The 144,179-nt window shown below is 38.5% G+C and overlaps 2 protein-coding genes and 2 pseudogenes across 7 annotated transcripts in view; all 4 read left to right on the forward strand.

Annotated features, from left to right (window-relative positions):
* The first annotated feature begins 2,438 nt into the window (after positions 1–2,438).
* On the forward strand, positions 2,439–55,968 carry LOC121169141 (annotated as a pseudogene).
* Positions 55,969–59,012: 3,044 nt separating this feature from the next.
* CYSLTR1 (cysteinyl leukotriene receptor 1) lies at positions 59,013–84,984 on the forward strand. Of its 6 annotated transcripts, XM_040999513.1 has the most exons (5): positions 59,013–59,308; positions 59,660–59,780; positions 80,414–80,515; positions 82,213–82,333; positions 83,817–84,984. In XM_040999513.1, the coding sequence occupies exon 5, from the start codon at positions 83,844–83,846 to the stop codon at positions 84,864–84,866; it is 1,023 nt and encodes a 340-aa protein (XP_040855447.1). In that variant the 5' UTR covers positions 59,013–59,308; positions 59,660–59,780; positions 80,414–80,515; positions 82,213–82,333; positions 83,817–83,843; the 3' UTR covers positions 84,867–84,984. The 6 variants fall into 6 exon arrangements, with proteins under 6 accessions (XP_040855447.1, XP_040855449.1, XP_040855446.1 ...); XM_040999515.1 differs by lacking the exon at positions 82,213–82,333 and having other exon boundaries at positions 59,645–59,780; positions 83,817–84,983; XM_040999512.1 differs by lacking the exon at positions 82,213–82,333 and having other exon boundaries at positions 83,817–84,983.
* A 14,899-nt stretch (positions 84,985–99,883) lies between these two features.
* On the forward strand, positions 99,884–118,000 carry LOC121169142 (annotated as a pseudogene).
* Positions 118,001–118,980: 980 nt separating this feature from the next.
* LOC121169143 (fibronectin type III domain containing protein 3C1-like) overlaps positions 118,981–144,179 on the forward strand; it is a 57,130-nt gene continuing 31,931 nt past the window's right edge. The window contains exons 1-4 of the mRNA XM_040999594.1: positions 118,981–119,013; positions 137,271–137,346; positions 138,711–138,787; positions 144,114–144,179. The exon at positions 144,114–144,179 is cut by the window's right edge and continues 190 nt beyond it. Coding sequence (XP_040855528.1) covers positions 118,981–119,013; positions 137,271–137,346; positions 138,711–138,787; positions 144,114–144,179 — 252 coding nt within the window. The remainder of the gene's footprint in view (positions 119,014–137,270; positions 137,347–138,710; positions 138,788–144,113) is intronic.

A 144,179-nucleotide genomic window follows, 5' to 3' on the forward strand; every position in this document is an offset into this window, starting at 1 on the left:
ATGAAATAAGGAAACATTCTGTACGCTGATTACTACACTATCATGAAATACTTTCAAGTTTAAAAAGCACAATTATAGAACTATATGTTAATATTTGCTTATATTTTCATTAAATGATGCATGAGAAATTAATAAAAGTGGTACGTATGTGGGACAGTGTAAGGAAAAGTGAACGCTGAAGAGATTCAAAATGAAAAGTAAAACTGAAAGTTTTTCCTATAGACATTACATGTATATACTAAATTCTCATTTTTTTAAACATGTTTTGTTTTATGATATAGTTCCATAGGTTATGGAGTTACCCATGCCCTTACCATTTATTGTAAAACTAGAGGGGAAATCAATGCAGGGGGTGGGGGAGACCTTGGGAAGGGCATGGGCAACGCTAGAACCTGTGGAACTATAGCATAAATTCTCAATTTTAATAGATTATCTATTCAAACATTAAATGCAATTATTGTTTAAAGTTAATGATTTTTGTCTCCTTTTAAGAGGCTTTTATTGTTTTTTTACATCTTTTATACCCTGTATAATTCCCAAATGTTCTATAATGAGCTTGCCATAGGCAGTTTGCAAAAAATAAGTGTGACTTGATAAACAGGAGTAGGACAAATTGTGTCTTGAATCTTGAGTTCACAGACCATTGGTGTCAAGACCAAGGTCAAACTCCACAGAGAAAGGGCACTAAGTGGGCAAAAGTCCCAGACCAATTTTGAGGCCTACTGGCGAGGGGCCATAGTTGGGCATCAGTCCAAGACTGGGTGTTCTGAGACAATTGTTTACTGACATTTGTACTTGGCTCACACTGTTGCTTCCTGATCATCAAGCCGTGGTTGGTTAACACAAATCCATATGGGATGTAGCTAACAATGTTTGTGCGACATCAATTCCCGTCATTTGACTCTCCAAGCAGTTCAACAAAGGACTGAGGCAAAGAACCTTCTAGGTCAACCTCCTGCCTCAGAGAAGGGGACTTCAATCTGGCCACCCAGTATTGTAGTCTTTATCTTGTGTCTGTCTCATTTCTTATTTCTCAATTGCTCGTCACCTCCCTCTCCAATTCTGCCCATGCTGCAGTGGTAGGGGTAGAGTTCATACATTGCTTATATTTCAAAAAATACTGAAAATAAAATTAAACAAGAATATGGAGTTACTATCTGAAGAGGAGAGGTTTAGGTGGATGGGGCAAAGCAGAGACAGGCTTTACCAATCTTGCCTAGGCATGATCCATAGCCCTCACTTTTTTCATACCCTATTCATCAAGCTTTTTTCAAATACAGCATCATACTAAGCAGCGGTCACAGGATTAGCTGATAAAATATAGAATTTCTAGTTAAATTGGAATTTCACCAAAAAATTTGCTATATAATGACCGAAAACTATTTTGACTCATATGAAATTCAAATTTAACCATTTGTTATTGAATTTGTTTTTTTATATTGTATTTTGTTGTATTTTTGCTGAATCTAATAGCCCAGAAGTAGACCCATGTGGCCAGGGGTACGATCCATAAAAATTCCAGAAAATCATTAGAAATGAAGGCAGTTTGATTGACTAGAGGGCAGTCTTCACTATGTCTCTTGACATGAGGATGAGGATAAAGCTAGTGCTCCAGTAGTAAAAACTAAATGTTAAACTGCTCTCTAAACAAAGGTCAGCCCTGTACTTTATTGAACTTTGGTTTTGATGCCTTGCAAATGCAGCTTGGAGCTGGAGCTGGTTTTGAGTTCCCTTGCCTTGCAACACTTGCATTCTAGTTGAGGTTAAACATGCTCACCTTTTATGTATAAATACTACAAAACCACAACGGCTAATGTGTATTGAACACTTACTTCATTCTAGGCAGTTTACTTGTGTTATCCATTTTAACCTGCTTAAAAACTAGATACTTCCTACTAGTACCTCATTTTAAAGATGAGGAAATCAACATTCAGTGAGGCTCAATCATTCACAGAAATTCACAGAATTAGTTACTGGCACAGCTGGGAATCAAACATAGCTGGCATGACCCCAGAGCCTAATGAGTAAGAGCTTTATACTCTACCACAAAGCTTCTCAAATTATAGGAGTTCAGAGGAAGAATTCAGTTGGGCTGAAGTGTTCAAAAATGACCTAACTTAAGAGGCAGAATTAATGCTGGCACTTCAAAATGGAATGAATTTTTTATTTTAAGTTGTAATTAGCTTTTAACAGATGTGATGTGATTTGTGCATATACTTTTAAGAATATAGTGACATTCTCCCTTCCTTCTTCCTTTCTCAATTTCTTTTTTTTTTTTTTTTTTTTTTTTTTTTGCCTTTTGAGAAAACATTTTAAATTTACATTGGACCAAAAAGGCCTCACCAAATCAATGTAATTTCCATTTTATTTTTGTAATCAAGAGGGATGCACACCACTGGGGGCCTCTGATTAGGGTGGGGAGGGTCAGGTATGGAGGTATGGAGGAAGGTAGGTAGGTGGATAAATGTTTCAGATTATTTTTTCTCCTGTGTCCACAGGGAGGGACGAGGAGGGGCTACTCTTTGTTGTCAAGCTACATCAGCGTCTGGGGATGGGGGTACACACTTGTTGAAGCCTGAGAGACCCCGAAGTGGATTGGGGTCTGGTTTTGAGATGTTGTCACCTTCATTTCTCCAGGGTGAGGAAACTTTTACAAGTTCTATTGGCTGACCAAGATGACTTTATTGCATCCACAGGCCCAGGAACATGCTGCAAAACTTGTTAGCCAGGAGAATGGTCCAACCTGTTCTGCTTTCCATCCTTTGAAGCGGCAGCTTGACATCCTCTGCTGGCCCAGATGAGCTTGCTGTCACGTCCTCCATGTATCAACTATGTAAACATCATCAAAAATAAAATTAAAAAGTTTAAAAAATAAAAATAAAAATAAAAACAAAATAATTACTGATAAAAATAAAAACAAGATATTTAGATTGTTGCCAAATGTTTGCTTTTATAAACAGTGCTTCTATAAATATCCTTTCAGACACATCTAAATAATTCATGAAATAATGCTAGAAACAGAATTGCTACATTAAGACATTCATTTTTAAAAAAAAAAAAAAGAAAAAAAGAAAAATGACCATTTCACTCATATATAGTAAATTATAATGTAGTCACAGATCACTAAACCTACAGTAGTATAACACTCTCAATCTAAGCATAAAACAAAGTTTTACAACAAAGAAACTACTATGAAGCATATGAAGTATGCTAAATAAACTAAGTTCAATATTCTCAGATGTTTACTCCCTGATGTGGTCCATGCCATTCACTTAATACACATTATCATTGTTCAAAGCAAACTAAGTGTTCTCTTTTGCATCTCACTCACTATATAAAACTATTGTAGGCTGAGCTATAAATTACAGTGACACAAAAGCAAAATAACCCTCTTATAAGCTGTATTTCAGAAATCCCAGGAAATGACAATCAGAAGGTAGTGAGGTTGTGTGTGTGTGTGTGTTTCTTCCTGACAATAAGTGTGCTAAGCTAAATGATCAGTTTAGGATGTTTCTTTTACTCAATCATGTCCACATGAAGTAAAAGAAACAGACTTTTCCTAGTCTCCCAGGCAGTAGCATTGTGGTAAAAGCCTGTCTAACGTCAGAAAAGAAAAAGCTGATCTTGGGAACAGAATGTAGCCATTTGCTTGTAACTGTTTCAGCCCCTGCTGGGCTGCACAGAGCAATGGTGTTAGCCAATCTCTCTCTCTCTCTCTCTCTCTCTCTCTCTCTCTCCCTCTGTGTGAGTGTGTGTGTGTGTAAGAAATATTAGGTGTATTACGGTAACTAATGAAATGTTGTCAGTAACCATGCGCACATGTGCAGTTTTGTATCAGTTTCCATAGCTGCCAAATAGCATTAAGAAACCCAATCAAAAATTTATGTAATCATAATAGAGACCAAAGAAGCTAAAAAGTTATATTTTAAAATGCCCCTCCTTTTGTTTGAGGCTCCGTCTTTTTGTATGCAAAACCAATTCACCCTATTAGGGCATAACAATAATAGTAATAATAATGATGATAATAATAATAAACTGCTTCCTGTTGAAGGCCTTGCTCACTCATCTCTGAGTTTGTGAATCACACAAGAACATTCCCATCCTATTTCTCTCCTGATTGTCCAGAAATTTGTCTTCCCATACAGCACCTGTCTCCTACCTACAGCTACATTAATTAAGCCAGGTCCCCACCATTAAGCTTATGACAGTCAATCACTCCCAAACATTTTTCACAGGTTTCTGTTCCATTCATATTCACTTTATGTATTTGAGAGGCAGAGAGAGAGAGAGACAGAGAGAGAGAAAGCTTTCATCCACTGGCTCACTATGCAAATACCTACAAGAAGGCAAAACCAAAGGCAGGAACCAAGAATTCCATTTGTATTGTCCACATGAATGACACAGCCCAGGGCCTTGGGCCATCTTCTGTTACCTCCCAGAATACACACTAGCAGGAAACTGAAATCAGGAACAGAACTAGGACACGAACTCAGGTACTCCGATATGGGATGAAGACATTTCAAGCTGTGTTCAAATCATTGTGACAAACATCATCAGCTTTTCTCAGATAACTCCTCCTTTCATTTAAACAGTACATGACTTGCTTTTGTTTTTAAACTACCCTTATGACAATCTTTTGTCTTTCATAACTACTTCTAATTCTTACTTCTGGGCATTTACTTGAAGGCATTCCTTACAGTTCAATATTTCATTCTGTTATTTCCCATGTATTTTATCCTCACTTAGATCCTGTTTAAATACCTTCAATCATCTCTTTACGTAAATCTCTATATGAAAGTATATGTTCTCATCTAAGTTGCCATTTTGTATTTCAACAAGCCTACTGAACATTTCCAATCAGATAATAGCTGTCGCTGTCCTGCAGCGATGGACTTGGTGCACGGAGCCACTAATAACACACATGGAGCCTGACTGATGGTCAAAAGCTGAAGTTTATTAGTGGCATCAGACTTTATACACTGAGGGTTATCTGGGATAGGGGAGAAAGTATCCAGCTTATCAACAAAACACATCAACTGCTTCTATACTTTTGCTTGGAACTCTTTGGTTTCTATATTCCACCAGTGGTCTCATTCACATGATGTCCACTCAACTGTTCTCATACAAATGATATCCAATCAGTTATACAAAAGGTATCCATTCAGTTGTCCTCATACAAATATTATCTAATCAATTGTAATCCTGTGCTCACTGACCTTCCAGGGTCATAATGTCCTTCTACAATAGCAAATATAATAATCCACATCTTAATTTAATAATAATCCACATCCTAATTTAAAATTTATAAAATACTTTCAAATACATTTCAAGATAAGTGAATCACCATGCAGAAGATCTTCCTCTTTGGCTCTCCTCTCTGTATATCTGACTTGCCAATAAAATAAATAAGTCTTTTAAATAAATAAATAAAAGATCTTTCATGTATGAAAACTGGTCTTTTCAGCATTATAGTCCCACCTGTATCTAGGCACCCTAGGTTGATTTTTCTCAAGGCAGTGAATTCATGGGTATGTTTTGAACTTTTTCTTACTTCCCCCTTTACTGTTCCTGTTGTGCTTTGCCTTCAAGTCTGTTCCTTCTTCACCTTTCCCTTTCTCAGAATGACAAGAGGGCTGCCTCAAGAAAACTGCAGGACCTGGAATCTTGTGTTGGTTGGCAAACTATTAATTGTCTGAGCAGGATTTGGCTCCAAGAACTCCTGTCGATATTTCTGCCACAAATATCGTATGTGTCTCCAAAAGAACACAATCACTGGTATAAATTTGAGCCTATCCTAGTCACTAGTAATTTGGGTTACCTGTGTATACCTTGGTTTCAGGAAAGAGCTAGAGTATATTTGCCTAAGAAGTACTAAAAAAAAAAGATGCTTAGCAAACTTAAAAGTTAAGTGAAAATACAAATATGATGCAAAAAAATGTTAAGAAATGCAGATTTATATGGTGTAAGTACAAGAAAGCCTCAGTTACCTGGAACATTTGAATAAAACATTAACATTTTGGCTGGGAATTTTTTCTAAATTGTGTATTACATGTCCTTCTGTTCCTTAAACAAATGATTCAGAAAATAGCATTCTTTTGATAATTAAAAACACAACCTCAGGAGTCCCCTGAGATATTCAGGATGATTCACTCTATATTAAGTGGCCCCAGATGAGTTTATTTTTAGTATTTACATCTGTTTTTCATAGTTTTTCTCTTGCTCTAACTTCTTAAAACTCACTTGCTATCTACCATGAGCAGACTGTCTCACAGCTTTTGAATTATTTTAAATTATTGTTAATTAGAATAAGACAGGAAATGCACTTGGTATGGTTCCTATCAATTGCTTAATTCTTATCCTCTTCAATTCCATCCACAAAACATCTGTACTCTTTCCAATTTTCCAAATGGATCTATATAATCTATATTCATAATTAGCCATATATAATTAACATAGGTATAACGCATTTTTTTTCTTATATATCTGCAGTTCTTACTCACTTGTCCTGGAAATTTGCCTTTGTGATGATTGCCTAAGTCTTCCTTCTTCAAGACTGTGATCAACCACTACCTCTTTCAGCAAACTGACCCTAATCACTCTAAGCTGGGTTTGGTGTCTCATTTTTGCGCAACCATGGCACTCTCTATACTGTACTCACTACCACTTAGATGGCTGATTCCCACTCTGCATTGTGAGCTCTTAGGTAATAGAAACCTGGACAGAGCTCGGTATATATCAGATTATCTTAAAAGCTTTACTACGTTTGAGGTGCATATACTTCATCATATTATATTTGCTTGCATGTCTTTTCCAAAATTTTTATCTTATAGATACAGCAATTTCAGGACCATACCAGATACTAAGCATAGAATAATGACAATGTCATTGAGGTGAGGAGAGCGGTGGGGCAGCATATTATCAAGATGCAATCTGCTGATCATGTGGGTTTTTGTGTGTGTGTGTTTTTTTTTTTTTTGCAAGGCAGAGAGATAGACACAGAGAAACAGAATAGTTTCCATCTTCTGGTTCACTGCATAAAATACCCACAAGCGATGGGGCTGAACAGGGCCAAGGCTGAGGCTGGGAGCTGGAAACTCAATCCAGGCACCTCCATGGCCAGCAGGAATTCAATCACTTTAGTCATCACTGCTGTCTCTTGGGTTATTCAATGGCAGGAACCTGGTACCGGAACTGGGAGTTGGAGCAAAGGATGAAAGCTAGGTAGTCTAACATGGAATACACACATTTTAAGTTATGGCTAAAATGACTGTCACATGATTTTTTAAAATTTTCACTTATTTGAGTGACGATGTGAGGGGTTCATCCCCCAAATAGCTGTAAAAGTTGAGGCTGGGCTGGAGGCAACACCAGAGGCCAAGCAAAAACTGAGATTTCACATTGGCTGGCAGAACCCCATTACTTGAGCCATCACTGCTGCCTCTTGAGATGTACATTATTGGGAAACTAAAGTCAGAATCCAGGGCTGGGAATAAAATCCATGTACTCTAATATGGAATGCAGATGTATTTGCCACTAGAGTAAATTATTTGCTCCCTGCTGGATTTCTTTTAGTAATTTTCTAAGTCGCAAGTATATCTAAAAAGTTCACATTGATAAATAATTGAGTTGAGTAAGTTAGGACCCATCAAAATCTGTCTATTCCAATACTTTAGTTCAAGGAAAGAGCTTATATCATATTCTCAAATGAAAGTAGAAGATTGGATAAAGTTATAAAGACCTTAAATAGTGAGAATTGAAAGCAATCATGCGATAACAACATAAAGGGATATTCGAAATCATAGAAACTGGTGGGTCCCAGAGGAAGAAAAAAAAGCTAAATATTGAACTTTATGATAATGTCCAGTTAGCCAAATAGTAGATAAAAAGCAGTCTGAGATAAAAGAAGCAGGAAAATAATGTGGTAGAGAAAGCCAAAAAGTCTGTATTGGTATTTTGAAAGCTTTCATGAGCTTAAAGATTATATAATCTTTGTCATGATTAAAAGCCCAGTGGCAGTATTCCAGGTTCCTCTCAGCACCGTTTACAAGAAATGTCAGCTTTCCAGAAACACTTAAAATAGTTTCTTGTTTTGAATTCTTAAATAATAGCTGAGTTTTTATTTATTATCTCTAGGGCATCTGGGAGATCACTCTAATAGGAAGGAACACTTCAAAATCTTATGGAGAACTTAGAATACAAACATTACTCACCCATAGGAGCATTCAGCAAATAAAACAGAAGCTCTGCCACTCTAAATTCTCAACAACCTGGCCACCTGGCCACCTCTTCCCCAGGTTACATATCCAAAGAACATTTATCTAGCCTGGGACTCAAAATCATTATGAACACTTAGGTGGTTAAGTAATTTTACCTGATTTCCACATTTCTCAGTCCTCAGAAACAAGGAGAGGGACATTAATAAAGCAATTCTCAAATGGAATTTGGAAACATGCTTTGCGTGTAAAATACAGTCTGTATTTCTTTACCTCTGGAGTGGCATGGGAATATTCACATTTTTGGTATAATGTGTATTTAGCACGCACATTTGCAAGAAACAACATATTTCATTAACAGACTGTTCTCAAACTTGTTAATACTGTCTGATGATTGTTCCAGGAAGGAGTTGCCTATATTATCATGCACCCAACAAGGCACCTAGGTTTACAGCTTAAAAAAAAAATAAAGCTTGGCCAAAGATACACACTCATTCCCTTTCCCTTACTCTAGGCAGGCTTTAACATGTTACACACACGTTCCTCCAATTTTTGGACTGATAAAATTTTGCTTGCTATAACATGGTGCTAGAAGATATCAAAACATGATGAAACTGATGGTTGCTCCTCCAAACATAGTACTCTAAACTGTAGTAAACCTTCTTTCAAGAATAAATCACACTCCCAGTGAAACAGTTAAATACACCTTCATGATAAAAAAAAAAACCTGGATTTTCTATCTACGTCTATACCTACCAAGCCATAACACACTGAAATAACAGAATGTTAAACTTGTAATTGTTACTAGTGGACTGGACTACTGTAATAAAATGGGAGGAAATGGTGGGAGGGGATAATAGGGAGGGAGAAAGAGAAGGGAAAGGGGGAATCCCTATCCCAACAAAATTGCATCATGGAAAATCATAACAATATAATGAATTTTTTGAAAGTTAAAAAATAAAACACAGAAGTGACTTATGAGTCACTGAAAAAGAATCAATAAACACAGTCTACTAAGATGAGTCAGAATATTGTCTTCATATACCAGGGATAGAGTTTTAATGTATAACACAACCTTATGAGGGATATTCAAAAAGTTCATGGAGATGCATATTATGGAAATCTATGCATGCATTTCAACGCTCCCTACACAAAAATAAGCATTTTTGTTTCATTTTCCCAAAAAAAATGTTTAACTCTATTCATGGTTCATGATCTCCCTTCTCCAGTGAGCAACTCAATGCGGTATCAGTGCTAGAAGAGGTGAGAATGATGACGTGTACTCTTTGCTCCCTTGTCTTCCTGGCACTGACTTTTAAGAGTGGTTCAGCATTACTGACAAGGCTCGCTGCTCCATTATAATCGTTCTTTAGCTTGGAAACTTTATCCATGACACAGGATAAGAAATAGTCATTAGTTTGGTTCTCATACTATATAAGACAACAACATTCTAGGATTAACAATTACACCATAATCAGTTTGTATGTATTAAATTCTTTTTTAATTCTATTTTGGATGATGTTTACACTGTTGATTAGGTTGGGAAGGGTCAAGGATTAGGGAAAAGTGGGTGAGACCACTATTTCCACACCTTCCTTATCTTTTTCCTATATCTGGGGGAAGGGGGAGAAGACACAGCCAGCCTCTCAACCACCTCAGTACCCAGGGGTGGGGAACAGCTGCCAAATGTCATTCCAGGAGCATGTGGAGCATGTTCTGAGGGTTCTGTTCAAGTTTTGATAGTCCTGACATGCTGTCGATCTCATCGATCCAAGAATGAAAAAATCCTTCCAACATCCATTGGATGACATAGTCCACCTCTGAGTGTCTACTCACCCAGAAATTTGCTGTCAAGCATCTCTGGGGTGGTTGGCCAATTTGTTCTGCCCTCCTTCCTCTGCTATGGTATCAGACATCCTCCACCGGCTCCAATGGACTGCCTAATCCTCCATGTGTATTGGGATATGCTGTCCACTGCACTATCTTCAGTAACTGAGGAGACCCTATTCAGACACATGCATTCCACTGTCAGATCGCAGGTCCTGCCACTCTCCTCATGGTTGGAATTCTGAGTCCAGTGGTTGAGTTAGGGGGATCCACAAAGAAATCTCATCTGAGGTTATCCCAGATCTAACTCTGATTTTCTTAAGTTGTAGCAGTTGAGAAATAATTGCATAGTTTGAAAAGAAAATTTATGATTTGAAAAATAATCTCAAGAATATTCAGTGTAAAAAAATAAACGGCATATCAGGCCACATTAAGGCATCACATAAATTTAAAATTACTAATTAAAATAAGCCAAATGTATAATCCAATTACATAATAATCCAGAAAAGGAGGAATTGTGGCTATAACAAGAAGGTTGCTTGGGGACAGTAGGAATTAAAAGTTGGTCAGATGAAACAAGAAGGGGTTTAAGACAATGAAAAAGGTCTCTATGACACTACATACATACCATCATATATTTTTCAAAATCTATAGAATGTGCATCACCTAGAGTGAACACTAATATAAATTATGGACTTGGTGTAATAATAATGTGTAAATGCAAATACAATGATAATAACAAAAACATTTTTCAAAAAAAGAAATCATGTTGTGTTTTGATGTTGACAATTGGTAATACTATATATATCTGGGGACAGAAAATATATAGGACATTTTTGTATTTTCTTAATTTTTCTGTGAACCTAAAACTGCTCCAAAAACAAAATCTTGCAAAAATAATATTACATAGCAGTAAATTAGCTTATATGGCAAGTAGACATACACAATAATAGACCTTTAAAATACAAGAAACAGATCCTGCTAGGACTTGAAGAAATTAATCTCTACCACAACTAGACCTTTCCAAAATTTTCTCTCACAGTAACTATAGTGAGTAAATACAAAGTAAAAAATAATTATATATATATATATGACATCATCAACATTATTCTCCAGCTTATATTTCATTTGACAGGCAGAGGTTTAACCTACTGTAAAACATCAGCCCAAACTTTTTAAATCTGGATACAAAAGTATCTGTATATTAAGTCATCCAACAAGAAAACAAGAGTAGGCAGGCTTTTCAAGTTCACATGAAATATCGACCAAAGATAAATCACATTCTGGATCATGGGAAAAACAAATTTATGAGTGTTGAAATAATATAAAGAATGCCTTTAACCACGATGGAATTAAACCAAAAATTGGTAGCTTGTATGAGGAAAAACTAAAAGCATTTCTAATAAGATCTGGAGCCGGACAAATAATATCCACTCTTCACTCTTATTCAATATAACTATGGAAATTTTAGCAAAAAGCCTTGAGACAAGAAAAAAAAATCAAAGGCATATGAGTAGGATAAGAAGAAGTCAAACTATTGTTTTTGCAGATGACAGAATTCTATATATGTAAATGAGAACCAAAAGATTCTACCAAGAGACTATTGGAACTGCTAAATAAATTTAGTGAAATAGCAGAACACAAAACAAAGCAAAGGTAAAATTTTTATACACCAACAAGGATTTTGTTGAAAAACATCATATAAAAGCAACCTGACTGATAATAGCAACAAAAAAGTAAATTCCATGGTATAAATTTAATTAATGATTTACAGAACTTCCACAATGAAATTATGAATTTTTAATGAAAATGACAAAAGAAAACACAAAACACTGGATAGACCTCTGGTATTCATACATTAGAAGAATTAATTTTAAAATGTCCATACTATCAAACACAATTTTCAAATTCAATACAATCTTGTTCCCAGAATTATAAAATAAAAAATTTAAAATTCACGTAGAAACTGAAAAGATTTCAACTAATCAAAGCTATGCTGAAGGATAAAAACAAAGCTGCACGCATGAGAATTGAAGTTTTCAAGACATACTTTGTGATATTGTAACCAAAACACAGAAGTACTGGCATCAAAATGGGCATCTAGACCAATGAAACAAAATAGAATCCCCAGAAATAAATCCTTGCATCTAAAATAAACTTGTCTTTGACAAAGATGCAAAAACCAATCCCTGAAGGAATGGAATAAAGAGAAGAACAAATGGTGTTGGTAAAATTGGATTTTCACTTGCAAAAGTTTGAAATAAGACATTTATCTAACATCTTATACAAAAATGTAGTAAAAGATATAAAATATTAAAGATGTAAATTATTAAAGATAAATGGAAGACTTGAAAATGTAAACACTAGAAGAAAACATATAGGAAGCCTTACAAGAAATTAGCATAAAAATTTTAGTTAAAATCCTAAAATTATGAACAATAAAAATAAATGGGATTATATAAACTAAGACATTTTTGCACAGAAAAAGAAACAATTGACAGAGTGAAGAGGCAGTCAACAGAATGAAAGAAAACATTTTCAATCTACGTATCTGAATACACAAGAAGCCCAAAAATTCAACATAACAATCCAGCTGAAAAATGGACAAAAGATCTGGACAGATATTTTTCAAAAGAAGAAATAGAAAATGCCAAGAAAATGTGAAAAAAAAATGTTTACTAACCATCAGGGATATGCCAATTGAAACCACAATGAGGTACTACTTCATGTCAGTTAGAATTAATATTATTAAAATATCAAAACTATAAATTTTAATAATGATGTGAAGAAAAGGGAATCCTAAGACACTGCTGGTGGGAATGCAAATTAGTGCACTCATTATACAGAACACTATGGCAATTCCTCTTGCCATGTAATCCAGTTATCCCACATCTGGAAATATATCCAAAGGAAAGAAAGTCAGCATATGAAAGAAACACCTAAACGCTCATGCTTATCACAAAACTAATCACAATATCCAAGATATGGAGTCAGTGTAGATAGCCATCAGTGGAACAATAAAGAAGACATGTATGTGAACACAATGGAATATTACTTAACCATAAAAATGAAACCATGACAATTGCAACAAGATTAATGGGATCTGAAATTATTCTGTGTAAAATAAAATAAATATTGGGCCCAGCGCAATAGCATAATGGTTAAGGTCCTCACCTTGAACTTGCCAGGATCCCATATGGGCGCTGGTTCTAATCCCGGCAGCCCTTCCTCCAATCCAGCTCCCTGCTTGCGGCCTGGGAAAGCAGTTGAGGAGGGTCCAAAGCCTTGGGATCCTGCACCTGGGTGGGATACCCAGAAAGAAGTTCCTGGCTCCTGGTTTCAGATCGGCACAGCACTGGCCATTGCAGTCACCTGGGGAGTGAATCATCAGATAGGAGATCTTCCTCTTTGTCTCTTCTCCTCTCTGTATATCTGCCTTTAAATAAAAATAAATAAATCTTTTAAAAAATAGATATGAAAAAGCAAAAAAAAATCACATTTTCTTTCATATATAGAAATACAGATAGAATCTCTATGCCTATATAGTGCCATATTATTTGGCATATGTTTACAAAGGTTGTATTCAATAAGTTATATACCATTTACATTATAAAATACCATTTTCTTTCATTTTATAATCTTTTTCCTGAATCTCATACTATATAACATATTCAGCCCTGATTTTTTAAAAAAAGATGTGCACATGATGACCAGCCACAATGGTTCAGTGGCTAAATTCTCACCTTGTAAGTGCTGGGATGCCACATGGGTGCCAGTTCATGCCCTGGCTGCTCCACTTCACATCAAAGCTCCCTGACCATGGCCTGGGAAAACAGTCAGGGATGGCTCAAAGCCTTGAGATCCTGTACTCTCTTGGGAGACCCAGAAGAAGCTCCTGGCTCCTGGCTCCTGGCTTCGGATCAGCTCAGCTACCACCATTGCAGCCATTGGGGAGTGAACCAGTAGGTGGAGGATCACTCTCTCTGCAAATCTCCCTTTCCAATAAAAATAAATCTTTTTAAAAATGCACATAAGAATAGTTGTGATCTTTATAAATATAAGGCAAAAATGCAAAACGTTTAGATTCCTGAAGCTTAGTGTGTTCATTGAATTAATTATATTTTCCTGTATTTGTTGAAATGTTTTAAAATAAACCAAACAAAAAGAATGATATTTTATTTCGATGAAGCAAAAGGTATGAAAAAATATTAAGCAGTTTGATGGACTTCAGGTGTACATCATTAATTACAATTACACTACACAACCAAATTTTATAATCTGTAAAGATTATATGGAGTTTGCATGAGGGATATAATAATTGTTCATTATATAAAATCAGTGATGCAAAAAATCATTTCAACACAATGAACCAAAACATAACTATCTCAATAGATGTTGAAAATCATTTGTAAAGGATTCATTTTATAAGCAGAGTGACAATAAGTAAATTTTTTTCATCTGCTGGCTCATTCCCCAATGCCCTCAAAAACAAGGGCTCTGTCAATCTGATGCAAGAAGGCAGAAAATCCATGCAGGTCTCCCACATGGGTGGCAGAATTCAAGTAACATGGGCTACCATTTGCTGCCTTCTCAGGTACAGCCGACTTGCAAGCAAAGCAGGCAAGACTTGAATACTCAAATATGGGATGCCAGCATCACAAGCAGAGCCATAAACCTCTGTACCCCATAACTTTCTGTAACATTCCATGCCAGTTCCCAAATAAAGCACTTGATAAGATTCAACATCCATTCATGACACAGCCTCTCAATAAATTATGGGTAGAAGAAACATACATCAAAATTATAAAGGCCAAATACAAGAAACCAACAGTCAATATTCTATCAATTGGGGAAAGCTCAAAGCATTTTTTCTGAGATACAGAACAAGACAAAGATGTTCACTTTCATTACTCTTATGCAATATATCATGGGAAGTATTAGCAACAGCAATAAGGAAGAAAAAGAAACAAAAGACACAATTACTTGAATCATCACTGCTACCTCCCAGGGGTTGCAGTGAAAACCTGGAGTCAAGAATGTAGCTTGGACTCAAACTCAGTCACTCTGATACAGAACATGAGAATCCCAACTTGCATATTAACTGTTAGACTAAACTCGCATCTTGAAATGATTTTATGTATGGAAAAGTCCAAACACGCTGCCAAAAACCTGTGGAATATGAATAAACAAATTTAATAAAGTGTGAGATGTAAAATGCACAAAGTTAACACTTTTATACACCCATAACAATCTTACTGAAGGAGGATTCAAGAAAGTACTCTTACTCATCATTGCTACAAAAATTCAATATTTAGAAATAAAATAAATAAATGTAAAAGATCTTCATGATGAAAATAATGTAGCACTGACGAAAAACGTAAGCGAAGAGTTCACAAAAGTGAGAAGATACTCCATATTTGTTGATTCAAAGATTTAATACTGCTAAAATGTCTATACTACCCAAAGTAATGTACAAATTCAGTGTAATCCCCATCAAAACAAACACAATATTCTTTACAAAATTAATAAGTATATCCTAAAGTATGTATGGAACCACAAAAGAACCAGAACTTCCAAAGCAATCTTGAAGGGCAAAACCTAGAAGCAAAATAATAAAAATAATAACACACATAATAATTATAATATCTGACTTCAAAGCAAACAGCAAACCTGTAGTAATAAAAAGCATGATATGGTCATAAAAACTGACACAAAAATCAATAGGACAGAATAGAGAACTCAGAAATTACATGGTATACACACACTAATGATTTTATAAAATAGAATAAACTTCAGTCATTGCAGCAAAATAGGTGAAACTGGAGGTTAATTATGAAAACTCAATTCAAACACAGAACAGTAATTACTGGAGGTTGAGAGGTTGAGATTGTACTGTGTAATACCAGGAATTTATTCAAAAAGAATTACACAGTACAATCAGGTGATTACAGTTCACAATAATAATATACTTTATGTCCGCATAAAGAGAAAGTTCAGTAATTTGGAAACAAACCAACTTTTTAGGTTGGCAAAGCATATGAACATTTAACCATTGGTAATACAACTTTACTTCAGAAAGGTTCACAGAACATAAAGCATCTGATTACTTCTCTGGAAAAACACAATTTTTCAGATATGCATTTCCTATGAACTTCTTAAGAACTTCTCATATATAGATGACAAATAAGTACATGAAACTATACTCCACATCATTAGTCACTAGGGAAGTGCAAAGTAAAACCGCGATGAGATAGAGCTGACTATAGCAAATGCTAGCAAGGATGTAGAACAACTGAAACACTTTCACACTGCTAGTAGGATTATAAACTGTTATAGGTACTTTACAAGACAGTTAAGCAGTTTGAACATAGCTAAATATACGTTGGCCCTTTAATTCAGCCCATACTGCTTGTAGGCATTTACCTAAGGGATATGAAAACACAGCTTTAAACAAAAACTGTGCATAAGTATTAGCAGTGGCTTTTACTCATAATCACAATAAATTGGAAACAATTCAAATGTCTTTTTTATTACATTTCATTTTATGACAGTCTCTGAGGTTTCCCAACCCCTCTTCATGCCCTCCCCCAATGTGGATTACTCCAACTTTATTGCAGTATTACACTTCAGATCCAGCCATGCTTCTTTCATTACAAGCATGTACCATGCATAGAATCCAGCATCTTATTGTCCAGGTAAATTCAACAGATTCTTGGGGAGACCATCTATGGTCTAAAAGCAGAACTGGCAGAATATCATCCCAACCAATTAAAAGCCGAAACATAACATCAACAACAGTTTACAACATTATAGAGTTAAATGACATGGTATTGAGTGACCAATATGTTAGAAAATGCAAGTTCTTAACCATGTCCTGTGACTACCTCATTGACATTTCTATTTTGGTCTATGCACAATCCACCTTAAAATAGCTATAGGGTACTATTCAGCTGTCTCGTGTCTATTTTCATTTTTGTATTTAGCAGTTTATAGTGTTGAAGCATAATTTTTACTGAACTTGGCCAATTTTAGGATAGTCCAAACTGGCTTATAACTCTAACAAGGCATATGTCAAAAGTTGAGGCACAGAACATTTTTGGGAGGGGTGTGCAGAGAGATCCTCCATACCCTAGTTAGGAGTAAATTATTTTCATGTCCTACCTAGTAAGGTATATGTGAGTCCCTGCTGACCATTTCCTGTCTGGTTCTAAGCTTTTCTTGTTGTTCTCTATCTACTCTAATTTTTTTGTTGTTTTTAGCAGGGGGTGGGAGGGGGCTCCAGAGCGACCCTGATGGTCATTGCAAGAGAGGGTGAGGATCCAAAGTTGGAAGCAAGTAAGGACCAGAGAAAGCTCCTCTCCCTAGTCCCGAAGGAAGTTTACTGTTCTTCTGTTTCTGCAGACCACTCAGGGCTCCTGGCTGTTGGTCCAATGACATTGGATCCTGCAAGGCAAGATTTGGGTTTCTTCGATCCCATGTGGTAGATCCAAATGTGAGTGGATGACCTCAGAGTTCTCAGCCTCCGAAGGCACTCCAATCCCCCATGGTCTCCTTGGCAGTTGGGATGTAGTCCTTAGTGCCCGTACTGATAGTCCTTGGTGAGGATCCAGGAGTCTCCAGGGTTGGGATTCAAGCCTCTTCCTGTCCACCTGTTCCACTCTGGGGTCCCCCCACCCCCTACTCTGTGCATATGACCTCCTGTTAAGAGGTTGGAGGCTGAACAATATGCTACTGAATGAACAATGGGTCAGAGAAGAAATAAAAGACGAGATTAACTAGTAAATGATTTTTAAAGGACTCTGAACAACCACACAATGGAGTAATACAGAAAATCAAAAGGAACTGAATTTCTATGAACCTCAAATAGTTACACTGAGTGAAAAAAATTATACCCAAAAGGCTATATATTCTATGATTCCATTGAAAACTTGACAAAACACGTATCAATGTCTGCAAGAAGCTTGAGGTGAAAACAGGTGAAAGGAATGAGGTGAGAGCGACATGGAGATTTTCTATTTCTTGATTTTGGTAGTGTTTATATGACAACATGTTTTTATTCAAAATACATGGCACTCAAAGAATTTTGTGGAAAACGTTAACTTCCAAATTGTGTCTCAAAATTGAAATTTCAAAATGCCAATCATACTATTCTTAAAAGTCTTAGTAGTGTAGTCAGAACATCAAAGTTACACATTTAGATTTTGAGCATCACAAAAACAAAAGAACACAATATCTAAGTTAAGACAATGAATCATAAAGAACTCTGTTTTGAGCTCTTCACTTTGTCACACAAATGCAGGAGCTTACTATTTTTTTTTAGTCCCCTCCTGCCTCATTCCATTGGTTCAAACTCAGCTATCTGTGAATTTTCATGATCAGTGGAATACTAGAAAACTTTATCTCTTCCCTCAATTCAGGAAGACAAAATACACACACACACACACACACACACACAAAGCTCCAGACTCAGTTTCTACCAGACTGTCTAATGATGGATATCAACATTTTTGAAAAGTATCATGGGCCACACCAAACCCTCTATCCTTTGTATACACAGTGGTATTCTGCATCCACATTCCTTAAACTTGCCCGTATTTTAGTTTGTACACACTCCAAACCTGGAGTTGTTCTTACCCATGGGCATTTTTTTTTATTATTTAACATTCAACATTTAGTAGCAGTCATGAACATTTTTATACACCAAATTAGCACATATTCAAGGAAAGTGCACCAGTCTACTACTCATCCCCCCCCCAAAAAAAAATGAATAGAAAAAAGTAGTCTTCCTAGTACAGCAAATACGGCAAAGTTTTAATTGTTTAATCTTTATCTTTTATTTGTATTGTTACACATCTGTAAATTCCTGAAAACTAGATGGTTGTGTGAGTACACGTCGAAGATCCCATATACTTTAATAATTCAATTACAATTTGATTTTTCTCTAATGTCTTACTACAAGTGATACTGAAACATCAATATAACTCAGAAAATGTAGAGCAAGTCAGCTAATTATTTCTTTTACTTATCAAACATTTGCTTACCAGGAAGTGATAAGATCTCCCTTTTGAAATACTGTGAGATAGTTGAAAAAATTAAAAAAAAAAACAAAAAGAAAAGACTTGTAGAATAGCAAATATATTTGATCCACAATATCACATATTTCTCACTCCATTTCTGTCTGTGGACAAATTTCTCACATAATTTCATATACACAGAGTATGCCTCCTTTGAAAATCAAGTTAGAACACAGACAGAGACAAGGGCAAGACAGAGTCTTATTTCTACTCCTCTTAACAATAATGGAAGAATTTATTGACAAGCCTAACACAATACATTTCTACCATTTTTTTTTCTTTAAAAAAAGTAACAAGAGAAATAAACACTTTGCAGGCAGAAACTGTGGGGAAAAGTGTTGACAAACAAGAAAGTTGCTTCAAAGAGTTCATGCAAACTGAAATTTAAAAGTAATTGCATTTTGGTGACAAAATTTTGGAAATCTACCCATGCATAATCTTTCTAATCCATGAGCATTTTGAAGACTCCTTCATGTATATTAAAATGTCAGTTAACAACAAACAGAAAAACAAGCGGCATCTCTTCCATTCTTTCTAAAATGTCTTGATAATGTCAAGTATGAAACATTTAAAAGCTTTCTTTTGTTTAGGAGGCAGAGAAATGAGGGAGACAGGGAGAGGAAGAAGAAGGAGGAGGAGGAGAAAAAGAGCAAGAAGAAGAGGGAGGAGGAAGTGGAGGAGGAGGAGAAGAAATACACTCACAGAGAGCTCCCATTTTCTGGTTCACTCTTACAATGCCATCAACAGCCAACACCAGACCAGAGCAGATCTCACACATGGATGGAAGGAATCCAATCAATAGAGTCCTTATCCCTGCCAGGGAGCTAGAGTCAGGAATCAAGCACTGGTACTCTGATGTGAGGTGCAGGTACCTTAACCACTAGGTCAAGTGATGAAATAATTTTAAACAAAGCCAATATGAGATGAAGCAAAGAAACAGCAGAGTCATCAAAAATCTACTTAGGCATGCCTCTTTGGATATAAGAAAGGCAGCACTAGTTTACATCAGTGAGTGTTAGCTTGAGAGTTAATAGATTGCATAGTGCTTATTTAGTCCAACTTTAGGGGTGATGTCAGCATCAAATGAGATTATGTACATGAATATAAAACTTAGAACAGTACAACAATAGTACAGTAAGAATAATGGCTATTGTACTAGTAGATCTCCAGAATTCTAGTGTCACAAATCACTAAACAAAAACTGAAGAAGAATGAATGGAATTTGAAAAGAAAAATTGGAAACTTCTTAAACATACCATTCTTTCTAGATAATCAAGGATTCTCTCCCCAATATTACATTAATTTAATTTATTCTACAAAAAAATATATACTAAGAGTTACCAGTTCTGTTTTATGAGAAGTTTACTAGGCCCTGTCCTCTGCTCATCAGATTAGTTGTTCTTCTCTGACAACTCTAAGGAATGAAAAATATTATGTGGAACCAATTCGTGATGAAGTTTGAGATGAGAAATATTCTCTGTCTTCCTTAAGACTTATAGAATGAGACCTCAACCACCCTGGCAGTTTTCATACAAGAAGATGGAAGAAAAAGTTAGTGCCAAAATATCTATAGTGCTTGTAGAACCTAAGCCTCTTTAGGGCATTACTTATGTTCACTGATGGGTCTAGATTCCTATAAGGACTTGATGATGACTCAGCTGCTGCAACGCGTCCCTGCAAAACTTATCAGAATCAATGTGTCAAAGGAGACATGTTGTGGAGTAAATGCTGCCCTAAAGTAAGCCCTATTCTCACTTTTGACAAGCTGAAATTAGTTCAAGGAAACGTTTATCTTCTTTCATTTGTTCAATGTTTATCTTCTTTTGTTTGTATTGTACATCCATGAATTTCTCAGAACTAGATATTCCTTTCTGGGCATTTTTAATATTTACAAATAAAGGGATTCAGAATGCCATCAATTTCTATGAAAATTCTATAGTTCGACTGACATGGTGAATGTCCCTTTCCACTTGCCACTCTGTCTTTTCCTAAAATCATATATTTAGTGAATGAGAATAGCTTCTCCCGGAGAAGGACTGTTCTGTCATGAACATGTAATTCCCAGGAGGATGAGGACAAACCACGTAGTTTTTAAATGAAAAAGAAAGAGGAATTAAAGTAATTTACAAAAAAATCTTAGATACTGAACCCAGAAAAGGACCCAAAAAATGATACTACGGATTTTGAAAAACTAAAAAATGAGTTTGGGGAGTTATAAAATCCATTCGCTATTCTTCCACTGGTTTTAACACACCAAGATTGTTATGACTTGGATGTGGGTTGTCCACTAAGAATTTATTTGTTAAAAGCACAGTCCCCAATGTGGCAATGTTAGCAGATGTTGGGAAACTTATGACACAGAGCCTGGTTGGAAGTCACTAAGGGCATAACTGTCAGAAAAAATTAAGTACTTCTCCTGGGACACCAGTTAGTTCTCCAGAAAGGATTATTATAAGAGTGAAAATGATCCCTCCCCATCTTCCTGTATCGTAAATAAGCTTATGAGTTCTTTCACATAATCTCTCCCTCTCTCTCTCTCACGCACACCCACACACCCACACGCAGTGTTCACATCATGATGTATGCATTGTAAGGCCTTAACCAGAAGCTGAATCAATGGGGCTGCTCGTTCTTGGATTGCCAGCTTCCGAAACTGAATTAAGTAAACCTATTTTCTTTATTTATTTTTTTAACCATTTTTTTCCTTATTTGAGGACTTTTTTACATAGTTAATTAGGGGGAAAAGGTTCAAGGGCTATAGAAAAGTGGGTAAAACTATTATTTCCACATTGTTTATGTCATGTATCTGGGGTAAAGAGGGAGAAAAAGGGAGAAGCCCTACCCAGTCTCCCACCCACCCCAGGGCCCTGATGTGGGGCATGCTCCGAGATTCTTGCTCAAGTGGTTTTGATAGTTCAACAGTTATGAATTGCTGCCAATCTCTCCATTCCAAGCATGACAAAGTCACTGAAGTATCCACTGATTGACATAGCCCATCTTAGAGTTTCTGTTTGCCCAGTTTTTCACTGCCAACACATGGTTGAGGTAGCTGACTGACTTGTTCTGTCCTTTGTGTTTTCATGGTTAGGGTTCTGAGTCCAGCAGTTTGATTGGGGAGATCCCCAAGGAAACTTTGTCGAGGTGTTCCCAGACCTGATTCTTGTGTGTACTCGCAAGTACAGGACCCGGCACAGTCCGTTGCCCTAATCAGCTGGTGGTTGCAATTGCTGGGTCAGTTCCGTTTCCAGCTCTGACTTCCACTGGAACCAATGGGTGTTGCAGTCCAGCCTGGTTCTGCCCAGCACACACTCGGCCCTCACATAAGCCAGTGGGAACTGCAGCCTAGTTGGAGTGACCCACAGTAACCCCCACCAGGCCCGTCCCTTATCCTGGTTTGCCAGTATGTGCAACAGACTAGTCCAGTCTGTCCCCCATCCCATTCAGCTCTCATTCATGTCAATGGGCACTGAAGCCTAGTTCAACCCAATCAGCCCTACTATCCAGCCCACACATACGCTGTTGGTTGCCTTTCTGTCTAGCCACCCCAGCCGCTTTCCTGGTTATTGTGCCCTCCTGTGGAAGTGGTATTTCAAGAGGGAGGAGCCCACTATTTCCCTTCTAGGCCACTCCCACTCCCAGATTATGCACTCTCCAGGTGGTTCTGCAGTGTAGTTTGACAGAATTAGCCCCCACTGCCAGTCTCTGCCAGCTGATGCTATGACAAAGCCTAGCCAACCCTCACCCACTCTAACTTTTGCTCGCAGCAGTAGGAACAATCAGCCCAGCCTGGCTTTTCCCTGATCTAGTCCACATGAGGCCCACAGGTGTTGTAGCCCTGCTTAGTCTGGTCTGCCCACATCTCAGCTCACACTCGCCAGTGGGAGTAGCTGTCCAGCAGGGAGGCTCCCCCACATTCCCCCTAATGGCTCCGCCCCCTCCCTTCCTGGTTCTCACGTGTGCTGTTTGGGTGCTGCAGTCACATCCAGTATAGGCAACCTCACCTTGGCATTCCGTAATGTGCACTGGTTTTTTGTTGCAACAGAACCTGGCTTGACCCACACTCTCGTCTGGTGTCCAGATTCACCAGTGGATGATAAGAACTGGTCCAGCCTGATCTGCCCCCGACCCATGCCAAATGTATGCCAGTGGGAAACTTCCCATGGCCTGTTCTAGGCTGTTTCCTATTATGCTTCTTGCGCTTACCTGCCATGTCTGTGTCCTGCCAGAGGAGTTGCCCAGGCTCCTCCATCACAACCTCTTCCAATGTCACATTTCACACATACCAGTGGGTCCATGAGCCAGCCCTACTCAGGGCACCTCCTGTCCTAGCAGGAACAGTGGCTTGTCCTGACTGGCCTTCAACCCAATCTGGTTCTTACTACTGGATGTTTCAGTCCAGTCACGGCTCGTCCATACCCACATACAGCTCACACATGGCTCAGTAGGGGCTGAGACCTTGTCTAGTCCATCCCACATCTACCCTGGTCCTCCAGAGCACCAGATGGTTTTAGAGTCTGGCCCGGCTTGGTGCATCAAGTCCAAGCCCACACTTGTGCCAAGGAAGACTACAGCCATATCCAGATCAGAATGCAGCCCCCATTCCAGGCCCCGTGCTCCTCAGTGGGAATCTCAACCCAGCTAGGGTGTCCCCTGAGCTCTCCAACCAGGCCTGTTCCCAGCCACATACTGCACGCGTGCCAGTGGTTGCTCTGACTCAGCTTGGCACAGCCCCTCACCTGTCCCGGCTCCTGCCCTAGAATGCTGAGGCTTAGCATCCCTGGCTCATGCAGACCAGTAGGTGCAAGAGCCTAGCTCGGCATGACCTGTGCTCCATTCTGATTTCTAATTTTGCTTGTGGGCTAAGGTTAGCTCAGTCCTGCCCAGTCCACCCTGTTCCATTACCAATTGACAAATTAGCCAGCCACTGGAGCTACTTTGCCCAGCTTCTCCGACCCCCAGGTCTGGATCATATATTTACCAGCGGGAGTTATGACCCACCAGGGGAGTTTCCCAAGTTCTTCCTCTTGGTCCACTCCCAGACCCAGTTCTCATACATGCTAATGGGTTTTAGGCCAGTGTCAGGCATAGTCTGGCCTTCCATTTGGCCTTGTATAAGCTGGTGAACATTGCAGCCCTGCCCACCCAACACCCTATTCAGGATTCACATTCGGGTGCTGCTGCCTTGACCAGTCCAGACTGTTATCAGTTCCTTTACCCTTGAGTGATGGCAGGCTCCTTGGTCACACCTAGCTTAGTCTATCCCCACCGCAACTCTTGAGCTAACCAGTGGGGCTAGTATTTTCAGAGGGTTTGGCCCACACATCCCCCACAGTATCTACCCCCAGATATGGTTCTCTGGTGTGCTGGTTAATGTCGTGGCCTAATGTGACCCATTTCCTGACCCACCATCATGTCAGGTAATATGATATGATCATGCTGGACAAGCCCCAAGCCTTAGCTTTTGCATGGACTGGTGTTCAGTGCTCAGCTTTGTTCCGTGATCACAAGTTTTACACAGGATTGATAGGAGGTTGGTATATCAGACTTGAAATAAACCTATTTTCTTTATAGATTATGTAGACTCAATCACTTTCTTATACTAAGAGAAAAACTAATAAAAGAATGTAACACAATGTTTCTTTAGCCATAGTGTCATTTTCAACATGTAAATTCAGCAACAATTCCAAATAAGGCCAACCAGCTAATTTATGTATCTATGCTCAGTATAAATCAGGCAATAATGAAAAGGCAATAAAGAAAACAAACTCTCTCTGTCTTCCCTGCCATTTTATACTAGGTAAAGGCTTGAAAACACCTGGACTCATATAAGGTGTTTCCAAAATTTTGAATTTCATAGAACTGCAAAATACCCAGAAAAAAATTATAAAAATAAGGGTGATCATGGATGTCATATTGTGTATCAATTAAGAGCAATAAAAACTTCCATCTACTGTTTGTCCTTTCAAAAAACAAGACCATTTAACATCAAAATTTTAGAGAGCATGCTATCTTCAAACTGTAAAATAAATATCTTTATTTATATGTAAACTTCGTTGTCTTTCTCCTTTAATGTAACTATTTGTATTTGAGAACTTTGCAGTAGGGGTTGACTACTTTCATACATTAAAAATGTTTAGCATACATTGCAACTGCAAGTGACCAAATCTAGTAACACTAGTGGAAATGTTTCTAGACTTTTAAAGGAGATCGTGCATACAAAGGTAAAAGGAGGCTCTTCTAATGACCACAGTGCCCCCCCCAAGAATCTGACTACATACTAAAATCAATAATATATAACCAACATAAAGCCATTTTGTTTGATCTAATGAAAGCAACATATAAAAATTGCTGTCGCTTCTAAAGACAGACTGCCTGTGTTCATATCCCAGCTATAACATTCACTGTGTAAACTTGGGAAAACCAAGTTTCTTTCCTACAGTTTTTGAAATGCAAAATCAGAGCACTGATCAGTAATTTCTCTTTAGATTATTGTGGGCATTGAATGAGTTTATATATGCCAAATGCCTAAGATATTTAGTAAATATTCACAAAGTATTAAGTGACATGAGGAATTTTAGAGTAACAAAAGTGTGCTCTTGAAAGGAAAATTTGAGAGAAGCAAGATGGTGGAATAGGATAAGAACACATTTAAACAGCTGGAGAATAATTAGCAAGGGTGAAGCAGAGAGGCTGTAATTCCAGGAAAGAAGGAGAGGGCAAGCTGATACAGAGGGACACCTGGAGACGCATGGATGTTAGGTGGGGGAAGCAACAGAGAGAGCAGAACAGTGTTGCAGTGCCAGATAACCCAGCAGTGGTCAAGCAATCAGAGCTCCATCAGCAGTGAACTAGGAAAAGGAGTTCATCAGGAGCTCAAGAAGTGAATCCAGGCATAGACTGCCCATCCTGCTTATTTGCTTGATTCAGCCATGAGCAGAGCAGAGTAGCAGAGCCCAAGCAAGTGATACAAAAACAGGGCAGATTTCACAGCCAAGACCCCCACCAGAACCACATCTGATCCCATTTTCTGTGCTGATGAAAAGGCTGTTGGGCTGGAGAGATAATAACAAGCTGTGCATTCACTAAACCAGGACTGAACTCATTTCCTGCTCCAAGCATCGCACTGGTCCCACAGGAAAAACAGAACTGACATGGCTGAACTACAGGTTCCACCAAATATAGGTCCAAGTAGCTCCCAGACCTAATGAACACCAGGCCCAAATCCCTATGAGCAGCACAACAGAAACCAGTTTGTGTACTGAGGGAAAGGCTGTGGGGGTGGGGCTGGAGAAACAACAGTGAACTCCACATGTGCTAAGCTGGGAGAGAACTCTTATCCAGATCAGTGTATTGCAGTGACCCCCCACAGGGAAAACAATTTCACTCAAAATAGGTCTGGGTGTCCTTCAGAGCTTATGGCCAGCAGGCCCAGACCTACACCAGTGCCACATTGGATACCATTTATATAGTGAAGAAAATGCTGTGGGGCTGAAGGAACAACAGTGAGCCGTATAGGTGCTGAGCTGTGAGAGAACTCACTTCTGGCTCAACACATTGCATTGATCTGACAGGGAAAATAGTACCAACTTGGCATCCTAGGGTTTCCATCAAAAATAGGCCCAGGTAGTCTTCAGACCTCATGACCAGCAGGTCCCAAAAACAACAGCACGACTGGCAATCCAGTGATTTAGGACAACTAGTCTCTCCCTAATCCTGGGCACTGCTTGAGCTGAGAGTGAGAGACTGTGCTGGCAATGGTGCAGCCACAGCACAGGATCATTGGGGTGGAAAGTGGTGAGCCAGGAGCTGGGGCTAAAGAGACCATGGTAGAAGCATAGCACAAGAGCCCAGGACTGAAACTCATTCAAGGGAGTGGCACACGTGACTATAAATGAAGAATCAGAGAACCAAAGACAGTAAAATTGACCTGCAGATGAGTGGGAAATACAGCTTAGAAACTGGCTCTAAGGAGAAGAGTTTGCTAACCAAAGGTGCAATAACCAAGAAAAATGAAGAGATAGGGCATAATGAATATTACTGATGTCTTCCCCACAAAGGAGCAAATGTCTTTGTCAACCTCAGAGTTAACTGAAGAAGATATCGAGAAAATGGGAGACAAAGAATTTTTAAAAACTTGTAGCAATTAACTACAATGAAAAGCACATACAGGAGTTCAAGGAGTTTAAGGAATACGTCTCACAGGAAATACCAACACAAAGAAAATTAAATTGAATTACTAAAAATGAAGAGCACAGTGGAGCAAAGTAAAAACTCAGTGGAAAGCCACAATAATAGAATCAGCAAGAGAGAAGAAATAATCTGAGAATTGGAAGACATTTCCTTAAAAAAATGTGAGAAAAGTCAAACGCTGGAAGTCAAAATGAGTCAAGTAAAGTATTTAAGACATAAGAAAAACTATTAAAAGGCTGAGTATAAGTGTTATGAAGTCCAGAAGGCACAGAAAGAGAAGCTGAGCTTAAGGACATATTCAATGAAATAATAAAGGAAAACTTCCCTAATCTAGAGAAAGAATTGGGGAGCAACATACCAGAAGGGCTCAGAATTCCCAATAGGGTTGACCAAAAGACGTCTTCACCATGACAAATGATACTCAAGCTTTCTTCAGTTAAACATAAGGAAAATATCCTTAAATATGCATGGAAAAATCAATTAACGTATACAGGAACCACAATGAGACTCACTACTGACCTCTCAGAGGAAATTCTATAGGCCAGAAGAGGATGGAGTACACATTCCAGATTCTAGAAGGAAACAATTGTCAGCCCAGAATAACTTACCCAGCAAAGTTTTCCTTTGTCTTTGAAAATGAAGTAAAATTTTTCCAAAATAAAGAAAAGCTCAAAGAATCCAACTCTTCTACACCTGCCCTACAAATGATACTTAGAGATGTTCTCCTGACAGAGAAAAGGAATAGTACCCATCAAAAGCAAAGGCAAATGTGATGAAGGTCCCAATAAGGCCACAAAAGAAAACTGAATCAAACAATGAACAACCCATTGCTAGAATGACAGCACCATATTAATACATATATATATTAACCCTGAATGTAAATGGCTTAAACTCATCAATCAAGCATCCTAGGTTAACAGACTGGATCAAGAAAGCAAAATCCACCATTCAGACATATCTCACCAACAAAGATAAACGGAAACTGATAGTGAAATGATGGAAAAAGATACTCCAGACTAATGGAAAAGAAAAAGGAGCTGGTATAGTCATTTTTACATCAGATAATAAAAATTTCAACATGAAAAACGTTAAAAGAGGTGAAAGACACCACGTAAGGATCAAAGAATTCATTCAGCAAGAAGACATCACCTTACTAATTTCTTATCTTTACTTTTTCATCTCTAATTTTTTACTTCATTTTTCTCTCTTGTTTTTCTTTGCTATTCTGGCTAAAAGTGTGTTTTGCTCATTTTCTTGAAAGTGGCTCTTTTTTTTTAACTTTCAATTCCATTTATTCTTCCTATGATTTTTATCATTTCTTGCTTCCTGTTAAATTTCTTTTTTTTTAATTTATTTATTTTTATTGGAAAGCAGATATACAGAGAGGAGGAGAGACAGAGAGAAAGATCTTCCGTCCAATGGTTCACTCCCCAAATGGCTGCAATAGCTGGACCTGAGCCAATCTGAAGCCAGGAGCCAGGAGCCTCTTCCGGAACTCCCATGCGGGTGCAGGGTCCCAAGGCTTTGGGCCGTCCTCGACTGCTTTCCCAGGCCACATAGGGAACTGGATGGGAAGCGGGGCTGCTGGGATTAGAACCGGTGCCCATAAGGGATCCTGGCATGTGCAAGGCAAGGATTTAAACCACTATGCTATTGGCCCAGACTCTCAATTTCTTCTTAATAAGTCCTTGAGATGCATTGATTAGATTGTTTATTTGAGATATTTCAATTTTTGTAAGCACCTGTTACGAATGTCCCTTTCAATACTATTTTTGCTACACCTTATGGGTTTTACTATTTTTATTTTTATTCTCATTCCTTCAAGAAGCTTTTTTTTTTTAAATCAATTTTGTCAGTGACACATAGGTCATACAGCAGCATGTTTCTTAACTTCATGGCATTGTAAATTTCTATTTTTCTTCATGTTTTTTATTTTGTTTTGTGACCTTTCATTTAAGGAGATGTGTGGTAACTGTGTAATAGAGACTATCGTATCCAGATGTGAAGATACAATGCAGTACACATCTCTACTTCCAAATCAAAGATGACTTCCCAGTGGAACTGTTAAATATATCTTGACAATAGGATGCTGGACTTGCCATTGTCCATGCCTGCAATGTCAGGATACACTTACATAGCAGAATGACAGATTTACAACTGTATATGAAGGACTATACTCTTGTAATGATATGGGGGAAATTAGTGTGTGTGAAGGGAGATTTGGGAAGTGGGGAAGACTCTCAAAGCTTATGAAACCATATCATAAAATAATAAAATAAATAATTTTTTAAAGTAAGGAAAATTTGAGATTTGATGTCTTTATGAAAAATTATAATAAGCTCTTTACCTCATTTAATTTCAGCTATTTTATAAATATTAAAGGAAAATGGACGATTTGTATAGAAAGATGTGGTAATTTATTTTTCTATAAAGCTAATGGGTGAATTCTTATCCCAATACTCTTTAACCACATTGAGTAGATACTGAGTTCTTATTGATTTTTGGTTTGGTGTATGGTTTCCAAACTGACTCAATACTACATGGTGGTAGTTCTTCCACAACGTTTTCCTTTCACTAATCTGTGAGTTTTTCCTCTTGGAAAAATGTGTTAGCCCTTACATGCTTTACATGCTTTGTTCACGAAACAGGTATAATTGATACATACATACATCATAAGCAAATCATGCTTTTAGTTTATTAGGATGTTTTTTTTATAAGTTGGCATCTAGAATAAGCCTAGTAACTCTCAGTTCAATCATTTTCCATTGATAACTCAATCATGTTTCCCATAATTACTGTTGCCATTATGTGGCTTTGACCTCCTCTCAGTCTAGCAATGGACACTAAGCAACATTTTTGGAGTTTTGTGAAATTAGCAGAAGCACAAATGCTAAAAACAATCTAATACATAAGGAAGTGATAGCTCTTTGAAAAAAGGCTGGCATACAGAGTGGACAAAATTGAATTTCACTAACATTAGCCCTTTAGCCATTTCCAGGCTACATAAAAGAAAGTTAAGAATTTGTTGGGAAAAGCAGTGAAGATTTATTTAAACAAGCATTCCAGTGTGCTGTGCATATCCTTCTGGAAACCATGAAGATGGAGTGCTTGTGCTCCACCCAACTTCACTTCAAGTTAAGTGAAAAGGCTTTCAGGGTAATTTAGAAAATTTATGTTTATGTGCAATTCGGGGATGGGAGCCAGAGAATGGAGATGTTGGCCCAGGAAGTCTAAAGATGAGAGGCTGTGGAAACCACTGTGCCAAGTGATATAAAATAGTATAGAATTGTTTGGGGAAAGTCTTAAACTTCTAGAATTGAGCAGACCAGAAAAACATATGTGTATTTCTTTAGGACCAGAAAATCCCAAGTTGGACCTGGATTTTCTTTTAAAAGACTCTACCCAAAAGTCTCAACAGAATAGAAAAGTAATTTGAGTAGAGGGATAAATTATCAATAATCAGGGGATTGAAGGTAGAATTATACTTGGCCAGCCAGAGGTGTCATTGTGTGCATCAAGGGCACTGTACACGGACACAACAAATGATAAATAATCTTCAGAGTACACATAGAGTTTGAAATCAGCCACACCAAAATGGCATCAACACAATACACAAAACTGTACATGTCAAGTGTGACTTTACTTCCCTTTGCCTCTTTTCCCCCAAACACAAAGACTCCACCTCAGCTCTCAACCACGAAAAAGCTAGATGCAGTCTACAGCATGCAAAAGGAGAAACAGCAGCAATGTAGAAACTGAAGATGCTGAATATGTCTCTCCACCAGTATGAAGCCTGCAATAGTTCAGTTCTGCAGGGAAGGAAATGTGATTATTAGAATAGATAGAACATCTAATATTAAACATGGTACACACCTAAATTTGATAGAGAATCATGAACTGTTCCGTAAAGAGACTTTAATGATTGGTAAGGAAGAATAAAATTGTTCTTTCCTTACAGCTTATTGAATGTATTTATTTCATGAAGCTAATCATACCATTATTTTTATGGTTATACTTAATTTTCAATAAAAGGACATTAGAAAGCCATGCACCAAGTTGTTCATAGCAAATATTTTCGTGCAATACTTTTATAAATGATTTTTATATTTTTATTCATCAATGAATTCAAATTTTTCTATATGAACATTCATTTCTTATGTAATAATGAAAAACACAGTGTTGCTTTAAAATCACAAAGCATAATGGGTTAAGCCTCCACCTGTGGCACCAGCATCCCATATGGGACAGTGATTTAAATCGCTGCTGTTTAATTTCTGATCCAGATCCCTGCTGATGTGCCTGGGAAAGTAGCAGAACATGAACTACACTTAGAATGTGCTACACTGTGGCCCCTGTACCCACATGAGAGACCCAGAAGAAGCTCTGGCTCCTGACTTCAAATTGGCCTAGAATCAACTGTTGTAGCCAATTGGGGAGTGAATTAGCAGATGAAAGATTATGTGCGTGTATGTGTGTCTTTCTCTGCTTCTCTGTATGAAACTTTGCCTCTCAAATACAACTAAAAAATAAAACTTTAAAAAGTAAAAATTAAAGAAGTCTGAAGTGGGCATTTGGCATAGTGCTTAAGATGATGTTCTAGATGCTGCTGGGGTTACCACATACCATATCAGAGTAGCTGGATTCAAGTTTTGGCTCTACTCCTAATTCCTGCTTTCTGCTAACACACACCCTGGGAGGCAAAAGGCAATATTTCGGTCTGCTGAGTCCCTGTCACCCATGTAGGAGATTTACTTCTACCTCCGAGCTTTAGCCTCGCCTCGCCCTGGTTGCTGTGGTCATTTGGAAAATGTACCACCATGTGGAAAGTTTCCCTCTTCTTTTCCCTATTTCTCCCTGTCCTTTTCCCTCTCACCACTTTGTTTTCAAATAGATAAATCCTAAAAAAATGAAAAGGCATACAATAACCATAGGTCACTTGGTATATCTATTTAATTCCTTTGGGGGCCCTTTGCATCTCCAAACTTTCATTTATATCTATATAGGCTCCTAATTTCTCTGTAAAATACAACCAAAAAAAATTCTTGTTTTTACAGATTGAAGATTTGGGCCCAGCGCCATGGTCTAGCAGCTAAAGTCCTCTCTTTGCATGCGCCAGGATCCCATTTGGGCACCGGTTCTAATCCTGGCAGCTCCACATCCTATCCAGCTCCCTGCCTGTGGCCCGGGAAAGCAGTCGAGGACAGCCCAAAGCCTTGGGATCCTGCACCCGCATGGGAGACCTTAAAGAAGTTCCTGGCTCCGGGCTCCGGATCGGTGCAGCACCAGCCATTATGCTCACTTGGGGAGTGAATCATCGGACGGAAGATCTTCCTCTGTATTTCTCTTCCTCTCTGTATATCTGACTTTGTAATAAAAATAAATAAATGTTAAAAAAAATAAAGATTGAAGATTTATTTAGCAGTTTTACCAAGCTTACCAAAGCACATGTGTTTTATAACCGTAAATGGTTATACAGCTCTTTTAAAGTTTCATAATATATTTCATTTTAACCTCTACAACCCAGCCCACATTTTTCAATGTTTTGTTACATGTATGCTTACATAAGATATACATGTAAGCAATAATTTCACAGTATCCCATTGAAATGTATACTTTAAATGTGTCAGTTGAAATGAAGTAAGATTTTTAAATATTTAAATAATTCAGTTGTTAAAAATTTTGTTCAGCATTGTACACTAACAGAGCTTATTTATTCACATGAGAAGCCTATAAATAGAAGTTGGAGGAAGGAATGGAGAAATTGAAGTCATCAGCCTACTATAGTTGTTTAACCCCTGATCTTTATAAATTTCTCTTACAAGTAAACAACCCAGAGTGATCTGTCAAGATTTCAGACAAACTGTTTAAGAATAATCAAAAACAAAAGAAAACATTTTCACCTGTTTCTGAAACATAATTGAGTCATGAATTTTTATCCTTCTTAGCAAAAGGCATCATCTATTTTTTTCAGAGATACTATATTCAGCAAATGGACTACGATTCGACATCACTGTCTGCAATTTTGCATATCGATATAATATTGTATGTAGTAGCTTTGTTCATTTATGTTAGTGACTGCGAGCCTACTATGTGGCAAATATCAAATTAGACAGTGAAGATATGACAGTGAAACCACGATTCTTCGCCTCAAGTTCACAGCCTAATGAGGAAGGAAAATAAGGATATGTTTGACTGAAACACATCATAGTGAGCACTATAATGGGTAATGTGACAATTTCCTTGGCACATCCTGATACCAAACTATTCCTCACTCCCTTGATTAGAAAGATAGCTGTTTAGAGGCAAAATGCAAATAAGCTCAGCAGTGAGGAAGCAACATGGAACAGGAAGAATTCAGATAGAAAGGAGCTGCCTTCAGCCTGGCATATTACTGTGAGGGAAAATAATCTCTTCATCAGAATAAGCCCACAGTCTGAAACAAGCAAGGAAGTTTAAGTCCAATGAAAAGACACTATCCTAGGAATCGAGCCATCAAGCCTTGAAAAAAGCTGATGTCCAGCCATACAGTGTGGCAGACATCACAGACAGGAAAAAAAAAAAGACTGAGCAATAAGATTGGTAGAGGAGAGAGAGATGAGATGAGAGCTAGGGAGAGGAAGAGGACTGTAAAGGGACTACATTGGTGAAATAAACTGATTTTAGACTCTCTAAAATAAATAGATTACTCAACACCTCATCAGTTAGCAACACTTACTAGTTGTCTGCTATTACCTCCTGTCTCCTCATTTTTTTCAAGAATGTAAGAGAATTCGTGCCCTTTTATGGGACTGCTAGCCCTGTCGATAAGTAATATGTGGGAGAACCGATTCTCAGATTACTCTCTTAAGTATACAATCATGATTACTAAAGAAACAGAAATTGATTTACTCTAATGTCTACTATGCATAGTTAGTATTTGTTACATTGTGGCTTCTCTCATTCAGAATATTTAACAATTGAGTTATATAATATTAGCATTGGTAGAATTCTAGATATTCCAGCAGTGGAAGAAATTCTGAGTGCTGTGGGCTTCGTGTATGTAGCTCACCAACTTTCAATAAAAAACTCAATTCAAAAATTCTTACATGAGCCAACACTATTGATGGGAATTTGCAACTTAGAAAATATTTTCCATGATGAATTAAAACTGGGACCTGTTACATCTACCCTAGTGATTCAAGTTCTCCTTTAGGAAGCTAAAGTCATTACTTTTACTCTGAGATGAACTCATGACTTGTTCATTTTTTTTTCATTTCCAAAGATTATTCTTAGATGAAGTACTATCATTAACTACACAAAGCTCAATTTACCAATCTATATAATGAGAATAATCCTGGGGGGCAGTACTATGGCATTGTGGTGTAGCAGGTAAAGCTAACTCCTTTGACATAGACACCCCATATGACCACTGGTGCAAGTCTCAGGTGCTGTACTTCTGATCCAGCTCCCTGCTAATGTACCTGGGAAAGCAGTGAAGGATGACCCAATTGTGTGGGCCCCCAGTTGAGAAACCCAGAAGAAGCTCCTTGGATCGTGGCTTCAGAAAGGCACAGCTATGGCCATTGCAGGCCATTTAGAGAGTGAACCTACAGGTGGAAGATCGATCTCTCTCTCTCTCTCTCTCTCTCTCTCTCTGCCTTTCCAATAAATACATCTTCAAAATAAAAATATCACAAGGATTGCATAAACATGATTAACTAGTAGCTAATAACCCTTTAAAATTATGAATCCATTGGAAGAACATAAATATAGTATTATATGTGGTTAATCTGTATGCTGGTTCTGGACAACAAAGCTTCCAATGAGATTAGGTTATAAAAGTAAATCAAATATGTAGTTTGGAAAATCTTCATATTCTTTTTCCCAATATTGGTTCTCAACTCATCACTGATCATTACATTCCTTCACTCTTCTAAAGAATTCCACAAAATTTCCCTCTTATGCTTAATTCAACATTCTCATGATCCAATTTTGTTATCATCGTATCAAAGTAAATGACTCCGAGATGCTTGCCAAAATTCCTCAAAAACTATCAACCATCCTTAGGCAATAATATATTTTTCAAGTTTTAAACACAAGATGAAGATTCGGATGCACAGGCCCATAAAGAATATATTTTGGACCCGGCACGATGGCTTAGTAGCTAAATCTTCACTTTGCACACTCCAGGAACACATATGGGAGCCAGTACACATTCCAGCTGATCCACTTCCCATCCAGCTTCCTGCTCGTGTCCTGGGAAAACAGTATAGGATGATCCAAAGCCTTGGAACCCTGACACCTTGTGGGAGACGCAGAAGCTTCTGGCTCCTGGATTCAGATCAGCTTAGCTCGGGCCCTTGGGCATTGGGGAGTGAATCAGTGGATGGAAGATCTTTCTCTCTGTCTCTCCTTCTCTGCATAAATCTAATCTGTCTTTCCAATAAAAATTAAATCTTTTTAAAATTTTTTAAAAAGAAGAATAATTTGTAGGTGCCAATGCGATGGCTCAACTGGCTAATTCTCCTACTTGTAAGCACTGGCATGTCATTTGGGTTCTGGTTCGTGTCCCAGTTGCTCTACTTCCCATTCAGCTCCCCGCTTATGACCTTGGAAAGCAGTGGAGGACACCCCAAAGCTTTTAGGATCCTGCACCCTCATGGGAGACCTGAAAGAAACTCCTGCCCCCTGTTATCAGATAGGCTCAACTCTGACCATTGCGGCCATTCTGGGAGTAAACCAGTAAGTGGAAGATCTCTCTTTCTCTCTCTCTTTCTCTTTCTCTTTCTCTTTCTGTAAATCTTCCACTGATTTCCTAGAAGCATTAGCAGGGAGCTGGATTGGAAGTACAGCAATCAGGACAGGAATATGTGCCACACGGGATGGGAGGCCTGAGGGTGATGCATCTCTCTTTCTCTTTCTCTTTCTGTAAATCTTCCACTGATTTCCTAGAAGCATTAGCAGGGAGCTGGATTGGAAGTACAGCAATCAGGACAGGAATATGTGCCACACGGGATGGGAGGCCTGAGGGTGATGCCTTTACCCAGATGCCAGGGTGCCAGGTCCAGGATGAAGCCTCACTGTGATTTTTATTTGCATTTCCCTGATGGCTAGTGGCCCTGAGCATTTTTTCATTCATCTGTTGGCCATTTGTATTTTATTCTTAGCAAAACACCTCTGCATTTCCTTTGCCCATTTGCTAACAGGGTTGTTTGTTTGCTGTTGTTGACTTCTGTGGCTCTTCATCCTGAATACTAATAATCCTCTATTCCATGCATAGGTGGCAAATATTTTCTCCCACTCTGTCAGTTGCCTGTTCACTTGTTGAGTTTCCTTTGTTGTATGGAAGCTTTACTAGCAACTTCCTAAAGCAGGTCCTATGAAAAGAAGGTGAAATTACTAAATGGGTCCTAAATATTCCCAAGTTATCTTCTACCTGCTAATGGGTACTTAAAACTGCATTCCATCTCCTTATGTTAGGTGATTTACTGCATGCCAGACATTGTGCTAGAAATACAAAGACAAATGAGATCTAGTCTTTCACTCAGTATTTCATGGGAATCACCAATACACTACAAAGACAGGACAAAAAGTGTTATGATAGAGATAAACAGAGATAGCCCACATTATCAGAAATTTTAAAGCTGACAGTCATAAGTCATACATGCAAACCATTTTGATAGCATGCAAAATGATAACTAACCAAAACACATCAGAAAAAAAACCTTAAAAATAAGTAATTAACTCCAATTCTGAGGGATGGAAAAATAGCAAAAATGTATTTGGAGCCAGGGAAGGTGAAATTAATATAACTTAACCTCCATCAAAAATCTGTTTTCCCTGTACAAGAGACTTAGAGTGATGGGATTCCATATAAGATAGAAAAAAGGGAAAAAAAATTTAAAGAGGTACTTAAGGGCCCAGTGCGGTAGCCTAGCGGCTGAGGTCCTCCCCTTGCACTTGTCAGGATCCCATATGGGCACCAGTTCTAACCCTGGTGGTCTCGCTTCCCATCCAATTCCCTGCCTGTGGCCTAGGAAAGCTGTCAAGGATGGTCCAAAGTCTTGGAACCCTGCATCCACATGGGAGAGCCAGAAGAAGCTCCAATCTCTTGTATTCGGATTGGCACAGCTCCGGCCATTGCCACCACTTGGGGAGTAAATCAACGACGGAAGGTCTTCTTTGTCTCTCCTCCTCTTTGTATATATGACTTTGCAATAAAATAAATCTTTAAAAAAGAGGTAATGAATAAATTTTTATTCTAAGTTTCTAAATGCTTGCTATATGAACTTGGGTCGATATATCGCATCTATTAAAGTAGAAAATTTGATTGAAAATACATAAAGGCCTTTCTGTAGCCAAGATACTGCAACTGTGTCTCCACTCAAGGCTTGCAGACAGTATAATGTAGAAGAATTAGATAGTACTCTGAGATCAAATGTTGGAAATGAATGGATCCTCTAAACAGTTAATGGCTCTCAAATGCTGAAAACTTCAATTTATAGTTTTCAGTAATTAGAACTGCAGAGAATCCTTTACAAGTCAAAGAGGGTCTTGAAATCACTGTTTCCTAAGTGAATTAAGGTATCATATAGTCGGCTGCAGCATCTTTCAAGATAAGTAAACTGAAGCCTTTTTTTCTTACCCCCATTCAACTAAAAGTATATAATCTTGTCCTAAAATAGCTACCCACAGTAGATGTAACCATCTCTAAAATTCTATAGTTTGAATATTATTCCTTTGATGTACTCTTTGCAGTTTGCTTACAAATTGAAACATCCAAATACCATAACAAAGTAGTAATTACCTCAAAATGTGGGAATTCACACTGATGTGCAATTACACCTAATGAAAATGACTTTTCACAAGTGCCACTTAACATTCTCATAAAAACTCTACCCAATTTTTGACCAAAATAAGAATAGCTAGTTTTTTTTTTTAAAGATTTATTTTTATTATTTTTTCATTGGAAAGGCGGATATACAGAGAGGAGAGACAGAGAGGAAGATCTTCCATCCGATGATTCACTCCCCAAGTGAGCACAACGGGCCGATACTATGCTGATCCGAAGCCAGGAGACTGTTCCGGGTCTCCCACGCGGGTGCAGGGTCCCAGAGCTTTGGGCCGTCCTCGACTGCTTTCCCAGGCCACAGGCAGGGAGCTGGAAGGGAAGCGGGGCTGCCGGGGTTAGAACCGGCGCCCATATGGGATCCCGGGCGTGCAAGGCGAGGACCTTTAACCACTTGCGCCACCGCGCCGGGCCCAAGAATAGCTAGTTTTAAAGAGCTCTGGTAATAGATATGATTTCCTATTTAAGAACCCACAGTAAATCAACCGCAAGCCTATTGAAACTAATGAAAAGTCAATGAAAAGCTTACTACCCGCTAAATATGGAAAAATTAACTTCCTTCAAACATACTATAAACAACTTGAAAATTGAATGAATACATGGAGAATGTCTTTATCAATATTTATAAATGACTGCTGTAAAAGAACATCATTGTGTCCAGCAGATGAATTCACCACCTGCAATACCTGCATATGAGTGCTGCTTCCAGTACTGGCAGCTGAACTATCCAAGCCAGCTCCATGATAATGTGCCTGAGAATGCATGGAAAATGACTAGAGTATGTGGGCCGCTGCCGCCTTTGTGGAACACTAAAATGGATTTCTAGCTCGAGGCTTCAGTTTAGCTGAATGGCCCAAGTGATAGGATCCCTTTCATTCAAAGGCAACACCCAGATGCAACTCCTGATTCCTGGCTTCAGCCTGGCTCAACCTGGCAACTGTAGCTACTCAGGGAGTGAGCAGGCAGGTGGAAGATTTCTAACTCTGCTTTTCTTTTCTTTTTAAATATTTATTTTATTTTTATTGGAAAGGCAGATAGATACACAGAGAGGAGAGACAGAGAGGAAGATCTTCCGTCCAATGATTCACTCCCCAAGTTAGCGCAACAGCCAGTGCTATGCCGATCTGAAGCCAGGAGCCTCTTCCGGGTCTCCCACGCGGGTGTAGGTTCCCAAAGCTTTGGGCCGTCCTCGACTGCTTTCCCAGGCCACAGGCAGGGAGCTGGAAGGGAAGCGGGGCTGCTGGGATTAGAACTGGCGCCCATATGGGATCCCGGGGCGTGCAAGGCGAGGACCTTAACCACTGCGCCACCGTGCCGGGCCCTAACTCTGGTTTTCTAATAAATAAGTAAAACCTTAAATAAATTTAAAAATTTTTGAAAGATCCGTATCAGAAAATTTCAAATTTTTAAAAAGGAACATAAAAAATTTTCTAAATAAATGAAAATATACAGAATGTATTTTGATGGCAAAACTTATTATAGTGGTATCAGTTCTCAACAAAGTCATTTATAATTTTGATGAAAGTTTTATTAAAATCAGAAATATATATTTTGGAGAGGATACAGATTAACAAAATTATTCCAGAGTTATTCTAGAACTTAAAGCAAAGACTACCCAGAAAGTATAAAAATGACGTAAGACTTGTATATGGCAAATTTAAACCCACAGCAACCTGTAACAGAAAAAATGCAGTTGGAGGCTGGCATTGTGGCACAGTGGGATGCCTACCTCGCATCTGAGTGCCAGTTCCAGTCCAGGCTACTCTACTTCCAGTCCAGCTCTCTATTGATTTGCCTAGGAGATGGTTTAAATGCCTCTCTGCACCAACAAAAGAGACGCTGAGAACACTCCTGGCTCCTGGCTTCTGTCTGGCACAGTTCCAGCGACCATTCAGTGAGTGTACCAGGAGATGGAAAATCTCACTGTCTGTCTCTCCTTCTCTGCAACACTGTCATTAAAATAAATAAAGCAAATCTTAAAAATAACCTTCAAAAATAAAATATTTTTTAGAAGATTGTGGTAAAGACAGAAGAGAACATATAAAGCCAAGGAGGAAAAGCAAAGCCAGGACGTTCAAAAGGGAAATTGGAACACTAGAAAAGACCCTGCAGAATAGAGATATCATTAGGTTTTCTTTTTAAAGATTTATTTATTTATTTAAAAGAAGGAGCAACAGAGAGAGAGAGGGAGAAACGGAAAAATCTTTTATTTTCTGGTTCATGTCTCCCAAAGGTCCCAACACCCAGACCTAGGCCAAGTTGGAGCCTAGATCTTGAACCATCTTCCACTTAGACCATCCTCCACTGTTTTCCCATGTACATTATCAGGGAATTGGATCAGAAGCAGAGTCAGGACTTGCAGTGACACTCTGATATGCCCACATTACAAACAATGGCTTAACCCATTGTGCCATAAAACTAGTATCACATTTTACATATATATAAGTAAATATATATATTTATTTTATATTTATAAATATATATATAATATACACATATATACATATATATATTCAGAAATGACCTGAGAAGAGCCTGATCTTTCACTGTTGGATGCTCTGTAGGCTCAATATGACTAGGAAGTGAAGTCTTACCCACAGTCATAAATTTATATACACCCAACGCAGAATATTATCCAAGCATGAAAAGGAAACCCTGACAATCTCAACACGGATGGCCCTAGAGGACACTATACTAAATGAAATAAGCCAAGCAGAGAAGCACAAACACTGAATAATGTTATTTATGTGTGGAAGCTCAAAAGGCGTAACTCATAGAGTGAAATGATGGTTATCAGGTGCTCAGGGCTAGGTGAAATGGAGGGTTGTTGGTCAGAGTACAAATTTTCAGCTATAAGATGAAAGAGTTCAGCATGAGTGGTGAAGAATGTGATCATTAATTTGATTATTTTCATCATTACACTATACATGAATATTAAATCACTTTAAATATGCAAAATCTCAATTTTTAAAAATTTTAAGAAAAAAATCTCACGTACATGTGAAATCCGAAAATATTTTTCACTTCAACAAAATTGAACAAACATTTTGCCTGACTGAAAGGGAAAAAAAATAATGCAAATACCTAATACCAGAAGTAAAAGTGGGACATTACACTGGCCTTATAGAAATAGGACGAATTACAAATAATACTATGAAGAATGGGATGCTAACAATTGGATAGCGTGGGTTAAATAAACAAATTCCTAAAAACACTCAAATTACCAAACCCAACTCAAGGAGAAAATTTTAAATTATAAACAGACCTATAACAAATAAAGAGATTGAATTAGTAAGTTTTTCAAAACTCCCAACAAATAAAAGCTCAGAACTAATTGGCTTCATAGGTTAATTCTAACATTTAAAGAATTATCATCAAATTTTCTAAAATTCTTTCAAAAATAGAACAATCAGTTCCTGACTTATTCTGAGAGGCCAGCACGGCCTTTATATCCAAACCAGATAAAAACATTTTTAGAATTACATATCCATATTCCTTGGAAAAATGTCAGAGGCTTTGAAACATTCATAGGGAAATAAGATTAAATTTATTTTGATACCAGGTTTATTTAAACCACGCATAATTTTTTTCATGAACTTTTTGAAGGTCTCTTGTAGATGTAAATATCATCAATGAAATGTGAATAAACAAAGTTCAGTAGCAAATGAAGAGTTACATATCATATTCTAGTAGAATTTATCTAAGGAGCATTCAACACATGAAAGTCAAGCAATGTAATACACCATGTAAGTAGAAAGAAAAAAGTGAAACACTCAGTGATGCAGAAAATTAGAAATTAAGCAGTACTTCCACATCATAGCAAAAAAGCATTTATTAAAAACCTATGGACATGATTGTACTTACTGGAAGACCAAAAGATCTCCCTCCCAAAATCAGGAACAGAAGAAAGATGCTTGCTTTCACTACTGCTTTTCAGTATCATGCTGTAGGTTTAAGCCAGAATGGTTAGGCTAGAGAAAGAAATAACAAGCACTCAAACTGGAAGCAAGCAAAAATATCCTGATTTGCAATTAGAATTCCAAAGAATCAACAAAAATGTTTTAAAGTCAATAAACAAAATTCCTCAAAGAAATAAAATATATGATCAAAACACAAAATTTTACTGTTTCCTTATACAAATAGTGACTAATAGTATTAATGACAAATTGAGGAAACAATTCATTTGTAATAGCATAAAAAGTTACAAATAAGTTTAATCAAGGTATTAAGATACTTCTATATTTCTAACACATTATTGAAGAAAGTGAAAAAGCAAAATAAAATAATTTCATGTGCCTATAGATAATGTCCAAAGCAAAGTATAAATTCAATGAAGTTTTATCAAGTTTTGAATGATCATTTTTGCATAAATCAGAAAATTGAGTCCTCAAATTCATACGGATTGAAAGATGCCTTGAATAGTCCAAGCAGTAGCGAAAGCAGACATTATTTTAATAGGTAGAGGTAATCATACTAATACTAGGCAAAGATCATATATGACAATCCCACAGCTAACATCATATCCAATGGTGACAAAAAAGGTCAGGAGAAAGAAAAGGCTATCCATTCTCAATACTTCTTTTAAAAAAAAAATATTTATTTTATTTTTATTGCAAAGTCAGATATACAGAGAGGAGGAGAGACAGAGAGGAAGATCTTCCATTCGATTATTCATTCCCCAAGCAACCACAATGGCCAGAGCTGAACCAATCCAAAGCCAGGAGCCAGGAGCCTCCTCTGGCTCTCCCACACAGGTGCTAGTCTCAAAGGCTTTGGGCCATCCTTGACTGCTTTCCCAGGCCACAAGCAAGGAGCTGGATGGAAAGCAGGGCCACCAGGACTAGAACCGGTACCCATATCGGATCCCAGAGCATTCAAGACAAGTACCCTAGCTGCTAGGCTACCATATTGGACCCTCTCAACACTTCTATACAACAAAATACTGTAGTTACTAGGAAGAAAAATTACTCAACAAACAAAGACATTCAAACTAGAAAGAAGTTAATATGCCTCTGTTTATGGGTTGCATGATTTTACATATGAAGAAATAATGAATATTTCATAAAGGAACTCTCAAAACTGGTAAATATATTCAGTAAAGTTGTAGAATTAAACATAAAACAAAAAGCAGCTGTATTTCTATGCACTAACAATAAACTCTCCTAGAAAAGAATCAAGAAAACTTCCCATTTTCAGTAGCCTGAAAATAAAAGAAAAAGAAACACTTTGAAATAGATTTAACAAAGCAGATGAAAAACCTAAATGGGAAATTGTAACACTGATACAAGAAACTGAAGAAGACACAATTAAATGGAAAGATATATCATGTCCATGGATAGGAATTAATATGATTAAAATGTTCACAATACCAACAACAATTTTCGAAGAAACATTACAATACAATCTTAAAGTTCCTAAGGAGATACAAAATACTGAACAACCAAAACAATCTTGTGAAAGAGAAAAGCTAGAAACACAACAATCCCTGATTTCAAGTTGTATTGCAAAACTATAATAGTCAAAACAATATACAAAGCATATATGGCAAACAATTCTTTGGCAAGGGTACCAAGAGAACACAATAGGAGAAAGAAGGCATTTTTAGTAAATGGTGCTAAGGTAGCTAAACATTCACATGCAAAAAAATTAAATTGAACTCTATTTTCACACCATGTGCAAAAATTACACAAAATAGTTTAAAGACTAAAATGTAACCTTTGAAATCTTAACACTCCTAGAAGAAAATGGGAAAAGATACATTTTTATTAGTCTTAGCATCAAATTTTTGGATATGACACCAGAGGCACACATAATAAAATAAAAATAAACAAATTGGACTACAATGACCTAAAACTTTCTACATAAGAGATGAAATAATCTATCAAATGGAAAACACAAGCTAATGAATGGGAGAGAATATTTGCAAGCCATTACATAATTATTCCACAGAAGTCCTTAGCAAAAAAAAAAAAAAAAAGAAGAATAACTTAATTAAAACCTTTCCAAAGGATCTAGATTAACATTCTTTTCAGAGAAGAAAAGACATACAAATTGCCTACAGGTTTATGAAAAGATATATATGGTATTACTCGTCATCAGAGTAGTGCAAGTCAAAACTGCAATGAGATTCTTCCTCACTGTATTTCAAATAGCTCTTATTAAAAATACAAGAGATAAGCATTGGTGAGATTGTAAACAACAAGAAGCCTGTATCAAGAATACACATCGTACAGTTTTTAAAGAAAACAGTATGGAAAATCCTAAAATTATTAAAATCAAAACTACATGCAATTCAATAATCTCACTTCTGGGGACTTACCAAAAGCAAATAAAACCTGTATTGCAAAGTAATATTTTCATTACAGCACTATTATTAATCTCAAAAATATGAAAACAATCTAAACACCTGTTAACATACAAATCCCCAAAGGGAAAAAAATGATGGGCCAGAGGGAATAGAGACAGAGAAAGAGAGACATTGATTATTTTTTAAAATTCCGTTCACAACAATATAGATGAATGAACCTGAGGACATAATGGCAATGCAAAGGAAGACAAATACTATATGATCTTACTTATATGTGGAGTTTAAAACAGTGGAATTCATTGGGGCAAGAATCAACTGTTTTCACACAGTGGGGCATGGATGAAATGGGGAGATGACAGTAAAAGGGTACAAACTTTCAATTCTAAGATGAACAAGTTTTAGGGATGTAACATAGCATGTTTGTGATGACTACATGGTAATCATTACACAGCATACATTTATATCAAATCATTACATTGCCTTGAATATGTAGAATTTTTATTAATTGGATATTTAAATGTTTAATTTAAAAAGAAAATGGCAAAAGTTCTGAATATACATTTCAACATAGAGGATACACAGAAGGCAAAAAAGCACAACAGATGCTAAACCTCATTAGTCATTAGGAAATCACAATTTTTAAAGACTTATTTTTATATCTATTGAAAGGTAGATTTTACAAAAAGAGAAAGGGGATCTGTCTGCTGGTATATTGTCCAAATGGCTGCAAGGTCAGAGTTAAGCCTATCCAAAACTGGCAGCCAGGAGCTTCTTTTTGGTTTCCCACATGGATGCAGGGGCTCAAGGGCTTGAGCCATCGTACATTGGTTCCCCAGGAGGAAGGATCTGGAGCAGAAGTGGAGCAGCCAGAACACGAACTGCCACCCATATAGGATACCAATGCTGCAGATGAAAAATTAGCTTGCCGCACCACTTTACCAGCACCTGAAAACAAATTTAAATGATAGGAGCAGGCATTTGGCCCCGCATCAATACACTGGTTATGGCATTCACATCTTATATCAAAGAAGCTGGATTTGAATCTTGGCTAAATTCCTGATCCCAGCATCTTACATGCCATGCACACTTTGGGAGGCAGCAGGTGATGGCTCAAGTGGTTGGGATTCCTCTGCACATGAGAGACCTACATTGAATTCCCAGCTCCTAGCTTCAGTCTAGCCTAGTGCCAGCCATTGTAGGTCTTGAGGGAGTGACCCAGCTGATGGGAGCTGTCGGTCTCTCTTTTGCTCTCTCTGTTTCTGAATCTGTCATCTCTTTACCTCTCAAATAAACAAAAATTTTAAAAGGATGAAAGAAACCATTAAATAGTAGTAAAGTGTTATCACATATCATAGTGATAACATAAAAATAGTGACAACGGATACTGATGACAATGCAAAGAATCATAGTTGGTGATAAATAAAATGACATGACCACTCAGGCCAGTACAGCGGCAATTTCTTACTAAACCCAGCATTCAGTTTTCACACAACCAAATGCACTTTGAGACATTTATCCCAGAAAAATACCCACCTTTGTTCATGAGAACAAAACATTGAGACCACAAAAATGTCCCTCAATAGCTGGCTTTTAAGGGGCACCTCAAAAATATTCAGAAACAAAATATTAATCTGTTTATAAATGAAACAACTTGGATTAAGTTCCAAGAAACTATGCTGAATGCATAAAAGGAAAATCCCAAAAGATTATATACTATCTTATTTCATTTATATAGCATTCTTGAAATTAAAAAGTAGCAGAAATGAAGAAGTGATTACTGATTTCCTGGGTTCAATGGTTGCCTGAGGCCTAAAAGGGATGTGGCTTTAAACAGACAGCATAAATTTGTGAGTGATGGTAATCTTCTGTACTTGACTATATCAATGCCAATATCCTGGTAGTCATATTATACTTTAGTTTTTCAAGATGTTATCATTGGAGAAAATGTGGTAAATGTTACATAGCATAGGCCTGTATTATTTCATACAATTGTATGTAAACCTACAATTACCTCATTGTAAAATCTTAATTTAATTTTTTATAAAAAATAAACCTTAAGAGAGATAATGTTTACTGATATGAAAAGAGAAATCATAGCACAGTCAAATAAAATAACAGGTCACAAAGCAATATACATAAAGTAATCCTATTGTGAATTAATATGACAAAGCATATATATGTAAACAAAAATGCATAAAGAGTTATATGTTTAGATGTTAAGAATGGATTAATTCACTGTGGTGAGATCAGGATGATTTTTATTAACAACATTATTACTTAGTAATATTTTATTATCTCACAGAACCAAAGTACTCTGTTCAGAAAAAAAAATTTAAAGACCATGACTTGAGTTCTAAGCTAATCACTATAATAGAGAGTTATTCTCAGTGACATGTGTAGTATTGTGGCTTTTCATTTAATGGGATGTATAGTAACTCTGTAATAGAGACTATCATATCCAGATGTGAGGACACAATGTAGTATACATCTCACTTCCAGACAAAGATAGACTTACAATCAAACTGTTTATTATATCTTGACAATAGGATGATGGACTCTCTGCCATTGTCCATGCCTGCAATGATGGACATATAACTATTTATGAAAAACTATGCTTAGTAATAACAGGGGAATCCAATGAAGGTGTAGGGAATTGGGGAAGGGATAAGGGAAATTCCAGGGCCTTTGGAACTGTATCATAAAATAATAATAATAATAAGTAAGATTAAAAATGAAATAAAATAAAATAGACAGTTATGGGCAGGAACCTAGCACATTTGCATTTTTAACATAGCACTGATTATTCTAATAAAGGCAATTCATATCCAATAAAAAAAAAGAGTAAGTAAGCAACTATACTTTTAACTTTATATTACTGGACATTTCCTTTTAAAGGAAACTGCTTACAAAATAGCCTCCTCTCATTTACTATTTGGTTTTGAATTTAAGGCCAGCAAATGATTAATAACTAGATATGATCTTTTCAATATTTCATATGCAGTAGCACATAAAAAATTACACTTTAAAGGAATATGTATACTACAGGTTCTAGGAACATTAGCTATAACAAACATATAAATAGCAATACTAGAAAAATGATACGGTATTAACTTCCTAAGAAAAATAAATTACAGAAAATAAAATTAATGACTATGTGTTTTGTTGGTCTGGAAAATAGGCTTCCAAATTTTAAAAATTAGAAATTAAGAAGCTTCTTATAGCAAAAGAAACATTCAACAGAATGAAGAGACAACAAAACACAACAAAATATTTCCAATTGTACATCTGATAAAGAATTAATATGCAGATTACATAAATATAAAAAGAATCAAAAATGCAAAAATAGCAAAACAATCCAGTTAAGAACTGGACAAAGATAGTACCCAACTAAATATACATTAGAAGGTGGCACATGTCAGCCTGTGTCTTGGATCCCTGCCAATCATGTGGGAGACCAGGATGGAGTCCCCAGCTCCTGGTTTCAGCCTAATCTGACCCTGGCTGCTGTGACCATTTGGAAAGAAAACCATTAGAAGAAAGACCTCTCTTGCCTCTCCCTCCCATTCAGTCTCTCTCTTTCCCTGTCTCTCTGCCATTCGAATAAACACATGAATAACTCTTTTATACAATGAAAAAGAAATGTCCAAAGCATCATAAAGGACAATTTTTGATACAAAAAATAGGAACAGCTAATAAACAAGAAAACATATTCAGTATCACCAGGCATCAAGAAATGCAAATGAAAACTACAAATATCATCTTGGGAAATATACATGAAAACCACATTGAGGCTCCATTTAACTCCAATGAGATTAGCCTTCATTCAGAATTCTACTAACAACACCTACTGGCGTGGAGGTTGGAAGGAAGGTACATGCCCTTGCTGTTGATGTGAGTGTAGGTTAGAGTACGGAGAGGGCTAAGAGAACTGAAAATTGACTTACCATATGACCCAACTATTCCACTTCTGGAAATGATTCCTGCATATGAGAAAGGGATCTGTAATCCTATATTTACAGCAGCATAATCTGCCATAGCAAAGACATGGAAGCAACCATATGCCTGTCAAAGGAGGAGTGGATAACAAAACTGTGGTATATCTATTCCATGGAATACTACTCAGCCATAAAAAAAGAATGAAATCCTACCATTTGCAACCAAGTGGTCCCAACTTAAGACCATTATGCTCAGTGAAACGAGTCAATTCCAAATGGACAAATATCATATGGTCTCTCTGAAATAAGGCAACTGTCATCCAAAATACGAGATCAATAGCCCTTGCAATACTGTTTGTGTTACATTTCAGGGGTTTCAATATTTTTGTTTTTAATTTCACTTCTTCAAAAAGTTTCTTTTCTCTTAAATTTTTCACTAACTCATAGGTATCATTTTCTTCAAGAAGGTTCTTGATTTTATTTTTTCATTTCTTTAGCAAAACATTAGTCATTCAGTAACATATTGGTTAACTTAATGGCAGTGTAAATTTCTATTTTTCTTCCTATTGATGGTTTTGTTCTAAGACTTTCCATTTATGGGGATGTATAACAACTGGGTAATAGAGACTATCATATCCAGATGTGAAGATGCCATTCAGTATCCATCTCCACTTACAAATCAAAGATGGATTCCTAATGAAACTGCTAAACATATCATGAAAATGGATGCTGTCATTTTTTCCAGGAAACTTTTGTGTTTCCTTTTTGACACCCATGTGTTGGTTACTCAGTGGTGCATTTTTTCATGGTGCTGTAATTTGTTGTTGATGTTGTTGTTGTTCTAACTCATACCAGTTCTGGACCTTGTTTCATGGCTTCTCAATTACGGAAATGTATATAGTAATGGAGTACTTGGGTCCACCATATCCAAGTGGGGGTATAATGCAACATTCATTCCTGCTTCTAGATGAAAAACAGATTCCCAAAGAAACTGTTGGAAATGTCTAGACGATGGGATGCTGGACTGTCTGACATTGTCTGTACCAGCAATGTTGGGGTACACTTAAATAAGAGACTGTTGGAATTGTGATTCCTTATGAAGGACTACACCATTGTAGTAAAAGGGGGAAAATCTGTCAGGGGGTGGGAGTTTGGTGGGGAATCTCAGTCTATATGAAATTGTACCACATAGGGCCCAGCGGCGTGGCCTAGCGGCTAAAGGTCCTCGCCTTGAACGTGCCGAGATTCCATATGGGTGCCAGTTCTAATCCCGGCAGCTCCACTTCCCATCCAGCTCCCTGCCTGTGGCCTGGGAAAGCAGCCGAGGATGGCCCAATGCTTTGGGACCCTGCACCCGTGTGGGACACCCAGAAGTTCCTGCATCCTGGCTTTGGATCGGCATAGCACTGGCCGTTGCACTTACTTGGGGAGTGAATCATCAGACGGAAGATCTTCCTCTCTGTCTCTCCTCCTCTCTGTATATCTGACTTTCCAATAAATAAATAAATCTTTTTTTAAAAAAAGAAAATTTTTTAAGAAAAGAAATTTTAAAAAGAAATTGTACCACATAATTCAAAAATTCTAAATTATATATGTAATATATAATTTGTATATATATTTATATATAATTCTAAATTTTATATATATATATATAAAAGAAAATGGATGTTGGACTCTGCCATTGTCCATACCTACAATGTCAGGAACCACTTATATAGCATAATGATGGACTTATGATTGATTACAAAGGATTATATTATTGCAATAATATAGGGGAGATCAGTTGGGGAAAAGAGGACTGGGGAGGGGGTAAGGTTAACAAATATTGATGAGGATGTGGAGAAAAGAGAGCATTTCACATCATTGATAGTGATGTGCATAATCACAGTCAGTCCAGAGACAGTATAGATAGTCCTCAAAAACCTACAAATGAATCTACCAGATAATTCTGCTATTCTACTTCTGGGGACATATCTAAAAGAAATGAAGCTATTATATAAGCTTATTTAAAAAAAAACTTACTTGTTTTTAATTGGAAAGGCAGATTTACAGAGAGAAAGATATTCAGTCCACTGGTTCCCAAGTGTCCACAAAGGCCAGAGCTGAACGGGTCCATAGCCAGGAGCCAGGAGCCTCTTTTAGGTCTCCCACACAGGTGCAGAGTTCCAAGGCTCTGGGCCATCTTCGACTGCTTTCCCAGGCCACAAGCAGGGAGCTGGATGGGAAGCAGGGCTGCTGGGGCACGAACCAGAGCCCATTTGGGATCCCACTGTGTTCAAGCCAAAGATTAAGACACTGAGCCATCGCTCAAAGCCTAGCATATAAGATTTAGTATTTATTTCAGCGCTATTCATAATAGCAAAAATTTGGCATCAATCTAGATGCACATCAGTGAGCTAATAATGGATGAAAAGGACATGCATATACATATATAAATGCACATAATGAAATAAAAATAATGAAATTTTGATATTGACTACAAAATTGATAGAAGTGAATATCGCTGTGCACAACGATACAAACCAGTCATAGAAAGACGAATTCAACATGTTTTCTCTCCTATATGGAATTTATACAGTGTATATGTGTGTGTGTATCTGTGTGTACTCTAAAATTTTGTGGATGCCATGTTATATAGTATGAAATATCTCTACTGAACATTGCCCCTTGCACAATAATATATCTTTCTTTCCTCATTTTGTCATGAATTCCATATTAGGTAATATTATTATATCCATTTTTATTTTAAAATGTCATGCATGTGCATATATAATATATAACATATATTTTATATATATATATAATGTTTACATTTAAAACAATCATGGCCAAATATCAAAAACTGCTTAAAATTATTACTAGGGCCAGTGTTAAGCCACCACCTGTAACACAGGCACAAAATATCTGAGGACTGATTTGAGCTCTAGTTGTTCTGCTTCTGATCCAACTCCCTGCTAATGCATCTGGGAAGAAAGATGATCTAAGTACTTTGGGCCCTGCCACCCATGTGAGAGACAAAGGCAGAATTCCAAGCTTCCAGCCTCACCCTGGCCCAGTTCCAGCCATTGTAGTCATTTGGGAGTAAATCAGTGGACAGAGAATCTCTTTCTCTGTGTGTCTCTAATACACCACCTTTCAAAAAATTAAAACAAATCTTTTTGAAAAATGAATGTGTATAATTGAAGCTGGCATCATGACATAATAGGCTAGTATTCTGCCTTAGACACTGCATCCTATACAGGCAGTGGTTGGTGTCCCATCTATTCCAATTAAGATTCAACATCCTGCTTATGGCCTGAAAAGCAGTGGAAGATGGCTCGATTCTTGGGCACCTGCACCCACATGAAAGACCTGGAAGAAACTCCTGGTTCCTGGTTTCAAATCAGCTCAGTTCCAGCACTATGACCACTTGGGGAGTCAACCAGCAGATGGAAAACTTTTTTCTCTGCCTCCTTCTCTCCATAAATCTAATCTACTTTTCCAATGAAAATAAATACATCTTTTTAAAAATAAAAGAAATTAAGAAGGGTTTGTTTCATTTCTTCCCTCATTTTCTTCACAGCTAACTTTAGTGTGCTGACAAATTTAGAATTACTGACACACATTTGGTAGACAGGTCATGTCCCATCCCATTTCTATCCTTTTTTTTTTTTAAAGACCACTGGCTGTTTCCCTTGAACATATGAGTTTAATTGGACCCTAAGATCATGCAAAAGTCTGAAAAGAGGTCACAGTTCTGTAACATGGAGCACTTACTTGTTTCAAATGCTATCAGCACTTCCTATTTCAAATAGGAAGGAAGTGAAAAATTGGCAGTTGCAAATTCAACATGAGAAATATCAGAAGACATTTTAATTGCAGGCACAAAAAGACACTGTTAGAGCTACTACTTGCAGTTGCCATGATGACAATTTTGGTTTTTACTTGTTGAAACTGTAACCTGGAAATTTCCAGCCTGATAGCCTGGAAATTGAAGTTACCAGATCCACAGTGTGTTTCCCTAGGAAATATAATGAGAATTTGCATGATTTCTATGGTACAAGAAAGAAAGTCCAATATTCTCTAATAAGAGCAGCCCGTAATCAAAGTTAAACAGCTAACAACACAATTTTCAAGATGCTTCTACATACTTAAATCCAGCTCCTGTGTTCAGATGTGAAGCTGTTGTGAGTAGCACAAAATATACCTTCACTAACCCTATGAAAATGTACTGTATTCCCCCACCTTTTTCCCTGTTTCTACTATCTTCTGTAAAAGAAATATTCACCCAAACAGTAACTAAATATCGAGCCTCCTGCCCCCCCAATCACACAGACACACAATTTCCCACCCAATTCAGATGAGAAATATATAGTTAGGCACAACTTAATGGAAGCAAACTAACAAATCCATAAACTAACAGAATGAACTTGGGATGGATCCACAAATATATACCTCAAATCAGAAAAGATGAAACTGATCAAGCCATTATATTTCTAGGTACTAGCTTAGCTCCGTGAACCAAATACCATCTTCGGGCCCAGTGCGGTGGCGCAGTGTCACAGTGGTTAAGGTCCTCGCCTTGCACGCCCTGGGATACCATATGGGCATCAGCTCTAACCCCAGCAGCTCTACTTCCCATCCAGCTCCCTGCTTTTGGCCTGGGAAAGCAGTGGAGGACAGCCCAAAGCTTTGGGACCCTGCACCCGCGCGGGAGACCCAGAAGAGGCTCCTGGCTTCAGATTGGCATAGCATGGCCGTTGCGCTCACTTGGGGAGTGAATCATTGGACAGAAGATCTTCCTTTTCTGTCTCTCCTCTTTGTATATCCGCCTTTCCAGTAAAAAAAAAAAAAGAAAAGAAAAGAAAAGAAAAAGAAAAAGAAAAAGAAAAAGAAAAAGAAAAAGAAAATACCATCGTCTGTGCTCCCTGGCATTCGGGGACAGAGGTGGCAAATCTTCACTTTTATTAGTGTGTTTTAGTCCAAGGCAAAATCTAGGTTATGCATCAACTGACCAGTATTGACAGCCTCTGGTCAGAATAGGGATTCACATTTAAGAAAATTATATTACGAAAAGCATGTCTGATAATGCATAAGCAAACCTTTTTTAAAAAAAAATCAACAAATTACAAGGAGAAAAAGCTATAGAACTATCATTCAAAAAATCATAAATCTGGGAGCTGGCACCATGGTGTAGTAGACTAAACTGCCACCTCTGGTGCTGACACCCTATACAGCTGCTGGTTGACATCCTGGCTGCTTCACTTCCAGTACCGCTACTTGCTTATGGCCTGGAAGCCAGGATGGCTCAGATCTAGAAGAAGCTCCTGATTTTTGGCCCCAGATGGGTTAGCTCTGGCTGCTGCAGCCACTTAGGAAGTGAACCAGTGGATGGAAACTCTTTCTTTCTGTCTCTCTTCTCTGTAAATCTGTCTTTCAAATAGAAATAAAATAATCTTTTACAAAAGCATTAATCTGTTTTTGCATTCACATTTACGCCCATTACTGCCTGAGATAGCACTTGACAACAATCTAGCAAGGCTAGATGTGGGAAAGTTATTCAAAGTTCTTCTAAATTTCAGGATCATAACTCAATTATAAATAACTCTGAGTGAACAAACTTGACAGTGTGAATAAAAATAAAGTTAAATGTATTAGAATACAATTTGTTGGTGAGAGGGACCAGCTGTGCAAATCCTTACCTAAATATTGAAATCTCCCAGCCCTGGAATAAGACTTGTTCTTTGAAACATTTGGAAACCATCAGAAGAAAACTACAGCTGGGCTGTTCCAGCTGCCATGGGAAAGGTCATCGGCTCTATGGAAGACACTGTGATGATCTGCTAACACAAGCTGCCTGTCAAGAAGCTCAGGTTAGCAGTCTACTCATTCCTCCCAATACCCAAATGAAGAAAGCAATTCCCCCATCCCAGTCCTGCATCTTGCAAAGGCAAAGCCAAGACTCATTTGAAGATAAAAAAAAACTGCTGCCCCAGTTTTGCATGTTTCTGAATGGATGTGCCTATCATTAAAACAGAATACGAGGGACAAGCCAAGAAACTCCTGGCATTATTGGAAAGTACAGAGGTGATCATTGTGGCTCTTGGAGGTTGTGATTGTAGTTCTACAAAAGAACAATATTGCCTTCAAAAAAATTCCCATGGGATTCAGCCCACTAGGACAAATCAGTAGTTTTAGTCCCATATTCTTTGCCAAAAGTAGAAACAAAGTGCAACAAATCACAGACGCCACATTTGCCACAGTGAAAGGACAGACAGTCTCACTTGAAGCATTACAGATCAAGGGTGAAAAGGAACAATCTGGGGCCAGTGCGATAGCTCAACAGGCTAATCCTCCTGCCTGTAGCACTGGCATCTCATATGGGCTCCAGTTCATGTCCCAGCTGCAGCATTTTCCATCCAACTCCCTGCTTGTGGCCTGGAGAGGCAGCAGAGGATGGCCCAAAGACTTAGGACCTTGCACCCGCTTAGGAAACCCAGAAGACACTCCTGGTTCCTGGCTTTGAATCGGCTCAGTTCTGTCCTTTGTAGCAACTTTGGGAGTGAACTAACAGATGGAAGATCTTTTTCTCTGTTTCTCCTTCTATCTGTAAATCTTAAATAAATAAAATTTTTATTGGGCCCAGTGAGGTAGCCTAGCAACTAAAGTCCTCACCTTGCATGCCGGGATCCCATATAGGTGCCAGTTCTAATCCTGATGGCCCCGCTTCCCATCCAGCTCCCTGCTTGTGGCCTGGGAAAGCAGTCAACGACAGCCCAAAGCCTTGGGACCCTGCACCTGTGTGGAAGACCCGGAAGATCTCCCGGCTCCTCGCTTCAGATCGGCACAGCTCCGGCTGTTGCAGCTGCTTGGGAAGTGAATCAACAATGAAAGATCTTCCTTTCTGTCTCTTCTCTCTGTATCTGACTTTCAAATAAAAAAAATCTTCAAAAAATAAAATTTTTATTTAAAAAAAAGGAATTACCTATGCTTGTTATGACTGGCCTTCGCTGGGGATTAGAGATATGCTTGTCAAATTTATTAAGTTCCTGGTATCTTGAACATCTAAAAATCAAAGCAAGCCACCTTTTCTTTTTTTTTTTTAAAGATTTGTTTTTTTAATTTTTTTTAAAGATTTATTATTATTATTATTATTATTATTTTATTGGAAAGGCGGATATACAGAGAGGAGAGACAGAGAGGAAGATCTTCCGTCCGATGATTCACTCCCCAAGTGAGCACAACGGGCCGATACTATGCCGATCCGAAGCCAGGAGCCTCTTCCGGGTCTCCCACGCGGGTGCAGGGTCCTAAAGCTTTGGGCTGTCCTCGACTGCTTTCCCAGGCCACAGGCAGGGAGCTGGAAGGGAAGAGGGGCCGCCGGGATTAGAACCGACACCCATATGGGATCCCGAGCGTGCAAGGCGAGGACCTTAACCACTGCGCCACCGTGCTGGGCCCAAGCCACCTTTTCAAAACGCTTCAGTGGTGGCTTCAAACTCCTCCAGATTTCATTTGGTACACAGGACCTACAGAAAACCTCCAAGCAAGCCAGAGAGTACCCTCCCTGACCTTCTTTGTACAAGAGAATATTACAAAGGCTCACCGGGCATAACCTCAGGATGTCCTCTCCCAAAGAGGTAAGCTTAGAGTTCTGGAAAGAAGTACAGCTGCCCACCAGTGAGCTGTCCATTACAAAATATGGAACAGCCAACTGATCCTGACAGGCAAGGAAGACTTCGTGAGCAGATGTATGGAGCCCAACACAATCAGCAAAGGAGACTTTGTAACTGCAGGAAGCAAAGCAGTGAGAGGCCCCAGGCTGCATGCTACCTGCATGCCAGCCAGTGAACTCTGCACCCACCTTTGGGAACAAAGGGCTCTTTTAAAGGAGTATGAAAGCATGCACATGGCGATGAAACGGCTCTGCAGGAAACCACACTTCTGTGATTTCAGGAAGAGAGGAGATGCTGCAGGTTGCAGTCCAGTGAGCAGATCAGAGTGGGGGCACTCCAACACTGCACTTTACGCCACCAGTAGGACCAAAAGAGAACAGATGTTGCAAGAGGCTCCCAGGGGCATTTTCGCAGCAAGTACTCCAGTACTCTTTACAATCTGTATTCCCTTGGGGAATGCCCAGCTCTTGCTGTGAGAGTTGATACATCCTAGGTGCTGATTTTCCTTAGGTTGCTTCAAGGAGATTCTCATACTTGGTGGACGCAGAGGTTTGAACTTTCTTCCCAAAGCACAACCACAAGTGGAAAGCAATATAGAATACTGTCCTTCATTTCTGTTCTGTCTCTGACCTCCCGGGAATTCCATGAGAAGAACCTGCCTTCCAAACCACCTTTTCTCCATTTCTAGGCTCTTCCATGATTGTTGTTACTGTGTGAGCTTTGCTTCTTATTCAGTCTTGTTCCCATTCTGTCCTTAACCCAAAAACAAGTGTGATTTTTTTTTTTCATTGCTGCCAGGATTCTGAAAGCTATTACCAAAGGTAATCCGTTGCTATCCCTGTTTCTGAACAAGTGTATTTGTGCAAGTGCAACAGTAGAGTAACAGTATTTATTCGGCCTTCAAAAATGTTGTTAGTATTTTCTGTAAAAGAACTGCAGTCCTATGGGGGAAAAGTGATTCCTCTTGATATTACAGTAAAAAATTAATAGACATTGAGAGTGATTTCTTTCTTTCTGGTCTGTTTCTGCATCTGTTATATATGAGGTTATGCTGGATTTATCTATCCAACAAATCAAACCAGGAAATAAGTAAATAGCTGGGGACACCGCAATGAATCAGACATGAAATACTCTCAAGAATTCAATTTAGTAAAAAAAAAAAAAAATTAAACAACATGAATTATGTCAATGCTATAACTGAAAATTCCTTAACCTTCTCTCCGAGTCCTACTTCCGTAAGACATATTCCCTATCTAATTATATGTTCTCTTCTTTTTCCCTCAGGATTCTTTATTTAGTCTTCTCCACTTCAATAAGAAAGAACTTTAAAAGTCTGGGAAAACAAGGAAGAATGGAGAGAAACCCAGAATAGATGTATCAGTTTGCACCCTGCACCCTTTCCTGAAAAAAAAATAGAAAAAGTAAAGATAAGCATGCACTGAAAAGAGAGGGAGAAAAATAAATGAGGAAAGGCCAGAAAGAGAGATAGGAATCTGATGTCAGTTATAGAAAATATGACATAAGTTTATACAACTGCACAAGGAAAATAGATATTTGAGTTGCGTGGGGCACTGTCCTGTGTATCATTTAGGAACTGGAAAGCAGGTAAGAAAGGAAATGAATGGGGATGCACAGGGAAGCACTACACGGTGGCATCTCTCTGCAGTGCAGTCTGAAAGTTAAAAGTTCTAACCTTTTTCTCTCCATTACCTAAGTATGAATTAACCTTCTACCATAATTCAAAAGGGCTGCAACATTTCAAATTAAGATGTGATAATTCACCCTCTATGTCCCTTTTCAAGTCGCCTATAGATCTCAGGGGGTCCAAACTCTATTAAAGAAATACTAGGTAGAATATCTGTACAGTTAGTACAGCTCTCCCAAGAACATATTATAAACTCTGATCTCGAAAGCAACAGTTTTCTCCTCCTTTAATGTTAGTTGGATGGCCTTTCCCCCAAGTCATCACGAGTAGCACCAAAACCAAGGATTCTGTGAAAAGAAATGAGAACTCTAAGAGCTTAGAGCCTTGACCCCAGGGCTAGCTATGAGGCAATTCTAGTGCTTAAACAAGCCAAGTTGGAACAAATCACTTGTTCCTGCTACAGGTAGCAGGCAAAAAAGCTACCGCTGGGCTCACATTTTAAGAGAACTTCAAATTAGTGATTATTTTATGAATCAAGTTTACAGTGTGTTAAAATGAACACACTTATGTCCATATGTATACGGACCTTTCTTAATTTAACTTCATATATTTGATTAAGTTAATCATAATATGGCTTACTCGGTTAGTTGGTAACATCAGCTACCCAGGCTCTAATCAGCACATATGTGTGACTGCCCTGTTCCTATTTTCCAAAAGCCAGATTGAACAATTTACAATTCCAACGCCTCAGAGGCTAACCAAAGACCAAGAGTACTCACCTGGTCCCTAAATTCCTAACACAGGACCCAGACAGAAGGCCGGTCACTCTAGACTACTGTCAGTTGAACAGGGGAAAAGTTACATTTAATCCAATAGAAGTACTTTGTTATTGTGGGCATTAGGGGAAGCCAAATTCAAACCAAGGTCCTTATTTTCTAGAACATAAAAAGAGGAAAAGTGTTTGTAGAAAGTGGATACAGCCACAAATGTAATAGAAAGAGAAAGAAAGGGAGGTGAAATTTATGGGACTTAAGATCAAGTTTCACATAATGCCAGATATATTACCAAATACTAGTAGGATTATTGTTTCTCCACCTACAAACAATTTAGCCACTCCTTACAATCATAAAAATCAGAGAAAACTAAGTTTGGCAGAGTATACTTGTCCCTGCTTCCCATCTCAGAGCAGCTGCATGATCTCCTGAGGATTCTAATGCTGAAACCAGAGATAAAAGCTCAATTATACACACAATCTTAAAATCTCCAGTTTCTATTCTTCCTCCCTCTCTTCCCCCACCCATTTTTGTACCACAGAAGCCAAACTCTGTACACTTTAAACAGTTTGAGGACTAATCTGAAAGAGGAAGAAGACTCTGTATGTTTTGGCTAGCAAATGTGTCCTTCCCTCTCCCTTCTTGAAAACAGCAGCAACCCATTTTGGCAAGGAAGTTTGCTCAAATAACAGACCTTCTGTGCATGCAGTATGCTGCTAAGACCATTTAGAGTATCCAGATTCACTCTGCAGCTTGTTAAAGAAGGTTGACTCTCCGAAGGACTGGTAGAGTGGATTTATTAAAGACTTGGATCTTGCTTCTGAGAGCGAGCACAGAAAGACCATAAACTACATACAGCAGGTAAGGAAATTTGGTGATTCACTGCTAGGACCAGAAGCATATATAGTAAGATTCTGTTGATTAAAGGTTTTAGAATATGTCCAGGAGTTTGGGGATAACTAGTATGCTTTGGTTGCTTTAAATTAGGCTGCCAGCATGGGTTGTTTCTGCTTTATTTCTTGGCCAGAAGTTTTACAGTCTAATCAGTCAACAAATACTGCTCAGTGCTCAATTTGGCAAAATAACAAGGAGCCACTCCCCAAGTTTCCAACACCTTTGTAATTAAGTTGGAACTGTAAGACATATTTTAAAATCCTGTCTTAAGGGCTCAGTGAAGTTGCTGTAATGTAATGGTAGTTTCTTTCAATATAGAGACAAAGTACATGGTGACTTTTGAAGGGAAACCAAACAGAGGAATAATCTGCTGCATTCACAGGGTGGTTTTGCAATCATATTCCACTTGAACCTCTCAACATCCTGTAACTTAAACAGGGTAAGTATTACTCCATCTCTTTTACAATTGAGGAAATGAACACAGAGATATTAAGAAATATTCTTGAAAAACACTCTGCAACTAGAAATTGGCTGGTTCTGAATACAAAATAAATTTCTCTCAACCATAAATGAACATAAAGAAATTGCAAGCTCTATTTAGTACCTTATACATGTCTGACATAGATCAGGTTTACAGAGCCAAAATTCATACATTTTAATAAGAATCTTTCACCAGAAGCATTATATGCTTAACAAGAAGGTTGTACTGATGGGTAAACAATTGGGAGTCCCCATCCTCAGTTCGTAGTTCTGCTTTCAAGTGTTTTCGTTATTTTGAAACCTAGACAGAGGCCACAATACCAGCAGGTGATTCCTAGAAAAAAAAATGTAACTAAACATGAACTTGTCTGTTTATTATTTTAAATACAAAAATATTTATGTTTTACACTGTATTATAAAATTCAATAGACTTGTATTTATAGATATTGCTGAAATTTGTTTTGAAGCAAGTTTGTTTTCGATAACTGTTATAACAAGTTATAATCATTTCAAATATTATCTGTTTTTGTTTTACTCTTAAAGGTCCTATTAGAATTAAAAGCTGTCTGTGCCTGCATAGTAAATAGATGCTTTCAGGTTGCCATATTTACATTTATCTCCTTTAAAAAAGACTATTTCCAAAGTCCCCTAAATATTGACTATACCTTATAATCAATTCCTGTAAATAAAATGTCGGGGAACTCAGAACAGTAGGCCAAAGAAAGTTTGCAGATTATGTCTAGGCTGAACCTAGTGTGTTAGCATCTTCTTAAACCAGATTCATCAATTCTCATTTTCCACTACTTTCTCTCTCCTAGACTTAATAAAGCATTTGATGCATTTAGAATCTCTGAGATAAAAGCAAAATACTTCCATGGTACCGAAAATTGTAACTGTGCCTTTACAATACCATTGGCTGATAATAAGAGACATTAAACTAAAGACATTTATTCTTGAGACACATACCCAACCTTGTGGACCTGATGCCACAAAGGATAACTATCATAACTGCCCAATTAACATAGCTCTATATGGCATTCTACTTTGACTCATTTTGTTGTTTCCCATGTTCTTATTAAAACATCTCAAGTTCACTATAATTGAATTAGGCAAGTGTTAATCAAGCTCAATAATAGAATGTGGCATGAAGTAAGGTAAGACATGGCCTCTGTCCTTACAATGTTGACACTATTGATAGGGACGCAAGACCTACAAGATGCAAAACTATGAGACCTACAAGATGTAAAACTGATGTCATTTTCTTAATGACAAAGGGGTTTAGGGAAAAAAGACTGCAGTGGAACAGGGTAAATGAAGAAGAGTTCACAGAGGACACCAGAATGAGATAGACCTAGAATTCAGAACTATATTGAGCACATTTGCCATCCACATAGTTGGTGGCCAGTAAGCATTGTTTAAACTGGATTCTAGTTACAGCTACAATGTCAGCAGTATATTGTAACAGGAAGGGAATATAGTAACCTTTAGGGCACACCAAGGAGCAAGGAGCCTGCTCTGGGATTGTGGTAGGAACTGACTAAAAATAAAGTTGAATAGAAATTTGAGGCAAGACTATTAGACATTTAATTTTAGGCACTTTCTAATGGGTGACTAGCAACCGTCTTTAAATGAGGACATAGTGGAAAAACATTTTTAGTAGATGGATCTGAAAAATTATCAACTTGACCACATTTAGGAAAAGTTGAAAACAGAAATACCGTTTAAAGCATGCAAGTTAATGGGACTTCCGGTAGATTAGAGAAGGTAGAAGTGGAATGAGGAGAAATTTAACAGACACTTAAAAATAGATGGAAGTTGGTAAGTGTTTAGATGCAGGCAGCATAGGAGAGGAATAAATCGGTGATGCCTCTGAAATGTTGTAACTGTGGAATCTTGGCAGTGACGTTAGTACTGTTCAAAGGAATAGGTAACTTGAGGATGGCAGTGGAGATTGTGGAACATAATGAGTTCTGGTATTGACTGATTATATTTGAGGTAGTAGGAAAAATTCCAAGGGCAAATACCTGATGGGTAGTTACGAAGGAATGTCCTTAAATGTAAGTTACCAATAAGATGGAGAGCAAACTTGTATATTGAATAGTAGAATAACCAAGACCATAAAGACAGTTTAGTTTAAGGGAAACAAATAAAAAGATGGCCAAGGATTGAAACTCGGGCAGGGCTTATACTTTCAGAAAAGAGCAAAGAGATGCACAGAAATGACAGCCACATAAATATAATTCTTTTCCTCCTCAAAAACTATCAAGAGTCTGGAATGAAGGTGCTGAGTTATTTATTCTTTCAACTTACCCACCCAACAATAGCACAGTCCCTCAATTGCATCACAAGCATTCAATCAATTGTAAGCTATTCTAGCAGAAGCCAGCACCAGGAACTTTTTCTTCAAGTTGTTCTCCAGCTTAAACTGCCATAAATTCTTAACAACCTAACAATGCTATATACTACCTTGTTTTGTAGATTTATTTTATAAGATTTATTTTTATTGGAAAAGCAGAGTTACAAAGAGAGAAAGAGAGAGATATTCCATCTGCTGGTTCACTCCCCACAAAGTCAAAAGAGCCAGACTGAAGCCAGGAACCAGAAACTTCATTCAGGTCTTGCACATGAGTACAAGAATTGAAGAGCATGAGCCATTATCTGATGTTTTTCCAGGTCATAAGCAGGGAGCAGGCTTAGATAACAGCACTGTGTTGGCCCCATTACAGATTTCAACAAGAAAAGATCAAGGCCTGGATAACTGGGAGCTCATACTTGCTTTCACAATCATTCATCTGCATGCTCTCTAACAAGATCATCAGTATTTCTCAGTTTCCTCATGTATCAAATACAGTATGAGATTATAGGAATATTTTCCAAATGAATTCAAATAAATACAAAAACAGCTTAAAAATACAAACCACCAAAAAGGTTTTGCTTATAGCCTACTCATTCCAGGAGCATAAAACATAACAAAACTGACTGTGGGTGAAAGTAGTATGACAAGCTACCTTCTGCTCCCTACACTACACTCCTAGGCCACTAGTCTTGCAATACTTGTGCATACCTCAACGGGAATTCTGAAAGAAGCAAAATACTTAAGAGTAGTACTTAGGGGGCTGGCACAGTAGCCTGGAAGCTGGAATCCTCACCCTTGCACGCGCCTTGATTCTGTATGGGCTCATATTCTAATCCCTGCAGTCCTGCCTCCAACCCAGCACCCTGCTTGTGGCTGGGAGTAGGAGGGAAGGAGGGCAGTCTAGAATGGCCCAGGGCCTTGGAACCCTGCATCCACATGAGAGACCCATGGGAGGCTCCTGGCTCCTGGCTTTGAATCAAATTGGCTCCAGCCATTGTGGCCACTTGGGGAGTGAATCATCAGATGAAAGACCTCCCTCTCTGTCTCTCTTCCTCTCTGTATGCCTGCCTTTCCAATAAAAATGGATAACTTTTTAAAAGTTTGAAAAAAAAAAAGAGTAGTACGTAGAAGTTTTCTTTTTTGTGAACATGCTATTAACCTATATTCATTGCTTATTATAAGGGCATTTTAAAAAGAGCATAGATAGGGCCCGGCGCGGTGGCACAAGTGGTTAAAGGTCCTCACCTTGCATGCCCGCTCGGGATCCCATATGGGCGCCGGTTCTAATCCCAGCAGCCCCGCTTCCCTTCCAGCTCCCTGCCTGTGGCCTGGGAAAGCAGTCGAGGACGGCCCAAAGCTTTGGGACCCTGCACCCGCGTGGGAGACCCGGAAGAGGCTCCTGGCTTCGGACCGGCATAGTATCAGCCCGTTGCGCTCACTTGGGGAGTGAATCATCGGATGGAAGATCTTCCTCTCTGTCTCTCCTCTCTGTATATCCGCCTTTCCAATAAAAAAAAAAAATAATAATAAGAGCATAGATAAAAGATAAACTGGTGCAAGCACTTCCTCTAGTATCTAAGATCTAAGACACTGACTGTTAAAATGCATTTGTCCCATATTGAAGTACCTGGAGTTAAGTCCCAGTTCTGGCTCCTGGCTCTAGTTTCTTATTAATGTGGATCCTGGGAGTCACAAGTTCAAGTGGATGGGTCCCTGCCATCCATGTAAGAGACCAAGACTGAGCTCCCACATTGCAGTTTTGCCCCCGCCTAATCTTGGCCATTGTGGGAGTTTTGGAGTAGACTAGTGGATAGTCTTTCTCTCTCTCCTCTCTCTCTTTCTGTGTCTGTCTGCCTGTCTCTCATATATACAAAAATTATTTGAAATCTCTGCATAGTTTTTTCACTATATGCATTTCCTATAAACCTTTTGAATGGAAATTAAACCATCAGTTTTTAGGATTAACTGCTAAAAATCAAAATATATTTTTACACTGAGTTGTGAGTGCGATATATTTACACTACTCCATCATAAAGCCACTTACTCAGCTGCAGATATGATTATGCATAGATATGTATAGTTCATGTCTTCTCGCCCATAAATGTAACACCTGAATCACTGTTATCCTGAACTCTGGTGCTATTTGGGATTCAGGCCGTATGGATATCTACACAATATAATTTTAGAGCCAGTGAAACAGAGATCCCATTTTAAAAAATCCTGAGGAAATATTCATGATGATCAATTCTATAAAAGAGATGAATTTATGAGTCAGAGTGTCACTTTTTGATTTGCACTGTGAAAATAGAACTGCTAAGAAGCCCAGTGGACCCATAAGTCTACACAAAAAGGAAACAAAGAAGATTATTAACCTGAGTAAATAAACACATTTGTCTTAAATCCATTCATTGATGTTATAAACCACAGTACTAAACCACATTCAAACAATTGTCATTTAGGTCTTTAATTGACAATTCATCATAGGGTAGTAGAATAAAAAACAAAACTCACATCTCAGGAAAAAAAACAGAACTCAAAATTCTATCCCATACAGTTCATCCCATGCCAACCCCTCCCTTCTTTGTGTCCCACCAATCTTTCCTCTGGATTGTGCGGATACATATGTGAAAAAAAAAAAGTTTTTTAAAGTCTTGGGATAAGGTAATCAGAGAAAGGCCTTTATACAAACAAGGAGAAAGAAACAAAACAGGAAGGTAAGTATAGGGCCTTGACATTTAAGCCCATAGGTGGTTATCCTTTTAATGCATAAAAACCTGTTATATTACTTACTTAAAGTGCTTGTGGAATCAATACAACCCAGACATTTGAGCTGCTATTTAAATAAAAGCAATGGAAAAGGAAGCAAAATTTGGATGTGGTGTCCCCTCTTTCAGACTTTCTTCTTTATTCATTAATCTCTTTTCCCTAAAAAAGAATACCCAGTTTGGGATCACATTTTGAGATGCCCAAGTTATATATCTATCAGATTAAGAGCCTTTGTTTTTGCATAATTGTCCTTCTGGTATTCAAAGTGGAATTGTAATAATAACACTGCTCAAACATCTCTGTTACGTCTTACATACTTATTCCAAAGTTCCTAGGAAAGTTGCAGGCCTCAGAAAACACAAAAACTGTTCTTCATTCTAAATTGGTTGCCCTTTGTGCTTTATCCAAATTTAAATTCCAACTTAAGCAAAGGAGTCTTCAGTAAAAAAGCAATATCCTAGAAAATATCCCCTAGAGATCTTGCTTCCAAGATCAGAACATATCATATGCATATATTGAAATGTCACACTGTAGTCCATAAATATGTATAATTAGTATTATTAAAAAGTGTAAACAAATTTCCAGGAGTTAAAGGTAGGCCTTTCTAGGCTGTGATCAATGGCCTCAGAGCTTCAGGGGATTCAACATCGCTGATAATTAAGTAGAGACTCACAGTTATTCCTAGAGGATGATAAGCTTTATAGTTAGAACTTTATAAGAAGCTCAAAATGCTAGTGCTTTCTGTAACATATTTGTATAACCCAAACTAAAGGTGGAAATATGTTCCCTCTAGCATCCACACCCATACTCATGCAGTCTTCAAGATATCTATCGCTTTTCTGTAACTTTCATTTCCCCTTAAATTTGGCCTTATGAGATATTTTATTCTGATTGCATAGGCTAAAATATTTGTAGCATAGTATTATGCAAGTGGATGCTCTTTGTCACTCTTCTCTGAAAGCCGTGGTCTAAGGTATTTTGAACTTCACAGTGTTCTCTGTTTGGATTCCAGCTGTCTGGTAACAGAGCAGCACGATTACTTGTTCTTACCTTAAGGAGAATAAGCTACTACTGAAGAAATATCTGAGAGCTATCTCTTATGCACTTTCAGCTTCCCTGTAGTTTTTAATACCAGTAAGAATGCTACTAAGCATATTGGTTAAAACACCAATTAAGAAAGTTACTTATTAGAATTGCAGGGGTACAGTGACGGCAGCATTTTTTGATCCTCTACCCCGGGATCTTTTATTATCACACAGGGAAGCCGCTTGGATCATTACTACAAGCCTAGTTGTTTATAGATTAAATCCCCATAAAGGGTAAGTAGATTTTCTCTAGTCAAAAGTACCCAGTCACTCAATAAACATTTATTATATACATTTCTGTGTTTAAAGCACTATAATGAGATAGATTTTGAAATAACAGAGACCAGGAAAAAGAAAAAAAACATAGTTCCTTTCATGCACTAGAGGGGTTCACAATTTACTTTTGAAAACAAGATTTCTGCATATTAAAAAGTAAAATGTAAAGTATTGACTGTCATTTGTTGACAAAGATGATAAACAGAGGTTCCAAGAGAGAGATGGTCAAGGTAGATATCAAAAGGAAGTTAAAAGGAAGCTAAACTGGGCTTTGTGTGTGTAAGAAGGAGCATGACAAAGATGTGTATTTTTGTAGTGCTGACTTGCTTACAACACACTCATTTGTTGATTTTCCTATTCATTAATATATCCATTGAATAGACATTATTGAGTGCCTATTGTAATAAAAGATCAATGTTAGATTATCCCTAGCCTCTCTGAGCTCAGATTTATAGAATGAAAAACCAATTATCTTTTTTCATTTTACAATAATAGGCCGCACGGAGAGGAGGAAAGAGAGCATTGGAGTGGACCTGAAAAAACTGGAGTCCCACTGAACTGTACCCTCATGAAATCTAAGTTTCCTGCATCTTGTCACTGTTCTGCAAACATAGAGGCATTATCTGTTTTAAAAGGCAGAGTCTTACTTTCCCAAATTCCTCTTCTGCCTCAACCCTATTCTCTTCACCACTCCCCCATTGGTAATCCCCCAGCATACACATACCACTGGATGTACACTAGCACTTATTCAAAAGGTAAAGGGAGTCTTGGGGTGGCATTCAACTTCATGTAATCATACAGCTGACCCTTGGCACTGATTTAATCCTGCAGACTTTATTATTGGGTTCAGTTTGAAAACACCCACTACCAATGTCACCCAGATTCCATAAGAAATACACATCCTTGGATCCTTGGATTTTCATCAGTCTCTTAGAACACATTGAAACTCCCCTCTAACACTAACAGACTGCATATGACTCCATTCTTTTAACATCTTTGCCTTTGTATGGATTCAGTCTGCCCCCACCATGTCCCCTTTTCCTTCTGCTCTTGTGATTTTTAAAACGGTCATCCATGATTTATGGTCCCCTGAACTTTGATTTTTAGTGAAATAGGTCAGTCTCCAAAAGATAAACATATTTCCCTGATTTGTGGTAATTAATATATAAATCCAAAAATATAAAGTATAAGAGCAAGATTGACAATTTGAGATTTGATTATCATTTATAGCCCTTGTCAATATTTTTGAGAAACAATAATTGTTCTCTGAGTATTTGTTGAATTATTTAATTAGTAGAGGATTAAGCTTGTGATTATAAAGTTAATTAAATATATCCTTGTAAAAATTCAAAAAAAAAGGAAGAAGGAAGGAGGTTGGGTGTGAGGAAAGGATTGTAAGGTGGGAAGTATCATTATACTCTTAAGACTGTTATATTAAGTACATAAAATTAGTTTTCCTTATATAAATTTTAAATTCTTAAAAGCACATGAAATAATACAACTACTCTTCAATGTTACCTAATTAGGAAAGAAAGAGAAAGAAAATAAACCACAACTGCTGTCCGTACAGACTCACTTTCTAAATTGATGTGGCAGACATGTAAGCAAAAAAGAATAATTTCATCACTGTAATAAGTTAGTAGAACCATGCACATGGGTGCATTCACAGGAAATGACAACTTCAACTTGAACCTTAAAGTACAAGTTGACTTCATGGAAAATAAAATGAAAACATAAATTAGTTGGGACCCCCCCAAAAAATTTTTTGAAATCTTTTTTTTTCATTTTTTTCACATATTTTCTATGAATCATCTGAAGATCTATTATAAAATAAAATTTCCATATTCATCTCTTTGGCCATATAAAAATAAAAGAAGATACATAGCTTGGAGATATTTAAGCAACTAAAAGTGATAAGATAAGGATCCTGAACTAATTTGGTTAAAGAGGGAGGATCAGAAGGTAATGCAAAACAAAAATCAACAGAACACAAGATGAAGGATAAGATAAGGCACAAGGGATGGGTGGAGTTTAAGATAAGGGATGGGAGGAGTTAAAGACCACTGCCAGATTCTATGCCTAAGTGACTGGAAATCATTAATGTCAATTTTTAAAATCAGTTGCTTTTTAAAATATTTGCTTATTTTCATTATACTTAAAAACCAGGGAGACAAAAAAGAGACCTCCCATTGGCTATCTAACTCTCCAAATACCCACAACATCCAGGGTTGGGCCAGGCTGAAGCCAGGAGTATTGGATGGCAGGGACCCAAGCACTTGAGCCAACACCTACTGCACCTCAAAAGTAAGTGGGAAACTGGAGTCCAAAATGGAGCCAGGGGCTGGCATTGTGGCACAACACGTTAAGTCGTTGCCTGTAACATCAGCATCCCATATGGGCACTGGATCAAATTCTGGCTGCTCCACTTCCAATCGAGTTCTCTGCTAATGTGCCTGGGCAAAGCAGAAGATGGCCAAAATGTTGGGACTCCTGCACACCATGTTGGAGATCCAAATGAATCTTTTGGCACCTGGCTACAGCCTGGCCTAGCCCCAGGATTTTCAATGATTTAGGAAGTTAATCAGCAGATGAAAGATTCTCTCTCTCTCTCTCTCCAACTCTACCTTTTAAATAAATAAATAAACTTTAAAATCTAAAAAAAAAAGTTGAGCCAGGACATGAAGCACTCCAACATGGGATGCAGGCGTCCTAAGCAGTAGCTTAACCCCTGTGCCAAATACCTATTTCTTAATTTTAAAAACATTGAAATTAAGAAAAGGAAAGAAAACAAAAAGAAGGGTAGATGTTGTGGCACAACAAATTAAACCACCTATTGGGACACCACATCAAATCCTAGTTACTCCACTTCCAATACGGCTTTTTATAAAAAAAAAAAAAAAATGCTCTTGGGAGATAGAGATGATGGCTCAAGTGATTGTGCCACTGCTTCACACATGATTGGACCAGTAAAGTAAGCATTGGACTCGTGGCCTCAGCCTGGGCCAATCCTACCCCAGAAGCAGATATTTTGGGAAATGAACCAATGGATCTCTCTCTCTCTTACTCACTCACTCTCTTTCTCTCCCTTTCAAGTAGATGAAAATAAATAAGTAAACATTTAAAAGCAAGAAAAAAAGGTCTAGTGATCCAAATAGAGGAATCTAACAGGAAGCTAAAACTGAAACTAATTTTAAAGCAAGTAGTGTGTGGGAGAGACACATATGAGTTAACACTGTCCTCAAACCATAAACGCTATTAAATTCTCCAAGTAAAAGGAAAAATCTAAGAACTGAGGACTAAACATTGGCAGATCTTGGCTTGGTGATGTTCTTGAGTGACCAGCTGCAAAGCATGTTATTGATGAAAGCAAAAGGTAGAGTGAGCATGAGGACAGCAGTGCAGGGGCCGAACCGCTCTGATGGTCATAACATCTGAGTTCTCATCCCAGTCCTGTCACTAGCTATGCACTTTTGAGCAAGTCATTGTCATCCCACCCATCCCCAGGTTTCAGTTTTTTTTCACATGTGAAGATCTGCTGGAACAGGATTTCAAAGACTGCTTCTGGCTCAAACTGGCATCTGTTCTTCAGATAACAGAAAATATGTTCTGCTAGCATGGATCAATAATATAATTTCCTTTAAAGAGAGTGACATAAAAACTCACTAGCCCATTAGCCATTCGTTGTACTCTGACTGTACATGCAAAGTATTGTGCTAACCACTATAGAAGGAAAGTGTGGGAAAATAAGGATTAGCAGCAAATTAAAGGAAACTATATGAAGGCTATAATCTCTGCTTTTAACAAACTTGCAATCTGATTAAACCTACTGTTCACTTTCAACTGATCTATAGTAAATGAAACTCTGGTTGCCATATATAAAAGCTTGCTGGATATAGTTTGTTCCCCAAAGGTTCGTACTCATATGCTGGAAGGCTGATCACTAATGTTAACAGTAGCTAGTGGAAAGTGATAGTTCATGGGACACTAACCTGGGAGGGGGTTAATGTAGTTCTCACAGGACCAGTTCTCTAATCGTAAGAACACATTAAGGGAAAGCAATCTACTTGGCCCCTTCTGCACAAAGCCGTTTCCCATTTTTCTTCATCACATGGTGACACATCCATGGGAGACTTTACCAGATGCCAACACCATGCTGCTTGGGTTTTCTAACCATTAAAATTACAAACCAAATAAATCCCTATTCTGTGTGAAGTGCCTGTACTTGGATATTTTGGTATAGCGACACAAAAGGGACAAGCAGAAAGGTTAAATTTAACTCTAAAGCAAATTGTGTGCTTTTTTTTTTCTTTGATGGAATGTTTTCAAAACAATCTTGTTACTGAGCCCAGTGTTATGGCACAGAGAGTTAAGTTGCCACCTTTAACACTAGCATCCCATATCTGAGTGCTGGTTTAAGTACCAGCTTCTCCTGTTCCCATTCAGTTCCTTGCTAATGTACCTGGGGAATGCAGCAGAGGATGGTCCAAATATTTTGGGTCCTACCACCCATGTGATTAATCCAGATGTAATTTTGGGATCCTTACTTCAGCCTGCCCCAGAGCTGGCTGTTGCAGGCATTTAGGTAATGAGCCAGCCGATGAAAGATTTCTATCTCTCCCTCTCTATATATGGCCTTTCTCAGATAAGTGAATAAATGATAAATTTCTGCTACATTTTCAAGAGTTCCAACAAAGAAAAAAAAATAAGAAGTAAATATAATAAACTATATTGGGTGCCAAGTGTAGTGCTCCTTGCTGTGTTCTGCGAAAACTATTCCTATCAATTAGATCTAAACCTTTCCCTCAAAACATCTATAATCTAGTGGTATTAGTTACGCAAACACACAAATTATTCAAAAAGGTAGAAAGCAGACGTATAGTTGAACTATCAACCTTACTGATCAACTTTTCTCCTAAGTTCTAACATTCTGAGAACACCTACACTTCCTCCCTCCTAACTCTTTTTTTAATAGCTTCCCTTTCTGTTTCTGGTATTTTTGTAGAAGAGAGAGAGGGAGAGACTATTTTCCATCCACTGGTTCATTCCTCAGATGCCCATTAAAGCCAGGGGCATTAACCTATTGCACCACAGCACCTGCCCTACATGGGACCTTTCTACTTTCTACCCTTCCTCACTGTATCTTCTGGAACTCTGTTTCCACTGTTAACAGTTCCTCCTACATCCTAAACTTGAATTCTCCTGCCTTATGCCTTATTCCTGCCTTAAGTGAAATTCGGTCCTGATTTTTTTTTTTTACAATGTATCTACTTTCAGAGTCTGCTGTCTGCTCTATACACAGAACAATTCACATAATAATCCAAAAAAAAAAAAATCAGTCAACCATGTCACCCTTTAATCTGAATCAATAGCATCAAACCATCAACTTCCTTGCATGTTTTCCTAATTCACTAAATGTTTTGACATTTGGCTGACAGTCCTCCTTTCTATCCCATCTCCTGCTATCACCTTGGTAACACAGCAAAATTATTTCAAATTTTCTCAACCCTCTTATCTTGAATAATCCCCATTCATATTCCACCTTGATTGCTCATTCCATTGTCACACTTGGGGACTTACTTATCATCACAGAACTGAGATTTTTAATTTCAATGTGTAACTCTCTGACATCAGTGCCTAGATTTTCAGTTCTCTCAATTCCCTGTTGATATCACATCAATTTTTATATTTCAGTGAAATTTCGCTTGTTCTTTCTCCTGTTTTTCCCATTGCATTAAACATGATTTCACTTTTAACCATTTTTATAGCACTCTTAACTTCCTTATCCAATTGTCCTCCCATAATACTTGCTCTGTGGCCTCCAGTCATAGGTCAATCTGAACATTCACATTTCTTTTCTCCTTCACCCAAGTTACTTGCTAAGTACTGGAATAAATCACACAATCATGAAGACTGAGTCATTAAAATCCATACTCTAAAATTTTCCATTATGACTTCAGTCCCTTTTCCTCTCCAATTCTTCAGGGTCACCAATCAAACCTTCCTCCTTCAGAAGAGCTCAACCATACTAAAGCTCCCTTCTTCTCAGCAGAAATCATTATATCTTATATCAACAAGAAAATCAAGCACTCAGAAATGAGCAGCTTATATCTTTGTAGCTACAGTTACTCTTTCCTTTATGTGTCAACATTTTTTTTTAACATTCTGCATCTTTTAATCGCTCTGCATTTGCTAGAGGAAAAACTCCTATGATTTGAAATGTCATACATGACTCTTTATCATCTAGTTCCTATATTTCTTTTCAACCTAAAAATAACCCATAGTCCAATCACATACAAACAGGCACACACACACACACACATGCTTATATATATATATATATATATATATATATATATATATATCCTTTTTAAAAGATTTATTTATTTTTATTGCAAATTCAGATATATATAGAGAGGAGGAGAGACAGAGAGAAAGATCTCCCGTCCAATGATTCACTGCCCAAGTGACCACAACAGCTGGTGCTGCACCAATCCAAAGCCAGGAGCTTGGATCCTCTTCCAGGTCTCCCATGCAGGTGCAGGGCCCCAAGCCTTTGGGCCGTCCTTGACTGCTTTCCCAGGTCATAAGCAGGGAGCTGGATGGGAAGCGGGGCTGTCGGGTTTAGAACTAACGCCCATTTCAACTGACCGAAACTTTACTCTGTTAGCTCTACCTTCAGACCAGAGAAGGTCTCCGCAAGAGGCCACTGAACTTATCTGGACAATAAGATGCTGAACTTTATGCTAGGTATATGCTTGCAATGAAGGAATCTCAACTGAACTTGAACTGTGGTTATGCAGCAAGGTGGAGGAATCCACTATGGGGGGAGGGTTGTGGGAGGGGTAGGGGGAATCCCCAGTGCCTATAAAACTGTATCACATAATACAATGTTAATAACAATTTTTTAAAAAAAGAGTTAACAAATGGTAAATTTAAAATGTGAATATTTGTGTAAAAATTAAAATGTGGTTTGCCTGTTATGCTAAAAAAAACAAAACAAAACAAAAAAAGAACTGGCGCCCAAATGGGATTCCAGCACGTGCAAGGTGAGGACTTTAGCCGCTAGGCTTTGTGCTGGGCCCTCTACATACATCTTTTATCTTACATTTCAGCCATCTAAAACTCTTAGTTGATTCCTAAATATGCCAAGATATTTGATATTTCCATTCTTTCTTTTTCTTTTATATGGACACAACAAACATTCAATGATGTTATTTCCCACTGTCTTAATTTCTTTGATATTCAGATCGTTCTGAAGCCCACTTTCTGTTTTTAATTGATTTTTCTGCAGCATCAGGTTTATTATACACTACTTCAGGTCATCATTTAAATGTTTCATCAATGGAATTCAAATGTATTGTCTCAATTCAAAGATGTCAAAGAACTAGATCCTTGTAGTCTTAATTTTTTTTTCACATTTAATCAGATTTTGTTTCCTGGGAGGCTAATTTGAAGTTTCATTTTTGTTACTTGTGTTGGATGATTCAGAGTCGTCCAAGCTTCGGATTTAGGGTGAAGTCATTCTTGAAGAACATTATTGATCCTTAGGTCCTACAAGAACTATGAACAACTCTGCAAGGCAAAGATTTCTAGTCTCGGTTTTCTCTCTCTCTCTTTCTCTCTCTCTCTCTTTCTTTGCTCTGTCTGTTTTTCTCTCTAGCCTACAATTTTTCTTTCCATCTGCCCTAGCCTTCTACCTTTCATGACCTTTTCTAATAGTACAATTTTACTATTTCTACTTTCTGAATCATTTATGTATTCCCATTGAAGTATCTATAATAATTCAATGCATTAAATGTGTTAACATATCAGTATGTCTGCATTTTCTTCTAATAGTTTTATAGGTAGATGATGATAATGACAGATAGATTGATTGATTGATTGATTAGATTAGATTAGATAGACAGATAGAGGGAGGGTTTGATCTTGTTTCCCAAAGATATAGAACAGAATTGATACATATTAAGAGACTCGCTTGGGGCCAGCATTTTGACATAATGGATAAAGGCACTGTTTATATGGGCACTTTTTTGAGTCCCACCTAATCCACTTCTGATCCAGTTCTGAAAATGAGCCTGAAAAAGCAGCAGAAAATGACCAATGTCTTTGGGCTAATACATCCACGTAAGAGATCTAGAACAAGCTCCTAGCTCCTGACTTTCGTCTTGCCCAGTCCTAGCCATTGAGGCCATTTGGGGCGTGCACCAACAAATGAAAAACCCTTCCTCTATCTGCCCCTCTCCTTCTTTGCAACTGTGCTTTTTAAATAAATCAAACAAATAAATCTTTTAAAAAAGAGGTTTCATTAATATAACTAGTGTATCACAATAGTGCACAGAACAATAATGCTTTCATGTAGAAAGTGATATGGCATTGTCTTGTGGGTGGTTAAAATAACAACTGATAGTGATGATAATAAAGGGCACTTTATACATGGAAAAATGACCTGGGCAAAGGGAAAGAAGCCAAATGAAGGATGGAGCTAATCATTTTATAATAAACAATGTGAACATAAAACGGTAAGATTAGGGTGGAATTCTCTTGAGGTCTTGAATAGCTGTTTTAATTTAATTAATAGTTCACTGGAGACCTTTGAGAGGGAAATGATATGATTAAGAAGATTAAGTGATAACAATAAACTGAACTAAAGAGAAGGATACAAATTTAAAAGAAAATTTCCATTTCTAATAATTGGTAAAAAGTATTCCAGGGTTGCAATCAAAAAGGAAACCAAAGAAGTGAATCAATTTTTGGCATTTGTGCAGTCCTCTGCACAACACTGCCATTACTTGCACAAGTATACAGATTTGTCATATGTCAGTGTTTAGTGAAAAGCCCTGTGGAATCTGAAACCTAAATGTGTGGTGTAGTGAAAATAGCGCTGAACTATGAGTCAGACATCCTGGTTCTGTTGTCACATATTACTTTCAGCAATCATTTTATCTTTCTGGGTCATGAAGGTTGAGTGAATTGGATAAAAAGTTCTCCAAGTGCTTTTTCAGCTCTAATATTCTGTAAAACTAAATCATTCAGTCTCAAGCAGAGACTTTTATAGACGCTACTGCTTGCTACCTCTTACTGAGTAGTTCAGTTTGAAAGCTATTTTTAGTATCCTGACATACACTTCTTATTGATTGGCTTGTTCACAGGGCCTTCATTTGGCATACAGTTGTGTATAAAAATAACTCTGATTTTTTTCATGTGACTCACTCTACGATAATAAATTGCTCTTTGTCCTTTCTTCTTCTAAAGACTGCCCAAGTTTTGGTCCCTCTGCTTCTGATCCAAAATCTTGTTAATGTCAATTCTGCAGAAGCAGTTAATGATGGTTCAAATATTTGGGACCCTAGAACTGACAAATTTGGCCTGTCTCGGACCTGGCTGTTGTGGGTATGTAAGAAGTGAACCAGTAGATGAATCTCTCTCTCTCTCTCTCTCTCTCTCTCTCTCTCTCTCTCCCTGTGTGCACACTTGTGTGTATATTTCTCAGATATAATGGAAATATCTTTTTAAACATTTATACTTGGGAAAAATTGAGTTATTTGGGTTAGCAAGGTCCCAAAGAATCTAAAATAGTCCACGTTAAGGAGGAGAAATACTTCCCAAGGAACAAGGAAGAGGTCACACAAAGGAAGTGACTTGCCCAAAATTAATTAAATGTTCATCAGAGCCTATGATATGATTCAGATCTTTTGCCTCCCAGTTTTATAAAATTTCTATCATTTTCATTATATTTCTTCATACAATTGTTTCGTATAATTTGGAAGTCATCACTGAATTAATATAGAAAACAGGTTATTCAAATCAATCAATGCATAAAACGTATGAAAACATTTTAAGTCATCAGGAGAAGCATACACTTGTTTTTTTTATTGTTATTAACATTGTATTATGTGATACAGTTTTATAGGCACTGGGGATTCCCCCCACCCCTCTCACAACCCTCCCCCCATAGTGGATTCCTCCACCTTGCTGCATAACCATAGTTCAAGTTCAGTTGAGATTCGAGAAGCATACACTTGTTTACTAACTTGTCAGTCCAGTGGAACAGGGTGGGAACATATGTTGAAATTTAAGTTGAACAACCAGAGATAACTGTGACAAAGCAACAAAAAATTGTCAAGGAAGATATAAACAAAATATTACATTGCTTTAAAGGAAAGGAAACCATTATGGGATATAAGGAATAATTATAAAAACAGCAAACTGATAAGTGGAAAAATTTTCAGACACATGTATCCTATCAAAATTCAAGCATTAAGATAAAAAGTTGAAAAAGATTAACAACCAATAATGAAATCGAATTAGTCATAAGAAAGTTTTCCAACAAAGAATAACACATAATCAGACCACTTCATTGCTAAATTCTTCTGCATAATTAAAGAACTTAAATCCTTAAACTATTCTAAAAACTTGGAAGGGGGGAACTTTTTGAAATTCAGTGGAAGTCAATATCAATCTCGGGCAAAAACCAGAGAAATACAGGACAGAAAAAGAAAATTAGAGATCAATACCCTCGATGAACATAAATAGAAAAATTCCCAGCAAAATATTACCAACTAAAATTCAAAAATACATCAAGAAAATGATACACCATAATCAAGTGGACTTATCCTGGGTATTCAACAATAGTTCAACCTATGCAAAAGAAAAACACAAATATCACATCAGCAGTATGAAGGGCAAAACCAATATGACTATCTCAGCAGATACAAAAAAGGGGGGGTTTGGTAAAATTCTATCGTTTCACAATAATCTCTGATCAAATCAGGTACAGAAGAAATATGCTTCAACATAATAAGCCACAGTTGACATCATAGTTAGTACAGAAAACCAGAAAGTGTTTCCTATAAGATCTGAAGCAAGATGAGAAGGCCCCTTTCATGATCTCATAGAACATAATAATAGAAGTCCTTGAGCAATTGCACAAGAATAAGAAAAGGCATACAAATGAGAAAAGAAGTCAAATGAACTCTGTTTGCAGATGACACAATGCTCCATGTAGGAAAATCTAAAAATAATGCAAAAATATCTTAGAGCTTCTAAACAAATGTATTTGTTAAAGTTGCAGGATACAAATTAAACACACAAAAGTCAGCAGCATTTTCATCATACATCAACAACAGATTTTTTTTAATTAATTGACATAGTATTGAGTAAACAATATGTTAAAAATAATGCAAGTTCAATTCTTCAAAACACATGGGTTGAGACAGTATCAATGACAGGTTCAAAAACAAACAAACAAACAAAAATTACAGGTTAAATTAAGGCAAACATGTGGTATCTAACCTTTTGGGATTCGCTCATTTCCCTTAGCATTATAGTTTCCAGTTGGGCCCATTTAGCCACAAAGAACTGCATTTTGTTTTTTTTAATAGCTGAGTAGTATTCCATGGAGTAGATGAACCAAAGCTTTCTTATCCAATCTTCTGCTGATGGGCATTTCGGTTGCTTCCATGTTTTTGCAATTACTGATTGTGCTGCTATGAACATAGGGGTGAATGTTGGTTTGTCGTGAAACAGGTGCTTTGGATATATTCCTAGGAGTGCTATTGCTGGGTCATATGGTATGCAGATTTTGAGTTGTTTAAGTGTTCTCCAGACTGGTTTCCATAAAGGCTGTACCAACCTGCAGCCCTACCAGCAGTCTCATTCACAATAGTTACGAAAAAAATACAAGAGCAAATTCAGCCAAGGAAGTTGGAAGATCTCACAATGAAAGTACAAAACACTTAATAAACTGAAGAAGAAACACAAAGAAGGAAAAATGATCATCTTTGTTATTGGAAAAATAAATATTGCTAAAATGTCCACACTACCCAAAGCATTTGCAAATGCAATTAAACTTGTATCGAAATGCAAGTGCTGACCCCATTCTTCATAAAAATGTTTTTTAGAAAAACACTTTTCTGTAGAACCAGAGGACCTCAAATGGTCAAAAGCACATTGAGGAAAAGAAACAAAGTAGAAGGCATCCCAATACCTGATGCCAATACATACAAAATAGGAGAGTAGCTGCATAAAACTGACATAAATGAAACAGAATAGGGAACTTGGACATAAATTCTCTTATGTAGAGCTAACTGAGTCTCAAGAAAAGCATAACGCATGCATACATTAAAGACAGAAAATTTCCTCAATAAATCAACCCCAGGACCAGCATCAAAGTGCAATGGGTTAAGCCACCACCTGTGATGCCAGCATCCAGTATAGGTGCTCTTTCAGGTCCCAGTTGCTTTCAACACAAGTCCTAACTACACCCAAGAAAGCAATGGAAAATGGCCCATATACCTGGGTTGGGTCCCTGCTGCCCACATGGATGATCCAGATGGAGTTCCAGGTTCCTGGCGATTACAGTCATTTGAAAAGTGAACTAGCAGGTGAAAGATGTCAATCTCTCTCTGTATGTGTGTGTCTCTCTCTCTGCCTGTCTCTCTCTTTCTCTTTTTCTTTCTTTCTTCCTCTCTCCCTCCCTCTCTCCCTCCTCCATTTCTATAAATCTGCCTTCCAAGTAAATAAATAAAATTTATGTAATTTTTTAGAAAAATCTATTCAAGTACTCGGCACAGTAGCCTAGCAGCTAAAGTCCTCACCTTGCACGTGCTGGGATCCATATGGCCGCCAGTTCTAATCCTGGCAGTCCCACTTCCCATCCAGCTCCCTATTTGCAGCCTTGGAAAGCAGTGAGGATGGCCCAAAGCCTTGGGGCTCTGCACCCACATGGGAAATCCAGAGGATCTCCTGGCTCCTGGCTTTGGATTGGCTCAGCTCCAGCCATTGTGGCCGCTCGGGGAGTGAATCATAGGACAGAAGCCCTTCCTCTCTGTCTCTCCTTTTCTCTGTATATCTGACTTTCCAATGAAAATAAATAAATGTTTTAAATAAAAACAACTAAAATGGATTAAGGATCTAATAAGATCTATGAAACTATCAGAAGAAAATCTAGGGCAAACATTCCTAAGCATTAGTATAGATAATCAACTTTTTTTAAAAATGATTTTGCAAAAGCACAAGAAACAAACCAAAATAGACATAGGATTATTTCAAACTAAAAAGCTTATGCACAATAAATAATCGGCAAAATAAAGAACCTACTTACAGAATAGGAGACAATATTTGCAATTATTCATATAACAAGGAAGTAAGAAACAGAAAATACAGGAAACTCACAGAATGACAAAAATTCAGAAGTGTCCTGGTTGATGCAAAGAGTGTCATTCTTCCCTCATTTATTTTAGAATTTTTACACTTTGTTAAAATCTTGGATAACTGATGAAAAGAAAACTCATACTCATTAAAAGTTACCTATATAGGCCCGGCACAGTAGCCTAGTAGCTAAAGTCCTCACCTTGCAAGTGCTGGGATCCCATATGGGCGCCGGTTCTAATCCCGGCAGCCCCGCTTCCCATCCAGCTCCCTGCTTGTGGCCTGGGAAAGCAGTCAAGGACGGCCCAAAGCCTTGGGACCCTGCACCCACATGGGAGACCTGGAAGAAGCTCTGGGCTCCTGGCTTCAGGTTGGCTCATCTCCTGCTGTTGCAGCCACTTGGAGAATGAATCCACAGATGGAAACTCTTCCTTTCTATCTCTCATCCTCTCTGACTTATCAATAAAAATAAAATACATCATTTTAAAAATTACCTATATAAAGTTATAAAATACTTGACCTCAGAAAGTACATCATATATGTCAGAAGTAGCAGTAGCAGTAATAATGCCATTTTAATGAATCTTTTTAAGCCATCCTTCCTACAAGAAAAACTGTTCCTAAGTCATCTATACAAAGATACTTCGTATTTTGATGTTCTAATCCTTAATTCCTCGCAAACTGAAGGTTAGAGTTAACTTAGGGTTAATTTTTCCCCTTTGAACTTTACGACAAGTTGTTTACAAGGTAAAATAGAGGAAATACTGTGATTTTATAAAACAGAGACACTTGATAATGCTGAATTCATCTCTAGGTACAGCAGTAAATATGAAAGAAAAAGAGGGCGATGCAGAATCTTTCAATAATACTTTGAGTCCCAGGATACACTCTGGGTAACTATTCAGTACTGCTAAGTTCTCATGACCCTCTGAACTTCTATGATTGTTGACTTCCTCCTTAGTCTTTGCATTTCGTCTTGGCCTTCCTCTGACATTACAACATAAGAAGCACGAACCATCACGAGAAGGAATATTTGCGGAGGGTACTTCAGTGCCACAAGGAGGTATGATTGCATTTTTAAGATGAGCCTTATCTTTTCAAGTTGCAAAGTTTAACAAAGTAGACATCATTTGGACTGAAATATGGCTCAATTCATGTTTATTGTTTGCTTTTTATTAATCAATTAACGGCCCATTTATTTTATGCTAAGATAGCTTTCACTATACTGTCTGAATGCTGTTACCCCCGCACACCTCTGCATTAACACTCATCTTAGCTTTCCAAAGGAATTTCCTGTTCCCACAAGGTTGCAGTCATATTATTGGAAGATCACAGTAAATGCAGTATAAATGAATTAAATGCTGTTTCAGACACATAAAGACATCATTGATTAAATGAGTGGATGGTCCTAAATGATCCAGAGACCTCTAGAAGTCACTAGTGGCTTGAAAGTTTTATACTATTCTTTTTATGGTCTAATAAAAGTCGCTGATTTGATTTAGTTACAAACAAACAATTGAACTTATATATCAAAATTTATGGGAAAGTGTATTTCAGTCCTCTATAAGTGCTGGGAAATTTAGAAATGGGATTAGAGGTCATATGTTTCTTTGTATGTTTTACTGTTACTTAGTTTCATCTGGCATCTTTAATTCCAAATCTGATTAACTTCAAGTTTATTTAGAACATGTAACACAAATAAATGATTACTTTATGTCAGTAATGCAGGCACTTTTTAACCTTACAGATTTAGTACTTTCTTTAATACTCAAGGAAGCAACTTACACAGTACCTTCAGGCTCTGAGACCAGAATTATTTTAAATTATATGAGAACAAAAAGATGACTCCAAAAGGATTTAAATGATAAATGATACCTTCAAAAATAACTTGCTTTATCATTCATTTCCTTACTCACTGAACAGTCGTTGAGCACTTATGCTGCTCTGCATGGGATACTTACTTATATATCAACCAGATCGCCTGGGAGAGAGAACATACACATTTGTACAAATCATTGGTTTGCAAAACAGAATTAAAGTCCCCTAGAATATCAAAAAAGAAATTGCTTTGAACACAGGCTAGGAGAAGGTTTGGTCAAGAAGGTACAATTTGGACTGAAAGGTGGGTAGTTACTGCAGATGCATTGATAAGGAAAGCATACTTCTACAAGAAATATTGTGAGAAAAAGACAGGAAGGTAATAAAATTTGTGGTGCATGTTTCTGGTATAGTAGGACAGTTGCTTCCTAGTGTTTGCAAAGAGGAAAAGTGAAAGATAAACTGGGAAAGGGAAGTTGCCATCACTGTAAGGAACTGTAAGGTTTAAAGAACAGACCAATAAGTCTGTAGTTCCTTCTGAAGGCATTCGGAAATAATGGAAGAATTTGGGGGTTTTGGAGTTTTTTGGAGGGGGTTGTTGCTGTTTGGGAGCTGTAGAGAAATTGACATGAGAAAAATCCATGAAATATTATAAGTAAGTAAAAGCCAGATTATAAACTGGTAAATACAGCATAATACAAATCAGATGAAACACACAGAGATATTTATACAAACACACATACTATGCAGATAACAAAACACGCACCAGATGGTTACCAGTACTTAACTCTCTCTTCGTTCTGAGTTTATGGATGGTTTTAAAGTATTTTATCATTTCTAAACCTTTTCATAATTACATATTATTTTATAATCACAGAGTAAAAATAAAACATTTTTTCAAAAGAGACGAACAACAAGAGAACTTCTATTTTTGATAATCAGGCTGATTAGATATTCTATCTGACTCTTGTTGAAAATAAGAAATTCTGAGATAAAATGAAGAAAATTCTGCTCCTTAAACATGTTGCCATAAACCAAAAACAAGGTCAAACTGGAAACCCAGGTAGGTAAGTAATGACTAAAATGTCTTTGACTCTGAGCTATATGCCAAATTCTAATTAATTTAGCTTCAGATTCAATAATAATTCAGTCATATGATGAAGATTTTAAAACAATATCATGAGCTATTTGGAAGATACAGTGAATGTGTGGAAAGCCATTCTGGAAAGAGTTTGTAGCAACACGGCTTGAGGACTGATGGTGGTGCAAAGGGCTGCTAGTAATTATCTAATGCCTTTAATGTGTGGTTGTTTGCAAGACAATATGAAACAAAAGGTAGAAAAACGATTCAGGAGCCTGGGAGATGTTCAAACGCCATAAACCTTCACTTACACGATGAATAAATTATGGGATCCAATGTGCAACATGATGACTACAGTTAATAGCAATTTATTTTATGCTTCAAATTTGCTAAGGGACACAAAAAATTCAGTGATGAGTTAATTAATTAGACTATGATATTCATTTCACAATGTACACCTAGGTAAATCATCGCATTGTGAAATGATTGTGGTAACTATTTCACAATGCATATGTATGTCAAGCCATCACATTGTACATTACATCGTGCACATATATCAAGTACATGCAACTTTTGTCAATTATACCTCAATAAAGCCAGAAAAAGGAAAGTCCGTATCAAAAATCTCAACAGCACCATCTAGTGCCTCACAGAATAATATTGCCCAATTTGGAGAAAATTAACAAAAGGCTAACAAAAAAGACTGGATTAACTTCAGGCAGTTTTCCATCCCTCCACAACTGCATCTGAATTCAGAGACAATCAGAGAGGCAGGTGACTAGAAAAAAAAAAAATGTAAAGGTTAAGAATGGTGATCTCATTTTTCTCTCTGGTCTCAGAATTATTCCTTTTCATGTTTTGTAGATTATACCAACAGTTCTTGGGACATCTGGGACAACTGAATGCATAGATGACACATCCTCAACAACAAATATAACTTTTAGGAGCTGTAAACCTGAGAGGTCATATTCCACCTACAGTCACTTCCGTAGCTGTTTCTATACCCATGATATAGGAGCAAGATCAGGCCCCTCTGTTGCTGGCAGTTCCTGCACGCTGAAGCAATCTTTCCATCTTACAAATGCCAGTCCCTCTCTAACCTCTAATCATGGAGCAGGAATTGTATGAAAGGCCAAAACTCAGATTTTCATCAAATATTATCTGTCCTGTTACATATTAATGACTTGAGTCCCACCTTCATAAATAAAAGGAGCATCTCAAGGAACACCAAACAGATCACTACTCCACACTATCTCAAACATATTGTCTGGGTGCATAGAGGAATCAAACCTGTCTCCTGGAGATAAGATGTGCCTGAATCCCTCCTCATGGCCTTACTATCCTTGCTTCCTGCTGCCGTCAAAAAGCATAGAAAGTGACACCATAAAATGAAGCTAGTACTTCCTATAATTTGTGGTGCATCAAAAACTGACAACTTTCTTTTATATTCCATTGTATGTTATAGGCTCCAGGTGAAAATTCCTAGAAAAACATGGATCAAGCTGGAAATCTGACAGTGTCTTCCGCCAGTAATAATACATGCCTTGGCGCTATTGAAGACTTCCGTAATCAAGTGTATTCCACCTTATACTCTATGATCTCCGTTGTGGGCTTCTTTGGAAATGGTTTCGTGCTCTATGTCCTCATAAAAACATATCATGAGAAATCAGCCTTCCAAGTTTATATGATTAACTTAGCAATAGCAGATCTTCTGTGTGTGTGCACACTGCCTCTGCGGGTAGTCTACTATGTTCACAGGGGAATTTGGTTCTTTGGAGACTTTTTGTGCCGCCTCAGCACCTATGCCCTGTATGTCAATCTCTATTGTAGCATCTTCTTTATGACAGCCATGAGTTTTTTCCGGTGCGTTGCAATTGTTTTCCCTGTCCAGAATATTAATTTGGTCACACACAAAAAAGCCAGGTGTGTGTGTGTTGGAATTTGGATTTTTGTGATATTGGCCAGTTCTCCATTTCTAATGAACAAATCTTACAAGGATGAGAAAAACAATACCAAGTGCTTTGAGCCGCCACAGAACAGTCAAGCTAAAAATCATGTTATGATCTTACATTACGTGTCATTATTTATCGGCTTCATCATTCCTTTTGTTATTATAATTGTCTGTTACACAATGATCATTTTGACCTTGCTAAAAAAGTCAATGAAGAAAAATCTGTCAAGCCGTAAAAAGGCTATAGGAATGATCATAATTGTTACAGCTGCCTTTTTAATCAGCTTCATGCCGTATCATATTCAACGCACGATCCACCTTCATTTTTTGCACAATGCAACAAAACCCTGTGATTCTGTTCTTAGAATGCAGAAGTCAGTGGTCATAACCTTGTCTCTGGCAGCATCAAATTGTTGCTTTGACCCCCTCCTATATTTCTTTTCAGGGGGGAACTTTAGGAGAAGACTCTCTACATTTAGAAAGCATTCTTCGTCCAGCATGAATTATGTACCCAAGAAGAAGACCTCCTTGCCAGAAAAAGGAGAAGAAACATTTAAAGAATGAACTCATCCCCAGTGCAACATAGCAAAGAGCTTCACAAGTTTTTACTTCTCAAATCACTTGCAATCATAATAAAATTTTCATTAATAATTTACAAACGCTTAATGTTTGCCTATAAATCTCTCATTTATTGCATCCACAATATCAAATATTTTAACTTTAAAAAAGCAGACCATGACTATAAATTAAATTACAAGCAGGTTTTTTTGGTTTTTGTTTCATTTTGTTTTGTTTTGTTTTGTTTTACCATTTACCAGAAAATGGGAGATATTTGTGTCTTCACACTGCAAACATGAATTTGAGATCAAGGTTTTCCTTTTCAATATCCCAGAGCCTATGAAACTGTGTCACATAATGCAATGTAATTAATAAAAATAAATAAACATTAAAAAAAGGTTTTCCTTTTCAAACAAAACTGTAAAAAGGGTAAGAACTAGGATCATAAAATATAATATTAGCAAATAGTTCTCAATCATCCTAACATATCCTTTGCCTGCATGCCATTAGATGGGGACTAGAGATGGTCCAGAAGCTACATAAAATGTAACTTCAGTCTCAAAAAATTCATAGTACTGATGGTCTGTGCAAGGCAAGACCATTTATTCCAGAAGAAAATACACAAATAGCTGTGAAGGCTCCAGACAGTGTTCAATCTGGAAACTGAAGGCAATAAATCTAGTCAGAAGTCAGTTTGTTTCCAATTTTCTTCTGCCTCTATTCAGACTCATCAAAAAAAAAAAATGGTGAAGCCTTTGTGGTCACTAAAGTTCCTATAGGGAATTCTCTCCCTATACTACATTCTCTACATTCTCTCCCTATACTACCTGTACTTCCTTTAAGAAGCCAGACAACTGGCACTCCCACATATGAACAAAAGCTATTAGAATTTTATATGATGAAACATAAAAAGGAATCTATGTTTTACATGCCTAGTACTGTAATCAAAACATTAACTAGAATTGACCTTGTAGGCAAATTTTAAATTTCCATGTTATAATTTTTTAAGGCGTGCAAGTGTTTATGTATATGTGTACAACTCACTGCATGTAAGCGGTTTTGCTGTATGTGTGCATTTATGAGTGATAGTTAATTATTTTATTATTGTTTCTACTTTTTTTCTTGGCATACTGGCAGGAACATCAAGGCTGTGTTTACTCCACTTTTTAGATTAAAGTGGTAACTGTCCTTAAAACAGCAGCAACAGTTTGATTATGGCTTAAATATAATATTCATGTGAAGGTTTTGCTGCACATTAGTCTGTTCCTTTGCATTTCAAAAGCCTGATTACATCAGAAGAAATAATGATGAGGAAAGAGAAAACAATGAAAGAAAAAGTTAATATCTGAATCTGCCATGTGTGTATACTATTTCTATTTCATTTCTAATGTTACAGTCCCTCAGAAAAAAAAAATCACAAAATACCAAGAAAAATGACCTGAAATGCATAGTAAAGACTGGTGTACATATATTTTTTGGTTAATGTACTTGAGACTTAGAAGTATCTATACTTTTACTTTATACATTTTTCACTTGCATGACACAAAGATGAGAATATTCGTAATATTTATCGTAAAGGTTAGGCCTTATTTTTTATTTACTAAGCCTTCTGTTCTTCAGCAAACAGTATAGTATGTTAAAAAAAAAAAAAAGCACTAGAAAAGATAGAAGATCTGGGTGTTAACCTGGTCTCTTACTACTTAACTAGTTGTGACATAAGCTGTGGTCCTCAGCTTATTTGTCCTGCCTTTTTCATAAGGCATTTGTGAAACTCAATCAACACCAAGTATGTTAAAGTTTTGCCTTAAAAATATATACTCGCAGAGCAGATACTTGGCACCACAGTAAAGATGCCACTTGTTCCACCCACAGCCCATCAAGGAGTGTCTGGTCACAAGCCCTGGCTCTGCTCCCAATTCTAGCCTGATAATGCTGACTAGGGGAGACAGCCTGCGATGGCTCAAGGAGTTAGTCCCTTGTACTCATGTGAGACATGGATTGAATTCCTGGCGCTTGGCTTCAGCCTAGTTCATCTTCAGTTGTTGCAGGCATTTGAAAAGTGAACCAGCAGATGGGAAATAGCAATCTCTCTTCCTTTCAAACATATAAATGGAATTTTTACTATAATTTTAAATACTAAAAGATGACTGTGTTACTCAAATTTTTTCATATTTTCGTATTCTCGATTTTCAAAAAAAAAAATAGAACAGAATTTGCTCATGTGAAGAGTTTTGTTGCTAATCCTTACTTCAAGGTTTTTGTCCATTTCCTGATTTTCAGTTATAGTTCCATTTCCTGTCACATAGAAACATATCATAAAACCTTAAATCATCTGCAGACCCAGCATGAATTTGTTCTTTTATGTCCTGCATATTTATAATCTACGCCACACTGCTTAGCACTTAAATTTTCCCAGTTTCTCCATGTGTGTGAACATTATCTTCCAAAGTGGAGAGGTGTGGAATTACCAATTTCTTAAGAAAATCAGCTATGTTTCTAAATGGTATTGTCTAACATTTAATATGTTCTAAGCTACAGGTTATACTCCTTTTTATCTTTCTTTAGTTTGTTTTTGATGATATTTACATGATCAAACGTTGATCAGGGTGGGAAGGGAAGGATCGAGGATCGGGGGATAGTAAAACCCTTGTTTACACATTTTCTTTTTCTTCTTCCAGTGTATGGGGGAGAGGGGGATATAATAGGAGAAACCACACCAGTCTCCCAATCTCCACATTACCCGGGGGAAGGGTAACTGCCATCCAATATCATCCCAGGGTCCCCATTGTGGAGCATTTTCTGAGGGTTCCACTCATGTGGTTTTGATAGTTCTGAGATGCTGTTGATATCACTGCTCCAAGGATGAGGAAATCTTTCCAAGGTCGATTGGCTGACATAGTCCACCTCCAAGTCTCCATTGGCCCAGAAATTTGCTGTCAAGATTCACTGGGATAGTTATCAGTTTGTTCTACCCTCTACCCTCAGCAACCCAATGGGTGCTGCGGCCCAGCGCAACCCTGCCCAACACAGGCTTGGCCCTCATGTACACCAGGGGGAGCTCCAGCCCAGTCAGAGCAACCCCAAACAACCCCCACTGAGCTGGCCACCAGCTCTGGTTCCTGTGCCTGCCAGCATGTGTAGTGGATTGGTCCAGTCTGTCCCACATCCCATTCAGCTCTCATATACATCACTGGTCACTGAAGCCTAAATCAACTCAACCAATTCCACCCTCCAGCACACACTCATACCAGCAGGTGCCATCTCCTGTCTACCCAGGCCCACCCCTAGCCCTGGTTCTCATGTTCACCAGTGGGAGTTACTGCCTATCAGAAAGGAGCCCACTATTTCCCCACTGGGCCAACTCCCTACCCCAGATCTTGCATTATCCAGGTGGTTCTGCAGGCTAGCTTGACAGGACTTGCCCCCAGTCCCAGCACTTGCCAGCTGATGCTGCAGCAAAGATCAACTCACCTGCCCTTATTCTGGCTCATGACTGTACCAGTGGATACAATTGGTTAAACAGAGCCTGGCTCTTCCCCTAACCCAGTTCACCTGTAGGCCAACAGGTATTATAGCCCTGCCCAGCCTGGTCTGCCCCCAGTTCCAGCTCTCATGTTTGCCAACATGAGTAGTGGCCCAGCAGTGGAGTCCCATGTCATGTTCACCCCCCCTACCCTGGTCTCACGTGTGCTGACGGGTGCTGTGACCCAGTCTGGCATGGCCCATCTCACCTCAGCATTTGCCAGAGGGTGTTGTAATCTGGTCTGGCCGTGTCTACCCCCATTCCAGCTCACGCTGGTTGGAGCTGCTGCCCAACTTGGCATATTCAGCCCCCAGTCCTGGCCCTAACGTGTATTGCTGGTGGTACAGCCAAATTCAGTTTGTCTTGCACCCCACCCAGATTCTCATGTCTGCCTACAGGTGTTATGAACTAGCCTAGACTGGCTCATCCCCATACCTGGGCTACAGTTACAATGGTAGGTACTGTAACCTGATTTGCTCTGGGCTGTTCCTTACTTTGGTTCTTGCGCTCACCTGCAGGAACTGTGCCCTGACAAAGGAGTTCCTCAAGCTCCTCTGTCATGCCTCTGCTCAGTGGCAGATCTCTCACACATGGGTGAGTCCTCAGCCCCGGCTGACTTAGTCCATCTCCTTTCCTGGCAGGAACAGTACTCTTGTCCAACTGGCCCTTATCCAACCTGATTCTTACTTTTGGGTGTTACAGCCCCACCATGCCTGGTCCACGTCCTGATGTAGCTCTTATGTGGCCCAGTGAGAGTGGAAACCTAGTGCAGCCTGTCATACACCCATTCTGGCTCTCACGAGCACTGCTGGATGCTGGAGTCTAGCCCAGTCTGGTGCACCCCAGACCCTGTCCACACTCATGCCAAGGGACACTGAAGCCATGTCCAACCCAGGCACCACTCCTATTCCAGCTCTCAAGCTCACCAGTGGGAGCCACAACTCAGTTGGAGCATCTCCTTAGCTCCCCAACCAGGCCTATTTCCAGCCCCAGATATTGCACATGGGTTGTTCCAACCCAGCTCTGCAAAGCTCCTTCCCTGTCTTGACCTTTGTCCTCGGATGTTGCAGTCTGGCCTGCCCCAGCCTGCCCCTAGTCCCAACTCTTGCTAGCAAGTGCTACAGCTTGGCCATTCCTAGCCTGCTTTTATCTCTGACTCATGGAAACCAGCAGGTGTGATAGCCTAGCCTGGTATGCCCTGCATACCAGCTTGGCTCCTGCACTTGCCAGTGAGCTAAGCCTGGCGTGGCCCTGCCCAGTCAACCCTTTCCAAAACTACGCTACACACGTGCGGACAGGCAGAGCTACCCTGCCTAGGCTGCCCAACACCCAGGCCTAAATCACATGCTCACGAGTGGGAGCAATGGTCAATTTCGGAGTTTCCCTGGTTCTGCCACCAGACCCATTCCCAGACCCAGATTTCACCCATGCCAGTGTATGCTAGGTCATATTTGGCCCCCTCCATCCTACGCATGTATGAACAGTGGATGTTGTGGCCTGGCCCACTCCACACTGTATTCTTGGGTGTATATTCGGGTGCTACAGCTTAGACTGAGCCACTTGTACCCAACCCTAGTGCTAATGGGTGACAGGGAGCTCCATGCCCATGCCTAGCTCAGCCTGTCACCACCTCCAGCTCCAAGTGAACCAGCTAAATTTGCGGATCATCGGGGGGTGGCACAATCCCCCACAAAATCTGCCCCCAGACCCAGTTATCTTGCATGCTGGTTGATTATATAGCCCAGCCTAACATTACCCATCCCCTGCTTCAACTCTCACTGGCAAGTACTGTGATTTAGCCCTGCCAGGTAGGTCCACAGCCCTAGCTTTCATGTGCACAGGAGGGTGCAGTTCGGCATTGGTCAATACTAACTGCCCCAGCTCTGTTATCCCGCAATGGTTATTGCTTCAGTCTGAACCTTATAGGTCCTTGTGCCCCCACCTCAAGATCCCACCACTGGATGGCCTTGGCACCAGTGGTACTGGGTGAAGCACTTGGGCCACCCAGCCCAAGCACTGCTGCCTGGGAGCGCACCCCTAGGGCCAGCCAGCCCCTCTGGCTCCAAGCACCCGGCAGGTTGACAGGGTCAGGCCTTCAGACCCAAACCTTGCCCAAGACCCACCTGGCTCCAAGCACATGGCCAGCCAATGGGCTCAGGCCTCCAGACCCGAGCTGCCTCCAGGGACAAACCAACCCACCTGACTCTGAGCCCATTACTGTGCCAAAGGGTCTGGGCCAACCGACCCAAGCTCTTCCTCATGGTAGTCCATCCCCAGCTCTGAACACCTGGCAGGCCAATAGGCTTCAACCACTGGCATCCCATACAGATTTCATTCATGCACCAGCTACCCTGCTTTCAACCCAGCTCCCTGCTTGTGGCCTGGGAAAGCAGTGAAGTATGGCCAAATCTTTGGGACCCTGCACCCACATGGGACACCCACAAGAAGCTCCCAGTTCCTGGCTTCAGATTGGCTCAGTCTGGCCATTGCAGCCATCTGAGGAATGAACCAGTGGATGGAAGTTCTTTCCCTCTCTGTCTCTCCTCTCTGTGAATCTGCCTTTCCCATAAAAATAAATAAGTCTTTTTAAAAAGAACATTATATGGTACCCTTGAATATTACCTGAAAAGAACCTTCTTATTTCAGTTCCTAACGATAATGTGACACTCTGTATCTTTAACTTGCTGCTGTGTTCACACATTCCTTTGTCCTCTAACACCCCTTTCAAATTTCCTCAGCTATCCAAACTCCCCCTCATTATGCACTTAATTTTTATTTCATTCAGCCTACATGGTTTGCATAACTTTAGAAAATTGTATTTATTTATTTCAAAGAACTACATAGAAGGGCATGGAGAGTTCTTAACATCTGCTGGTTGACTCCTCAAATGTCCACCACAACAAGGGCTAGGCCAAGCCAAATCCAAGAACATGATTTCCCACAACTGTAGGAGCCCAGCACTTTAGGCCATTGTCTGTAGCATTGTTTTACGTCATTAACAAGCAGCTGGATGGGAAGTAGAGCAGCCAGGGCAGTAATCTGCACTTATATGGGATGCTGGTATCACAAGCTTTGGCTTAACTGACTGTCCCAAAAACTTAGGAGCAAATATTGTGATACAGTTAAGATGCTGCTTGGGACAGCCACACCCCACATTAGAGTGTGTGGCTGCCAACCTAACTACCCATCTTTCTTCCAGTTTCCTATTAATGATCTTTTCATACACACAGGAGAACCTGATGGAGTTTCTGACTCCTGTCTTAGCTCTATTCTAAATCTAGCTGTTGCAAGTATTTGGGGAATAAACCAACAAATGGAAGATCTCTCTCTCTCTCTCTCTCTCTCATTCTCTCATTCAGATTAATGAATAAATACATCTTTAAAATATTAATTCAGTGTGGCCAGAATTGTGGCATATAAAGTTAAGTCACCACCTGCAACACCTACATCCCATATGGATGCTGGTTCGAATCCCAGCTGATCCACTTCCAATCCAGCTCCCTGATAATGCACTTAGGGAAGTAGCAGAAGGTGCCTCAAGTGGCTGAGTCCCTGCACTCATGTGGCTTCAACCTGGCCCAATTCTGATGGTTGTGATCATTTGGGAAGTGAATCAGCAGATAGATCTCTCTCTCTCTCTCTCCATCTCTCATTTTCTCTTTGTAACTCTACCTTTAAAATAATAAATAAAATCTTATAAAAATAAATTCAGATATTAAAAACATACCCTGTATTTTAGTCTCCAGAATAAATATAAATGGATTTGTATGCTCATCTCAAACCGTAAACTTTAATGTTCTTGATTATCAGACTATCTTGACTTTTTTTAGTGACGGGATTTTCTATTTCCATCAAACTTTTAGCTAGTGTCTATAAGATAAGTAAATATGGTCTCTTGATACTGTCTCTAACTCTCCCACAACTTCAGCAGCATAGAAAACTGAAAACTGAGATTAGATTTGACAATAATGTAAATTTGTGGGCCCTTTCCTATAAGCACCACTGTACTGTATTAGAAATCAGAAACTCACTCTAACAGTTAGAATTACACTGCTTTGTCTCATACTAAAATAGCAAAATGCTTCTAAGAGGCCACTTCCAAAACATTTTTTTTTTATCATCCTCGAGGTCTGATATTTCAGATAAACCATAGAACATTTTCTAACTTCTCATGCATCTGCTCTTTTTGTCCCCACACTATGTAGAATCCTATCATGGAGTCCCCTCCATGATAACTCTGTTAATCACAATAATATGTTTCTATTCTGAGTTACAGACACATAACTTGCATTTTATCAAACAGATTTACAAGGAGCAGTTGCTCAAGTGATATTTTAATCTGAATTCCCAAGGTCCTGATCTTTACAGTTACCCTTGGTAACTCATCACTTGACAATTTGATGTTATGTGTGCCGCTAACACTATCTTAGAAATTTATCACAGTTAAATTATCCCTAAGGAAAACTGTCTTTTGGAAGCAGAATATTCCTGGCTATTCAAAGGAAAAACAAAGATTTCCTAGTACCCAGTTTCATTGCATTCCAGGTAAATTAAAATTATCATATTTGTTTCTGATTACACAGAACTACTTTGAAATTAATGTGCTTTTTAATGTTCCTAATTTGAAAATTAATTTTCTCTTGCACACACAGAGACAAAAATCAAAGATTGAAAAATAATGTTTTACAACCTATGAAAACATTCTACAATCTGCAATTTTATCCTGTAGTAAATCAAATCACTGTGTAATTCTAGTTCCCCTTTTTAAAAATCAACTTCAAAAAACTCACAGAGAAAACCAAGAAACTGACACATTCTCTGCTATGGAATGCTACTCAGCCATTAAAAAGAATGAAGTCCTAGGATTGGCAACAAAGTGGTCCCACTGGAGGCCATTATGCTCAGTGAAATAAACCAGTTTCAAAATGACAAATATCGGGCCCGGCGGCGTGGCCTAGCAGCTAAAGTCCTCGCCTTGAACGCTCCGGGATCCCATATGGGTGCCGGTTCTAATCCCGGCAGCTCCACTTCCCTTCCAGCTCCCTGCCTGTGGCCTGGGAAAGCAGTCGAGGATGGCCCAATGTTTTGGGATCCTGCACCCGCGTGGGAGACCCAGAAGGAGTTCCTGGAACCTGGCTTCAGATAGGCATGGCATCAGCCGTTGCGCTCACTTGGGGAGTGAATCATCGGACGGAAGATCTTCCTCTCTGTCTCTCCTCTCTGTATATCTGACTTTGTAATAAAAATAAATAAATCTTTAAAAAAATGACAAATATCATATGTTCTTTCTGATATAAGCCAACCTTCATAAAAAATGCAAAATACAAAATAATGATATATAGGGCAGCAACTATGCACGTAAACTCTCAAAAGCAAATGGTGTAATGGAGAATAGAATGCTGGGACACAAACGAGAACTGCAATATGCATCTATTCCTGAATAAAAGAAGGAACCCCCAATGAAACTGTTCAATATACCTTGACAACAAAATACTAGATTCTCTACCATTCCCAACATCTGCACTGTCATGACATGAGCAGCAGAATGTTGAAAATGTGACTGTATCTGTAGGACTATACTATTGTAAAATACAGGGAGAAATGGGGGGAGGGGGAAGGTGAGGAATGGGGAGAATCTCTGTATCTATAAAATCTGTATAACAGGGCCCGGCGCGGTGGCGCAGTGGTTAAGGTCCTCGCCTTGCACGCACTTGGGGAGTGAATCATCGGACAGAAGATCTTCCTCTCTGTATATCTGCCTTTCCAATAAAAACATAATAATAAAAATAAATCTTTTAAAAAAATCTGTATAACAAATGAATAATAATTAAATAAATAAAGTTCTTTAAAAGGGCAACTGAAAAAGAGGAACCTGAGAAAAAAATTTTTTAAAAAAAATCATACATTTACTATAGGAAGCCATGTTTCTTAAGTCTATTTTTATTTTGACTTCTACAAGTTTTTAATTTATATAAAGGGAACAAATTCCATGCATATATACATATTTAAGAATATAATGATACTTCCCATCCAATGCTCCCTGCATCTCCAGCTCTCACTCTTCCTCCTCCTTACCTTGTTATCTAAAAAATCCTCTTTAGGGCCTTGCAGTGTCTCAATAGGTTAATCCTCTACGTGCGAGTGCAAGCATTACCATATGGGCACTGCTTCATGTCGCAACTGCCCCTACCTTCTCTGCACTTTCCTACTTATGGCATGGAAAAGCAGTGGAAGATGGACCAATTCCTCATGCCCCTGGACCCATGTGGGAGACCCAGAAGAGCTCCTAAAACTGGCTTCAAATTAGCTCAGCTTTGGCCACTACTGCCATATGGAGGATTGAACTAGTAGATGGAAGATCTTTCTCCTCTCTGTCTCTCCTGCTCTCTGAAAATCTGTGTTTCAAATAAAAAATAAATAAGCCTTTAAGGAAAAAACCCTCTTTAAGGACCTGCACAGTGGCATAACAGTAAAGCCACCTCCTGTGGTGCCAGCTTCCCCTATGGGCACGAGTCAGAGTCCTGGCTGCTTCGCTTCCAATGCTCTGAAATGCTGTTGGTTTCTGTGCAAGGGAGTCACCAGTGTAGGTGATCTAATCATACAATGTGTGCTCTGAGGCTAGACCACACATACACTGGTTCTGGTTCCTGAGCTCAGAGATCCAGGCATGTCTGAGGCCATCCTGAGATGAAAGGGTGTGCTGCTTGTTGACACCAAAAGCCATTAATAGGCTTCCTCCAACCACAGGTGTTGCAGCCTAGCCCAGTGAGCCCGGACACACCATCTCTTTAGGGCTGCAGCCCAACCCATCCCCAGGCCTCATTTTTTCATGTGCCAGTAGGTGCTGTGGCCTGACCCAAAGAGGTCTGAAGCACCAGCTCTCTAAGGCCCCCTGCTCAGCTCCAGCTCCCACATGTGCTGGAAGGTACAACACAGGGAGGCCCATGGTACTAATTCTCCGGGTCCCTCTACCTGTACTTCCCGCAGTTCAGGCTTTTGCACACACCAGCAGTTACCGTGGCTTAGACCAGGGAGGCCCATGTCTGTAGCTTTGCCCACATCAAACCTACACCCCAGCAAACATACAGCATCAGTCTGTTCACCACTTCCCTTACAGATGTAGCATTAAATAGAAAATCGTGCAGGGACACTGGTGTAGTCACACAGAGTTAGCCCAGATTACCCGCCAGTTATTGGCTGCTTTTCACAGCAGTTAAACACTTGCCTACATACAAGGTGACCTAGGCAGTTGCCTACAGCTGGGGGTCTGTTTAACTTAATTGAGATTTCTCAAAATAGTTATTAAAAACTATTCATTAAAATATTTAGAAATGTAAGAAATTAACAAGTTTCTGGTACCTTATTAATCTTTATGTAGTACTTGGGTTCCTGTCACCCAAACGGGAGACCTGAATGGAGTCTAGGTACCTAGCTTGAACTTGGCCCAGCCATGCCATTGTGGCCCTTGCAGAAGTGAACAGAAAGAAAAAGATTTCTGTCTCATTTGCTTGCTCTTTAACCCTGCCTTTCAAATCTCTTTAAGACCTCATTTGATTCAGGGGCTAATATCCAGGTCTTACAAAAAGCTTCAGAAACACAACAGCAAAACAGCCTATTAAGAAATAGGCAAAGAAAATAAGAAGGCATTTTCAAAAGAACAAGTTCAAATATGTAATAGACATATGAAAAAATACTGACTCCTTAGTTTTTAGGGAAATGCAAACAAAAACCACATTGAGGGTCCATCTAACTTTACTGTTTTTGGTTTACATTCAGAAATCTACTAATAACACCTTTTGTGTGGGGAGAAAGGTACCCTCCTCCACTGTTGGTGGGAGTGGAAGCTAGCGCAACTTCTATGGAAGTCAATATGCTAAGAGACCTGAAAATTGATCTGTATGATGCAACTATCCCACTCCTGAGAATATATTCAAATGAAGTGAAATCTGCATATAATCAAGCTTCCCTATATTTACAGCAGTACGACCCACAATAGCAAAGTCATAGAAACAAACCAGATGCCCATTGAAAGAGAAATGAATAAAGAAACTGTGATGTATTTATTCCATGAAATATACACAGCCATTAAAAAGAATAAAATTCTACCATTTGCAATAAAATGGTCCCAACTGGCAACCATTATTTTCAGTGAAAAATAAGCCAGTCCAAAATAAGACAACTACCGTATGTTCTCTCTGATATAAGGCGACCTTCATGCAAAATACAATATCAATAGATATATACATAAACAAATATGTACATATACTCTCAGAGATGAATTGTGCAATGGAGATTTGCAGACTGGGAAGGAAGAAACTTCGTAACACACATCTCTACTCTTGAATAAAAGGAGGACTCCCAATAAACTGATAAATGCATTTTGACACTTTGATACTACATTTTCTACCATTGCCTATGCCTAAAATGGCATGATACACTTAAATTGTTGAATGTTAAACTTGTAACTCTTACTAAAGGACTATACTACTATAATAATATGGAGGAAATGGTGGTGGGGAAATTGGGGAGGCAGGAAGGGGAAGTGGAGCGGAGAATTCCTATACCTACAAAACTGTATCATAGAAAATAATATTTTTTTAAAACTTAAATAAAATCTCACTTAATTGACAAATTAAAATTTATGAGAAATTATAGGCTGAAACTATTAACTCTTTTGAAGCAATTTTCCAAGTGTTTCTGGGGAAATACACACAGTTTAATTATTTTCTGTCTAACATGTCTACAGTCAAGGCCATCTACTTGTTCAACAATGTATCTCCTGATGGCTCACTTGGCATGTTTCTCAGCAAAGTCCTCCTCTGCATTCCTGTACTCCTTCCGTTCACACACCCCATCCACTCCCCACAACATTCCTTCCCTGCCACCATCACATCTTCGTATTATCAGTTCAGTACAAGCTAATCCTCTGGGTGTTTTATCTCCCCCTTTCTTCTTCAACCTTACACATGGTGCTTTTTGGATCATTTTTGCCCTGGCCTTCATTGTAGGGGGATCAAAACACCCCTAAAAAGTGGCTTCCAGCACTGTGATAGAGATAAGAAAATTTCTGTTCCCCTCTTCCTTCATTACTATGCAAATTCTGTATTCTCAATGTTTACCAAAACTGATTCAATGTGAATAGGCTCAGACACTTCAGAATTGTTATAAAGGACTACCCACTATGGATAATTCAGTTACCCACATCCTACAAGTATCACCACTCTGCCTAATCTGAGAAGAAAATACCTTCAGAATTCAGAATATCTCTTAGTAATAGTGCTGCAGCTAGATTCCTGGATTACAGGACAGAAAGTTAGCAAAACTCAAATATTAGTTGAATTTATTTTAAATATGCATTTATTGAGGGGAGAGAGAGAGAGAGAAACTCACACATCCATCTGTCTGAAATCCTGACAACAGCTAGGAGCCAGGAGTGCAACCAAGGTCTCCCACATGGGCTACAAAAACATAACCGTTGTAGCCATCAGTATTGTCTCCAAAAATCTTCATGGCTAAAACACTAGAATCAGAAGCTAGAGCTGGAAATCTAACTCAAACACTCATCTGAGATATGGGTATCTTAACGGCTATGTTCAGTGCCAGCTCCTAAATACTAATTACAAGGTCAACACATTCATTGAATAAAGCACCTGTTATTTAAGATAAGGCAAAGTAATCTACCTGCTAAAGTGATTGTGCGTAATAATTTCCCAAGCAAGCAGTTGGTATTGAGTGCTTATGATGTAATGCCTTATTTTATTTTTTTTTTGTTACAAATCTGTGATAAAATTAAGATCACCATTATTTTATGGATGGAGAACATGAGACTCTAATTATTAATCTTACTCTGCCCATAAGTGACCAACCATAAAATCCAGGTCCCTATTCTTTGAATCAACATATCTCTACCTTCTGCTGCATGCTTTTGTCTTCACAGTGGGTTGGGTTTTGCCTCAAAGCTTAATAATGTTAAGGTCATAACTTTAAGAATTAATGAAAATTAAGGTTCAATTAAATAAAGCCAGGCAGAAGAAAGACTAGGAGGGGCATGTATAATAGGCAAAAGCTCTGACCATTTTCTTTTTTTAATTTTTAATTTTACTTATTTTTATTATTATCATTATTATCATCTTATGATAGAGTTCCATAGGCCCTGGGATTTCCCTTATCCCCTTCCCAATTCCCTCCCCCCTCACTGAGTTCCCCTATATCATTACTATACGCATGTTCATAGTTCATACACAGTCATATGTCCATCCTTGCTGGCATGGACAATGGCAGAGAGTCCAGCATCCTAGTCAAGATATAGTTAACACTTTCGTTGGGGGTCTATCTTTCTCTGGAAGTAGAGATGCATACTGCATTGTATCCTCACATCTGGATATGATAGTCTCCATTACACAGTTACTATAAATCCCCTTAAATGAAAAGCTACAAAAAAAAAATCAGCAACAGGAAGAAAAATAGAAATTTGCAATGCCATGAAGTTAAATAACATGCTACTAGACATGATAATCTCCATTACAAAGTTACTATACATACTCTTAGATGAAAAGCCACAAAACAGAATCACCAGCAGGAAGAAAAAAGAAATTAACAACACCATGAAGTAACATGCTACTAAATGACTAATGTGTTGCTGAAGAAATGAAAAAGAAAAATCAAACTTCTTGAAGAAAACGATGCTACTATATGATCTTGACTCATTGAAGAATGTAATAAGAAAGCGTATTGAGGGCCCGGCGCGGTGGCGCAAGTGGTTAAAGGTCCTCGCCTTGCACGCCCGGGATCCCATATGGGCGCCGGTTCTAATCCCGGCAGCCCCGCTTCCCTTCCAGCTCCCTGCCTGTGGCCTGGGAAAGCAGTCGAGGACGGCCCAAAGCTTTGGGACCCTGCACCCGCGTGGGAGACCCAGAAGAGGCTCCTGGCTTCGGATCAGCGTAGTATCGGCCCGTTGCGCTCACTTGGGGAGTGAATCATCGGACAGAAGATCTTCCTCTCTGTCTCTCCTCTCTGTATATCCGCCTTTCCAATGAAAAAATAATAAAAATAAATCTTTAAAAAAAAAAAAAGAAAGCGTATTGAAGAGATGAAACTAACAAAAAAATCAAAATCTATGAGATACAGTTTCCGCTGATCTTTGTTGGTAAGATGTGTCTCCTGTAAGCAACAAATAGATGGGTTTTGTTTTATAATCTATCAATCTATGCCATTTGATTGATGAATTTAAGCCATTTACATTCAAGGTTAATATGTATGGGTGGCTCATTTCCCTTAGCATAATGGTCTCTAGTTTGGCCCATTTGGCCACAAACAAATGTTTTTCATTTTTCATATGTTTGCTCTAATATAAGATAATATGATGTCAAATCTAGAGATATCATATGTGAATCTTACTCTATTTCACTTTATACTTACCTGTACCTTCTGTAACAAGAACTTGTGATGTAATTCATTAATCAAACATCCATAAGAGGCTGACTGTTTATAATCACCCGAGATGGTCAATGTCCCCTTTATCACTGTTACTGGTACTGTCCAAAAATAACAAAGATCTAATCCTCATTGTACCTACATTAAGGCCCCAGGATGCAAGAATGAACCCACAACAAAATGACAGTCTCCTACATGGTTGGGAGACTCTCCAGTGTCAGCATCATAGACTTGGGAAAATTCATGAAAGACTCCCATTGTGAGACTGGAGGGGAGAACAGAGAGGGGGGGAGTGAACTTGGGGGAGGGGGACGGGAGACACCAGCACCAACTAAATTGTATCAAGAAACAATTAGTAAAAAAAGAAGGAAACATTTTTAATTATATATGCATATTTATGTATGAGTGGTAATGTGGTCCTATCATTTAGCAATGTGTTGTTCATTGTCTCATTTGGCCTTCTGTTGTTTTACTAGGATGTTCTTCACATTTGCTTTTGATTTTGGTGGGTGTTATTCTCTGTCAAGAGAACACCTTTAAATATCATTTGTAGGTCAGGTTTGAAAGAGGCATATTCTTTTAACTTTTCTTGACTGTGGAAGAATTTTATTTCATTTTCAAAGACAAAGGAAAGTTTTGCTGGATACGTTATCCTGGGTTGACAATTTTGCTTTTAGAATCTGGAATATGTTGCTCCATTCCCTTCTTTCCTATAAAGATTCCTGTGAGAGATCTCCTGTGAATTTAATTGCCAATCCTCTATATGTCAATTTTTCCCCACATACACATTGAAGTATCTTTTCTTTATGTTCTATTGAAGACAGCTTGATGATCATGTGTCGCGGTGAGCATCACTTTTTGATCAACCCTTCTGGGAGTTCTGTGCCCCTCCTAGATGTTGTTCCCCAATTCTTTCTCTAAATTAGGGAAATTTTCCTTTATTATTTCATTAAATACATTTTTACAATGCTGACCCAGGAGTTGGGGCTGCAGATACCATGGTGGAAATCTAACATAAGAACCCAGACCTGGAACTCACTGGAGGGAGTGGCACAAATGACTACAAACAAAGAGCCATGGACCAAGTGCAATAAGTAAAACTGAATTGTAGACTTGTGGGTGACAGAGCTTAGAAACATGCCCAAGAAGAAGAACCTGATAACCAGAAGCACAATGACCAAGAGCAAACGGAGAGACAGAGGCACAATAAATATTACTGAAGACTCCCCTGCAAAGGAACAAAAGCTTTTGCCAACCTTAGAGTTAACAGAAATGCATCAAGAAAATGGGGGATACAGAATTCAAGACACTTGTTATAAAACTTCTTATCAACAATGATAAGACGTAAAGCAGGCATTCAAGGATTTCAAGGAACCTGTCACACCGGAAATGAATCAAATGAAAGCTGATGTATCAGAAATGACGAATACAGTGGAGCAAATTAAAAGTACAGTGGAGAGTCTCCAAAATAGAATGAAGGAGGCATAAGAAACAATCTCTGAATTGGAAGATATTTGCTGTCACCAGGGGGAAACAAACAAAAAGCTGGAAGCAGAGCTGGATCAGGCCAAAAAAAGTATTCAAGAATCGAAAGAAACTATTAAAAGGCCAAACATAAGACTTATGGGTGTCCCAGAAGGTGCAGAAAGAGAGGTTGAGTTTAAACATTTATTTTCAGCTATTGTACCTCCCCTCAAATGAAAAGTCATAATACAAAATCAACTATAGAAAGAAAACTAGAAATTTACAATGGAGACTAACATATTCAGATGTGAAGATAAAATGTAGTATGCATTTCTACTTTCAGACAAAGATGGAATTACACAGAAACTGTTTACTATATCTTGACAATAGGATGCTGGACTCTCTGCCATTGTCCATGCCCACAATGATGGACATATGACTGTGTATGAAGAAGTATGCTTTAGTAATGATATAGAAGAACTAGGTGGGGAGGGGGAACTGGGAAAAGGTTAAGGGAAATCCCAGGAGCCTATGGTGAAAATGCTGATAATAATAATAATAAATAATCCACTCCCACCCAAAAAAAAATAAAATAAACATGTATTTAATGAAATAATAAGGGAAAAGTTTCCTAATATAGAGAAAGAATTGGGGAACAGCATCCAGGAAAGGCACAGAACTCCCAACAGGGTTGACCAAAAGTAATCTTCGCCACGACACATGATAATCAAGTTCTCTTCAATCAAACATAAGAAAAAGATCCTTAAGTGTGCACGTGAAAAAAAATCAACTGACATATAAAGGAATGCCAATTAAACTCACAGGAGACCTCTTCCAGGAAACTCTACAGGCAAGAAGAGAATGGAGCAACATATTCCAGATTCTTTTTTTTATATAAGATTTATTTTTATTATTTATTTATTGGAAAGTCAGATATACAGGGAGGAGGAGAGACAGAGAGGAAGATCTTCCATCCGATGATTCACTCCCCAAGTGAGCGCAATAGCCAATGCTATGCTGATCCAAAGCCAGGAGCCTCTTCCGGGTCTCCCACGTGGGTGCAGGTTCCCAAAGCTTTGGGCCGTCCTCAACTGCTTTCCCAGGCCACAGGCAGGGAGCTGGAAGGGAAGCGGGGCTGCCGGAATAGAACCAGCGCCCATATGGCATCCCGGGCGTGCAAGGCGAGGACCTTAACCACTGCGCCACCGCGCCAGGCCCATATTCCAGATTCTAAAAGCAAAAATTGCCAACCCAGGATAACGTATCCAGCAAAACTTTCCTTTGTCTTTGAAAATGAAATAAAATTCTTCCACAGTCAAGACAAGTTAAAAGAATATGCCTCTTCCAAGCCTGCCCTAGAAATGATACTTCAAGATGTTCTCTTGACAGAGAAAAGGAATACTGCCAACCAAACCAAAGGCAAATGCGAAGAACACCCCAGTAAAACGACAACAGAAGACTAAATCAATGAACAATCCACTGCTAAAATGACAGAACCAAATGACCACTTACTTGTATTAACCTTGAATGTAAACAGCTTATACTCATAAGTCAATCATCATAGATTAGCAGACTGGATTACAAAACAAAACCCATCTATTTGTTGCTTATAGGAGACACATTTCAGCAAAAAAGATCTGTGTGTGTGTGCGTGTGTGTGTGCATCCCCCTCTCTAACTCTGTCTTTCAAATAAATGAATACCTCTTTAAAAAAATTAAGGAATCAAAAGGATTGTCCCACTAGGGAAAATCATGTAATCACAAAGACACTGAGAAAGTACTAAAGTACATACAACACAGAGAAAGTACACACAACACAACCAAAAGCAATTCATTAAATGGCAGCATTTAATTCTTAACAATAGCCATCTTCAAAGTTAATAGGTTACATTTTCCAATTTAAAAAAGACATGGATTTGATGAATGGATAAAACAAAGACTATTCAACCAACCTATAAGAGGGTTGCTACAAACACAGACACACATTTAAAGTGACTCGATAGAAGACATTCCCTCTCAATAAAAACTGAAAGTCAGCAGAGACAGAAATTCTTACATTGGATAAAATAGACTTTCACTCAAAAACTGTAAAACAAAATTTGAAAAGACATTATATAATGATAAATGAGAGACTTTATCAAGGGCACATAACAATTATAAACAACTGCTGAAGAGGACATGGAAAATAAAGAGCCATTTCATGCTCTTGGTGTGAATGGAAATCAGTACTTTCATTAATGGAGAGCAGTATAAAGGTTTCTCAAAAAAATCAAAAATATAATCACCCTGTGACTGAGTAGCACATCTGTGTATCCATTCAAAGGAAATAAAAGCAGTATGTTGAGACTATAGCTGCACTCTTTAGCTTATTGTAACAGTATTCGCAACAGTCAACATATGAAACCAACCTAAACATCCACCACGGACCAGTGTGTGTAAACACACACATAAAACTGGAAAGCCAATTAACCTTTAACAGTACATATGCTTAGTCACTTGTAACTAAATGGATAGTACTGTTTAGTGTTAAGACAAGTAAGACAAGCATAGAGCACCTCTGTGATCTCACTTCTGTATCAACTCTTGAAAACTGGAGCTCATAGATGTAGTATAGAATGCTTACTAGAAGACAGGAGGGAGGAACAATCAGAAAGACATTAATCTAAAGATATAAAGTCTCCATTACATAGGAATAAATGTAAGAGATATATTGTACATTATGGTGATTTTAATTAGCAAGGAGATACTGTACTGTGAGGACTGCTAAAAGAGCAGATTTTACATGTCCTTTTCACAAAAAAAAAAAACCAAGAAGTAATGTGATTGTTAATAACCTCAATGTAGTAATTCAACAAGGTAAGCATATTTCAACAGCATGGTGTTCATAAATACATACAAATTTTATTTTTTAAACACAAGCAAGTTTAAAGAGAAGAAATGATAAAAAGTAACCAAATGAAAAATTCTAGATCTAAAAAGAACAAGAAACCTCCCCTTCTTCTAACATCCCTGGCCTTGTAGAACACTATCAAAGGGCTGGTTTTTGCCCTACCTCACACAGAACTCTGAGGAATGTGACAAAGTTACACTCCAAGTGAAGCAAGATACTTTGGATTGCCATGAGAAAAAAAAAGTAAGGTGCACTTGGCACAGAAACAGGAACCCATAACTGCTAGGCACACTGACAGGGGAAGGGGGGCCATGCAGTCTGTGAGAAGCGGTGGTTTCATCATGTGTACATTACAATGCAGAGCTGAAAGGACCATGAAATAAATGAAGAAAAAAGAAAGAAAAGAACAAGACAAATCCTCAGTAACCCAAATGAAAGATATAGAAATCTACACATTTCCTGAAGGCTTTAATTAATCATCTTACAGAAAATTGGTGAGTTACAAGAAAACATACGCAGAGAGCTGCTATGATTTGGATGTCATTTTTTACCACCAAAGTCATGATACTGTGTAATCACCAATGTTACTGTGCTGAGTTGAGGCTGGGTCTGGAAGAGGTGATTTAGTCATTAAAACAAACTGATGACTTTCTCATGGAAGCAGGTGGAAGTAAATGACTGAGTACTGATCCTCACCTGAATGGATTAGTTCTTCTGCCTGCAGGTTGTTCTAAAGTCAGCCCACTTCACTTGTTGTCCCCTTCTGCATATGGCAACTGCCCCTTCCGGTTCCCTGCCAAGATATAAAATAAGAGCTTTACTAGAAGCTGAACAAATTACGACACTATCACACTGAACATCCCTGCCTAAAGAATAGACAGGCCATGGTGGTGTAAGCTTTGGTTCTACCCCCCAGAACGGGCTGGTCTTGGTTGAATGAAGACTCCAGATATCACAAAGCATCTTGGCATTGGTGGGCACAGAACAATAGGGCTGACCCCAACACAAGCCCAGGAAGAGGCCATGGAAGGGTGAGCTATCACACTTTCGGTAGTTACCCAATTCATTCTGAACAGCACCTCAGCTGTATATTTGGGACAAACTGGAGCTAGGGAGTATTATAAGACTGAACGAGTAAAAACATTATCAACAGGATGTCTATGGGAAATTGACTTGGAATGCACTCAAATATTAAAACCGGATCAGAGAAAATGAGCACACTGCTTAGAATTTCTACAAGGACAGCCACAAAGAAAACCATATTACTGTAACTTCTCTTGCAATGCACAGATAATGGTATACGCAAACAAGAACTTAAGAACTTCCAAAACGCCATGATTTCACCTAAAGAACAAACTGAAATTGAAATTTTCATACTCAGATAAGCATTTCCAAATAGTTGTTTTATTAAACTTCAAGGAACTGAAGAGAGCACAAACAATGCAATATTTTAACATAGAGAATTGATAGTGAGACAACAGTAACCAAGCAAAATCAGGCAGAAATCTCTCACCTGAAAAAGTACACTAAGTGAAATAAACAACATGATACAAGTCAGAATATATCAAACAAACAAAAAACTAATTGGGGAGCATAAAGATAGATTATTTGAAAACACACAGGCAAAGGAGGAAAAAAAAGAATCAAGAGAAATGAAGAAAATTTAATGGAAGTTTGAGACCCCATAATAACAGCAACATCCAGATGATTGGAATTCAAGAGACACTTCAGAAAGCCAAAGGGATATTAAAGAGGTAACAAACAGAAAATTTCCCAACCCTAGAGAAAGCTCTAGCTATCCAGGAATAGAAAAACCAGAGGTCACCAGTCAAATTCAAATCTACCCATTCCACCATAAGATGTATTTTAGACAAGCTCTCCAAGTCGAAACACAAAGGAAGAACTCTCAACATTGCAAGAGAAAAGAAGGAATAACATATTTAGAGATCATAATTTGTCTGACCACAAATCTACTTTTTCTGCAAAAAAAAAAAGGCAGAAACTTCGTAAGTCAGGAAAAAAAATGAATGACTTTTACAGCATTTATTCAAAATTGCCAGCTAAGAATAATGTATCCAACAAAACCATTCTTCAGATACGAGGGAGAGACAGACATTCCCAAACTAAAGCTAAGAGAGTTTGCTACCAATGGATCTGTTACAAAAGCTAAGAAAGGGAGTTCTTCAAGCTGGAAGAGATGCCAAAGAGAAAGAAGAAAACAACAGATGGCTCTGAAAACTCACTGCTGAGGGCCGGTGTGGTAGAGCCACCTGCAGCAGCAGCATTCCATACTAGATTGCTGGCTCCAGTTCTAGTTGCTTCATTTTTGACCCAACACCCTGCTAACAAACCTGGGAAGACAACAGAAGATGACTTTGGCTCTTATCTTCCACGTAGGAGAAAGGGAGTTTCAGGCTCCTGACTCAAGCCTGGCCCAGTACTGGTTGTTGTGGCCATTTGGGCATTTAGCAAGTAAATGAAGAAATGAATGAAATATTCATTCTCTCTCTCTTTGTGTCTCTCTCTATCTCTCTCTCTTTCTCATTGTAACTCTGCCTTTAAAATAGGTAATTTTTTTTCTTTAAACAAAACCTCTCTGTTGGGGCCAATACCATGGTCTAGCAAGTTAAGTCTCCTCCTGATGCACAAACATCCCATATAGGCGCCACTCGAGTCCCAGCTGCTCCAGCTCCAAACAAAATTCTTGCTAATGGGCTGGGAAAATAGTGGGAAAAGACTGAAGTCCTTGGCCCCTATACCTGTGTGGGAGACCTAGAAAAAGCTCCTAGCTCCTGGCATCTGGCCAGCCCAGCTCTACCTTTTGCAACCATTTGGGGAATAAACCAGCAGACAGAAGATCTTTCTGTCTCCTTCTCTCTATATAACTCTGCCTTTCAAATAAAAAATAAATCCTAAAACAAAACAAAACCTCACTGGTAAGAATAACTGTACCAACAAATTCAGAATGCTCTAAAATTGTAAACATGGTATAAAACCGTTTACACCTTCACTGTAAATATTTCAAATATTATAATAACTATATTAAAATGTTAAGAAATAGGCTATATTGAAAGATGTTAAATGTAACAACAAAAGTTCAAAATGTGCAGAGTAAAGCACAAATGTAGGCTTCTTTGTTCATGCATCCTATCTCTTTTTGTTTGTTTCTTTCCCTATCTTTACATTTAATGTTAACTTGTGTTTCAACTTGTATTCAATTTTAACTTGTATTTCAACTTTTTGCTTGTTACACTGAAAGGTTTTTTGTAAGCTGAATGATAAACACAAATCACTAACTTATAATGGAGTTGCCAAAGAGAAATCAGCAAGGAACAAATAAAGATTGTAAGAGGCAAAAACAAAGGAACTACCATTTTTTTAAAAATATGAAAATATTAGTTATTGCTGCTGATGCAGTGGCATTAGCAAACTAATTGTCTGTCTGAAGCGCCAGCATCCTATATGGGTGCCAGTTTTATCTTCACTGCTCCACTATGCTCTGGCTCTGTGCTTATGACCTGGAAAAGAAGTGAAGAATCATCCAAGTCCTTGGACCCCTGCACTCACGTGAGAGACTTGGAAAAAGTTCCTGGCTACAGGCTTCAGCTAGGCTCATCTCTGGCCATTGCAGCCATTTGGGGAGTGAACCAGCCATTTGGGAAGATGCAAGATTTTTCTCTGCCTCTGCTTCTCTCTGTAACTCTGCTTTCCAAATAAAAAAACAAATACCTGCTGGTATGCAAGGGAACTAAAGCAGGAAGTGGGCCCAGCCAGGCTTGGCCACTGCACCTACCAACACATGCAAAAATCGAGACTGAGGGTGGACCTGGTGGGAGTTATTTGGTGTCACCTCAGCTAGACTACAGCACATGCCCATATACATGAGATGGGCTTCTGGCGGACTGGGCTGGACTAGGCTGCAGCACCCACCAGTTTGCCTCAGAGATGGGGTTGGGGGCAGAACTGACCAGTCAGCTGCATCCATCAGTAAGTGTATTAACTGATGCAAGAGGTAGAGCAAATCTGACCCTGCATTAGCTGGTGCACACACAAGTCAAGTCTGAGGTCACCCTAGGTGAAGTTTCTTGGGGGACTCCCCAACTAGACTGCTGAACTCAAACCCTGGCCACAGGGAAAATTACAATGTATGTGATTTGACCTTAGAGTGCAGGCCTCAGGACTGGGTGCTGCAGTTGCTGATACCTGTGCAGTGGCCAGCATACCAAAATGAACACAGGGAACATAACAGCCATCTCACCTAGGCCAGCAGAGAACATCGAGTGCTTCGCCAAAAGATAGAAAACAGAACAGGTTAAACAATTTTCCTAACTAAGCTTTCCAACAAATGTCCAGGTCTGTGGATACACTGAAATAGACCTCCTCAGCCATTAGACCTTGAAAATATTTTCTCAGCTCTGGTACAATGACACCAACAATTCCTCAGAACCATCAAGACCACTCAAGCAGCACTCTCAAAACATTATTCCCTACACTGGGGTAACTAAGGCGACATCTGACGACCATCTCCATCCCCAGGCACTAATTTAGCTTGACAGCAAGAAGCAGGCCACTCCCCTATCCTGCAGCCTCCACAGATATAGGAGAAAGAAAAAATAACTGAAATATTTATCCCACCCACTCCCTTCACACCTCAAAACTCCACATCATAATTGGAGAACAGCATGGGTATGCATCATCTCAACTACGTAATCAATATTTAAAATAAAATAAACTTTTTTCAAATGTCAGTTATAAAAACTTAACTATTGATGATTACTTAAATGTTAATAAAATATCATCAAATTAAAAGATAGGGTGACTAAATGGCTATTTCTTTTAAAAAGAACCTAACTATATCCTGTTATGAGAAGTTCACTTCAAGACTAGTATGGTGGCATAACAAGTTAATCCTCCACTTACAGGCACTGACATGCCATATGGGCACAGCTTCGTGCCCTGATAGTTCCACTTCCTAATCCAGCTCTCTGTTTATGGTCTAGGAAAGCAGCAGAAGATAGCCCAAAACCTTGGGCCCCTGCACCCACGTGGGATATATGGGAGAAGCTCCTGGCTTTAGACAGGCCCAGCTTCAAAACATGCAGGCATTTGGGGAGTGACTCAAATTATGCAAGATCTCTCTCTCTCTCTCTCTTACCCCCCTTTCTGTAACTCTAACTTTCCAAGTGAAATAAATAAGTCTTAATAATAAATCTCCTTCACTGTTGGTGGGAGTGTAGGCTAGTACAACTACTATGGAAGTCAGTATTGAGAGTGCTAAGAAAACTAAAAATTGATCTGCTGTATGACCCAGCTATCCCACTTCTGAGAATATATCCAAAGGAAATGAAATTTGCATATGAGGACATATGAGGAAGGGATTTATAGATCTATATTCACAGCACAATCTACAATAGCAATGACATGGAAACAATGCAGATGCCCATCCAAAGAGGAGTGGATAAAGAAACTATAATACATCCACTCAATCACTAAAAAGAATGGAATTCTACTGTTTACAACCAAATGATCCCAACTAGAGGCAATTATGCTCAGTGCAACAATTCAATCCCAAACGGACAATATCGTATGTTCTCTCTGAAATATGAGATACCTTTCAGTACCATTTTTACTACATCTCAGGGAGGTTGATAAGTTTGCTTTTATTTTCATTCATTCAAAAAGTTTTCGTTTTTCTTATTAATTTCCTCACTGTCTCATAGTTCACACAGTAGCATCATGTGCTTGAGGAAGGTATTTGGTTTTCTTTTTCATTTCTTCAGCAACACATTAGTCATTCAGTAGCATGATATTTAACTTCATGTTGTTGTAATTTTTAAATTTTCATTCCTGCTGTTGATTTTGATGACTTTTCATTCAAGCAGATGTATTGTAACTATGTAGTAGAGACTATCACATACAGATATGAAGATACAATGCAACGTGAATCTCTATTTCCAAATCCAAGATGGACTCCCAATGAAACTGTTGAATGTATCTTGACAATAGGATGCTGGATTCTTTGCCGGGGTCCATGCCTACAATATCAGGATACACTTAAATAGCAGGATGATAGGCTTATGACTGTTTATGAAGGACTATACTATTGCAATGACATGGGGGAAGTTGGAGGAGATAGAGATTTGGGGGGATTATTGTGTAATGATAAAGGGCTCAAACCAGCAGGAGGATATAACAATTATAAGTTTATATGCATTTAATATTGGAACACTCAAATACATAAAGTAAACCCTAATGGAGCTAAATGTAGAAATAAACTCTGATACAATGACAGTAAGGAAATTTAACTCTCCAGTTTCATAAATGGACTGATCATACAGAAAAAAAATAACAAGGAAACAGTAGAGTTACATTGCACCCTGAATTGTTTTGTTTGGATCTAACAGACATCCACAGCTGCATAAGACATTCTTTTCAACAACACATGGAACATTTTCCAAGAGAGATCATATGGTAGGTCACAAAATAAGATTCTACAAAATTAAGATATTAGAAATCATTCCAAGTGCCATTTCTGACAACAATGCAATAGTAATAGAAATCAATAATAGTAAAAACTTTTGAGGGCCTGGCGCGATGGCGCAGTGGTTAAGGTCCTCGCCTTGCACGCTCAGGATCCCATATGGGCGCCGGTTCTAATCCCAGCAGCTCCACTTCCCATCCAGCTCCCTGCCTGTGGCCCGGGAAAGCAGTCGAGGATGGCCTAATACTTTGGGACCCTGCACCCGTGTGGGAGACCCAGAAGAAGTTCCTGGCTCCTGGCTTCGGATCGGCATAGCATCTGCCGTTAAGCTCACTTGAGGAGTGAATCATCGGACGGAAGATCTTCCTCTCTGTCTCTCCTCTCTGTATATCCGCCTTTCCAATAAAAATAAAATAAATCTTTAAAAAAAACTTTTGAACTATACAAATACTAAAGCTAAATAATTTACATCTCAAACATCAATGAATAGAGGAAGAAATCAAGGAAGAAAATTTAAAATATCTTAAAATGAATGAAAATGGAAATTCAGTTTACGATAATCAATATACACATCCAATAAAAAGACAGAAATATCTCAAAGAAACCATTTACTATTGTATCCCAAAGAATTGGAGAAAAGAACAAAATAAACCCAAAAGAGGGATAAGGAAAATATAATAAATCAGTGACACAGACTACCAAAAAATCAATGAAACAAGGAACTTTTTCTTAGAAAAAAAAAATCCCTCAACCATTTGCTAGATGAACCAAGGAAGAAAGAGAGGAGATTCAAATTACATAGAATTAGAAATGAAAATGGAGACATTACAACTGACACTACCAAAATAAAAAAATGATTGTTAGTGATAACTATGAACAATTATGTGGAAACAAATTTCATGACCTAGAGAAATGAACAAATTCTTGGATAAATATACCTTACTAAGATTTAATCATGATGAAATAGCATGCCTAAGCAGACCAATAACAGGCAGCAACATTAACTCGGCTTAAAAAAAAAAAAAAAACCCTCTAATCAAACAGAAGTCCAGGACAAGATAGCTTCACTACTTAATCCTACCAAACTTTTAAAGAACAATTAACACCAATGCTTCTTAAATTAATTTTAAAAGCAGAAGAGAGCACAATTATTTCAAATTAATTCCAAGGCTAGCATTACATTAACAACAAAACAAAACTGCAACAAGAAAAACACCAACCAACCAAATCAATAGACCAATATCCTTGCTGCAAATTAATGCAAGCATTCTCAGCAAAATATTAATAAAATAAAAATCCAACAAAATAGTAAATTAATTAATAAAATAAAATCCAACAGCATATTTTAAAAATCCTTTCCTATCAACTGTGATTCATCCCAGGGATGTGAGACATCTCATCAATAGAATATAGAATAAAATGTGTTTAATCATCTCAGTAGATATAAAAAGGGGGGGGAACATTTGATATAATTCAACATTCCTTCGTAAAAAACTGAACAAATTTAATAAAGAAGAAACAAACCTTAACATAACAAAGACTATATATAACAACTCAACATCTAACATCATACTAAGTAGGGGAAGACTGGAGGTATTCTGTGTAAGATCTAAGTTAAGACCAGCGTACCCTCTTACCAATTCTGTTCAACATAATACTAGAAGTCATAAGTAAAGCAAATAGGCAAGAAAGAAATAAGGAGCATCCAACTCAGAAAGGAGGAAGTCAAATTTTCACTTTTTGCAAATGACATGATCTTATGTGTGGAAAACTGTAGATCCCACCAAAAAGCTGTTAGAAATAATAAAGAAATTTGACATAGTTGCAAGATACAATGTCAAAACACAAAAATGATAGTGTTATAACATGTGAATGGTGAGTTGTTTCAAAAAAGAGAGTCAAGAAATTTCTCTCACTTCCAGTAGTTACAAAAAAAAGACAAAATACCTGAGAAAATAAATTTAAGATTTCTACTATGAAAACTACACATCCTTGTTGACAGAAATCAAAGGAAACACAAATAAATGGAAAGATGTCCTGGATTCTTTTTAAAAAAAGATTGACATATTTTTATTGGAAAGGCAGATTTACAGAAAGAAAGAGAGACAGAAAGAAAAATTTTCCATCTGCTGATTCACTCACCATATAGCCACAACGGCTAGAACTGAGCCAATCTGAAATCGGGAGCCAGGGGCTTCTTCCAGGTCTCCCATGTGGATGCAGGGTTCCAAAGCTTTGAGCTGTTCTCTACTGCTTTCCCAGGCCACAAGCAGGGAGCTAAATGGGAAGCGGAGCAGCCAGGACACAAACTAGTGTCCATATATGAACCTGGCACATGCAAGGCGAGGATTTAGCCACTGAGCAATTGTATGCCAGGCTCCAATCTAGGTTCCTGGCTTAGAAGAATCAGTATCATTAAAATTCGCATACCACCCAATGATACATGCAGACTCTATACAATCCCTACCAAAATCCAAGCAACATTTTTCAGAGAAATAGAGAAAAAAAAATCACTATTAAAACATGTGGAACAGGCCAGGTGTGATAACCTAATGACCAAAATCTTCACCTTGCATCCATATTAGGATCTAACATGGGCACCGGTTCCAGACCCAGCTGCTCTACTTTCCATCCAACTCCCTGCCTGTATCCTGAGAAAGCAGTGGAGGACTGCCCAAAGCCTTGAGACCCTGTGCCCACATGGGAGACCCAAAGGAGGTTTCTGGCTCCTGGCTTTGGATCAGCTTAATTCTGGCCATTACAGCCACCTGGGGAGTGAATAAACAGAAGGAAGTTCTTTCTCTATCTCCTTCTCCCTGTATTTCTTACCAATAAAAATAAATAAATCTTAAAAATATATATATATATGGAACCACAAAAGACCCCAAGTAGCATGATTTCAACATAAACACAGATTTATAGGACAATGAAACACAATAGAGGTGCTAACAGTAAACCCCCTACAACCTACTGCTCTTTGACAAAGTTGCTAAAATTGCATTGGGAATTAATAAACAATGATGGGAAGATTGTATATCTACATACAGAAGAATGAAATCAGGCACTATCACCACATACAAAAATCAAATCAAACTAAGTTGGATTAAATGCTAAAATATGAGGCCTGAGTCTTTGAAACTGTTCGAAGAAAGCATAAGAGAACCAGTTTAGTACATTGAAATGCGCAAGGATTTTCTAGATCAGACCCCAAAGGCACATGAAATAAGCACAAGAATAAGCAAATGAGACTTCACTGAAATAAAGAGCTTTTGCACGAAAGAAGAAATGGTCAACAGAAGTGATATACATAATGGGAAACTATTTTCAAGCTGTACATCTAACAAGAGATTCATATCCAGAACATATAAGGAACTCAAGCAACCCAACAGCAAAATAAAATATCATGAACGATCAAACACACAAAAACAGACATTTTCAAAAGAAGACACCTAAATTTCTAACAGGTACATTAAAAATGCTTAACATCACTGAATTCTCAGAGAAATTTAAACTAAATCATGTATCACCTCACCCTCAATAAGATTGACTATTATCAAAAACACAAATGACGAGTGGTGATGAAAATGTGGAGAAAAGGAAGTCTTTTTACACTGTTGCTGGGAATTAAATTAGTGCAGTTATTATGGAAAACATTGTGGGGGTTCTGAAAAAAGTGAAAGTGGATCTTATAAAATCTATTACTGATCTAGCAATTCCAAAGAAAATGCAACCCATCTATTGAATAAACATGTATACTTCCATGTTTATTGCTGAACTACTCACAAATATCCATGCAGCGTAAACATTATAGGTGCCAATCCACTAAAGAATAAATTTTTTAAATGTGGTACACATATACAATGGAATATTATGCAACCACGAAAAGAGTGCAGTCTCATCATTTGCAACAGCATGAATGGGAAAAGAGGTATTTATACTAATTGGAATAAACCAAGCACAGAAAGACAAGTGAAACATTATCTTGCACCTATGTGGAGCCTTAAAAAAGAAAAAGGTGAACTCATGGAGGTTAAAAATGTAATGGCATGACCAGACATTTGAGAGGAAAGTGAAGCGAGTAAGATGGGGGATACTGCATCAGGGATATATAATAGTAAGCTGCTTTTGGATTCTGTTGTACAGTAGGGTGACTAGAGATGATGTTCGCACACTGTGTATTTCTCTATTTTAAAAACTTAGAGGGACTGGGGTTGTGGTGTAAGTTCATGTCAACTCCTGTGATGTGAATATCTCTCATTTGGACACTCATTCAAGTTCCAGCGGCTCCACTTACGATCCAGTTCCCTGTTAATGCACCTGGGGAAAGTAGCAGAGGATGACTCAAGCGCTTGGGCTCTCACACCCACATAGATGACCCAGATTGAGTTCCAGTCTCCTGGCTTCGGTCTGACCCAGCCCTGGCCAGTGCTAACATCTGGGAATGAGCAAATCTTTCTCTCTCCCTCTTCTCTCTCGCTCTCTTTCTCTTTCCCTCTCTAATTCTGACCTTCAAAAACATAAATACTTTTTTCTATTGAAAATATATGAACAAAGAAAAAAGGACAAAAACAGCAACAAATATAGTAGATACTAAACCAGCTATATCAATAATTCATGAATGGGAAAAGTCAATGATCTAAAGCACTAAAAGATGGATATCATAGGGGATCAAACAAGAAGACCCTGTAATATGTTGCCTATAAGAAATCCATTTTCCATAAAATACATAGAGATTAAAAGTACACTAACAGGGCCCGGCGCGGTGGCGCAAGTGGTTAAAGGTCCTCGCCTTGCACGCCTGGAATCCCATATGGGCGCCGGTTCTAATCCCGGCAGCCCCGCTTCCCTTCCAGCTCCCTGCCTGTGGCCTGGGAAAGCAGTCGAGGACGGCCCAAAGCTTTGGGATCCTGCACCCGCGTGGGAGACCCGGAAGAGGCTCCTGGCTTCGGATCGGCATAGTATCGGCCCGTTGCGCTCACTTGGGGAGTGAATCATCGGATGGAAGATCTTCCTCTCTGTCTCTCCTCTCTGTATATCCGCCTTTCCAATAAAAAAAAAAATAAATAAATCTTTAAAAAAAAAAGTACACTAACAGCAAAAGATACACTGTCCTAATAGTAATCAAAAGATACTGGAAGTACAGTAGTATCTCCTTAGTGAAGAATCCAAATGGACGCCTGAAACTCATGATAGCACTGAACTCTGTACACACATGTATTTCCCTACACACAAACATATAATTAAATGTTATGCATGAATTAACTACAATAAGAAATTAACAACAACAGCATAGACTGGTAATCTCAGCATCCCATATTTTTATTTTCTTCAATCATGAGCTTATACTTTTTCAATTAAAGAAAGAAAGCACTTTGTGACTTCTCTTTGGCATATTCAAATTGCTAGCATAAATATTATTTGCATTTTGATGTCATTATTAAGTAAAACAAGGGTTATTAGAACACAGGCAATGCAGCACCATGACAATGAATCTGAAAATAGGATGGCTACTAAGTGACTAACAGGTGGGTAACATATTCAGCATGAATAAGTTAGGAAAAATTTATATTCCGGATGAGAGTGAAATGCATAATGCAAGGTTTTATCAAGATACTGAAAATGATGTATAGCTTAAAGTTTCTAAAATATTTATTTCTATTAATAGTATTTCCATTGAGCTTTTGGATCAAGCTTGGCCATAAGAAACTGAAACTGCAGGTAAGTGAAAACACAGATAAAGGAAGATTAGTGTGATATTAATTTCAGAGGAGCTGACTTCAACAGAAGAAAGTTAACAGAGATAACAAAGAACATCACACAATGATGACGAGATCGATTCCCCAAGAATCCTTAACCTCCACGTGCCTGAAATCAAATGCAAAAACTTATCGGAGGAGGAACCTAGGGGTTCGGAGTGAGCTCAGCTGCAGGGTGGGTCCCAGTGTTCGGTGCTCCCTTCCTTGAAGCAGCGGTGGCCGGGGTGGGTGCCGGGAGTGAGAAGCCACTGCACGGCTGGAAAATGCTGGTGTATTCCCCGGGGGTGGGGGTTGGGGGATAAGAAGGAAACGAACCATCATGATGAACTACTCCGAGGTGAACTACTCCGAGAATGAATGGAGTAGCTCCGAGGACTAGGACACCGAGAGCTCATCAGTCTCGGAGGATGGTGACAGCTCAGAAATAGATGATGAAGACTGTGAAAGAAGAATGGAATATTTAGATGAAATGTCCAATCTTGAAAAACAGTTTACCGACCTCAAAGACCAACTTTATAAAGAGCGATTAAGTCAGGTGGATGCAAAACTACAAGAAGTCATAGCTGGGAAAACATCAGAATATTTGGAACCACTGGCAACTCTACAAGAAAATATGCAAATTAATACAAAGGTAGCAGGAATCCATAGGGAGCTCTGCTTAGAATCAGTAAAGAACAAATACGGGGCCTGGCGGCATGGCCTAGCAGCTAAAGTCCTCACCTTGAACGCCCGGGATCCCATATGGGCGCCGGTTCTAGTCCCAGCAGCTCCACTTCCCATCCAGCTCCCTGCTTGTGGCCTGGGAAAGCAGTTGAGGACGGCCCAATGCTTTGGGGCCCTGCATCCGCGTGGGAGACCTGGAGGAGGTTCCTGGCTCCTGGCTTCGGATCGGCAAAGCATCGGCCGTTGCGCTCACTTGGGGAGTGAATCATCGGACGGAAGATCTTCCTGTCTCCTCCTCCTCTCTGTATATCTGACTTTCCAATAAATAAATAAACCTTTAAGGAAAAAAAAAGAACAAATATGAATGTGAAATCCAAGCTTCTCGCCAGCATTGTGAGAGTGAGAAGCTTTTGTTATATGATACGATCCAGAGTGAGCTTGAGGAGAAGATACGAAGGCTTGAAGAGGACAGGCACAGCACTAACATTACCTCAGAGCTGTGAAATGATGAGCTGCAGTCAAGAAAGAAGAGTAAGGACCCGTTCAGTCCCTACAAGAAGCCCGTTGTTGTTTCAGGCCCATATATAGTGTATATGTTTACAAGATCTTGACATTCTGGAAGACTGGACAAAAATCAGGAAGGTAATGGCTACGCTGGGTCCATACAGAGAGAAAACAGAACCCCCTGTGAAGCTGGAGAAGCATCTGCACAGTGCCAGATCTGAAGAGGGAAGACTGTATTATGATGGTGAATGGTATATACACAGACAGACCATACGTGTTGATAAAAAAAAAGATGAATGTTCTACCAGTGCCATAATTACAACCGTTAACCATGATCAAGTTTGGTTTAAGAGGCCTGATGGAAGCAAATCTAAGCTTTACATTTCACAGCTACAGAAAGGAAAATATTCAATTAAGCATTCGTAATCATGATTTAAGTGCTATCTAAACCTACTTTATTAGTGTTACAAAGTGTGATGCACCATGGGAATAAAAATCTCTGTTCAATAACTTCACATTCTCATTGTACCAAGACAGAATTTGTATTTGTAGGCAGTACCTTAACTAGACCTCATATCGATGTTATTAGAGGAAACAGTAATTAAAGGTTAATCATGATCATTGCATTTGTTTCCTTTTAGGTCCCATGAACAGTATAGGTAGGGATTTCTTTCTAATTTTCTTAAAGGTTAAACAAATATGTCTTATCTTTAATGCACTATGATTATCTGTGTTCAAATTTTTTTCCATATCTTTGTCGTTCTTTGTAAATAGGTGATCAAATGATTCCTATAAATGTTTTGTATTAGTAGATTAGTGTTGAATCAAAATTGAGATTGAAACATATGTATGTGAGTATACACATATGGGATCATCAGCTTATTTAGAACTGATGGCCTTACATTACAATCTTGTTCTACCCAAAATGAAATTCTTGGGGTTGAGAGCTAAAAGGAGAACTTTTGTAGCATAGAGGCTTTCCTTTTCCTCTTCCTTAAGTGTGTGGTCGTTACCTGCTTTTTACAAGTTGTGCTTCATTAGTAAAATCAGCGTCACGTGATAACATACTTTGACCTGTGTTTCCTGTGACCCCGTAGAGGGCAGGTCACAGGTCACGTGTAAGTGGACATTAACTGGCAGTATTGTGGTGCTTGCTGTACACGTCTGATTTTTTGGAAACAGATTTTTAGGAAGTGTTCTCCAGAGGTGAAACTTGGTCCTCACCTGATTTGATTCCTATGGTCAAACACACAGAGATAGTCTCCTTGAATCTGTTCTCAACATTATTATTTTTTATCTTTGGTGTTTCTATATATTAAGGCCCTTTGGTGCAGTTTGGAAAACGTCCTCCTGTCCCCTAGCCACATTCAACATTAACTTCCAGAGCCTCAGGAAGTGCACGAAGCATGGAGACCTTGATTACGGCAGCACTGTGGGCGGTAGCGTGTGTTCAGGGTGCAAGCAAGCCAAGTATTCCTGGTGGCCTTTACACTTTAATTCCCATTACAGTGAGACTTACGAGGGCAAGGGAGAAATCCACCTGTGAACACTTAGTTCAGGAAGAGCTGCATGATTCCATTTCTTTTCTTACTGTTTACCTCTGCAAACCTCAGGTACAGATCACCACTTCCCCGTTTCCAAATTTTAAAACATTTGACTGATGAAATTCACCATCAGCTAAGTTATGCTACCTCATTCTCTTTCTAATTGACCTTAGCAAATGTACAGAATGTCATAATCCAATAGTTTTTGACAGTACTTATGTATACAATGCTTGATAAGCATTTTTAATAAGATTTGTATTTTTAAACTTAGTATGTAATAAGATCTGTTGAAGTGTCAAAAAACATATCAGGAAAAAAACTGATAAAACGTCAAAGAGAAATTTTCTATTTTTTATATCTATTTATTTAATCCACAATTATATGTGAAGATTTGAACAACCCTCTACCACGAATAGATGGATTGAGAAGGCAGAAAGTCAGCAGGACATTATTAACTCAGCAACACCATCATTCATTCAGCTGGATGTAGTGGACATCCATAGAGTACTTCAACCAAGTACAACAAAATACACATTCTTTCCAAGTCATGTGGAACATTCAGCAAGATGCACCACATTTGGGCCACACACCAAACAAATTTAAATGAATAGAAATCATACAATATCTGCTATAAAGGACATTATATTATATAAAACAATTAAGAAAGGCAAATTCTCCATGATTTTACTTGTATGCAGAATATGAACAGGACAAATTCGTAGAAGCAGAGAGTAGAATGGTGCATAACAGAGGCTGGGAAATAAAGAAATGAAGAGCTATTGGTCAGAGGGTGCACATTTTTCATTTATAAAATGGACAAGTTCTAAGAACCTTATATACAGCATGGTGAGTATAGTTAAAATTTTTCGCATACTTGAAATGTGTTAGAATAAAACCTAAATGCTAAATAAATAAAAGATGACCACATAAGGTGGTAGAGCCTGATAATGACTTTTGTTTCACAAGATACGTGTGTATCAAAATGTCATGGTGTATACCTTACACACATATGTAATTTTTGTCAGTTCTGCCTCAATAAAACTGGAAAAAAATAAATACTATTTGTCCCCAGGCAGGAAAAAACTCCAGGTAGTTACAAAATGTATAAATGATTATAAAATCATATGCATACAAATTGCTTATTGTTATGTTAGAATATTTTTACAGTATAACTTTTAATAGAAGAAGTACTTTTAAGCATTTATAAAATAAGTGCAATCAAGTTCTCTGCAATTCATGGGTTAGCCTGAGTCTGCTAACAAGGAAATTGCACTCAATTTTTTTTCTGTACATGTTTGCAATTGGTTTTGTTGCCTTTTACAATTAGCATATGTTGTCATGAGAACCTGTGAAATCAACAAGTTGCTGAAAAATGCTTTTTTCAATATTTCATTGTTTTTGAGATGCACACTTAATCCCCCAGATTACCTTCACTTGGTAATTCTTTGGTGACTTGAGAGGTCTGCTGGAGGGAGATTTCTTTAGAATTTCACCCTCATAATTTATTCCTATGGGTAATGTTGCTGTTTACATAATTGTTTTGAATAAGGTTTACATTTCCAAGAGCCTAACCCAAGTCCTATTAAAGGGACACATGTGCATCATCCATTTGTAGGATCTCACTATTTGCTAGCAGAAAGCACTGGTGACTTCTGAGAGCTATTCACTGTTGAGTTACTCATCCCCAGCTTGGTCACTCAGCTTCGCAAAGGATGTTTTCATTATATGATCTCCATCCACATTCCACTTCTCCAAATTCTCTCAGTTTTCATGGATATAAAGAGTTAGGCTTGGACCAGTACAAAGTGGTGGCACACCGTATGGGTGCTGGTTCATGTCCCAGATACTCCACTTCTGATCCAGCTCCCTGCTCCCTGGGAAAGCAAAGGAGGGCCCAAGTCCTTGGGATCCTGTACTCACGTGGGAGGCTAGGAAGAAACTCCACTCTCTTGGGTCCAGAGGAACCCAGAGCTTTCTCTCAGTCTCTCTGCTCTCTGTAATTCTGCCTTTTAAATGCGAATTGAATTGATTTGAAAAAAAAAAAAGGAAGAAGAAGAAACAACTTTGTCTGAGGTCAAGTATAGACATACCCTCAGGACTAAAATCACTAACAGGGAGTACAAAAGTATCCTCTCTTTTTTAATCTTGCCACTTCTCGAGTCATTTAAATCAGGATGTCACAAAAGGGATCAAATTGTAAGACTTGTCCCTGACCCTCAAAATATCTTTTTCCAACTGTGGCAGTCCTCCTTTTCCAGAATCTCCCCTTGCCTGGTCAAATTGCAGTGCAGCAAATTAAAATACATATCTCTTTGATTTAGACTTTGAATGTGTAGGTGGTGAAAGGAAAGCATAGAATTAGAAGGAGTCAGGACTGGACCTCCTCAGGTTCTGATGCATGAACAGAATGCACACAGGTGCCCAGATGACAGCCAGTGCATCTAGGCCAGCAGAGGACATAGACTGCCTCATCAGAGGACGGAAAGCAGAATAGGCTGGATAACTCTCTGGCCAGGCTTTGCAGCATGTTCCATGGAGCTGTAGATGCAATGCACTAAGGTAGACTTGGTCAACCAATAGTCCTGGAAAAGATTTTTTTCAACCCTGGTGCAATGAACCCAACAACATCTCAGAACTATCAAAATCACTCAAGTAACACCCTTGGAACATTTTTCTGCACATTAAAGTCTCTAAGCCATCATCAAATGACCGTCCACCATCCCCAGGTACTAACGTAGTATGACAGTCCTTCCTCTCCTAAAGTCACAGGGGAAAAAAAAGTGAAGTATTTCTTCCACCCACCTTCCTGCATACCTTGATCCTCCACCCTGATCAGAGGCCCAAAAAGGCATGCATCCCTCTCGACTATGTAAACAATATTGAAAGTAAGATAAAGACTGCTCTTGCCACTAAATCTTTTTTCCCTACTGGGCTTCATTTGCACTTTCAATGAAACATCTGAACCACTTTTGTTGCACTGGCTCTCCCTCCCTCCCCCTCTCGAGTCTCTCCTTTCTCTCTCTATCCCTTTCCCTCTCCTTGCTTTTTTTTTTTTTTTAAGAATTTATTTATTTGAAAGGCAGAATGGTGTGGGTGGGGAAGGGAGACAGTGAGGTCTTTCATCCACTGGTTCCCAGGAGCTTCTTTTGGGTCTCTTACATGGGTACAGGGGTTCAAGGCTTTGGGCCATCCTTCTTTGCTTTCCCAAGTTGTTAGCAGAGAGCTAGATCACAAGTAGAGCAGCCAAGACATGAACTGACACCCGTACGAAATGCTAGTAGCTTTACCTACTCCGGCTTAGCACCAGTCCCAAATAGTTTCTGTTTCAATAGTTTATACACTCAACCCCATAAATTGTAAAGACAGCTCTGTATGTTCATTTCACTTTGAATTATTGGACTCAGCTACTTCCAGAACTTTCTTGTCTGTTGTCTGGCCCCAGATCATAGAAGTTCCCACCTACATGGCAATCCTCATCCTAGGATTCCCTGATTTGCTTATTGCCTCCTCCTTCCTAATTCCCACCGCTTCTGTGTAGCTCTCTGTGAGCTCACCTTGTCCTTGGCCCAGCCTGCAGTATCTCTTGATAATGGTCTTACCTCAGCCTGTCTGGGACAGACAGTGCCCTGCTTCATTCCCCAGAGCTGTTCGCGCTTGCTTGATATCTTCTGACCTTGCAGCACCCAAGTGTACTCCCCAATCCCAGCAAAGGCTACCTCTGTTTGGGCAGTTGAGAAAGCATCCTATCTTCCTTAGAACCGTGCTTCTCTGTAAGATGCAGCAGCAGGAGGCTTTCGATAAAGGCAGCTGCATTGAACAGAACAGACTGAACTCCCACCCCCTCCCCTGTCCCCAGAAAGGCCCTTTCCCAATCTCAGCTCCTGGCACTTGTCTCCTGTCAAACATTAGCATCTCTACAACTCTTATGGACAGTTTGTTTACTCTGGCCCCAGTCGGGCTGGGGAGACTCTCAAATCCACTTATTGGAGAGGATAGGCGACTGGCAGGGAAGAGGGAGCCTGGCCACATGGGTCATTGTGAGTTATAGTATTTTTAAGTGCCCCTGCCCTTTCCCCTCACAAATCCTTTTGTTAGAGAACACTTGTGTCCAATCCGACGATTCAGCAATTTCCTCTTCTGGACCCCTTTCACTTTGGGGCCCAGCTGCCGCAGACCCTTATGAAACAAAATCTACACAATGAACTGGCCAAGGAGATAGGTTTGCAAATTGGGAGCGCTAATCTCAAGAGAACGGAAGAAAAGGTTGGCCCGTCCCACGACTGCGCAAAAGAGTGAATAGCCTGGTATACAATGAGGTAACGGCTCTCCTGTCAAAGCGCTCCGGGGCAGTGGCTCTCCAGTCCCGGACCTGGGGAGGCACACACTGAGTCAATGTCCTTTGATGTCCCTCTACGAGTTCTTCCTCTTTTCAGAGAGTGAGGCTGCAGTGGCTGGCAGCTGTGCAGGACAGCTCTGGGAAGGACTAGGGGCCACCTGCTGCGTTCCAGTTTGCCCTGACCCATGGAGATTTGGGAATCTGAACCTCAGCAGCCCTTGGCCACGAGAAAGAGTGCTACTCCATAGAGACTCCTTAGTTCCCAGTTTGGCTAGAACTTAGAGAAGAATGCTAAAGAGGGCTACAGCGGGGCACACAGAAAAAAAAAAAATCAGTCCCTTCTATAACCTGCTCTAGAAACTAGGTTGCCCAAGGTGGCAAGTCTGGCACACAGAGAGGCTCACGGGCTCAGAAGCTGAGTCCTGAGTTGTGGAAGATATCCCCAGCCCATTACTGACCTTGAAGTCTAGGGGCCCCGCTCCCTCCACCACCCTCAATCCTTCCTGATGTGACTGGCTGCCTATACATCAGAGAGGTGATGTCCAACTGTGGCAGCAGGGGACACTTAAATGTTTGAAGTACAAAGATAACCCCATCACGGAGGAAGGGAAGATGGGAAAGAATGGGGGCTCTGTTAGCATCCTGTGAAAAGAGGCAGCCAAGGAGCCAAGACCGGCCCAAACTGCCCTGCCCTCCCCCTTCCCCTGACCTGGTGGCCTGGTTAGTCTATCAGTGCCCGCCCAGGGCTGCCGGCCTGTGACCCCGTAGAGGGGGCGGGGAGGGGGGCAGCACAGGTCCGCAGGCTACTCTTGTTTTTCTTTCCCTGTCACTTTTCCTTCTTGCCCCTCCCCTCCCGGTCCTTGGGCTTGGAACAGCTGCTGCTGTAGCTCCTAACTTTGTGCCTTTCTTCTGCCCCCAATGGCTGTTGGCCCGCTCGGAATCAGGCGGGTAACTCCGCCAAGGGGGCGTGAGCAGACTCCGCGGGGACTTTGGCCCGGGGAGGGGACACTGATGATGCGGGAACCTCAGGAAAGGAGCGCAAAGGAGCGCCCGGCCAGAGAGGGGGGCGAGGGGCGGGGCGGGGCGGGGCCACCAGGCCAGGGGCTGAGTTCGCCTGTTGCTGGGATGCTGATGGATAGGGTTACACGGCTGCTGGGGCCCGCTCGAGGAGGTGAGGGGATATTTTTGGAGGGAAGACTTTCCGAGTTTGGGGTGGGGGAGGAGGACGAGGGGAGACCAAAGGCTCCTTTTACATCTAGAGCCTCATTTAGGCTGTGGGACAGGCGTGCTCCTCTCCAGCCGTTGGGTGCCGCGTGGAAGGACCTGGCTTCCACAGCCCCTAGAGCCGCCTGTCCGCCGCTTGGGCCACGTAGGTCCCGCTTGCTCTCCCTCTTTCTTCCTTTTGCTTCGTTTCTCCGCTTGTCTTTGTATGTGGTGCCTGCTTTTCCTGAACCGTGTTATCTTTTCGTCTTCCTGGATGGGTCACTATTACTTGGTCTCTTGCTATTTGAAAGACACCGTCCCAACTGGGAAATCGCTGAAGAGTGACTCGCTTTTGGAGAATCATCTTTATGTCTACTTGCTGTGTTCCTTGACTTTGCAAGCTACTGTAGTTGTTGGTGCAGTTAATTAAAGAATCTGAAGTTCCAGGGGTCGCAGGATGGTTTACAGGAAGTCTTCTATACTACTGCCCCGTGCGGGCTTTAATATCATCTCTTCTTTTTCTTCTTTTTTTTTTTTCCTCTTCCATAGACATTGATTGGTAAGTGAACCAGGTGCTTGTTTTACTAAAGGTAGAAATTTAGATTTCTTGCCGTATGTGCAACAGGAGTGTTTGTTGTCCAGCGCGAAGTATCTTTTATTTAACTACCTAACAAACAAATATTTGTGGTTTAGGGGGAGAGAGCTGATTTGTTTGGAAATCAGTGAGTTTGGGGTTTTTGTTTGTTTGTTGCTTTTTCTTTTTCTTTTACCTTTGCATCGCGCCTTGGAGATACCTGCCACTGTGTCTGAACCGTTGTCTTTTCTAGAGTTAAAAAGAAAACTGATACTGACCTGGCTTTTTCTTCGTGTAAGAGCATAATATGATTATTGTTGACCTTTACTTAAATGGGTGAAGTCAGTCGAACCAAATTATCTGCCTTGTTCGAAGTGGATACTGCTAAGTTTTTTCTTTCTCAAAATTGTCTTTATATAAGTAATCACTTGACAATAGGACAAATTGTTTTCAAGGAGCTTTGCTGATGCCAAATTCTTTCAAGAAGTGAGTAACTGTTTTATCAACATTCTAACAAATTTTCCCAGGGTCCAAGGACCTTGAAGACTAACTCCCGACTTAAGGCACCTTAAAGGGAGAAACCAACGTTTTCCTCTCTGGAGTCCACACGCACCACCCCATGCTCCGCCCCGCCCCGCTCCTGCGCTAGCTATCACTATCACTCATTTGACAGGCCACTCTCTCAAAAGGTTGAAAGCGTAATGAATATATGCGAAATTCAATTCCTAAAGTAATATGTGTGACATAAAGAATCTGCAAAAAATTCTTAGAAGTTATGCATTATTTTTGTAAGTGATCACTCGTTTTTAACTGTACTTTCTTCTTATCTTAAAATGTAGCATAGAACGGAATACTTTGTTACCTCAAAAAAAATGGTAGAGAATGGAAAAATTATGCTTGGTAATTTTTCTTTTTCACTTTCCTCCACGAATGATTATACTGATTGTTTTAAGTCACAGAAGAATAAAATGTTAGTAGAGGAAACTAACGAAAAACACAATCTGCATCTTGATAATGCTTTTGAACAACTCCATGATCATTTAAAGTCTTACTAGATACTGCTTTCAAGTACAAATAGATGGCTTTTGGAAAGTTCCTAAGGATGTTTCATTCAACCCTAAACCTGAGGTGCTAACATTAAAAAAGAATGGCACTTTTGTTGTTGCTGTTAACTTTCCCACCTGCTTCTTTGTTTTTTGGGGTTTTTTGTTTGTTTGTTTGTTTGTTTTGTTTTGTTTTTGTCTTAGAACTAGTCTGGTGAAATCTTTGCAGACCTAGTTAATTCAATGCAGCTTATCACCGCTGAGCACCAGATTTTAGCAGAATACCTTTTGTCCTCCTGGTTTCTTTTGTTAAAACCTTTAAAGGATTTATTTTAAAAACTGGCTTTAGCTCCCTACTTTAGTTCCTCCGTGTATCTTCTGTTCCCAAATTCAGTTTTAAGCCCTAGGGGGGGAAAAATAATTATGCTTTATTCCAGCAGAATTAGATTGACAAAGAAAATCAAATTTTGGGTTTCTTTCTACTTTAAACATGATATAAATCAGAATTTCAGCTCACAATGTGATTTATTCGGGAGAAATAATGAGCTGCCATTTGAAATCAACAGTTTTCAAGATCTCTAAAATCTTAGCAGGATTTGCTGTTTGTGTGTGTTCAGGGTTTGTTGTTCTTGTTTGGCTTTACAATTTGCAATTCGTGTTTGACGTGATCAACAATATTTTATTCTCTAACTGGAAACAAAATTGTTCACAAATTCATTCTGTTTTAATCAAACAGCCAAACCCATTAAATAAGAATAACAAGTTTAAACTTAATCAAATATATTCACTTTGCTTATTGGCTGTTTTCCAAAAGCAAGTTATTTTGCAGAATTGTCTCAACAATTGAAGCAAATTCACTCAGGCTAAAATTTTGATTTTTGGAATGACTGAAATATACAGTTTCTCTCTATTTTTATTTTTCTCTATTCTATTTCAATTACACCTTTTGCAGTTCAGCACAATTTGACTTGTAATCATTTGATAACAGAGTCAATAACCTTTGTAAAAGTTCAAGGACAAATGACACTTATTATCATTCTAAGGCTGACTCCTATGATGTTCTCAAATGTGGGAAACGAAAATGCATAATTTGTGGTAGTGAGGAAGGACACTCTCACTTTCCTCTGGGGGAGGGGGAGGATCAATCTTGGACATTGTGGCACAGTAGGTTAAGCCATCTGCTGGAATTCTAGCATTGCCTATGAGCACCGGTTCAAATCTCAGCTGCCCCATTTCTGATCCAGCTCATTGCTAACTTACCAGGGAAAGCAACAGCTGATTACCCAGGTACTTGACACCTGCAACCATATGGGAAACCCAGATAGAGTTCCAGGCTTAGAGCTTGAGTTTGGCTCAGCTCTGGGTATCCATTTAAGGAGCAGACCAGCTGATGGAAGAGCTCTCTCTATCTCTCTCTGTAACTACACTTTTCAAATAAATAGAACAAATCTTTAAAAATATGAAATAAAAGAAAGTAAAAATCAACCTTTCTCATATTAATATCCTATTCCTCTATTACAGAAATGCTATGCTATTAAACATAGAAAATCAAGTAATTTTGGCATATTAAAGGAATTGTGATTATATGATACCAGTACAAAGAATGCATGATGTATGTGTACATATGCATATTAATTTAACATAATACTTTCATTTTTAAGACATTTATTTTTATTTGAAAGGCAGATGTATAGAGAGACAGAGACAGAGAGATCTTCCATCTATTATTTCACTCCACTCTAATGTAATAGCCAGAGCTGAGCCTATCTGAAGCAGGGAGCCAGGAGCCTCTTCTGGGTCTGACATATGGATGCAGGAGCCCAAGGACTTGAGCCATCCTCTTCTGTTAACCTAGGCCATAAACACAGGGCTGGATTGAAAGTGGAGCAGCCAGGACTAGAACCAGTATCCATACAGGATGCTGGTGCCACAGGTGGCTCCAGCCCCTCATTATTTCTTAACAGAGAAACCTTAGGATTCGCAATACCCTGAAGTCAGGTGAACACTTCTTCCTGCAGAGTATATCTTGTGTTGACACCAAAAGACAACTCATAAGGAAAATAATTACCTTTATAATATCAGTCTCAAAAGACTATATAAGATTACATACATCCTCAACTTGTGTTGATAACTCAAAACTGACGTAATAACTTGGGATTTTTTTTTCTAGCCCCTTCTCAAATCTGTTTATATACTATATACTTATATGTATTTGCTATCACAAATCCTGTATTTAATCTCAGTTAATGGTATTATTTGAGTGATTTATCTCTTTCTAATTTTTGTCCATATGTCTTTTATTTTAAGATTCTTTTATTTATTTGAAAGGCAGAGTTATAGAGAAAGGAGAGACAAAGTGAGAGTGTTTCCATTCTCTGACTCACACCCCAAACAGGCACAATCACTGGGGATGTGCCAGTCAAAAGCCAGGACCCTGGAGCTTATTTTGCGTCTCCCATGTGGATGCAGGGGCCCAAGGTTTTAGGCCATCCTCCACTGCTTTCCCAGGCCACAAGCAGGGAGCTAGACAAGAAGTGGAGCAGCCAGGACATGAACCGACATCCATATGGGTTCCTGGAGCTTGCAGCAGGAGGATTAATCAATTGAGCTATCACGCTAATGCCAGTCTCCCTCTCCTGACATTTGTTTTATTTACTTGAAAGCTAGGAAGAGATACATAGAAAGGAGACACACAGAGACACACACACACACACAGAGAAAGAGAGAGAGAGAAAATTTTCCAATCACCGTTTTACTTCCCAAATGACCGCAACTGCAGTGGCTGGACCAGACTGAAACTAGGAGCGTCTTCCTGCAAGAGAGCTTCTGCCAGGTCTCCTGTGTGAGTACCCATGCCTAAGTTGAGCTGGTCCAAAGTCAGGAGCCCAGAATTTCTTCCAAGTCTCCCTCACAGGTGCAGGAGCCCAAGAACTTTGTCCATCTTCCACTGCTTTCCCAGGTCATTAGCAAAGAGCTGGATGAGAAGTGGAACAGCTGGGAGATGAATCAGAGACCGTATTGGATGCCGGCACCACCAGGTGGAAGCTTAACATGTTACAGCACAAAGATGGCGCCCCAACACTTGTTTTGTTTTGTTTTGTTTTGTTTTGTTTTGTTTTGTTTTGTTTTGTTTTGTTTTGTTTTGTTTTTTTCCCACACTTGCTTTTAAAGCCATTTCTTCCACCTTCAATGGACAGGGGAAGAGAGACGTACTGAGAATTTTATCTTGATATTTTAATATTTGTTGTGAACATATAAACTTGTCCTGGCTTACCCTATCATTTCTTTTTATGAAGTAATACACATTTTCATTGTAAAACTGAAATAGAGAAATTTAGAAAACATAGAACGATGATTGGTTCAGTGTAAGGCACCCATAATCCCAGTCAACCTGAGACAGCACAATGAAGTCCTAATAAGAAGATGCTTCAGAAATGGAATGATAGTTGAATTAAACTAAGTAGTTTACTTTGGATACAAAAATAATTCGAAATCCGTACTTGGCCTCTCATAGCATATGTTTTCTGTTAAATGTTTTCATTGTTTGAAAATCTGAGTAACAAATATAACGGGAGAGACAGGGAAATAAAGAGATATTCCATCTTCAGGTTCACTATCAAAGTAGCTGCAATGGCCAGGCTGAGCCAAGAAAAAGTGAGGATCTAGGAACTCCATCCAGGTCTCCAACATGGGTGGCAGGGATCTAAGTACTTTACCATCACATTTGAATGTATTAGCTGGAACCTAGGTTAGAAGCAGAACAAATGCAACTCAAACTGGCACTCGGAATGTCAATACCTTAATCTAGTCGCTTCCATAAACTTTAAAGATATCTCGTGCATGGATTTTGACATTTTATGCCTCCACATAAACTTCTCTTTTATTTCATCAGTCTATTTCCTGTGCATATATGTGTATGTGTACATAAACAACTATATATAATTTTGTATTTATTCATTTTTACACAACAGTATTTCCATGCTTTTAGAATTTAATCATTCCATCTCATTCTTTACCTTTCTATACTAAAGATCTAATGTAAAAAGTCTGTCTTCAAATATGTGTGCTTTATTTTAGATATCAGGGGTCATCTTTATAGCCCCAATGATGTGTTATTTTTCTAATAATTTCATTGAAAGGCAATATAATATGTTAACAAGCTGTACGTGTCTTTTGACTTAATATTATCTGATGTGAAAAGTCTTCCAAAAATATTTAAATTGTATGTGACATTTTTTTAAATTATAGTCAGTATATTTTGAAATATATCCCATGAAGAAAATATTAGCCAAACCCCTATTAGAGATTGGACTTTAAAGCTTTATTTGCATTCATACAAAGTAATAGGAACATATTTAATCTTGAGTTTTTTAAAAAATTATTTTTTATAATCGTATGTATTGATTTAGAAGTACCTGTGTTCTACATTTCACTCTCCTGTATTACCTCTTACGTTCATTTTTTAGGAAAAAATATCTCCATGACATTTATTCCTTATAATTATCTTTCCTTAAAATATATTATCATCCTGGAGCCCGGTGCAATAGTGTAATGGTTAAAGTCCTCACCTTGAATGCACTGGAATCCCATATGGGCGCCGGTTCTAATCCCGGCAGCTCCACTTCCCATCCAGCTCCCTGCTTGTGGCCTGGGAAAGCAGCAAGGACGGCCCCAAACCTTGGGATCCTGCACCCGTGTGGGAGACTCAGAAAGAAGTTCCTGGCTCCTGGCTTCGGATCAGCACAGCACCAACCGTTGTGGCCACTTGGGGAGTGAACCATCGGAAGGAAGATCTTCCTCTCTCTCTTTCTCTCTGTATATCTGCCTTTCTAATAAAATAAATAAATCTCTAAAAAAAATTATCATCCTATTTATTCCGTAAGATCAGATTGAAATTATGACACCTTAAGAATAGCTTGTATGTGCCTATTTATTTTAATAATCTTCGTTTCCTTTCAAACTCTGAAAATGTTATTGCTCAAGCCATAATTATTCAAACATTATGAATAAGTATTTCTGAAAGCAAGTAGTTCTGGAAAACATTTGGGTCTTACTAGATGATAGATATGTATGTCTGTATATAATATATCTGCATGTGCATGCATATGTGGCCTGTGTCTGGCTTGGTACTGTATCATTAACTTCCGCATTCTTCCAAGGTTGACATTAATTCCAATGGTGGCTGTGATATTTGCATAATAACTTCATGCATTCAAAGGTCCTTATTTCAGTGGAGCATTGCTACGAAAGGAAATTTTATGAAAATTTTTTATGAAGGAAATTTTGAAGTTGAGGACTATACTAATTGCTCTATATGACACATGCAGAGGGTTGGAACCTTGAAAAATTCTCACTAGTATTCTCTTGCTTCAATATGTAAAATATTGTTTACTATTTTTATATATTGCTATCTATTGTGTTGTATATAATTTATATATTCACATACTTAGTTTGTATCACAAATCTTTTATATAAATATATAATCTAATATAAAATACGTACTACATAGAATATGTACTGCATATACCCTAACCTAAGCAAACATGTACAAGATCATAGGAAATCTTTGAGTTGTGCTAATACACACACATATTTTGCCTTTCCTTTTCCTGACTAATTTTGGAATTTAGTCTGTTTTACATACTTTGATGTTTTATTCTATTCAGTTTGTCATTTTGCTTTATATATATATGAATAATCTCTAACAACAGATACATTTCATAATATTGTAGCTGCTGTGCTACTCTGTTGCACTCATGCATTTATTCAAAGAAATAGTGTTATAAAATGTTTATTAAAGTCTCTCAGAAAGCTTAATCAACACATTATGTAGCTGAAATGCTGTATATCTAATAAAAATCAATATAGTAATGCTCTTAATTACTAATTAAAACACAGCAATCAAAGTGCCTTAAAATATTTTGCTATTGAAAACTGAATACTGGTATTTGAAGGGGTAAATGGAATAAAGAACAGTGAAAAAGCAGCTGGAGATTTAAAATTTCTTGAGAGGCCTGAGTAAGTATATAGATAACATATGTTTGCTATACACAATTTCACTTCTAAGCTTAATATATTTTAAATGTGTTTTAAATGTGTGCACTATTCTTTATTAATGTATGACAATAAGATTTTTTCTTCCTTTTTGAAACTTACAGATTAGAGAGGAATTTTCCTTGTAAATTATGTAAGAGCTAGCAAAATAGAATTAAGATGATATATGAAAAAAATTTAAATAAAATTTTAAATATACTCCTGGACTTACTGGAACTAATAAAGTATTAAGAAAAATTTAATTTTAAAAGGTGACATATAGAAAATCTTAAATACAGTGAAATTAATAAAATATAGAAAAAATATAATACGCAGGGTGAATTATTTTAGGGAATAAATTGGGAGAAATGATGTTAATTCTGTGTTTTAGTAACCGTATGAGGATGTTGGGCCCAAGAGAAAGCCTGATAGACTTTGAAAGGAACAGGAGTCTAATCCAGGCAGTGCTGAGACTGTATTATCTGAGTTTATTTCTAAATGCCAATCCTAACAAAGAAAGCCTTAATTTTGAAACTTCTGAGCAGGCAAGTAGATGGATTGTAGATTCCTGTGCAAACTCTCTGCTTCATACCCCACACAATACCAAGCAGGAGCCAATGAATTGTTGCTCAATATATAATAAAATGCCCACTTCACAGGTTTATTATAAGAATGAAATTAATTGATGCAAGAATAATAATTAGAATAGCACCAAGCAAGGTAAAACTATCCCTTCAACTACTATTTTCCTCATTTACTTTCTATGATTAAACTTATAATAGCCTCAAAAATCATTTGAAAAAAATAATGTTAAGCAGGCATCCCTATCTGTTAAAAAGGATAAAACCTGACTGGCCAACAAAATTGGAAGTTTCCTTGTGGCGGCTGCAGATGCCAGCATTAACCTCAGAATTAAACTGGCCTTTTGAAGCCTAGACTGGGGCCTGCTTGAAAGACTCCTGGGTGTCAGACCTAAGTCCACTAATGCTGACTGACATCTTCCCTTGGAAAAACTAAAAACATTGAACACTTTTGTGTCATTCTTGAGGTTGCATCCCTCAGATCCCATTTCTGTGATCCCAATCCCATCATTTCATCCATAAAAATATTAGCTGGAATGAACTTTTAGTAGACAATATAAAAGTCAGTAAGTCTACACTTTAGTTTAAATAAAATAAATTTTCTGAAATAAGCCACCTACAAATTTCTAAATTCAGCATAATCAACACCCTGGGTGATTTCTATGGAACCTAATTGTATCTCTAAGTTAGACTTATTTTAAACTTTGATGTTCATCTGTGATACTAATCTCATTTTTGAGATGGTTCTTGCAAATAGTTAATTATGTTGTTGAATGTATTCTCACTTCCTTGTAGCCGGAGTATTTGATTCTGACTGCTTTACAAATAGTATTTTCAGATGATTGCGTACTAAGCTTTATATTGTCAGGTATATTATAATTTATTCAACATTTCTCCAGTGCCTGCTATGTGTTAAATAATGCAGAATACCCCTCATATTTCTTTATGATTCTCCATCAGTTTTCTATTTAAAGAAATCAACAATCTGGGGCCAGCACAGTAGCAGGCTAAGCCTCCACTTATGGTGCTGACATCCCATATGGATGCCAGATGGATTCCTGGCTACTCCATTTCCGATCTAGCTCCCTGCTAATGGCCTGAGAAAGTAGCAGAGACTGGTCCAAGTCTTTGGGACTCTGCACTCACATGGGAAACCTGAAAGAAGCTACTGGTTCCTAACTTCAGACTGGCTCAGTTCCAGCCATTGCAGTCATTTCAGAAATGAACCAGGAGAAGGAAGATTTCTGTCTCTCCTCTCCCTGTAACTCTGCCTTCTGAATACAAATAAATAAATCTTTTAAAAAACAACAATCTCCAATTTATAAAAAGCTGTTTTTGCAAGCAAAAAAAAAAATCTCCTAAGATTACACAAATACACACTCAAAATACATAGTAAAGATATGTTGTAGGTGGGTGATTAGAGAGCTGTGACATATGAACATTCTTCTGTATCACTGTTACCATGGAGTTGTAGAATCACAAAGGACACTTCATTTGGATGGCATGGCCATATCTAGCAACTTCCCTCTTGAGTATCCTCTTTCTTCAACCTCCAAAACAATCATATTTTTTCTTTCTGGTTTTTTCCAAGACTATAGTCAAAGATCTGGAAAATTACAGCATATCTGGTCTTTTAGTATCATCTAAATGTAAATATTTCAGCCTGGAAGGTATTTGAAGTTTCAAGTTTTGTGTTTGAAGATTTGATTTATGTTTAAAATATTCAGTTTTAGTATCTGGAAGAATTAACGTAAATATATTGTATCATTTTAGAGGCATCTAGTTAGCTCTTAACAACTGTCTATGTAATATGATGTCTTATTTGGCAGCTAACATCATAGGTTGGGAATCAGTTATTTGAATTCAATCTGAGTGGCTCAAATGACTTGTGTAACTAAAGCACTTTTCATGCTGGAAAATAGAACTATCTATATTTGTCCTGATGTGAGTTAATAACCAAGTTAAAGCTCTTGACTATAAATGTTATGCTTTCATTTATGATCAATGCTTATTTTGTTATGTTGCCATAAAACAATTTCAGCCTACTGAATATTTCTGGAGATAAAATTAAGATGGATTTTCTCAAGAGTATTCAGTCAGATTTTGTCATTTTAAACCACAGTCTTTCATTTGGTTAATCTAAGATTTCATTTTATCTTGATCACCATTATTTTGGGCATGAATGAGCATAAGCTTTCAAGTACTGCTGTTGGAATTTCTTCCTCTGAAAAAGTATCTACTTATCCACTTATTTATTTGTTATTTATCCACTTGTTTGCTTTCCAATTGGCTGCAACCAAGAATTCCATCCAGGGCCTGGCAGAGGCCTAGTGGCTAAAGTCCTCACCTTGAATGTGCTAGGATCACATATGGACACCAGTTCTAATCCCGGCAGCTCCACTTCCCATCCTGCTCCCTGCTTGTGGCCTGGGAAAGCAGTTGAGGACAGTCCAAAGCTTTGGGACCCTGCACCCACATGGGAGATCTGGAGGAAGTCCCTGGCTCCTGGCTTCAGATCAGTGCAGCACTGGCCGTTGCAGTCAATTGAGGAGTAGATCATCAGACGGAAGATCTTCCTCTCTGTCTCTCCTCCTCTCTGTATAACAGACTTTGCAATAAAAATAAATAAATAAATAAATCTTTAAAAAAAAAAAAAAAAGAATTCCATCCAGGTCGTCCTCATAGGTGGCAGGGACCCAGGCATAACTGCCATCTTATGCTGATGGTCCATGCATATAAACAGAGAGCTGGATTGGAAGCAAAGCAGCCAGGACTTGAATTGGTGCTCTCATACAGAATATCAACACTGCAGACAATGGCTTAACTCACTGTAACAATGTGCTGATCTCTTATGGGAATTTTTGTACCTCCATTTGTCAGTGGGAATTAAATGCATCAAGTCGGGATAATTTTTAAAATTGTAACTGGATAATTTTTTCTTGAATTCAGTATTAGGTCATTTACTTGCTTATTTAATTTTTTTTCAGCACACAAAATGATGGAGCTTATTTAGAAGGTAAGAAAGCAAACATACACAGATGGGCTAGAGTGTCCTAGATTATTTAGGGAAAAAGTATAATTTTGCTTATGACTGGTTCATTACTTAACACTGAGGTCACAAACAATCTCCTTTTAGACTAACCTAGCTGCTGTTTCAGATGCAGTGATCAGTTCCCAAGTCCTGCGGTTGTGTCCTAAATATTGTGCTCCCCCAGTTTTTCTTTTTTCTGATGCATAGTTTAAAAATGTAACAGACTAAAGTTTCATCATACTCATTTATAACTATGAGTTCAGCTTTCTTTTTTCAAAAAAAAATTTTTTTTGAAAATTCAGATTCATAGAGAGAAGGAGATATAGAGAAAGACCTTACATCCATTGGTTCACTCCCCAGATGCCCTCAATGGCCAAAGCTGATGGAGCTGTGCTGATCCAAAGCCAGGAGCCAGGAGCTTCCTCCTGATCTCCCATAGAGGTTTGGAGTCCCAAGGCTATGGACCATCCTCTACTGCTTTCCCAGGCCATAGCTGGGGATGGGCTGGGATACAAACCAGTACCAACATGGGATGCCAGCACTTGCGAGTGGAAGATTAGACCATTGAACCTTCACACCAACCCCTATTAATTCAACTTTCTGAAAATATTAGGCTGAAGCAGTAATGACTTCTTTGTATAAGATTGGTTTCCAGAAAGAAAGGATGTAGCTCACGTTTAACATTTGTTTCTTCTTCGCTCTGTTGAAGAGAAGTCTTATCTCAGTATGGAAAATGAAAAGATCCTTAACTTTTCCAGAGTTTGGAAAAAAAGCAAATATTGTACTTCTAGTACGCAATTTTGTTTGATATATGCCATGTCAAAAGGAATTGAAATTAAAAATACGTTCATTGAAACTAAAATTTACTTTGCTTTACTAGATGGAGAGTTATGTGAACACCACCACTGCAACCCAGTATACTACTAATTATTCACAAATGATGACTTCTCCCAAGGGAAATATCAGAAGGTCTTCTTTTCCTCAGTGTTGGGTACAACAAGTATGTCTGAGTTTTACTCACAAATAAATTCTGTCTTCTGGTTTGTTTGTTTGTTTGTTTGTTTGTTTGTTTTGGGAGTTTAGCAGAGGGAGTGTGGGTAAAAGTTGGTCTTTGCACCTCAATGTACCTGTTTTGTACGACTTCCTTAGGTTAAGCTTCACTGGGGGTGGGGGCTTATTCTTACTAATGGTGTACCAAATTTCTTCTAGGAGCCCATTGCTCTCATTATCTTCTTTGGGCATTTTGAGATTTACATATTAGTGGATGTAAATATTGTTCAAAAAGTCACTAATGATTTTTCATAGCTTAATCATCAGAAAAGTATATGATTAAAAAATTGTTTATTTATAGATTATATTGGTGCAAGTTAATCCTGGGGAGACCCTCACTATCAAGTCTAATGATGGAAACATTCAGAAAATCCAAGGTCAGTGTAATTAGGTATATGCTATTTCATATCAGATAGAGTGAATTTAAATATTAATATGAAATTACTTTACTATTAACCACTTACTTGTATCTTTTCCTGTTGAGCCACATTGAATGCTTTTACAGTCACATAATTCTCATAGCGGCTTAGTGTCAAGGCAATAGCCAGATTCATTTTGCTAAACATTGATCTTCAAGAGTAAGGTACTTCAAATAAAATTAAAGGACATTAATTCCACAATTCCAACACAAAACGTCCATATTTTGGCCATATTTTGGAAGTATTCATAACTATATATAGTTTTAGACTAGTCCCCTATAGGAAATGACTGCTGAGGCTTTCAGCCACGTCTTTCACTTGTATATTCAACAAGTTGTTTCTTGAGTGCTAAGCTTGCACCAGCATTATACTAAACAGGTATAGGAGAAAGTAATATGTATATATATTACACATATATATGCATATATACATGCACACACATTATGTAGTTGTATATATTAAATGTATATTACATTTATCTCTCACTATATGTACATAAATATCTCAATTCGAAATAGCTCAAACTGATGCAATTGTTTCTGATTTTATGCCAATTGTTTTGCATCCTAAAGTGATTCTGAGCTGTCCAGAATTTCGAAAAGCACTGGATCATCCAGCAATGGATTTCATGTGGTTGCCACATAAGGTTCATCATGAACACACATTTATTATGTTTCCTATTGCTAAAAATAACTTACCATTCTAGAATCTGAAAGTTGCATATGTTTTTAGAACTAAGCACTAATTATAGTAGTCTCAGATAAGCAAAAGCATGGTGACATATAAATGTTTCTACTCTGCTATATTGCTAAATCCTATGCAACTGTAGGTTTAAGACAATATTTAGCATAAAAGTAGGACATCATATAAGTAGCCTTGAGCCCTTTATCATACCCTATTTATTGGAGGAAAGTCTTAAAAGGAGAACTGACTTAAGTTTTATTAGGTAATATCACTACAAAAATGTATTTTGTGATGTAGAACAAAACTTTGTTATGTAATGTATAACCATGACACATGAGAAAGAATAGGTAAGTAAAAGTCTAGCAACATGCTAATGGTCAATTTTCATTAACAATAAAATATGCCAATTAGCAATATGAATTTTATCCAGCACTCAGTACATGCCTTGATAATTTTCCATTGTTTATGACAAATTTTCATTGCTTCATCTACCTTCATGAGTAAACAACATACAACTTCCAAAATGGTTGGCTATTATGAAAGCACGATTCTAGTTTTCACTGTGTAAAGTTAACTGGCTCTTTAATGGACTTTATTTAAAATTGTTGTAGCATTTATTAATAATAATTATCTTTTAGGGCCTGCTGATGTACCTCTGATGTCACCAAGTGGTACCTTGCCAACTATATATGTTCCGCCTGGTTACATGTCTCAGGTATACAAGTATTGGGTTTGTTTGATGTTTGGCTCTTAGATAACATTCAACATTTTTCATTATGTCACTACATGATTAAGAGAGCTTCAGAAATACTATTTATATATTTGCTCAGCTGTTATCATCATTGCTTCAAAGCAATTATTTCTAACGAAACTTTTAAGGATTTGCATTGTGGTACAGTAAGTAAAGCTGCTACTTAGACCAGCATCCCTTATCAGAAGATTGGTTCAAGTTTTAGTTGCTCAGCTTTGGATCCAGCTTCCTGAGAAAACATTTTTTGGGGGGGGGAGGGGAACAAGATAAAAAATATTTTTATTCCAATAATTTTCTCAGGATAAATTCTGTAAAGGTCACACAAATACTGTATTTTTTTCAAGATTGCTAAGAGAGGTACATAGTCTTTTAATTTATGACACAAAATGATTATCTTTATTTATTCCTCCGGTATCCTTCGTAATGTAAATTATTGTTGTTTCCACTAATAAACTTCAATAGAAAAAAGTCAGATTTTTCTATACACTGCACTGAGGAAATATTAGACAGTTTTAATTCCACAAGCAACAATACCATTTACAAACAGGGATCTATGAGCTAACAGTTTATGGTACAATATTCCACTACCCACACCAGTTTCTTAGAATGAAAAATGCTACAATTTCTTTTGATGAGCTAGAAAACGCTATCCTGCCAGAATTAAGTATTAGTCTCATTTTAAGTATCACAGGTCTTAGAGGGGAAGGAGTCACAGATTATATGTTGCACAGGATAAGATATTTGGATCTGCGTATTATATAGGTTGCACAATGAGTTCCAGAGAAATTACTGTTGGTATTAACATGGGCATTCCCACCCTTCCTGTTTCACACACATATTCAGCAGTTTGATTCCCTGGGAAGAGCTTTTACAATCCATAGGGTTGGAGTTCGAACTCAGGCTCCATTTAATCTAGCAATGTGATCTCAAGTTGGCTAATTAATAGGGCGAATGCACTTTTTTAAGGCAGTGGAAGATGGCACCTGCCACCTGCCTGGAAAAAAAAAAAACTATTGGAGTTCCAGGCTTCTGCTTCAAGTCTGGCTATTGCAGACATAAAAAAAAAAAAAAAAACACCAGTGGATGGGAGATCTCTTTCTCTGTCTCTTCCTCTCTCTGAAATTCCTCTCAAATAACGAAATTTGTAAATGCCCATCTGGTTCTCCTACATGGGTATCAACAACCTGTGCACTTGGTCATCACCCACGGCTTTCCTAGGTGTACCTGCAAGGAAGCAACAATAAACGATAAGCAGAGCAGCTGGGGCTGGAAGCAGAGCTCTGATATGCAATTCCAGCATCAAAAGCAACTTAACTCACTGTGCCACAACATTGGTTCCATATAGCCCTTTAAGAAAAAAAGCATTTTAAATGCAATCATTAAAAACAATTGAGTTTTAGCTAGACTCCTGCTTAAATTGCGCCATGAAATATGCCTAACTCACTTAATGAATTTGGATCTCTTTGTGTTTATTATTCCTCTATTTTTGGTTTCTGGATACTTTAAACCATCTTAATTATTATAGTTGCTATAACAATGGCTTCAGATAGCATATGTGCTTTAGTCTGAAATTACTTAGCATTTTCAGAATATTCCATAGTAATCAGGCACCTAAAACAGGCAGGGGATTCTGGCTCCTATAAAGATGAATAAAAGAGTTCAAGATCTTGGAACTTAAATAATTGAGAATATGTCTTCTGCTTCTTCTTGGTTTTTGCCTTAGTAGCTTATTTGTGTCTACTACACAGATATGCAAATGATGTGAGGAATCTGCAAAACAAGTTCATGGAAATATATCTTTTGAAAAAAACTATGTATGGATTATAAAGCTTATTTACACTAAGTAGACTCAAAGTTCATTTTCCATTAATGTTTTATGGTGTCCTTTCTGTTTATTTCTAAATGGAATAATATATTGGATAATATCTACTTTAAATACAAATGCATATACTCTTTGGCCCAGTCAAATAAAAGGCCCAGTGCCAATAAAAGGAATTTATTCTACAGATGTGTTTTCACAAATTTTCAATTGTAAATGCAGAAGGGAATTCTTTACAATATGTTTTAGTCACAAAAAACTGGGAATAATACATACGCTCCCAAATGGATAACTTTATAGTAATGGAGCACGCAGCAGCTGTGAAAAGAATAATTGGGAAGTTTTATGCACTGATGTAGAAAGGTTTCCCAAAACATAAAAATTGTATGTATAATATACATGTGTGTATATTTTAAATATTGCTTCACTGAATTATGCTATGTAAATGACAATATACTCTCCCACATTAAGAAAAATAACTGAGGGTGGTAAAATAGTGAGGACTCTTGGAGTACCAGTAATGTGTTGTTCATTTTAAAATATATATATGCATATATATATATATTAGTTTGATGTTGTTTATATAGTTGGCAAGAATGAAGATCCATGAGAACTACTGATTAGGGTGGGGAGGGTTGAGGTATAAGGGAGGTGAGTGGGACAAATGCTTCCAATCTTTTTCTTCCCTTTTCTCCTGCGTCTGGCAGGGGGAGGGAGAGAGGAGGAAGAACTGTTCCCAGCTGCCAAACTAATCACTACCCAGATATGCAGAATGCCCACTTAATGTCATCTTAGAAACCCCAAATAGAGAGAATAATGCTCTGAAGATATTGCTTTAAGTGGTTTTGATAGTTCTTAGACACTGTTGGTTTCAGTGTTCCCAGACTGAGAAAACTCCTTCCAAGACCCATTGGCTGACAAAGTCCACCCTAGTGCATCCATTCACTCAGACACTTGCTATCAAAGCTTGGCCAGGAAAGTTGTCCAACATATTCTGCTCTCCATCTTCTTCCATGGCACTTGACATTCTCTGCAGGCCCAAATGAACTGGCCATCATGCTCCCCTTAAGCACCTGGGCATGCTGTTCACTGCATAGGCATCAGCCATCAATGAGGCCCAGTTCAGATACATGCATTCCAAGGTTGGAACATAAATCATATGATTTTCCCTGTGGTTGCAGTTTTGAGCCCAGTGGTCCAGTTGGGGAGCCCCCCAAGAAAACTTACCTGGGCTGACCACAGACCTGATTCTTGCATGTGCCAAACAGTTACAGGGTCTGGTTCAGTCCATGACCCATATCAGCCTATGCACACATTGGTGACTGCAACTGCCTGGTCAGTTCTGTCCCTAGCCCCATATCCCATGCAAACTGACGGGTGCTGCAGCCCAACCCAACCCAGCATGCCATAGACCTGGCCCTTGTGCATACCAGCAGGAGCTACAGCCTAGTTGAGGTAATCCCCAATAACTCACAGTAGGCCCACTCCCAGCCCCGGTTCCTGCATGTGCCAGTTTGTGCAACAGACTAGTAAAGTCCATGCCACATCCCAATAGGATTCTTCCATACACTTATGGATGCTACAGCTTAGCTCAGGCCTTTCCACCTCACAATCCAGTCCACACACATGACAATGGGTGCTGCCACCTTGTCTAGCCTGGCCCGCCCCAGACCTGGCTCTCATGCACACCAGCAGGAACTGCAGCCCAACAGAAGAGTGCCCACAGTTTCCCTACCAGGTCCAGTTCCAGTTCCAGATAATACACTTTCCAGGGATTACTACAGTTCAGTCTGACACAATTTTCACCCTGTCCTGGCACTTGCTGGTAGATGCTGTGGCAAAGCCCAGCCAGTTGGCACTTATCCTGGCTCTTGTATGCGCCAGCAGATGCAGTGACCTGGCCTAGCCGAGTCTTTCCCCAAACCCAGCTAACATGCAGGCCAATGGTTGTTGGCAGCCCTGCCCAGTCTCATCTGCTTCCAATCCCAGCTCCCACACTCACCAATGGGAGCAGTGGTCCAGCAGGGGAGCCCCCATAGCTCCCCCACCAGGTTTGCTCCTGGTCTGGGGTCTTGCATGTGCCAGTGGATACTGCAGCACAGTCTGGCATAGCCTGTCTTGCTTTGGCATGCACCAATAAGTGCTGTAGCCTGGCTCCACCCAGCCTACCCCTAATTCTAGCTCATGCTAGGGGCTGCTGCAGCATAGCCCAGCCCAGCCAGCCACCAGTCCTGGCCCTAATATGCGCTGACAGGTGTTGTGTCCCAACCCTGCTTAGCCTGCACCCATCCTGATTCTCACACCTGCCAGCAAGTGTTGCAGACTGACCCAGGCTGTCCCACCCTCTAGACCTGATCCACATATATGTCAATGGGTACTGAAACCCGACCTAGCCTGGACAACCCTCATGCTCACCAGCAGGGCTGCATCTTAACAGGAGAGTTCCCCAAGCTCCCCCATCAAACCAGCTCCCAGTCACAAATCTTGTACACAGGTAGGTGCTTGGCTTTGCCTGACTTGGCCCACCTCCAGTCCCAACATTCGCTTGAAGGTACTTTGACCTTCACAGAGCAGTCCACACCTGTTCCACCTCTCTCTGGAGCAAGCTGCAGCCCAGCCCTGCCTAGCCCACTCCCAGATCCAGCTCTCACGTGAATCAGCAGGTGTCTAGACCTCGTTCAGCCCATCCCACGTCCACTCTGGCTCTCACGAGCTCCAGTGGGTGCTGGAGCCTAGCCCACTCCAGCACACCCCAGACCCAGCCCACATACATGCTGAGGGATGTTGCAGCCATGTTCAGCTCAGTCCACCCTCACTCCCTGCCCTTATGCTTACCAGTGGGAAGCGCAACCCAGCAGGGCCGGTCCCCTTAACTCCCCAACCAGACCCACCCTAGCCACAGATGGTCCAACAACACAGTGTTGAAAGAGAGAGAGAGGATGAAAAAAGGAAGGAAGGAAGGAAGGAAGGAAGGAAGGAAGGAAGGAAGGAAGGAAGGAAGGAAGGAAGGAAATGAAGAGAGAAAGAAAGAAAGCTCTTCAAAAGAATGTTAAATACCAACAGGAAGGCATGTAATAGTGCAAATGCTGCTTTGTGTATAATGTAAAAAATAAGAATCTTCAAGCTTATTTGTTTTATAGGCATAAAGAAGTTCTGGAAAGAATCATGAAAATGCTAAGCATAGTTTTCTATTGATAGTGAATAGATATGGTTAAGAGAGCAATATTTAATTGTGTACTGTTTTACACCTTATGGCTTCAAAACATATCAATATATTATCTGTTGTCAACACACGTGGGGAAAAGGAAGGATTACCTTGCCGCCTGCCTGATGTTACAATTCAAATCAACAATTGATTTTAAGTGCTTTAGGTTTCTAAATTCAAACACAAGGCATAAGTTCAAAAATCTGCATAAAACATTTACTTGTATGATTTCTCGTATGTTGGTACGATTCTGTCTTCCATCTTAGGTAGTGGAAGAAAATGGGATTCGCAAAATTATCGTTGTGCCTCAGACAATTAACTGCCATATGCCC

Source organism: Ochotona curzoniae, unplaced genomic scaffold, assembly GCF_017591425.1.
Source record: "Ochotona curzoniae isolate NIBS_2020 unplaced genomic scaffold, NIBS_Ocur_1.0 scaffold_1852, whole genome shotgun sequence".
In the NCBI taxonomy this organism is placed as follows: domain Eukaryota; kingdom Metazoa; phylum Chordata; class Mammalia; order Lagomorpha; family Ochotonidae; genus Ochotona; species Ochotona curzoniae.

Excerpts from the sequence above, each read along its gene's own strand:
- CYSLTR1 (XM_040999513.1), top strand. The coding sequence starts at position 83,844 with ATGGATCAAGCTGGAAATCTGACAGTGTCTTCCGCCAGTAATAATACA.